The sequence below is a fragment of the Dermochelys coriacea genome, chromosome 8 (genome assembly GCF_009764565.3).
Source record: "Dermochelys coriacea isolate rDerCor1 chromosome 8, rDerCor1.pri.v4, whole genome shotgun sequence".
In the NCBI taxonomy this organism is placed as follows: Eukaryota; Metazoa; Chordata; order Testudines; family Dermochelyidae; genus Dermochelys; species Dermochelys coriacea.
The window spans coordinates 35,462,540-35,605,590 of NC_050075.1; the positions used below are offsets into that span (position 1 = coordinate 35,462,540).

Consider the following 143,051-nt stretch of genomic DNA (forward strand, 5'->3'; position numbering starts at 1 on the left):
GCACCTTAGGCTGAGACAGGGGTGCATTAGTCATCTGGGTAGTCGCAGGTTCTGTGGTGCTCACCCATGAACCTTTTTGATGTCATGGCTGCAGGAACCTTATCTGGCCTAGGCTGGTGTGCTATCCAGGGACCCAGTCACAGAAGTCTGGGCTATCCTCGAGGATTATCATGTGTTACCTGGCCCTCAGGTGGATGGTTAATCAAAACATGTAACAACTGTGAACCAATTAGGTCAAAACAGTCTGAACAAAATTTAACTGCAGTCCAATTGGCAGGGATGTAGCAGCACGCCCCAGGAATTGGAACACTGAGTTCAGGAACCAGGGAACAAACAGGAATGGGACCAGGGAGGGAGCAGGAAGGCTACACACATGCCAGGACAAAACATACTTTTGTTATTGTCTCTCTTCTATATCCCTCAGATCACATTGGAGACTGCAAGGGCACTGGATGTACAGCTCAGCCTTAGCTAACACAAGCAACAAAGGGTGTGATCCTCTTGTAAATAATAGTAATTCCTGTTATTAAAGGTGAACTAGCAGAATTTTTGAAATTAACCCTATCCAACTCTCCATATACATCACACAGGAGCCAAAAAAAAAGGAGCAAAAGTCTGACTTACAAAGTTCTTTGCATATCACCTTTAACAGTTCACAGTGGATTAGGTTGTAGAACATCCCCAGATCCCTTTGAAAGTGAGGAAAATGTAGGAGGTAGGCATAATGTAATTCTACCATACCAGGAGGCTGGGAAGTTGAACAGATCACCTGTGCTATTACCAAAAGGAATGTTAATGAAACAGTGTCCTAGGATCTCTGTTCTATGTCTTGCCCAAAGGACACCACCTCCAGCATGCTACCTCAGTGTTCAGTACTGACTGCAGGTGGAAGAAGCAGCCATCAATATAATTTCCAGCAGCACTTTTCATCTTCCTTGGAGACCTCCAATCTACATACTACCCTGGCTCAGCATCACTTTGCTTTTGAAAGTTCAGAACTCTGGAGGTGGTCTAGTCACGGACATGTTAGCAAAGAAATGTCTGCATTAAACCTGAGGTACCAGTGCTCAAACATCACAGTGATGAGCACGATATAAATGCCTAGGCAGAGAATGTCATTGATGTTTCCTGTTAAGTGTTGTATAGAGAGTGTAACAAGGGTATGGTGTGTTGCTTTTTGGGCCAGGGAACACCAGGCCCTGTTCTGGAGGGAAGCCCAGCAGGCAGGTGCTGCAGATCAGCTGACCCAGCTGGACAGCAGCTAATGATTGGGTCTAATTCCCAGCTGAGGGATGTCAATGAGGGCCCAGGAGAGAGTTCAGTGTATCCTCTCTGGTGGCTACAGCAGAAGGCTCTGAGGAGCAAGCAGACCCCCAGGTTGGAGGAGATTAGACCTGTTTGCTACTGGAGGCCAGTCTCAGTCAGAAACAGGACTTGGTTGTGTCATTATTCCACATTTCTTTTTGTGTGCTGAAGAATAAATAGAGCCCTGAAGAAAGGGCTAAAATGTAACTACATGTGGCTAATTGTTTGTCCCAGGCTGGTGTTCAGGTCAACCAGTGTATAGTGATTATGTGCCAAGGTCTCTCTGTCTGAGGGCTGGGTCTACCCTGAAGTTAGGTTGACCCAGCTGTGTTGCTCAGGGGTGTGGAAAAACCCACACCCCTGAGCAAACTAGTTGAGCTGTAGCCAGTGCTAGGTTGACAGGATTCTTCCCTTGACCTTACTACCACCTCTCAGGGAGGTGGATTAACTACAGCGACAGGGGAATCCCTTCCATTGTTGTAGATATTGTCTACACTGAAGTGTTACAGTGGAGCAGTTGCAGCTGCACCACTGTAGCATTTTAAATGCAGATATAAACTTAAGCATGGTGGCTTGTTGGAACTGTTAGGAACCAAAGACTAGCAGAAAAGAGAGGGCTGCATTCTCTTAAAGTAACTTTACTTCCGTTATTCCAAGTTATTGAATCCTTTTATCTGAGAGATGTTGCTCTCCCCATTCAAAAGGGATCAGAGCACAGACCTGTTGGAAGCATCATATACTCAAAGACAACATTTGCCATCAAGGAAGGGTTATGGCTATTCCCTGCAGGGAGCATACTGTAGACATAGGAACATCCTGATCTGACTGGTTGAAGTTTAATTCATAGTAATTATAATAAAAGTACTTTGCACATTGACAGCAGCTTTCATTCATGGATCTCCAACTGCTTTCCAGGCATTAATTGATGTAGCCTCACAACACCCTTGGGAGGTAGGTAAATATCATTCCTGCTTTAGATAGAAAAACTGAGGCATGGAGACGGACTTTTAGCAATTATGCCTCAATTTAGCAAAGCACTTAAGCATTTGCTGAAGTCCCATTGACTTCAGGCCTGATCTACGCCTGCTGAAGTTAATGGGAGTCTTTCTGTTTGTTTCAGTGGGCTTTGGATCATGCCTTTCAGTGCAAAGCTGAACTGGGACATTTGTGATCAGCTGTGGGGCAAGCCAATGATTGTCTGGCATGGATGCCAAAGGATCATTAAGGGAGCGGTCTGTGTCATTGGTGAAGTTGTAGGTTGTTTGGCTCTCCTCCCCCAAAGAACTGCTAGAACACACTGCAAGTTTGTGTGCCTATCAGAAATATAGTTAGAACATGAAACATTGAGAGAGGCTGGCTCTGGCTGGAGAAAACTCTTATAACCCACATGGGGTTACTGTGCTTGATTTTAGAGTACATATATTGATTGGAAAGGATGTAATAACTTGTAAAGGAAATGCCGCCCCCTGCCAAAATAGAAAGTCAGTGCTGATTGGCTAGTAGTGTTTCCTCATGGCTCCCGTCATGTCACTGTCTTCATAACACCTACAAAAGAACCAAAACATGATGCATCAGCAGGCTTTCTTGGCAGGCAAAAGAAAACAAGCAAAGTATCCCCAGGGACTAACCCTTGGAGAGCCACTTGGGAACTCTGTCCATCCCTCCAACAATCCCAAATGCTAGACTAGGTGTCAAATAGTAAGCCCTAGGGAAGTGATGGTCAGGCTGTTGCGGGGGGGCATATATAATGTTAATGAAACAGTGTACTGCAAACACCAATCACAACACATCATACCCACAGTGGGAGCTGGGAGAACAGTGGTTCTTGTCTCTCAAACACAAATCTCTACTCCAGCTGAAGAAGAGCTTTTTTAGCCAAAACTGGTAGTCCCTTCCCAGTGTGTTATCAGCTGGCCACTAGATGGCAAAGTAATCCTCACTTATACCCACAAAGACAGACAGTACATTCCAATGGGGCTTCATAGGACTCAGGTAGTTCAGGTAAGCTTTAGATAAGCACCCAAATTCGTCCACATTCATCTGAACCAACTCAGACCTCTGGAAGTTTGCATGAACCTGTCTATTACCACCTTTCCGGTGGATTAAGAAAGCAAAGGGATCTTCTCCCTAAGGAGAGAAACAAAATCCTAAGCTTTCAGAGTAGCAGCCGTGTTAGTCTGTATTCTCAAAAAGAAAAGGAGTACTTGTGGCACCTTAGAGACTAACAAATTTATTAGAGCATAAGCTTTCGTGAGCTACAGCTCACTTGACTAACAAATTTATTAGAGCATAAGCTTTCGTGAGCTACAGCTCACTTCATCCGATGAAGTGAGCTGTAGCTCACGAAAGCTTATGCTCTAATAAATTTGTTAGTCTCTAAGGTGCCACAAGTACTCCTTTTCTTTTTGAAAATCCTAAGCAATTCTCTAAAATGCAAGGCTAGAAAGAGAAACCTTTTCCGAAGAGGGGTAACTCGTACTGTTGTTCATGCTTAAGTTCTTCATGGAGATCAGAGTGATGCTGTCCTTGACTGTAGCAGCAGAACAACTGCCAAACAAGAGAAGGTGCAGGCCAATTACTGTCTTTGGAAAATTAAAGCAACTGTCATAAGAGGAGAGGTTTCTCATCACAATCAGAAAAGGCTGGGAAAAGGATGGCTCAGTGGACCAGGACTAGCTTCTAGAGCTTTCCCCCCTTGGTTGCTGGTTCATTTCCAATCCACAAAGAAAGGTGCCCAAGCTATAGAATTCAAATCTGGATCTGGCACTCCCCATAGTTATGGGTAGGAGGCAGAGGTGAAAGTAAGCCGGTATGCCCCCGTATGGCATACTGGCAAGAGCCGGTGCACTGTACTGGGGTGGATTAGCTTCCCCAGGTGCAATTTAAAGGGCCTGTGGCTCCTAGCAGCGGCTGGAGCCCCTGGCCCTTTAAATTGCTGCCAGAGCCCTGCTTCCGGAGCCCTGGGATAGCGGCAGCGGGGCTGGGGTGGCAATTTAAAGGGCTGTTGCGGTAGCGGCGGCTGAGCCCCGGGCCCTTTAAATCATCCCTGGAGCCCCGCCGCCGCTTCCCCAGGGCTGCGGCAGGCTCCAGGGACTGATTTAAAGGGCTCGGCATGGTAGTGGTGGCCGGAGCCCCATCCCCGGAGCCCTGCTGCTGGAGCCCTGGGGAAGCGGTGGCAGGGCTCCGGGGACGATTTAAAGGGCCCAGGGCTCGGCCGCCGCTACCGCCCAGGGCCCTTTAAACCACTGCCAGAGTCTCTGGCTGCCGCTGTTATCCCAGGAAGGGGGAAGGAGACACTTGCTGGTACAGGGTGGGCCGGGGCTGGCTCTGACCTCCCTAGCCCCGCCCCTTCCACCCGAGGCCCCGCCCCTTCCAGGGGCCAGAGCCGGCTCCAGCCCAGCCCTGTACTGGTAAGTCCCTAGACTTACTTTCACCCCTGGTAGGAGGCGTCTGGATTAATGGATCCAAACTGGATCAGAGACAGAGAGCACAGTCCTGTGAAATTTCTATCTGAACTTGGAATCACTGTTTTGGTTTTGACTCATCTCTAGTGGTATAAATGAAAGTTCTTCTCATCCGATGTCTCCTCAGTGGTCTCGGGAAAACAAGTTGAGGTTTCAGACCAATTCCTAAGTTGATAAATGTTCGTGTAACAAATCTATCAGCACAATTAGCACCATCGTTGGCAGACTCCATGAAGAGGCCAAGGATACAATGGATAGAGTGCCTGAATTACCCTTTCACTACATGGTCCTTCAACATCATGGTTGAACACATTGCTAGGCATGGGGAGTCTTGCCCTGACTGTTGTTCATGCTGTGTCTGTTCTGGGGCTACACAGCGGTGTTCAGCCTCCAGGGCTTTGGCAATCACTAGGTCGGGGTAGGCAACTATGGCATGTGTGCCAAAGGCGGCACATGAGTTGATTTTCAATGGCACTCACACTGCCCGGGTCCTGGCCACTGGTCTGGGGGGGCTCTGCATTTTAATTTAATTTTAAATGAACTTTCTTAAACATTTTAAAAACCTTATTTCCTTTACATACAACAATAGTTTAGTTATATATTATGGACTTATAGAAAGAGATCTTCTAAAAACGTTAAAATGTATTACTGGCACGCGAAACCTTAAATTAGAGTGAATAAATGAAGATTTAGCACACCACTTCTGAAAGGTTGCCGACTCCTGCATTAGGTACTGATTGTGTTGTACAAAGAAGCTCCAGGAACATATTGTTTTAAAGTAGCAGCAGCCTTCAGGGGTATTACTATAGTTCGTGTTGTGGAGGAGCGTGAAAAAAGTGAGTCAGGCAGAGGCATCCTTTACCTTTACTCTGTCGATTCATATTGGATTGTCAGACAGTTTAGAGAAGGGTGGTCCAGTGGCTCGGGCACTAGCCCTATGACTGGGGAGACCTGAGTTAATTCTCTGCCACAGACTTTCTGAGTGACCTTGGGCAAGACTCTTAGCCTCTCAGTCCCTCATTTGTAATTTGGGAGTAAATACCTTAAAAAGAGTGTGAGATGCTCAGATGCTGTGGTAATGGGGCGTGTCATATAAACTTAATCTTTAGGACCATTCCTGTCTCAGTGAAGGTACTTTCAAATCTGGGGGCCTAAAACTTAGGCATCTAAGTACAGAGTTAGGTACCTAAATATAAGTAGGCTGATTTCCTGAAGGTGCAGTGTCCCCCACTGGCCTCAATGCATCTCAGAAATTCAGTACCCATATACGTGGCTCGAGATCCAGTTTTTCCACTAACTCCATTGGGGGCAGGATCAGGCTCAGTGTCACTTTTCACCTGTCCCAAAGAAATATCATAATATCCCCCTGCACCCCAAATGCATTAAACATTTCCCCTCCCTTGCTAGAGTGAGTTTTGAAAAAAAAGAGATCGGTCCTAGTCCATGCTTAGAGCTTGCAGGTGCTATGGCAATACGAATAAATGATAATAATCCCTGATCCTTCATAGTGGGCCGTGAAGAAAGCCGTGATCGCCGAGCAGCCTTACCTTTCCGATACCACGGAGCTCCCCGGTTTCTGTTTATCTGTTGTGGGGGAAAAAAAAAAAGTTGGTGCTGGGTGAAAAAAAAATAAAATCTATCAATGAGCAAAGTGAGAGTTATTCAGAATGACCCTGTTAGTGTCGTAAATGGCCATCAGTGGAATGCAAAGCCTCGGCCAGGCATTTCAGCCCTGGTTAGAGAAAACTGTATAAAGCTGAGTGAGCTGAATAGAGTGCTGATGTTTGCCTTGCTTGTTTCTTTTCAGCCTTTTGGCTAAGATAGAGTGTCCTGTTGGTTGAGCTGCTTTGCCCCCTAGTGGACAGTGCTTGAGCTGGAATATAGGTTTCACCAGGAAATCTTATTAAGACGATGTTGAAGTAAAAAGAAAATGGTACAGAGTTTAAGCATAGAAGTTTCTGGTTATCAGGGAATAAAGTACAGATTACCAAGGGGTGTGAAATTCGGTTTAGGAACGGGTGGCGTAAGGAATACATAATCTGCAATCTCCCCGATTGGGGGTAAAAGTTTAACGGATCAAAGTACAGACATTGAGATATGGGGGTATGTTGTACATATAATGGTTATGTTCAGGTGTGGAGTATAATGAGTGGATACGATGATGAGGATGGATTTACCCTCATTTGGTGGGATTTAATGTTCAGTGAGTTTATGGTTCCAGTTCATATGGTCCAATGGAAAAAGTCTCTCAGTCCCTTTCCCATAGTTGATGCATGAAGTCGTACTGGCTCACACCTCCTGGTACTGTCGGTGGCCGGTGATGTGTTCGATGTAGATGTCCCTGGACCATCGGATGATGTCCGAGACCATGAGGCGCCGCATGAGCCGTGTGTAGAGTAGACCGATCCCACAGGTCCGCAGCGCATGCTTGTTGCAGGGGTCCCAAGTGCCCAGGGCTCCAACGATCAGGGCATCCATCTGCACCTCGTAGCCCTTCGCTCTCAGGGTGTCAGCCAGGAGGGCATATTTTTCCAGCTTACGAGCTCGGGTTTCGCGGAAGGCCGGGGTCCTGTTCTCAAAGGAGACCATGATGTTGACGAGGATGATCTTCTTCTGGGCCTCATCGGTGACTACCACATCAGGTCGCAACTGGCTGTCAGTACCGGGGATGGCGCAGTTCACGGCAACCTCCCCCAGGCGCGGTGCGATGGCTTTCACCAGGCGGTTCTGGATGGTGTTGTGGCGCAGCTGCCAGGCTCTGGAGTGGGGCTTGCAGCTGCATAGGACATGGGGCAGGGTCTCGTTGGAGTAGCTGCACTTCCTGCAACGCTTGTCTCGGTTCCAGTGGTGGATGGCACTCCTCGCACCACTCCCAGCGGCAGCCGATGCACTTCCCCAGGCGACGCGTGGCATTGCGAGCCACGGGACCACAGTGAAGCGGTGTCGCGCCCGTCCCGTCCGCATTCGCCATCCAGGGAATTGCTCAGGAAGATGGTGGTGTCTTGGTTGGAGGGGGCTCTGCCGATCTGCTTCTTTGTTGCGTCATGGAGGGCGTTTGCTGCGATGTTCCTTACCATGGCGTCGGGACACATCGGAAGGCGTGGGTGATCACTGCGATGTCACACAGGTCGCCCATGCGAGGGACATTAGCACCACCATGCCTGTGGGTAATGTAGACCGGCTCGTTGCTGGCTCTCTGGGGAAGGAATAGCCACTTCTTCACCAGCTGCTGGACGATCTTGTCTGCCTTGTTGACGGGTACCTTCGCCACGGTGGATCCCCTTAGGACAAATGAGATGCAAGGGATCAGGAAAGTGTTCAGGGCGTTTATCTTCTGCTACGGTGCTAGCAGGGAGGCGTTGATCTTGGCAGCATCCTGCAAGATCTCCTGGATGGTGTCCTTGGGTGTCTGCTGGACACGGAAACCCATTGGCATGCTGAGGTGCTGGTATGCCTGCCCCTCTGCCAGGGGAATGATGAGCTCGCCCTGGATCTGGAACCCTGTTGTCTACACCTAGTCCCTTTTGCTGCCATCGATGTGGAGAGTTGCGCACTTCTTTGCATTGAAGCAGAGCCCCATCCAATTGGCAGCTCGACTAGTGGCATCTAGCATATGTTGGAGGTTCTCTGGGTTGTCCGTGGTCAGGACCAGGTCATCCGTGTAAGCCAGGATGCTCACCCTCTCACTGTGGATGTTGAAGCCATCTGTGCCATTAGAGATCGCTCACAGCAACGGCTCCATGGCGAGGTGAAAGATGATGGGGCTGAGGGGACAACCCTGCTTAACTCCACTCCAGAATGGGATCTCGGCAGTCTCCCCTTTGACCGAGTGAATGGTGGTGCTGCATCCCTCGTACAGTTACACCTCTCAGATCACACGAAGGAAGTTCTCTGGCATCCCAAACTCCTGGAGCGTGGCAAAGATGTGGTGGTGGGGCATGGACCCAAAGTCGTTAGCCAGGTCGAGCCATGCTACCGTGCACTGCCTCCGCACCCTTCTGGCCATTTCGATGGTGGTTTGGAGGACAAAGTTGTGTTCATATGGACATGAAGCCTTTCTGGATGGAGCTGATGGCTCCCCCACTCACCGACCACTCCGTGGTCCTGGCGGCCAGGCAGCTGGCATAGAACTTGTACATTGTGGAGCAGAAGGAGATAGGCCTCCAGTTGCTGGGGTCATCCCTCTCACCCTTCTTGTACACCAGTACCATCATGGCCTTCACCCAGGAGCTGGGAGTCAGGCAGAATCACTTGCACTGGTTGAAGAGCGTGGCAAGGACCAGGCAGCCGGGATCTGGCTTTTTCAGGAGGCTGTAGGGGATGCCATCTTTCCCAGGAGTGGTGTTTTTTGTTTTTGAGAGTCTGGCCATCACTTCCTTGGGCGTATAGTCAGTTTCCAGGACACCTGCTTCGTCGACATGGGACAGAGGGCGGAGGCACTCTGGGTGCTGCGTGTCATTCTGGGCTATGCGGTCAAATACATCCTTGAAGTAGCTGTAGAGACGCTCAGATGGGATCGTGCAATAGGGCAAGGGCCTGTCTAGGATCTCCCTCATGGAGAGGGTTTGCCCGGTACAGCTTTTGGATCCTTGAAGCCGCTAATGGATCGTAGTGGCGACTGGCGTCTCTACTTCTGGCTCCCCGGTTGGTGGTGGTGTGGTTTGGAGCAGGCATTCTGTGGGCAGGCGGGGCGTTCTCCTAGTTTGAACTTCTCCCGGGAGCGATTTCCGCAGACAGTTCTCAGGTGAGCCTATCTACAAGGAGGTCGAAGTTGTCAAAGGAAGCTGCCACTTCTAGCTCCTCGGTCCAGGCAGTCTGCCACGGAGTGACAGCCCTCATCATTGGCTGCTGGCCCTCATGGTCCTCGACCTCGTCTGGTGCAGGCTCAAAGCCTGTGTGGTCAGCCTGCTGTCTATCTCGTGGCTCAGGATTCCCATTGGTTGGGTACTGGGGCGGGATCTCTGGCAGGATGCTGACGGTTGAAGAGACGCGGTCTGGCTCAGGGGTTGCTGGGACACCGTTGGTCCTTCTAGGGGTGGCTGCTGTCTGGGCAGTTGCTGCTGGAGCGTGAGATCTCCCATAGGCCGTGTCCCGCAGAATGGACTTGGGGGGCCACGTCTGGCGATGAAGGCCCGGTGCTTTGCTGTGGCTGCGGGGCTGGTTCCTCCAGTAATGACTGGAGTTTGTAGGGCGATCTAGGGCATGGTGCTGGCTCCTCCAGTGGCTGGAGCTTGCAGGGTGGTCTGAAGCTTGGCACTGGCTCCTCTGGCTGCTGGAGCTCATAGGGCGGTCTGAGGTGTGGCTCTGGCTCCTCCAGCGGTTGGAGTTTGCAGGGCAGTCTGAGGGGTGGTGCTGGCTCTTCTGGCTACAGGATCCCGAGCAGCTATGCGCAGTGGGGCGCTGATCCTTCTGCGAACTGGGACGTGCTGGACAGGTGGCAAGGTATCACTGAGTCGTCTCAGTATGGAGATTTGCTTGGCGACATGAGAGGGTGAAACAGGCCTCCTGCTGGCGAGGACCTGGGTGATGTTCCCCAAGGCAGCAGGTACCTTCTCGATCACAGCATCCTGTTCCACTGGCCTGGCGATGGGGGCAGGCTTCTTGATGGCAGCTTGCAAGATCGCTTTTCTTTGTTGAGGCTCTACAAATTCAGTGCAAAAATCTGTGCTAATGCAACATGGAGCAAGAGGTTTAAACCCAGCAAAATCTTCAAATTGCATTGAGGCAACTCCAGACTTACCTCTGTCCCTTGTATATGTAGGGTAGGACTTGGTTTTTCAATATACGTTCACACTGGGTTGTTTTATTTACATAGGCAAAAATGACTCCTCTCCACTGCACTACGTTTGATTTTAAAAAACAAAGCCATTTTTAATAAAAGCATCTTAAGCTCATTCCCCTCCCCCTCTACTCAAAGTGACCAGATCAATTTTTTTTTGCTAATTAGTGGGGAAGAACTAAAGCGGAAGAGGGAAAGGAATAATTCCAGGATGAGACCAAACACGGACAGTTTTGGCCTACAAAGACTTTTTATACCAAAATTACATCGGCCCAGTTCTGAAGCCCATCTGTGACTGAAAACAGGGATCTGGACCAGAAATGCTATTTTGCTCTGGATACAACCACCCTATAGAACTGCTGGAATGACTGTAACCACACAAGCATATGCAAATACCTTCTGCATCTTTGGAACGGTTACACTTGAATCTCAGACTGACCACGCTGGCCAGGACGATAACAACAACTACCAGAATGACTATGAAGCTGATGACACCTGAGCAGTGGAGAAAAGAATAATTAGTCAATGATAATGCAACGGGTCTGTTTGGGGCCCAGTCTAACTCCTACTGAAGTCAATGAGTTAGCCCTGTTGACTTCTATGGGATTTGAATTGCATCCTTAAGGAAAAACATTAAGCAGATTTTTATTTCTGTTGTAATGAAAATGTCAAAAGTCAAAATGTACTGACCAGAGAAGTGATATTCCCTAGAATGAGAAACCTCTTGCTCTTTTGTCTTAGCTGGTATTTTCCTCAAATGACAATACATCTTGACTTCCAATGAATCTTTAACCCAAAAGGCTGAGTTTATTCCTGGTATAATCCTACCAGGGTTGAAACCAACTGCATCACCAAGCTTTGCCTTCACGTCACCAAAAGACAGGCCCTTACCAAATGCTGCCATCGTCAGGGCTGATTTCTCCTCCGTTGGAGCAGGGTCTGGGAGGGAAGGTCCTGTGCTCCAGTCAGAGGCGATGGTTGTAAAGGTCACTTGTTTCGAAGTGCCTGTGGAAAAGGTAGTTTTACTTAAAGACTTTCTACTCAGAATCCAGGGAGAATGCAATTCCAAGGCCACATTGGCAAGGTGCCTCCATTCTCCCAAAGAGCATTTAGGCTTACTGCAAAGAGAGACTGAGCTGCTCCGAGTGAAGTCAATGCAAAATTCCCATTAGCCTCAATGAGAGCAGGACTGTATTTTGCAATTCTGTGCCCCTTTTCATCAAAAGATCTGCATGAATGAGTGAATGCTCACAACCTACCATTTACAGCCGGCACAGAGAGGCTGAGGGATTTGCGGCATGACACGTCTGGAGCAAGAGCCAAGTATAAAGCCCACACTTCCCGATTTCCATTGGTGTGCTTTAGCCACAAGACCAGCATTCCTCTCAGAGAACCAGCTTTTCTGCCTAGCTCAACCAACTGCCCTTCATGCCTGAACAGTTCATCCCAAGGAAGGGAAACTTCTATGGTGTTTTCAGGTTTTCCAGAGAGCATATAGGAACTACCAGACACACTGGTTAGCTCTCAAAGCCATTGCCATAAGCAGAGGCAGAGACACAGTGATGTAATAGCACCAATCCAGGATATGCGGTGCAAAGGGTTGTAACTCTGTCTTTGGGCTTCTACACTGGAGCACAAACAGATTTAACAAGTGGAAACCAAAGGAGCTAGTCAGAAAATGGAATTTTTGTCCAGTGGAACATTCCAATATTTAAACATTTGTTTTTGTCCAAATCAAGACAAAAAAAGTGAAGTATCAAAAATGTTCACGGAATGAAAAGTTCTGAAAAACTTCCATTTGGAAGTGTTGAAATAAAAAATGTTGAATTTTTAGTTGAAATAAAATGTCAATTTGAATGGAAATGTTTTGGTTCAAAATGTCACTTTGAAAAGGGAAATTTTTAACACTGACTGACATTTACCCATGGAAAATTTCAATGTAGACAAAACATATTTCCCAACAACGTGTTCCCCCGCACCCCCAAAAAAACCCCAAACCCAAAAACACGCCTTCTTTTTGACTGAAATTTTCAAGCAGCCTTCAACAGCTGCCTCCCAGAGTAGAATTGTGCTGGAGAAACATAACTGGTAGTGGGATTATCCAGACTGCAGATGTTGCTGTACAATGGTTCTATTAGTCATCAAGTTGTTTGCCTTGTGCTGAAATGCTGCATCTTCTAATTTATCCATGGTCACTAGACAACTGTCTTATAGGACTTTCTTTGCTACTCTGCTTGCTGAGCCTGGCTTGGGTACTTAGTATTTGGGAAATGTTAGATCCCACACCAAAAGCCTGGAATGATGGAAATATCAGTAGCAACTCCATAGTTCAAGTTGCACTGAGCTTTTACATAAAGCAGGATTCAAATTAAATACCAGGCTCTGTGATACCCTAAAGAACTATTAGCTTTAGTGAGCACAAACATCTACATAGATAGAACTAATTTACACATGCACTGGGTCTTGTGTAAAATCTGGAATGGAGCCTTGAGAGGGCAGGGGTGGACTTTGGTTGTTCCACAGTCTTGGGTTCAAAGCCCGAACTCAGGATTTAGAGCTCAATCCAACTCCCACTGAACTTAATTGGAGTCTTTCCACTGACCTCAGGGTTGGATCGAGCCTTTACTCCGGGAGAACTCTCCCTGAAGTCTACAGGAATCTTGCTCAGAAGGGACTGCAGGATTAGGGCCTATGTCAGAAGCATGGCAAGGGTCTTTCCAAGACATTACAGGGGGCATTTTACTCTCAAAGTGAGGTCATTCTTTTCACATTCAGACACAGTCCAGTCAGGGTGCATTGGTTGGATTTTGTCATCTGGTCTATACTGACTGGTGGGATAATACCCCTGTTTATTCCAGATGTTATGGACAGCAGAACTCCAAGGTTGGACTACATTTAGAGCACTTGACCCCGTAAACCAACTAGTTCAATCGCAATGAATTCTTGTTTAAATTAAAAGTTGTTAAATAAAGGGACACAGCCTGTGCTCCCAATTCCCCTGGACTCTGGATCTGGATGAGGAAAACACAAGACACAAGACTTGTCAATGGACAGTTTGTAGCGATTAAAAGAATTGTAGATCAAGATGGAAGTAAACGCTGGTTTTCCCTAACCAAGGTGGCATCCAGTGAAAAAGGGCTTTGTTTTTAGGCTTAACACCTTCCCCACCAAACAAAACGAAACCACTACTGTGGTTGTACTCCATCTCCACCCCCTATTCCATGCTTTGAAGTTAGATAGAAACCATGGGGAAACAGGGAATTCAAAATTCCCCTGTGACTAATCAAAAACTTACTTAAGCCGTTTGCCAAGGATATTTGTGCTACTGACTGATCAGAAGGCTCAATTTTAATGCTGGCTGTGTGCCAGCTCACCAACAAAAGGCCGGGGGGAGGGGGCGGCGCATATTTTCATAAGTGTTTGTGACTAAGAGCACAAGTTCCACTGATCTTTCAGGAGTCCGGGGATCATAAGTCAATTGAGGCGCTTTTGAAAATTCCACCCCTCGGCTGGCCAGCAGCCATCACCCTCCACCCCAAAGAGCTTCCTGAGCCTTTGCAGTGCCACGGTCCCCACCCTGCCATGCTGAATGCCAAGGTTGTGAACAAATTAGTGCAGATCTTGAACGCAGCAGTGTGGGAGAATGTGGTCTGAAGATGCACCAGACAATGCATGTCAGCACAGGGGAGTCAACTATAGGGCTGCCCTTTGTTTTTTAAAGTTCCTTGGGGAAACTGTCGCTTTCACTGAAACCTCCCACAAAAGTCCGCTCACAAGATAACACTGCAAGCTGGAAAAAACTCTGCAGTTGTTACTGCATTCTTTCAGATGATTTTTTTTCAAACTGAATTTAACCACAAACTTTCTTCCCAGTGCATAATTTGTGCCAGGGCTTGCTTGGGCTGAGCCTTGGCACCTCTAGGCTTGGCAGTTCATAGTCCCGGCACCTCTAGCTTGGCAGTTCATAGCCCCGGCACTCCAGGGTTTCCTGCTTTTTTTATGAAAGTAAAAAAATTGCTTCAGCCTCCGTAACTCTTTTGTTGCAAACTAAGCACTGTCTCTTCCTCATCCCTTCCCCCCAAAAATCAGATAGCTTGCCAATAAACCATCTATGGCACTCATTAGCTTACCTGTGCAATCATCAGCGATACTGGCCGAGATGTTAAACTAAAGACTCAGTGCTATACTCGGTGCTGGTTAGGCCCTGGCTGGAATACTGTGTCCAATTTTGGTCACTAGTGTATAGAAAGGATATAGCCAAACTGGAAAGGATCCAGAGGCAAGGGAGATGATCAGAGGGATGGAATACAAACCATATGAGCAAAGGCTGAAGGAACAGGGTATGTTTCATTTGGAAAAGAGGAAAATAAGGGGGAACATTATAGTGGTCTTCAAATATTTGAAAGGCTGCCATAAAAAAGATGGAGAAAAGTCGTAGCTCTCTTACCACAGAGGGCAGGACAAGAGGCAAGGGGTTCAAACTACAGCACAGCAGATTTAGATTAAATCTCAGGAAAAACTTCCTAACAGTAAGAACAGTAGGACAATGGAACAGACTGCCTAGGGAGGTCATGGAAGCTCTTTCACTGGAGGTTTTCAAAAGGAGGCTGGATAGCCATCTTTCTTGGATGGTTTAGACATAACAAATCCTGCATCTTGGCAGGGGGTTAGTCTAGATGACGCTTGCAGTCCCTTCTAATCCTATGGCTCTTTGATTCTATAACTCTTCTGCCTAACCGAACAGCCACACAGGGAAAAGTTGTGTGAAACTTCATGAAGAGTTTGAGAAGTTCCTACACAATATATGAGCCTACTGCATGGCTCATACTCCTGTTGGTGAGCACTTAGAGCCTGCTATTCCAAAGGGCTCAACACACTGGGTGCTAGGTATGCAACAATCTGGCCTTTACTTACACCGTCTTCCTGGCATCACTTGTATAAGGAAGCACTCACTGACAGGAGCATGGGTTGTAAATCTAACTCTCTTTGTATGTCTACACTGCAAGTGATGGTGAGATTGTAGCACACTTGGCATGTAGTGCAGTGTAGATATGTCAGTGTAGCAATTAGCGTGCATCTTTCTGGTGTTATCCTGCTAGCTAGATTAAAGCTAGCACCGATATGCCAACCTGTGCTACAATCACCCTTCACCTGCAGTGTAGACATAGCCGGTGTGTGCAAAGTCTCAGTGTCATTACAATTAAGTGTACCGTAGCGTGCTAGGAACACAGCAGGCACTTACCAACTGCAGCTGATGTTGATGCCGATTTTGATTTTCCCTCAGCTGGGCCAGACAGATGGCCTTTTGTTGTCTGCTTTGAGGGCCTGGAAGTTGGTGTAATTAAAGTCAACACATTTGAAGCTGTGGAATAAATGTAGGGTTATTTTTAATTAGCTCTCATCACCCATGTTCATTTAGAAACAGCTCAGCTAAAGGCAGTGCCCTTCACAGGAAGTCCTCAGGCCTCCTGGGAGTTATGGGTAATCTGTTAAAAAGAGCATAGAGTTGAACAGCCAAGGCAACTGCTTCTAGTTCTGCTTGAGGGAACAGAATGCCTGCAGTACCGTGACTTTACCAGTAGCCAGAAATCTTATTGCTCACGTGTGCTGAGGCAAACACAACTCTTCGGGCTAGATGGAAGGAGTTCCATCTCGTATTGCACCCTTTCCTTTTTCTGAATTTTTAAAATAAAGACGTTTGTCCTGGCTTAGAAATACCCATCACCCCCCCACACACAATTGTTTGCTTTCCGACACATGCTTGCATATGTGTTTCACTTCCTTATGCTTGGATGGCTCAAGAGCAGCTACAGAAATTTACCTTTGCAGTTTGCTTTGAGTTTTGGAGGTTCCACTTGAACAAGACACTCTAAGCGAAACTTTGGGGCATGAACCCTGTGCAGAATGAGGCAGAAAAATAAAGCTGTGCACAAATCCCTGCAAGGAAAGTTGAAGCAGCATCACATGGCTTCACAGGGTTTTGTTGCTGAGAATCCGCATAGCTTTCAGGTGGGAAAGAAATGCAGGGAAAACAGCTTTAAGGTATTTCTTCTTTAGGCTCCAATTCAGCAAAGCATTTAAGCACATACTTAACTTTAAGCACATGTGCAAGTATTTTGCTGAATAGGCATGAATTGATAAATAGGAGCCATTCTGAATTCCCCTCTCCCTCCATGCATTAGATGACAAGAAAGCTTGCAGCAGGTTTTTGAAAATTGGAACTCTTCTTTTAGAAGGAGTGGCCCAGAGGATCCTGGGGATCCCCACAATCTAAGTGGCTCGCTGAACTCCTTTCTGGCCTATGCTTCACCGTGCTTGCTGGTGCCACAGGTATGGCTGTGAAGTATATGGTGGCCATGTAAAAGCCAGTGGCCAGCGTTACAAAGGTATCCACTTAAGCGCTTTTGAAAATCCCATTAGACAGCAATCTGCATCTTAAGGTATCAAAACCCCTTTATGAATCTGTCCTCAGGTGAGTTTCTGACCCCTGAGCAGCAGAGTTGAAAATGGTTATCAGCCAGGTCACTACCTAAAGGAGTTGCACAGTATGGAATTGCAATGGGAGGACTTCTTTTATTGACATAGCTATATGTAGCAGTGGATATCCGCACTGCCACTAGCTGTTGATGTAACTCTGCCAATAGAGGGCTTGCGCTGATCCAAAAAGCTAGTTAGTTAGTTGTCATGCTGTCTTGGACAGCACAGCAGCCCCCATACATGTTATGGCATCCATAGTTCTGTCCTTAACCAAATCTGGCACATCATGGAGCAGGATGCCTGTGAGAGACAGGTGGCTGCTGACGACATCCACCAATCGCATTTTAGGTCTTCTAAAGGGTCTGTCAACGTTCCTTCCCCACTCTGAACTCTAGGGTACAGATGTGGGGACCTGCATGAAAACCTCCTAAGCTTACTTTTACCAGTTTAGGTTAAAACTTCCCCAAGGTACAAACTATTTCATCCTTTGCCCTTGGACTTCCACTGCCACCACCAAATGTCCGGGTTTACTGGGAAAACGTTGTTTGGAAACGTCTTTCCCCCCAAAATCCTCACCAAAACCTTGCACCCCCCTGCCTGGGGAAGGCTTGATAAAAATCCTCACCGATTTGCATAGGTGACCACAGACCCAAACCCTTGGATCTTAAGAACAATGAAAAAAGCATTCAATTTCGTACAAGAAGAATTTTAATATAAGAAAAGGTAAAAAGAATCACCTCTGTAAAAACAGGATGATAAATACCTTACAGGGTAATTAGATTAAAAAAATAGAGAATCACTCTAGGCAAAACCTTAAGTTACAAGAAAGACACAAAGACAAGAATATTCATTCTATTCAGCACAGTCTAATTTCTCACCCATTTAAAGAAATCATAATCTAACGCAGATCTAGCTAGATTACTTACTAAGTTCTAAGACTCCATTCCTGTTCTGTCCCCGCATACAGACAGACCCTCTGTTTCTCCCTCCCTCCAGCTTTGAAAGTATCTTGTCTCCTCATTGGTCATTGTGGTCAGGTGCCAGCGAGGTTATCCTAGCTTCTTAACCCTTTACAGGTGAAAGGATTTTTCCTCTGGCCAGGAGGGATTTTAAAGGTGTTTACCCTTCCCTTTATATTTATGACAGGGTCTTTTCCATCCTGCTTTCATTGGGTCAAAGATGATTCTTGCAGGGAGGCATTTGACGCAAATGACCATAGCAGATTCGATTGCGTTGGGAGACCGTTTGAAAGAGTGGGACCTATTTAGTTAGGGGTCAGATCTCTTCATCCAATTTGACTTTGAACCATTTCATGTTTTTGATCATTTGGAGATGCTTCCTCTGAATGGTGATGATGGTGAGGGGCCATGTTTCAGTCCCATAGGTCAGGATACTGACCACGGAAAAGGGGAATGGCTATTTCGCAATAATGGTTATTTTGGTAGGAGACAGACAGGAGAGCAGATGCACAGCTGAGCAGACACTCACCTGCATCCACTGAACAGAATTTTGTTGATGCAGCTTCTGAGCTTAGACCAGTCCTCAGTGACTTAGGGACACGTTGTATTGATCCTCAATGCTCCTAAGTTACGTAGGTGCCTTTGAAAAGCCCACAATGGCTCTAAATCTGAAGTAAAACTTTCTCAGTTTGAGAGTGTTTAGGCAGTGTGCTCTAGTGGATAAGGCACTGAAGTAGGAGTCAGGAGACCTGAGTTCAATTCTCAGCTTGGCCATTGGCCTTCTGTGTGACCTTGGCCAAGTCACTTCCCTTCCTGTTCCTCAGTTTTCCCATCTGTAAAATGGCAATAATACTGACCTTCTCTGCAAAAGTGCTTTAAGAGCTAAAGATGCAAAGTGTTGTAAAAAAGCTATAGTGTTATAATCTGGCCTATTGTAAAAATAGGAGCCAGTTGTGATGTTAAGATCTGATTTCAGATTCAATCTTTCTCATAGATCAGGGATGTTCAGACGTAGGGGGTTGATTTAGGATCATGTTGTGTTCGCTTGTTTGGGGAAAAATTATGTTTTTAAAGGAATTTTTCAGACAAAAGGTGCAGTATATTTCCATAAGAATCTACCCAGATAGCAAACATGTGGACCCGAAATAGGAAGAATTCAGACTGGCTTACCATATGGGTTTATATTTGCAGACTGAAGCTTGTAGCTTTCTGTTGACAGCCTTTGTCTCCCATCTCCTGGGGAGGAGTCCTTGCTTCTAGCCACCTGTAGCAGCCTCCCTGAGCCAGTTTCAGTGGAACCAGAAGGCAGAGAAGCAAAAATAAGGTAAGGGAGCACTTTTTGTTTGAAAATCCATTGATTCAATCCTTTGCATCATTCTAAGTGATTTGACAGCTGCTTCCATGGAACTAGACACAGGAACCCTCTATTAGCCACAGGGTTCCTCTACCAATTTTGCTGCCCCACGCAGTCGCTGCCGAATTGCCGCTGCCACAACAGCGGTGGAGCTGTCGCCAAATTGCCACTGCGCCCGGAAGAGTGGCAGAGCTGACGCCTAAAAGCCACCGCGGTGGGAAGAGCAGCAGAGCTGCAACCGAATTGCCACCGCGGGACACGGACTGCCGCCCCATTCTGAATGCTGTCCCAGGCACCTGCTTGGACTGGGTGGGGGCCCATTGCCAGAGAGCACAGAGGTCTGCCCCAGGGAGAGAGGGGATTGGTGAGCATAGGCAAGGCAGGGAGCCAGGAGGGCCACCACACAGCCAGGATGCTTGCTCCACCACTGCTCTGTGGGTTCTGCTGACATCCAGTGCCACATGGGCTATACGTCCGTAGTATCCCTCAGGCTCTTCCCCTTTGCCCGACTTTACCTGAGCTGTGGTTCTGGCCTGTAGGGACTGGCGATGGTGAGGAAACAATAGCTGAAACAGGAGCAAAGTGATGGAGTTAGATCCTTCACACCCCAGCAGCAGGTGTCATCCTGCTGGGCTCAAGGCAGGCTACGATGGGTGGATGAGAAGGGGCCTTCCATGCAGCATAGGGTTCAGAGATTGATGTGGTGAGGAGGAAGCAGCAGTAAAGAGGACTTCATCCATCACCAGGCCTGAGACAGGCTGATGTAGCTAGGGGCAGGTCCATCCCCTAGACTGGGTGGGGGCCCATTGCCAGAGAGCACAGAGGTCTGCCCCAGGGAGAGAGGGGATTGGTGAGCATTGGCAAGGCAGGGAGCCAGGAGGGCCACCACACAGCCACTTGTAGGCCCCGTCCCTGCCTCACAGCTTCTTCTCCTGGCTCACTCTGCTCCCAGCTAGCAGTCTTCCCCTCCACAGGCAGCCAAGCTAAGCCTCCCACTCACTGCTTCTGGGCAGACAGACCAGGAGAGGAGGAGCCAGACCTGGCCATACTTCATGTCCCCATTAGGGGTCTGCTCTTTCCTCTGACCCCAGAGACCTGAGGGAGGAGGGGTTGCATTGCACGGCAGTCAGCATCTGAGAGGAAATGTAGTCCCATAGGAAAGACAGAGACCCTTCAGCAGGCAGGGGGCCCCATTTATTCTCAAACCACCACTGGATAGTGCTGGATGTTGTAACTGGATCAAGGTGCTGACTGTACCTGCTGTGACGCTGGCTGTGATTCGTGGCGTGGCCGTAGTATCTGAAATGACATGACCGAGGTAGTTTGTGCAGAGTCGTGACTGGAGAGTCAAGCTACCCCACTTGCCATGTTTTTCTCTGCTAATCATTTGGATTGCGTCCTCTGTCCCATCTTCTGTCTGGTCAGGCTTCAGAAGACACTTAATCCCACTTCCCAAAAGCAGCAGATAGTGAGAGGTAGTGAACTGTTTAGAATGTGACACCTGTTGACCATATTGTTTAAGGAGCTATATGTATATGTAGTAAGGTGTAAATTTGTAACAGGGAGAATAATTAACCGTTGGAACAATTTATTCTGAGTCGAGGTGGATTCTCCATCACGGACAATTTTTAAATCAAGATTAGAAGTTATTCTAAAAGATCTGCTCTGGGAATTATTTGGGGGCAGGTCTCTGGCCTGTGTGCTACAGGAAGTCAGATTAGATGGTCACAATGTTTCACCTTTGGAATCTATATTATTTTTATTCTCTATTTAATCTAAAAGTGTAGATATGATTTCACTCATGCTGAAATTCATTTAAGTGGTGCCTAGGTCTTGTGCCACCCCTCTGCCCTGGGGTGAATTCATCCCCCAAGAACAAGGCCCACAGATGCGTATAACTCAGCAATATAATCAGTCAGGTTCCTAATGGTCAGGGCTACAAGAGGAGGGTATAACAGTGCTTCATTTTAGGGTAACTTTGTTTTCTGTGGGTCTCTTATTGTTCTTGTGCTGCTCCTTCGGGTGTTTCCAATGCTTGGCATGTGCAATAATAAACTAGTGCCCAATGCTCTATCTTGGCAGAGAAAGGCCATTTGAGATGTTTTCTAGTTGCAACTTCTCAGATCCTTTCTTTCCAATAATTCATTAAAATATAAACCTCAGGGGACATGAATAAGCATATGAAAACCAGCAATATTTCATAGTAAAGGCCCTTGGAGGGTGGGGGAAGGAAAGTATTTCCAGTATTTGGGGAAGGGCTTGCGTGCCCTTGACCAGTTCTAGCAAGGACAGGTGCCATTAACACTACTGAAATCTAATTCCCAAGCCTCTCTTTTGTGCTGTCACAATCACCTTGCCCACCTCTATGATGTGGAGTAACCATTAGAAAGAAAACACAGGGACAGTCAAGTAATAGCTTGTCCTCCAGGAAGGATGTCCTTCAGTGGAAATCAACTGTAGTTAACACAAGCAAAAAAGTAACATCAAAATTCCCGCTGTCTATGATGCAACCCAGCCCTCTGCCTTTAGGGGAGGAACCCACCTTCCCATTAGCATTCCCTCCTTTCCCCAGCAGCCAAGTTATGGGTCAGTATTGCAAAGGGAGGGGGAAGCTGAGCTGAGGTTAACCCCTTGTTCTCGAGGGGCCAGGGAGTGTCCCCGTACTCGGATTAGACTGGCTGGAACAAAGTAAGGCCAACATTTGGCTGTCAGATCCACCCTCCCAAAGTTCCATGTAAGCAGGGACAGAGGAGTTGAGATCTGCCATGAGGGGTGGAGAATGGGATCCTACCCTGTGTGCGCAGAAACCTTTCAGGCAAATCTGTTCTCTGGGGGGCGATGGAAAAGTGGAGCCAGGCCTGACTGGGAATCCCAAGAACAATGCCCACCCCAGAGCCTGGGAGAGCACAGATCCAGGTCAGGCCCATCTCTGCTGGAGAACAAGCATCCATCTTCTCTTCTTTCACATTCTCTCCAGGAATGAAATCCCCCCCTTACACAGCACACAGAAGCTGTTCCCTGGGAGCCAAACATCCATCTCAGTGCCTGTGGATGTGGCAGTGGGAGAAGGGGGCATTCAATGTAGCTGCATCTTTCACGCTGCTGCTTGTGCCAACAGCAGTAAAGTGCTGTGACCTTGGTCCCAACTGGCATGCAAAGGGTTTATGGGGGAGCTCTGAGGGCTGCATTAGCACCTTGCTGCCAAAGAGCTCCCCACTCCCTGAGCAGCTCTTTGTGATTTCTGGCCCCTTTGTCTCAGCTTTGGGAAGCCTACTGCAGCCTTGGGGCTGGGTTAGCTCCCACAGCGTAAGCTGTAGGGGAAGACTAAGGGTATGTCTCCACTGCAATTACAAACCCGTGGCTGGCCTGTGCCAGCTGACTGGGGCTCAGGCTGCGGGGCTGTTGAATTGGGGTGTAGACTTCTGGACTCAGGCTGCAACCCAAACTCTGGGACCCTCCCCCTCATGAGGTCCTAGCTTAGACATCCACACCACAATTAAATAGCCCCTTAGCCCAAGTCAGCTAGCACAGGCCAGTCATATGTGTCTAATTGCAGTGTAGACATACCCAAAGAGGCCAGGGTCTTAGGGAACTGAGTCAGAGCCACCCTCTCAAAAACTTGATGGAGTGTGGGGGCAAGGGGCCCAGCCCCCAAGATTGTCTGGGGTAGGGGTGTCTTTGCCCCAGTGGGCCCCTCACCCACCGGAACTGGTTCTGCCTGGCTCAGCTTTAACTCTCACACTATGCTTTAGGGCAGGGGTGGCCAACCTGAGCCTGAGAAGGAGCCAGGATTTACCAATGTACATTGCCAAGAGCCACAGTAATACGTCAGCAGCCCTCCACATCAGCTCCCCACCTCCTGCTCCCAACACCTCCCAACCACCAGCAGCCCCACCGATCAGCACCTTCCCCTCCCCGAACATCCCGATCAGCTGTTTTGTGGTGTGCAGGAGGCTCTGGGGAGAGGAGCAAGGGCATAGCAGTCTCAGGGGAGGGCACAGGAAGGGGTGGAGTGACGGCAGGGCCTGTGGCAGAGCCAAGGGTAGAGCAGTGAGCACCCCCAGGCACATGGAAAGTTGGCATCTGTAGATCCAGCCCCGGAATCGGTGCCTATACCGGGAGATGCATATTAACTTCTGAAGAGCCACATGTGGCTCCAGAGCCACAGGTTGGCCACCCCTACTCTAGGGCCTGGGTGGGACAGGGAGCTAGAGACACAGTGGGTTCTGGTAACCCCAGTTCCTTTTCCTTTCTTCTCTTGACCATGTTGTCCTTCCCACCTGATAGCTCCGTTCTGGATGTGTGAGAAGCACCATTTCCCACATCTAGCCAGTCCTGCCAACTCTCACGATTTTACCATGAATTTTGTGCTATTTGATGTTTGCCTTCAACCCCCAGCTCTTGGAATCCTGTGATTAGGGCAGGGTCTGAGCTTCCATTTTTTAAAAAAAGTAAGTTTAGTCCTCATGGTTACAGAGAAAAGCTGAGTGCCCCCTAAAAGCTCAGAAATCAAAGGCCAGATAAATAAATCCAGAAGTTTATTATTAATTATTATTTTTATAATTTTTGTTTCAAATCTCATATTTTGGGAGCCTAACCCATGATTTTTGAATGCATGAGTTGGCAATACTGAGTCCAAGTTTGCAGCCACTGCTCCTAACTCAATGGTGCCTAGATAAGTGACAGCAGCTTTCAAATAAAGAAAAGGAGTACTTGTGGCACCTTAGAGACTAACAAATTTCAGCTTTCAAATGTGCAGCAGAAGCTCAAAACAAGGGACACAACAGGAATTAGTCCCCAGCCAGGGAGCTTGGGGGCACCATTCTTTTTTTACAGATAACGTTCCCCAGAGTACCAGTTTCCAGATACATCATTTCTGATGGTAAACAGGGAGATAACATCTGGGGAGGGGAATTTGGAGTGAGGTAATGGGAAAATTGATTGCACCGCTGTTGAGAGAGAGCCCATGGCCTTGCAAACATCCTTATGCACAGCACAGCCAACACCCACCAGCGCTGAGTCCCCAATTTCTCCTGCATTGCACACAGCTCATTTTAGTTTGTCCCACTTCTGGACCTGCCTTGGTCTCCTTAGAGTTCCAGTTTCCCTCGCCCTTGCAGATTAATTGGCTGAAAGGTCGGGTTTTCACGTGTGGAGTTTTTAAAGGTCCACAGTTTCAAAAGTGTCCGCATTAATGGGGGAAAACAACCCGCTTTGTTTTACTGGGTGCCTGTCTGCATCTCTCAGTGTCTAAATACTTATACAAACCTGGCTCTTAGGCCTAGACACTTAGAAGTATTTAGGTGCCTAACTGCCATTGATTTCCATGAAAGTTAGGCACCTAAATCCCTCTGAGGATCTGGGTCTTAATGCCGGATTTTCAGGTGAGTCCATCACCTACAGCCAGGGCCAGGGTTTCTGACACGCTCCACATGCTGACTGTCGCAATGGGAGCTGCTGGGCACTGTACTCCCTTGAAAGCCAGGCCCTCAGTCTGCAAACTGAGGGCCATATTTCAGAGTAGCAGCCGTGTTAGTCTGCATTCACAAAAAAAAAAAAAAAAGGAGTACTTGTGGCACCGTAGAGACTAACAAATTTATTTGAGCATAAGGATTGTTCACTGTGATGCCTTCCATGCCCCAGCACAAAGGCAGTGTAAATAGGTGGTATCTAGGAACCTACGTGGGGACTGGGTGTGGGGGCAGTTCAAGTAATATAGCTCTTTGACAGACTCTCCACCCCTCCAGTTGGGCTCCCAATGGCTATGCCCCCATCCCTCCCCACATTCTACATGGTGGGCTTTGGAGTTGGTGCAGAGCTCAGCTCCACCACAGGCGGAGTGGGGTGGGGTGGGTGGGTGGGGAGCCAGTCCACCTCCATGTGCTGCCCTTGGATAGCAGAAGCACCCCACTATGCTGGGGACCTTATATTGCCCCTGCAGCCAGGGGTGGATTTCATCCTAAAGCATAATTCCAGCTGTTTTCTAGACAGTGACTGTTCTAAGAGACACATATGAAGAGGGAGGGGCTGAGATCCTAGGATGATTTGTTTTTTACCTTCTTTAGTGAGAGATGCATTTATGTTGTTCTCAGCATCTGAAAAAGAAAAAAAGGCAGCTTGTCAATGAAACAATGGGCTGGTATTTTCCTTGAGGCTGGCAGGGAGGGGATTTCTTTTGGCAGAGCCCCTCAGACCATTCTGGCTCCATTTGTAACAGGTCTCTATAAATCCACCCCTAGGCACCTGGCTCTGTGTAGGTGGGAAAGCCCCCAGCTGCCTAGGCAAAGAGCAGCCTCATAGCCTGCGGGGCATTCTGTGGATCAGGTCTGGCGAAGCGGGTGCAGCCAGGAATACCTCGCCCCTCCCTATTCCCAAAAGAGGGCTTCATCCCTTGTTCTCATCCCCATTCCCCACCCTCTGAGTTTCTGCTAGGGGAGTGAGTCTAGTTCCCAATGAGGCTCTGTGGATGGGAGGCAGTGGAGCAGCACATCGCCTATTCACCCTAGCCAATGCCCCTTTCCTCACACAAGCTCTGTCTCCTTGGGTGTAACTGAGGTTACAGCTGCTTTGCACCGCCATAGCCAGGGAACTGTCTACAGCTGGAATGTCTTGCTCATGATCAAAACCCCCACCAGCTCAGTGGCAGAGGCAGGACTGCAATCTCCCCTTCCCTGTTCTCTAGGCACAACCTGGCCTCCCACCAGACCAGAGAAGTAGAAGAAGTTGGAGGGAGTAGTCACATATAGCTCTAAAAGCAGGGGAAGTGATCCTTAGGATCCTACAGCTCCAATCAGTCCCGTGCATGGCAGTATCATTGCACGTAATATAACCTGAAAGAGGCCCAGGCCACAGAGACTTTGCACCCATTGTTCCAGGTCAGTTCTTCGAAACTCAGTGAAAACTGTTTTGCAGGTGCCGAGAGACAGCGCCCCGAGGTTGAATCAGCCCCATCACGACACAGGCTCTGCCCTCACAGTCCAAGCCCAGGATGTACCTTAGTGTTGCTGTTCTCAGGCACATACGCATGTGCGCGCTCACACAGAGCGTATCCCACTGTGGTTGCTATTTCACACAGACGGAGAATATCCCAGGATCATTAAGCACTTTGTGCACGCACACACACACACACCCAGGGAAAAATACAGAAGGAATGATAATGATCCCTTACGTAATTCCTCTGCCAAAGCATGGTTATAGAATGAAAACGTTGGGCCTCTCCTCCCATGCAGTTGCAACTGCTTTGGCCGCCCCAACCCACTAGATCCTAGTTAGGGTTGTGTTGTGTTGCTGCTCGGTACAGCTAGAGGGAGCTAGTTCTACAGTACAGTGCACCATCAACGTGCTAGCTCCAGTTAAAGGAAGGTCAGTGAAGGGCTTGAGAGTTCCCGGAGACCTTTGTAAGATTGACGACTGCAGAACACCAGTGAGACTGAGCTAGCCAGGCTCCTTGTCTCACTTAGGAGCTGGACCTTTAAAGCAGGAAAGACAAAATGGGATTTTTCATTCAGTCAGCTGACCTGTTGAGCAGTGGGCTGATAAGCCCTATACCTGATGGAAGTACCATACGCTCAGACAGGGAGTCATGACGAGTGGTCTGCCAGGGGGGAGGGCAGAGATCCATAGAAGGATCTAGTCAGACCTCCTGTGTAACACAGACCAGAGACTTCCATCCAGCTACTCCTGCACTGAGCCCAATAACTTGTGTTTGAGTAAAGCATCTACTCCAGTAAGGCAGCCTGTCTTGTTGAGAAGTCTTCGAGATGGAGAATCTGCCCCTTTCCTTGGTAGTTTGTTCCAATGGTTAAATCAACCTCACATTAAAAATGTGCAGGGTCTGATTAATCTTTTGTGGGCTCTGGTGCCTGGACCATGGCCTGGCCCCCAAAGGCCCCACCTTTGTTCAGCTTCTTCCCCCAGAAGCCCCACCCATGCTCTGCCCCAAGGCCCTACCACTGCCTGGTGTCTTCCCCAAGGCTCCGCCCATGCTCAACCTCTTCCCCTTGAGGCCCTGCCTGCCGCTCGCACAGGTGAGAGGGGGAGGAGAGGAGCAAGCGGTGGGTGGGGCCTCAGGGCAGAGTGCAGGAATAGCGGGGATCAGGGACACGATCCAGGGGCCAGGGCCCCTTCTAAGTGTAGGCCCACTGCCACAGTGCCATTGGCACCATAGTAAACCTGCCACTGAAAATGTGTGCTTTATTTCTAATTTGAATTTGCCTTTAATGTCCTGACTTCATTTGTTCTGCCTTTCTCCTCTAGATTAAAGAGCCCTTTAGTACCCAGTATTCTCTCCTGGGGAAGGTATTTATATGCTAATCAAGTCACACCTACAGCTATGTCTACACTGGAGCTAAAGTTTAATTTTTGAGTGGACGTACCCCAAGACAGACAACTAAACCTCGAGCCGGGGAAGCAATGAAAGCCGGCCCAAATGATAGCATGGGAGTGAGACAAAGGGTGTGTTTAAAGGAAATGCCAAGCATCCAGGCTCACTACTGCCAGGCTTGCCAAGTGGTGAATCCTTGTGCGCGGGGAGGGGAATAATGCTGACAAAAACTGTGCATGTTGTACGCTGCAGGGGGTGGGGCGGAGTGACTCTGGTCATAGAAGAATGTGTTGTATGTGTTTGAAGAGTGCCTGTCAATCACACCAAAGTCCCAACCCCCCAAAAACAGCCCTTAGGCACTACTGAAATAGAAGTAAGTAACAATAATAGGCAGGTCGCCTCCAGCAGGGCTGCAATTACAATAAACCTTATAGCAATTCAAATGACTTGCCACTGAATTTAAGTGCGGCCCAATTACCCTTTTTTTTGAGGCTGGAGTGATTTATGGTTAAATGGTGCAGTTTTAGGTGGTGGATGGGAGGCTGCTGAGTGAGTCATGATGGGAAATATTGCAATTTCTGGCCCTGCTGTAACAGGAAAGTCCTGATAACAGTGATACAGGCTTCCCAGAGGGCTACAGAGACATGTCACCTCCCTCACTCATGGAGCACTTTTTTTAGCACAGAGGCAGGAGAATTTTGGATTCTATTTGGCATTTCTTCTTTAGCCCTATTTATATATAGAGAGACACACACACACATTAAAACAATGATGTGGTGGGTTTTAGATATTCCCGGTCAGTTTTTATTTTTGGAACTTCAGATGTTTCAAGAGTTTTTGCTCTCAGGCATATTTCCCAGCTGCTCTGCTGCAGCATAAAGAGAGGCACTTGATCTCTTTAAGAAGATTACAGTCAGTGGCAGGAACTTAATAAACAGCTGTGGTTCATTTTCTTCTTCAGGACCAGGGGCCTGATCCTTCCCTTGACTTCTCTGGGCTTTGAATCAGGCCCCAGAAGGACTCTGCTTAGTGACACATGCTAGCAGATTGCTGGATTCCTCATGGGGGGGGGGGGGAAATTCATGTCACCCATAAAAAAAAAAACCCACAGATCTGGGCTTTATGAGGGCAAAGTGTATGGGGTTGGAGGGACAGAACTCCATACTCATTGCCACAGGAGGGCTGTGTAACACCTTGTGCCTTGGCATCACACATATAGGGTGTTATGCCACTGGAGTCACATAAGCAGCCCCTCTCCTGGCCTGATTCTTGCCTGTTTGGGTAGGGTGAAATCCTTCCTTTCTCAATGTGCAGAAAGCTCTCCCATTCCCCCCTACTCTGCTCTGTAAATGGTAAGTACAGGGCCTATGTTACCTTCTAGGGGCCCTCTTCCCCGAGATCCACACCTCCCTTTGTTTTTTATGAGGTACAGAGTACACGCTTCCAGAGAAGAGAGTGGAATCATCAAATAATACTTTGACCTTTCATCTCAGTCTTTCAAAGCACTTGAACCAAGATTTTCCTAATTATGAGCCTAAATTTAGGCTTCTGTGGTGTTTAGATGCTGCTTGTAATTATTAGAACTGGGAGCACTGGCTGTTGGGAGTCTGAAAGGACAGGAAACAGGAAGGGGGGGGAGAAGTTGAGGAGGCGGAGTGAGAGCTACCGAGGGTGCAGCAGCAGCTTGGTAAAGAGGTTTCCACTTTAAAAATAAAGTCCCATTGAAATTTGTTAGTACCTTGCCTGGCTACTACAACATTTTGGCGACGAGGATGGATCTTCTGCCTCTGAACCCACCTGCAACCTTTCTGCAAAGCCCAGGTGAGCCTCCAGTTGCTTTTACTGCCTGGATCCATATGTTTGAGACTTATCTGCTTGCAATCAGTGCTACAGAGATTTCTGAAGTAAGAAAGCGCGCTCTGCTAATCCACTGCCTTGGAGCAGAAGGGCAGCATATATTTTACACTTTCCCCCTTGCAGATGATAAATATGAGACTGCACTCACTGCATTAAAGAATTTTGTGCCAAAAGTGAATGTAGTAGCTAATCGCTACAGATTTCGCCAGCATCAGCAGAAAACAGGGGAGACTATAATGCAGTATATTGCTTCCCTGAGGAGTCTGATTGTAACTTGTGACTTTGGGAATATGGCAGATGAGATGATTAGAGACCGGCTCATTGAGAAAACAACCATGCTTCATGTAAGAGAACGCTTACTTCTAGAACCACAATTTACACTAGAAAAAGCAATAACCATTGCTACTCATATTGAGTCAGCTACAGATGAAGCCAAAATAATGAGCATGTATACAGGAGGCACAGTCCGGGCTGTGACTTCTTTGCAGAAAAATTCACTATCGCTGCAGACAAACAATTACAAGAGGAAAACTAATGGAAAACCACTGAATCAGCAAATTCAAAATACAGTAAAAGCATGCTTTCGCTGTGGATCCTCACAACACCTTGCAAGCTACACAGGATGTCCGGCAAAAGTAGTTCAGTGCAATCATTGCAAAAAGATTGGGCATTTTACTAAAGTATGTTGCAGCAGCCAGTTCAATCAACAGGTGCATGCAGTTACAATATCAGATGTTACTGTGCTGAGCATGAACAAAATCACTACTGCACATATTCCAGAACAAATAAAGTGCACTGTAAACGTTTCTGCCATACCCTCAGGCAAATCACACTCTATTCAGCTAATATTGGACACTGGCTCAGCAGTATCTATACTACCTGATTCCATCTATTTGCATTACTTTAAAGATGTGCCTCTTACTGAACCCAAACTTCACTTGGTGTGCTATTTGAAAAAACAAAACAAAAAAAAAACAAAACCATATTCTAGTACATGGCTGCCTGCCAGCAATAGTTACTTTTGGTGATTGCTGTGTAACTGCAGAGTTCTACATTGTCCACAAAGGCACTCCTATCCTTGGCAGAGATTTTTTGGCTGCTTTAAATCTCAAGGTAGTTAATGGATGAATTGATCTTCCTCAGCAAAGCACTCTTGCGGGACACACACCAGTTTCAACTGGGACCCAACACCTGGTTGAGGAGAACTTGGCTGTGCTTATGGGTTTCTGCATAAAGTTAAAATACGGAATAATGTGATGCCTGTATGACAGAAGTTATGGCGCTTACCATTTTCAGTCAGGGAAGCTGTTTCAGAGGAACTTAGAAAACTTGTTCAAAAAGACATTATTGAAGAGATTGACTCCTCGGAATGGTTTCACCTATAGTAGTGACGCAGAAGAAGGGTGGAGGCATTCGCCTTTGTGTGGACTTAAGGGAGCCAAATAAAGCTATTGTGATTGAGCTATTGTGCCCACAACTGTATCTACAGATGCTTCTGATTATGGACTTGGGGCTGTCCTCACACAACTTCATAAGGACTGTGGCATTTGCTTCAAGGACACTAAGCAATGCTGAGAAAAAATTTTCTACAGTTGAAAAAGAAGCACTTGCTTGTGTCTGGGCTACTGAAAAATGGAGAACTTACCTGTGGGGCTGCACGTTCAAGTTGCGCACAGACCACAGCCCTTTGATGACGTTGCTCACCATGAAAGGACTGGGAAGAGCAGGATGTTGTTTTGCTAGATGGTCTGCAAGACTACTCTCTTTCAATTATGAACTGGAGTATAAGCCTGGAAACCAAAATGTGGTAGCTGATTGCCTTTTTCGCCTGCCTTTGCCTTCACCAGATGGTCCACTGGAGGATGAGGATGTAGTAGTTGCGCTTATTACAAGCGCTCTTACTGCAGTTACAAAAGAACAATTTCAGGCTGCTTGTTCAGCATGTCCAATTCTACAAAAATGACAGGAATTTCTGACAGAGATGGCCCAGTAACCCTAAAAACCTTGACCCAGTTTTGCTGCCTTATTTTAGGGTTTGGGATGAACTTTCTTTCCTTGATGGCTGTGTGCTATGAGGTACACACCAGTGACTTGTACCAGAAGAATTACAGTTAAAACTCATACACCTGGCACATGATACTCATCAAGGAATTGTCAGAACCAAACAATGACTACGGGATCTGTACTGGTGGCCAGGGATGGACTCTCAAACTGAAGCACTCATAAAATCCTGTGTCACTTGTCAAATGCATGATAAGACAGCAGTGACATGTACCCTTCCATTACAGCATGTTCCACTTCCTGAATCTGCATGGGAAAAAGTGGCGACTGACATTGTAGGACCCTTTGATGATGCTCCAAGTGACTGCTGTTATGCCATCACTTTAATAGACTATTTCAGTAAATGGCCTGAGGTAGTGTTTACATTGCAAATCTCTTCTGCTACAGTAATTAAGTTTCTCTCTCTCCAGTTTTTAGCAGGGAAGATAACCCCAAAGAACTGATTTCAGATAATGGTAGTCAATTTACTTCCCTGGAGTTTGAAACTTTTCTAGCAGAGAGGAACATTTTACACAGAAGATCATCCCTATATTACCCTCAAGCCAATGGGGAAATCAAACGGTTTAACAGAAGTTTAAAAGAGAGATTGCAAATGGCTAAACTGGAAGGGCGATTGTGTATAACCTTCACTACTGATTTCTTGCAGGCATACCGGGCTACACAACATACCACAACGCAAAAATCACCCGCAGTTACTGCATGGGAAACAGATGAATACTAAACTGAACATTGCTGGATTGTTAAAGGCACGACCTGATGCCCAAACCAAGGATGATGTGAGAAAGACAGTTGAACAGAACCAAGCAAAGTATAAGGCTTTCACAGACAAGCGGCGGGGTGCGAAGGAACCAAAGTTTGAGTGTGGTTCCTTCGTTAGAATACAAAAACCTGGAATTTTACCTAAAGGGGACCATAAATTCACATCTCCTCTTAAAATCATAGAGAAGAAGGGACTTTACATGTATCGACTTTCTGATGGGCGGGTATGGAATGCTTCTTATCTTGCACCTGCCTATGCACCAAGAGGAGATTATGCGAACACCCAGTCTGCATTGGATGACTTCACCGTTGCGTTGATACTACAAGACATTGCACTGGAACCAAGGCTTGAGAAACTGCCTGTCAGACCCGGATGACCACCTGTCTGGACTAGAGACTATGTTATGTAATATCTACAGTGTTTTCAGTGTAATATTTCTGCCAACAGTATAGTGTCGTTTCATATTTGTTCCTGTGGTTAGAACAGCAATGTTTATTTTATTGGGAGAGAGTTTCTTAAGAGAGAGGAGGGAATGTGGTGTTTAGATGCTGCTTGTAATTATTAGAACTGGGAGCATGGGCTGTTGGGAGTCTGAAAGGACAGGAAATAGGAAGCGGGGAGGGGGAAAGTTGAGGAGGAGTGAGAGCTACCTAGCGTGCAGCAGCAGCTTGGTAAAGAGGTTTCCACTTTAAAAATAAAGTCCTGTTGAAGTTTGTTTGTATCTTGCCTGGTTGCTACAACACTTTCTACATTAATTATTTAGCCACTTAAGTGACCCAATTTTCAAAAATGCTGGTATGCACTCCTTGGGTGAAACATAGCAGCTGCTAAACAGCAACAGTAAAGAACAGTTTGTGATGCAAATGAAGGAAAATCCTATCTCTCATTGAAGCTGCAGGTGGACATTCTGCTAGGTAGAATTTAATCTGATGGGTGGAATCCTGTATATAATTTTTGTAGTTACTAGCTGTGACAGATATTGAAACCACATGCAGGATCTTAGACTTTGGGAACCATATTGTTTTAAGTTTATATATCACTGAGGGCCATGGATTGTAGGCAACTCCAGGGTGGTTAAGCACTGGAATAAATTGCCCAGGGAGGTTGTGGAATCTCCATCATTGAAGATTTTTTTAAGAGCAGGTTAGACAAACACCTGTCAGGGATGGTCTAGATCAGTGGTTGTCACTTTTTTCCTGTGGACCATTTAATGATCTTTCCAAATATTGTTTGTACCATTAGCTAACTATTGTAATGCACTTTGGACAAAAGCGCTATATAAAAAAAATGTTTTTTGTTCTACAAATAAAAGCACACAACTCATATTTTAATATCAGTAGTCTTACCTTTCTAATGCGATGGATGTGCCCTCTCTCCCCCACCACAGCAATCACAGAGCTGGGGCTGGGAAGGAGGGCCATCTCTCCCTGGCAGCCACAGCCTTGGAGCTGGGGAAAGTCGCCTCTTTCTCTGGCTGCCACAGCCTGGCATGTCCCAAATTCCCCCCACTCCCTCTTCTCACCCACTGCCCCCTCCCACCTACCCCTTATTCCCCCAAGGCCACCATCTCACTGTGCATGTGCATCTTCTCCATGCGTGGCTCCATTAATTAGGTGGGTGGCCCTTTATTCTCTTGTGTACAGCTGCCCAGGAGCGCACCACAGAGAGAACCATCTGCAGATCACCTGAATGGAGCTCACGGACCACTGGTGGTCCACGGACCACAGTTTGAGAACCTCTGGTCTAGATAATACTTAGTCCAGTCCCCTGCACTCGTGGCAGGACTAGCTAACCTCTCAAGGTCCCTCCTAGTCCTATGATTCTATGGGAAGGAGGGCTACCACAGCTCCTCCAGGCATTAAACAGAATGGGAGCTGATTGTGGGAATCATTCAGGCTGTAAACAATTCCAAAGAAGTACAGTCAGCTGGGGGAGCTTGCAGAGACTAGTTCATACTGGGGTTTCAGAGACCAGCGGACAAAGAATTTTTTCTATACACAGCCTGAGTTTAAACTGATCCAGCTCCAGGGCAGCCTGAACCCCAAACCCCTCATCCCTAGCCTGCACCCCCAGCTGGAGCCCTCACCCCAACCCTCTGCCCCATCCCTGAGACCCCTCCCACACACCAAACCCCTCAGCCCCATCCCTGCCACACATCACCTCCATAGTGGTGCACATAACAAAATTCATTCCGCACATGGATAGGAAAAATTAGAGGCAATGACTGCATAGGAAGTAGTACTGCAGAAAGGATCTGGGGGTTTGTGATCCACTAGAACTAAATACGAGACAACAACGGAATAGTGTTGCGCAAAAGAAAAAAAAAGTGAGCATCATTCTGGGTTGTATTCGCAGGAATGTTGTAAGTAAGACACGAGAAGTAATTCTTCCGCTCTACACCGCACTGATAAGGCCTCAGCTGGAGTACTGTGTCCTGTTCTGGGCACCATACTGTGGAAAAATGTGGACAAATTGGGGAAAGTCCACAGGACAGCAACAAAAAAATGATTAAAGTTCTAAAAAACCTGACCTACAAGAAAAGATTGGGAAAAAATGGGTTGTTCAGTCTGGAGAGGAGAAGACGGGGGGGGGGGGGGGGGGGGGGGGGGTCATGATTACAGTCTTCAAGTACATAAAAGTTGTTATAAAGAGAAGGGTGCTAAGTTATTCTTCTTATCCACTGAGGACAGGACATGAAGCAATGGGCTTAAATTGCAGCAAGGGAGATTCAGGTTAGACATTAGGAAAATCTTCCTGTCAGGGTAGTTAAGCTCTGGAACAAATTGCCCAGGGAGGTTGTAGAATCTCCATCACTGGAGGTTTTTAAGAATAGGGTAGACAAACATCTGTCATGAATGTTCTACTTAGTCCTGCCTCAGTGCAGGGGACTGGACTAGTGACCTGTCGAGGTCCCTTCCAGTCCTACCTTTCTACGGTTCTACACACATAGTAGGAGAAAGTGCTAGCCCCAAGGAGTCTGCCATCTAACACAGAACATGTGGAGGAGAAAGGAAGAAGTATGGTCCCCCATTCCCAGACAGGAGGCTGAGACCTAGAGAGATCAAATGACTCGCCCAAGGTTGGCAGCAGAGGCAAGAATTGAGCCCTGATCTCCCAAGTCCCAATCAAGAGCTTTAACCACAACTCCATGCTCCTAGAAGGGGGCTGGTTGGTTCTCATTTGTTCACTACTGACTGGGTTTGCTTTCTAGCTGCTCGTGCTGGAGACAGATCAGTGTTCTATGTGAAGTCAATTAAAAACCCATTTGACTCTTAAAAAAAAAAATATAGCAGCAAGCTGAAAGCCAAACAATGCGGGGAAGCGGCATGTGTGGGACAGGACAGTCACATTACGGTATTTGTTTAATCCTGTTTTGCCAATTCCATTGAGTCAAGCAGCTAGCAGTGAATCATGGGCGTGTGCTTCCCTCCAGCGCCAGCCTCAAGCCTAGGAGAGCTGCCTCCTGCATTTGTCCACCCCCATGCCAACATTCCTTAACATCGTCAGCGGTCCAAGCAAAACAGATCTGTTCTGTGAAGCAGTGTCCTCAGACTAGGTCACTGGCTGCTGCCAGGAGATCCCCTGCCCTGCTAGCACTTCCAGTTTCCTAAGGACACCGCTGTTTGGAAAGTGGTGTATTTGCTCTGGGTTTCCATGGCAGTGGTGCTCTCGGCCTCTTGGGTCTGTCTGGGGAAGGATCTGCTGCTTGCCATGCTTGAGTGAAATAGGCTGAGAAAAACCTTCTGTTCAGGCTGGGACCAGAAACCCACTGCAGGCTCCCAGCCTAGTTAGCTGATGGATATTGTCTAACCCAAGCGTTATCCACGAACAGAGCTGTCATGCAGGGTTCTGATGCTGTTCACTCCGAAAAGGGTGCATTTCTAGCTAATAAGATTCCAGGATTGTCACCTGTCTGTGTGTCATTCTGAAGTCTGGACTGTCTGTTGACTCAGGGTGAAGTGATAGAACAGGTACAAGCATGTCTGAGGGCACTCTTTGTTCAGATTATCCCCAGGGTCAATCACTGGGATTTCACAGTCTGGTACGGTCCAGTTTTTAAGTTCTCAGCCATTTTGACTTTATGAATTACACCTTTGCGGTGTACAGTTGCAGCCAGGCATGTATCTAGGCTGTGCCAAGAGTCCTAGACCTTTGTCAAGTATCAGGGGGTAGCTGTGTTAGTCTGGGTTCACAAAAACAACAAAGAGTCCAGTGGCACCTTAAAGACTAACGGTTTTTTTGGGCATAAGCTTTCATGGGTAAAAAAACATGCATCTGAAGAAGTGGGTTTTTTACCCACAAAAGCTTATGCGCAAATAAATCTGTTAGTCTTTAAGGTGCCACCGGACTCCTTGTTGTTTTTCTAGACCCTTGTGATATTAGAGGTACTCAACCAATCACCCTCCTTGCTCCACAGCTAATTTTCATGCAACAGTTTCATTAGTTGTATGAGGGAGACTGCACACATGGTGGATTACTTGGCCCAGTTGCTACACCAGTGCAACAATATAGGCTTTCAGCTACTAGTTATTTTGTACAAAACTCTCTCTTTGTACTGCACTTTTAAATCTCAAGGGAGTCAGCTGGCATCAGGGCTGGCTGCCATTTTGTTCTCAGAGCTGCTGCAGCATGTTACGGGGAAACATACACTGTGCTCTCTCATGGAGACTTGCGTTTGTTTTTTTTCCTCATTTTATTCTGCCTGGCTCAGCATTAACTCCCACCCTTAGGGTTAGGGTTTGGGCAGGGAGATGGTGGGGGGTGGATTTTTGTAATTCCAATTCCTTTCCCTTTCGTTTCTTGAGCACCCTGTTCTTCCTGGCCAAAGCTGAGGGAGGAAGGGAAAGTATCTGATGAAGCAGGCCTGTCTGAACTCATCCATTTCATTCCCTGGGAAGTTGTGTTAACACTTTCACCAGCTTCCATCTGAGAGCAGCCATCAGTCTGTCTGCACTGAGGAATGTGCTGGGACATAGCTGTGCTGTGGTCCCTTACATAGGGATTAGGCAAAGGCAGGAGGAAGGGGGAGAAGGCAGGGGGCAAGTCCAGTCATCCAGGTTATTAGCTTCCTGTTCCACATCATGGATACAAAGGATTCACGGTCACCTTCCCCAGGCTCACCTTACAGCTGCTGCTGGGGTGGGGGCACACACTGCTCCTACTGTTCAGGCTGGCTGGTCTGCAAGGCTGCTGGGCCTCTTTGCTTCCTGCTGCTTGGCCTGCCTGGGGAGCACTATGAATGGGCTGCCCATGAGAAGCCAAGTGTCAGCACACAGGTGGCTCATGCAAAGTTCTACCCAGCTGTAAGGGATTGCGGAAGACTTTGTTACAGCCTAGCTAGGGACTTTTGCTTTCTCAAGCTGAGAGGCTGCTGTGGGACATAGATAGCTGCTTTGTTATTGTGGGAGATAGTTCTTGAAGGACACAGCTGCTGTGTTATTGCAGGATATAGATAGTTCTTGAAGGACATAGCTGCTTTGCATAGCCCTTTGCCAGGTAGTAGAAAGCCCCCTTTAAGGAGCACCTAATTTTATATTCATGAGCTGTTTTTGTGTAATGCTTATTAACGCTGACCGTCTGCCCCTCCGTCCCAGGCAAAGCTCCGGTGTGCTGGGTTCCCTGCCTTCGTGACTGCAACGCTTGGAGTCCCCATTGCAGGTGGGTCACTAACCTTCAGTAAAGCCAATAACTCACAGCTGTGTGTAAGCCTCATTTTTCTCAGAGTACTCCTGCCGGACCTGTGGTGCTTCGAGCACCGTGGCCCAGAACACCAGCTCTCTAACCCCAAAGTTCAATCCAGGCCTTTCAGGTACTGTCCAGAGGTGCCTTTGCCAGCCAGCACCCTCTCACCATAGTGCACACACATTATCACAGTGACCCTACCTCAGTTTCCCCCACCCCACAATCATTTGTCTCCATGCCAGAGGAGATTCCTCTTATGACTGCAGCCAGGCTATTTATAGTCTCTCCCCTTCTGGGGCAATAAGAAGTCTGATACACTGGAGCCCAGTAGTCTCAGGGCCCTGCAGTGTCCTCTGGATTTTACTAGCCCCTTTGCTGGGGGTGCCCTGGCAAGGGAATCCCCCCCCTGAATTCCAGTCCCAGGACCCTGCATTAAGAAGCTGGGACCAGCTCCCCACAATTCCTTGCTGCCTCCTGCCTCCCACCTCCCCTCTCACATAGGCCCTTTGCAGACTCACATTCTCTGATTCTCCCTTGATGAGGGTCTGACTTCCTGCCAGGTTGTTGCTCAGGGTGGCTCCTCTCTGCACCTTGGGTCTCTGGTAGCTTGCCCACTCCTCTGAGCTGCAGCCTCTTATCCCCCAAATGTTGCTGGCCAAGGAATTAGCTGCAGCTGAGGAGTTGTCTAACCTGTCCGTTAACCCCTTAGTTCCTGTGGTAGGATGGGTCTGTACACCCCTGAGAGATGCTTGGGCTAAACATTCCAGTTACTGGGTCTGTAATTCACAACCATTAGCTTTAGGGCCACACAACCCCTAGAAAGTGATTTACGATTTCTCCTGTTGCTTGAGGACCTTTGCTCCTGTGGATGTCACTCCGGTAGCAGCCAGTTCTGTGCCCCAGTCTGCACCTCTAGCACATGTGCAATGGTAGAGTCCCAGGGCTCTGCAGGCCATGCTTGTTTCTTGTCAAGATGGGCCTGGACCAGTCCCCCAGCCTGCAAACTCCTAGACTCTGGGGAATCTTGGATAGGAATTCTTGCTGTGACATTCCATGCCTCTTCCTTCTACTTCTACTACTGGATCAGGGTGCCCCAGTCACTTGACTGCCCCACACAGCTGCTGGGTCTAATCCAAAAATAAAACTGTTCACCAGATCATCAGTGTAAAGACGGAAGCACCCCCTAAACGCAGGAGCTGAGCAGTGCATCAAACCCTACAACTAGCCACATGGCTGCCCGGCGAAGTATAGGGCTGGAGGCCAGGTGGCCAAGTGCTTGAAAAGTGTGGTCATCTCACAACTACTGCAAGATGCAGTCTGGTGTACCAAGCACCCGCAGCCTTTCAAGGCTAGAGATGCTAGACAGAGATGCAGATGGACCTGGAAAGGCCATGTGCTCTCCCTTGGTCAAAGCACTGCCTAGCTAGAGAGAACAATCCTGCACTGGAGATGAGATCTAAGAGATCTCTGCCACTCTTGTGTTGGCTCTGATCCCTGAACGTCACCATGTTGTCCTTAATCTTGAAGATTACCACAGGCATGTGGTGCTCAGACACTAGGCTGGATTTAACCCCTCTGCCAAGCCATCTGAGCTGTGCCCTTAGTGCATACCCTGCAGGTTATTGCCAGCAAGGGTCCAGCCAGGACCCTCCTAGTTCATAAGCAGCAGCTCTACCACGTGAGCCAAAGAGGGGGAGTCCATCTCACCAAGACAGCAGCAGCCAAGTTAAGCTTGTCCCAGCCAGTCTCTTGCATGGTTTATAGCAGAGGTGGGCAAACTATGGCCTGCGGGCCATATCCGGCCCACGGAACCGTCCTGCCCGGCCCCTGAACTCTCAGATGGGGAAGCTAGCCCCAGCCCCTCCCCTGCTGTCCCTCCCCTGCAGCCTCAGCTTGCCATGCCGCCAGTGCTCTGGGCAGCGTGGTGGTGTGGCTGGCTGTGGCCGGGCAGCACGGCTGCCAGTCCTGCCGCTCTGAGTGGCATGGTAAAGGTGTGGGGAGCTGTGGGGTTGGATAAGGTGCAAGGACGCCCGGGCGGCAGTCAGGGGACAGGGAGCAGGGGGAGTTGAATAGGGGCTGGGGTCCCGGGGGGGGCGGTTAGGGGCAGGGGTTCCCAGGATGGGGAGGTCAGGGGATAAACAACAAGGGCCATTGGATGGGTCAGGGGTTGGGGGGGGACAGTCGGGGATGGGGAACAGGGTGGGTTGGATATGCGTGGGAGTCCAGGGGAGCCTGTCAGGGGCAGGGGTGTGGATAGGGATCGGGACAGTCAGTGGACAGGGAGCAGGGGGGGTCGGAAAGGGGGTGGGGTCCCGGGGGAGCGGTTAGGGGTGGGCAGTCATGGGACAAGGAGCAGAGGGGATTGGATGGGTTGGGGATCCTGAGGGGGGCAGTAAGTGGGAGGGGCAGGGACCAGGCTATTTGGGGAGGCACAGCCTTCCCTACCCGGCCCTCCATACAGTTTTGCAGCCCTGATGTGGCCCTCAGGCCACAAAGTTTGCCCACCCCTGGTTTACAGCCAGCAAATCTTAGAGGTTGGACCACCTGGCCCTGAGGCTAAGCCTCAGCAGCGATGCCTCTTGCATATGGTGTGTACAGGCCATAGTCCTTCTGCCAGCTCCGGGCTTGGAGTTACAGCAAAGATCCACTTTCAAAGCAGAGATGTGCTGGTGTTCAGTTACTGGAACTATTTCCCGTAAGGACACCTGCTGCTGACTCAGCTACCGTGACACTACAGGATTCCTGGATGCACAGCCTGCAGGTCATTGCTAACAGTTTTCAGAAACTCCCTGAAGAGTCCTCTGGGGAACTTGAAGCATGTACTGTAATGATGCGTGGGTGGGAGCTAGACTAGTTAAGGAAGATCTGCTTAGTGAGCAAACTTTTTGAAAGGTGATTCTCCTGGGATCCTCCTGTTTTTCACCCTCCCCCTTCCTTCTACACGTCAGACTGGCCAGGCTTTTTTGGTCAAGGAGTGGAGGAGGATCTTGCTGGGTTGGTCTAAAGGTGTGGCTGTCAGGGCTGGGTTGTGGACAGCCAGATATAGTGGTTGGAGCTGGAGTCCACAGTTGGGAGTCAGCTGGGTCAGGATACTGGGAGGTCAGAAGCCGAAGAGAGACTGGAGATCAGAACTACAAGTCGGTAACCAGAGTCAAACCGAGTTGGGATACCAGGGGGTCAGAGGCAAGAAACAAACCAGAGAACAGACCCATAAGTCAGAGGTTCAGAGCCAAGTCAGGTCAGGATGCCAGGAAATCAAGCTGGGGAAGCAGGAGCAGGAGGCACAAGGTACACAGTCCAGAGTAGGGTGGATCCCAGTTGTTCTGACAGTTTTCCATTCCTGTTGCTGGCTTAAGTAGGGCCAGTGGTCCAATGGTTGCTCTGGGACTCTGCCAAGGGGGCAGCAGGGGCGGAGCCTCAAACTGGGGCTGGGCTTCATGGGTTCTGGGTCAGCAGGCTGCCAAGTGGAGGGTTGCAGCGTGGCTGCTCCTGTGGACTCGCGTTCGAGGCCTGTGGGTCATGATGATGGCCAGGGAATAACCCTGGGGGCTCCCACCCAGGGAGGCAGAGAAGGCCTCCGCAGCAGCTTTGGAGAGCAAGAGCTGGGATCTGAATGTGGTTCCCCCTTGGCAGTGCAGTGAGCTAAGGCACCTGCCAGTGGGACTCTATCCTATGAGCCGGGCTGTGATTCCCCTGGCGCATATACAGACATACTCGCACGAGCTCTCAGTGCACCTATCAGTGTAGCTGCTAGAGTTACCACCTTTGAAATGCACCCACCTGCAAGTCAGGCCCGCCACAACCCCAGCCACAAGGCAACTCTGTGACCCCTGCCCTTTCAACAGCCACTTATAGTTTCGAGAGAGAAACTATATATAGATAGATAGATAGATATAGATGAGACTGGTAACATTGCATGTCTCCTCACTCTCGTGTGACTCAAACCCTCTCTCACACACCCGCACTGTGCGCTTGTGTGTTGGTGGGCAGCCAGCTGCTGTATTTTCAACTGTTTTGATCTGTTATTGCTTAAACTGCAGAAGTGGGAACACTGCAGCACCTTTAGCTGGACATAGACACTTTGAACATTCAGTACCCCAGTGCATTGTGATAATAAATGTAAATCTCTAGACCCATGGAAAAGAAAACCTGGCAGATTAAATTATTTTTCTGGTAACTGGCAAATCCATAAAAAAAATGGCCAGGCTGGTCAAATACCAGCCACGTGGTAACCATACTAGCTGCAGGAGGAAGGGTGGCAGGAGCAGAGGCATGGCTGAGCCATGCTAAGTACAAACGTGGTAAAACCAGTGGGTACCTACTTGGCATGGTAACAAACTATTTTACCTTTTGGTCCCTGGACCTTATTGCTGCCACCACCAAGTGTCTAACAAATATAACAGGGAAAGAGCCCACTTGGAAATGTCTTTCCCCCCCAAAATCCCCCCCAAGCCCTACGCCCCCTTTCCTGGGGAAGGCTTGATAAAAATCCTCACCGATTTGCATAGGTGAACACAGACCCAAACCCTTGGATCTTAAGAACAATGAAAAAGCAATCAGGTTCTTAAAAGAAGAATTTTAGTTAAAGAAAAAGTAAAAGAATCACCTCTGTAAAATCAGGATGATAAATACCTTACAGGATAATCAGATTCAAAACACAGAGAATCCCTCTAGGCAAAACCTTAAGTTACAAAAAGACACAAAAACAGGAATATACATTCCATTCAGTACAACTTATTTTATCAGCCATTTAAACAAAACAGAATCTAACGCATACTAACTAGATTGCTTACTAACTCTTTACAGGAGTTCTGACCTGCATTCCTGCTCTGGTCCCGGCAAAAGCAACACAGACAGCGAACCTTTGTTTCCCCCCCCCAGCTTTGAAAGTATCTTGTCTCCTTATTGGTCATTTTGGTCAGGTGCCAGCGAGGTTGTCTTAGCTTCTTAATCCTTTACAGGTGAAAGGGTTTTTCCTCTGACCAGGAGGGATTTAAAGGTGTTTACCCTTCCCTTTATATTTATGACAACTGCTATTTACACCCATGCTAGCTCGATGAGAACTAGCACAAATATGTATGTACAGAGAAGGGGAACCACACCTCTAGCTTGTAGTGTAGACATAGCCTAATATTACCTTTAACTCCTCCTGTCCTCCACACTGCTCCCTTGGCCAGCAACATATTGTTCCCCAGACTGTCCAGCCCAGTTTGCAATGGCCCATGCAATGGGGCTGCCACCATTTCTCCTCGGGAGCATAGGCCACCATTTAATACATTTCACTGCTAGGAATTTTTTCCTGATCTTCTTTCACGTCCTCCCAGGACTTTTTAGTTATATACTCTTGTGACATGCTAAGCGCAGTCTCTCTCCCCATGGTATTCCCTTCCTATACTGGTACATACAGCTCTTTTGTGGTATCTTTGTTTCAAAAGCAGACCTGAGCTGCCCCCTGCAAGCTCATGAGTATCTGATGACAAACAGCACTACTCTCAGTCCTCTGCCATTTGTGCTAAGCCTCATACAGCCATCACACAGAGACCCTATCACCAGCTGCGAGGGAACTGAAATAAAGTGCAGCATACACAGCCATATGAATTTGCTTTGAAATTAAAACAGACAAGCCGGAAGAGTTACGTTCTGAACTGTCATATCAATGGAAGAATAACACAGTGAGACAAAATATGCCAACATATTTAAATGGCTGGCTGCTGACCAGAGGCCGTAACTGAATCCTACAGTAAACCCTACAAACTTAAAATGAGCGTACTCGTTAAACAGACAAACCAGCACAGAGATTTACCTAAGGTCACAGGAGTAGAACCCAGGTGTCCTGACTTAATTGAGGGCCCTACCTACTAAACCAGACTGCGTCCCAACAGCAACTGTTGAAACGGTGGATAAGTCTGGGGAGACAGTCCAAGTATACAGGCCTTCTGGAGAGAAGTAAACAGGCAGGTGGATTTGAGTTTAAATATCAGCCAAGCGATCCAAAATGTAGCTGGAAAGCTGGGTGACACAGCAGGTCTGTCAAGCCACAGGAGAGGTTTCTGTGGAATAACCAGCGTTGTTGCTGAGAGGCCAACTGTCCAGAACTGCTAGAAAGCTTAATAGTATACTAAGGAACCCCTCTAATTCTGTTAAAAGCATTTACCTAATTACTGAGCAAAAATCCCTTCTTCCCCTGAAGCTAGGGGTGTTACATCTGGGATGAATTTGGTCCAGTCATCATCTGGATATAATTTCAAAGATATATGCTCTTGCTCCTGAGAATTACATGATAAATGAACAGCTAGCAACTGAAGAGTCAATAGCATTATTCTGTGTGACATGCATAGGCTTATTCTCTGCTTTCTGATCTGCACACTGTAAATCCTATTCTTATCACATCACAATGCTTCTACCTCATGGACAACGTTTCATATGATTTAGTTATAAAATAAAACCTCTCATCCAAAAAATGCAGGAAGAGGTTTTTATTTTTATTTTTTAACAACTATCTATTATAGAAACGGCAGTAAGTAACTTTGCAGTCCCTTCCACTGCCTCCAATTAAATAGAGAAACACACACAGCTACTCCGCATTCTGTCAATGCAATGCACGCCCCGCTTGCCTACAACAAAGGGAAAAGCAGGAGGCCATACTTCAAAACATTAATCGTTGGCTCTGGATTAACACTTGCTCTGACCCTGCAGCCAAACATCATATGTTAACGAACAGTTAAAATCTGGAATATTAAATCTCTGTCCGCTGCCAGAACTTCAGTTGGATAAGGATGGTGATTCATGTTCTTATTTCAGTGTTTTGTCCACAGCCCTACATTATTTGTATCTACAGCTACAAGAAATGAACAATCAATCAAGAGGAAGGAGCAAAATACTTTACAGGACAATAATATCTTGCACATTTCAAAATGCAGTAGTTCTAGCAACTCTATCTCTATACCAAAGTGGTGTATTAAATACTATAAACCACCTCAATGTCCCTATGTTATCACAAGATAGGCGTTCTTTTATCCCAGTGTGATCTCTCTGAAATAAACTTTAGAAGTGCTAACATGGCCAGATTTTCTAAAGAGCTGATCTCCCAATATAAGCACTTAAATAGATTCTGAGATTTTCAATTGGACCTGCTGGGGGTTGCGAACATTTGAAAAGACGGACACTTCTTGTAGGTGCCTAAATGGGAGCCAAGCTCTTTCTAAAATCTGCCCCCCCCAGTGTGATTTAATTGCCTTACCTATAAAATGAACGCAGCCAAATACCCACAAAAGCAGATGGATATTCAGGGCCAGCATCTTCTCGGTAACTTGTGCCTGCACAGCCTGCTCTATCCATACTGTGAGTGAAAGAGGTGCGAGGAGAAATTTGCTGGCCTGGATTGATTCTTTCGGAACTTCCTGTTAAATAATAGAAGGAAACAGACTGAATCCACAGGAGAGCTCATGCCATGGAACTCTGTTTTCGCCCATTATGGTTTAAAAGGATATGAGACATAGTTTACTGAATGCAAAGGAAACCTTGGCAGCATTTTTGTCAGGAACTCTCTTCTCAGACTGGAGGTGAACAGCAATAAATGTACACAGCGGGCCCAGTTTGCTGTGTGCTTACATAGCTTCTTTATGGTATTTATTTGTGTAGCAACAACACCAGTGCTTTGGTGGTGTGACCTAGTGGGCTAAACACAAGGCTAGCAGCCTATAGGTCCTGTGTTCTAATCCTGCCTCTGACGTTAGCCTGGAGTAATTTACTTCCGCTGCCTATCTCAGAGGGTGACTGTGTATAGGAAAAGTGCCCATCATGGGTGTGAGCACCCACTGCTGGGGTAAAGGCTATTGTAGGAGAAAGTCTCCACAACAATCCCCCACCTGAGGGTTATAAACTGTAATCAAGTCACCTCTTTGTCAAGCTAAATAGATTGAGTTTCTTGAGTCTGTCACTATAAAGCATGTTGTCTATAATCATTCTCATGGCTCTTCTCTGAATCCTCTACAATTTATCAGCATCCTACTTGAACTGTGGGCACCAGAACTGGACACAGGATTCCAGCAGTGCCAAATACCAAGGTAAAATAACCTCTCTGCTCCAACTCGAGATTCCAGGATCACATTAACCCTTTTGGCCATAGCGTAGCACTGGGAGCTCATGTTCAGCTGATTATCTGCCAGGACGCCCAAATGCTTTTCAGAGTCCCTGCTTCCCAGGATAGAGTCCCCTGGCCTGTAAACGTGGCCTGCATTCTTTGGTCCTAGATGTATACATTGACATTTAGCCATATTAAAACACACACTGTTTGCTTATGCCCAGTTTACCAAGCTCTATATCCCTCTCTACGGCGCCCTGGCAGCTGTTCTCCTCTCTCATCCCTTGTCAGGGTGGGCCCAGTGGAGTGTGCTAACTGGGATGGAATCCCTCTGAATGGAGCAGAGCCAGGGGGAGGGAAAAGAGTTACACAATGAACATCCTGAGGTTGGATAAGATTGGGGGGATGGTTTGCATTCTCCTTACCCCAGTCTAGCCACCCCTGTCCCCATGCTGCATGGAGCAGGCACCTTGGGAGGGTGGGGCTGAGCACCCCTTCTGCGTGGAAGGGACCATTCCAGCATGCCCAGATCTAGGTCCCTGTTTGGCAAAGCTCTTATGCATGGGCTTAAGCCTCTTTAACTTCAGTGGCACTTGAGCACCCGCTTTTCAAGGAAAGTCCTTTGCTGACTCAGGGCCTTGGCAGAGGCCGATCTGGCTCAGTACTGCACTAGCTCATGGGTGCTATGGGGATCCAGCTGGTTCATATCTGGGAAGCATCTGGAAGCTACAGCATAGGCACTAAATTTCTAATCTACTGGAGGGTGCTCCACCCTGGCTCCGCCCAGGCCCTGCCCCCACTCCACCTCTTCCCCTCAAGGTCCCACCCCCCCGCTTATTCCCACCCCCACTGCACCCCACCTCTTCCTGCTCTGCCCCGAGCACACTGCACCCTCGCTCCTCCCCCCCACCCTACAGTGTCTCCTGTCGCTACAAAACAGCTGATCCGCAGCAGGCGGTAGGCGCTGGGAAGGAGGGGGAGGTGCTGATCTGCGGGGCCTGCCAGTGAGCAAGTGGTGCTGGGGGTGAAGGGGAGCTTTCGGGTGGGGGTTGCCAGTGGGTGCTCTGCACCCACCATTTTTTCTCCCATGGGTGATACAGCCCTGGAGCACCCACGGAGTCAGCGCCTATGAGCTACAGCATGAATATTAGCAGCGATTTAGTGCTCAACAAGGCCAGCTTGAGCCCTGCAGTTTGCTGAGCCTAAACTCTGCAGCAAGGTCACCAGCTGGGCACAGGTAGGGCAGCTTCAGGCAAGCACCAAACTAGAGGGTTGGTGCAGAGTTGAATGTGAATGGAGCACTGCACTCAGTGCAGACACTGGTGTCATTTGGGTATTACATTCAATCTCTAGCCCCTAGGGATTAGGCTGAGGCCTTCCTGGAGGGCAGATTTTCCTGTCTGCTGTTTGGGGGGGGGGTTTATATCTTCCTCTGAAACAGTTGGTTCTAGCCATTGTCAGAGACAGGACTCTGGGCTAGATGGACCAGGACTCAGATCCAGTCCGGTGTTGCTGTGTTTATTTCACTGTGCCCCAACATTTTCAATGTGCCATAGATTTTTGTATTGATAACAGCCAACCACATGCTAGAAGTTGTCAATGGGGAAAGCAGAAGGTTTTAGCAGCTGGGTAAGAAGCAGCTGGAGATTTTGGAGACTGTTTCCTGACTAAGAACATCAGCTGGAAGTTCCTACTGTCATAATGAACAGTGAAATCTTTAACAATATTGACATTGTAGTATCATCATTATGTTCCAGAGTTAACAACCTGAGACAAATGGGAGGAGTTTGTGCCTCTCAGAGCTATTGTTGCAGGTTGTCTGCATGCTCAAGCAGCTAATGCTGAAGTGCTTGATGCACAGGTCACATTTGGAAGGGTTACTCCATAACCGGAAGAGCTAGAAACACTATTATTTCATTTTTAAAAAATTAATTCTGGAGCCGAGTTCTGTGACAAGGAGTGTCCTGTCCAGCTGCAGAACTGGGGAGCACTGGACCCTGTCCAGGGGGTACAAAGAGAGCTCTGACTGCTCTGAATTCTACCCAGACCATCAGGAAGCCCCCATGGAACTTACAGGTGGCTGAACAGGTTTGGATTCAGGAAGAACCAGCTCAGACTGGACAGTTCTCAGGAGTGGGGGAAAAGGGGTCAGTTTGGTTGGTTGATTCCTTGGCCCAATCAGGTGATGGCAGGCCTGGAGCTTTTGTCTGTAATGGTCCCATATCCTTGCGCTTCCCACCGAAACACCTTGGGAAATGCAGCTCTCACTCACCATATTTCCCAGCACGGCTGTGGCCTGAGACATCTCATTTGAGAGCCTAGGCTGAGGATCTCTGCAGAACTGAGGCATGCACATATGCGAACCTTGGGAGTTCAGGGTCTGGGCAGGAGCTTGCCCCAGAGATCACACAGACTCCAGGACTGCAGCATGCAGGGGAGCTATTCCCTGCAGCTCTCACTGCTTTGCAGGTCATGCGGCCCAGCTCCCCTCCGGCTGACAGCCGAGCTCCGCTCCTGCACCCCTCCATAGCTCTGCTGCAAGGGAAGGCGTCACCTAAGCTGACTCCCTGTGCTCTGCCAGACCAGAAGCTTGCCCCAGCATGGCTTAGGGCTCATCTAAGCAGGTGCCTTCTCCCGCAGAGCTCTGCTCCCTGGTGTCCCTTTGGCACTGTCTGCCCCCTACCACCAGCATCCCAGTCTCCGAGACATCCCCGGCTCTCCTCCCTGACCGGAGGTACCATCTGTGTTTTGACAGAGCTCAGGAGCAGCGCAGAGGGGTGTTTTCCCCAGCCATGGGGTGAAGAACACTCCTGTGCCCCTTGGGGTCTCTGCCACAGTTATAGATTCATAGATCCATAGATACTAAGGTCAGAAGGGACCATTCTGATCATCTAGTCCAACCTCCTGCACAGCGCAGGCCACAGAATCTCACCTACCCACTCCTGTGAAAAACCTCACCTATGTCTGAGCTATTAAAGTCCTCAAATCATGGTTTAAAGACTTCAAGGAGCAGAGAATCCTCCCTCAAGTGACCCATGCCCCATGCTACAGAGTAAGGCGAAAAACCTCCAGGGCCTCTTCCAATCTACCCTGGAGGAAAATTCCTTCCTGACCCCAAATATGGCAATCAGCTAAACCCTGAGCATATGGGCAAGATTCACCAGCCACATACTACAGAAAATTCTTTCCTGGGTAACTCAGATCCCACACATCTAATATCCCATCTCAAGGGATTAGGCATATTTACCATGAATATTTAAAGATCAATTAATTACCAAAATCACATTATCCCATCATACCATCTCCTCCATAAGCTTATCGAGTTTAATCTTAAAGCCAGATAGATCTTTTGCCCCCACTGCTTCCCTTGGAAGGCTATTCCAAAACTTCACTCCTCTGATGGTTAGAAACCTTCGTCTAATTTTAAGTCTAAACTTCCTGGTGGCCAGTTTATACCCATTTGTTCTTGTGTCCACATTGGTACTGAGCTTAAATAATTCCTCTCCCTCTCCTGTATTTATCCCTCTGATATATTTATAGAGAGTAATCATATTTCCCCTTAGCCTTCTTTTAGTTAGGCTAATTAAGCCAAGCTCATTGACTCTCCTTTCATAAGACAAGTTTTCCATTCCTCGGATCATCCTAGTAGCCCTTCTCTGTACCTGTTCCAGTTTGAATTCATCCTTTTTAAACATTGGAGACCAGAACTGCACACAGTATTCCAGGTGAGGTCTCACCAGTGCCTTCTATAATGGTACTAAAACCTCCTTATCCCTACTGGAAATACCTCTTCTGATGCATCCCAAAACCACATTAGCTTTTTTCACAGCCATATCACATTGGCAGCTCATAGTCATCCTATGAGCAACCAATACTCCAAGGTCCTTCTCCTCCTCCGTTACTTCTAATTGATATGTCCCCAGCTTACAACTAAAATTCTTGTTATTAATCCCTAAATGCATAACCTTACACTTCTCACTATTAAATTTCATCCTATTACTATTACTCCAGTTTACAAGATCATCCAGATCCTCCTGTATGATATCCCGATCCTTCTCTGAATTGGCAATACCTCCCAGCTTTGTATCATCTGCAAACTTCATTAGCACATTCCCACTTTTTGTGCTAAGGTCAGTAATAAAAAGATTAAATAAGACTGGTCCCAAAACTGATCCCTGAGGAACTCCACTAGTAACCTCCCTCCAGCCTGACAGTTCACCTTTCAATAGGACCCGTTGTAGTCTCCCCTTTAACCAATTCCTTATCCACCTTTCGATGTTCATATTGATCCACATCTTTTCCAATTTAACTAATAATTCCCCATGTGGCATGGTATAAAATGCCTTACTGAAATCTAGGTAAATTAGATCCACTGTGTTTCCTTTGTCTAAAAAATCTGTTACTTTCTCAAAAAAGGAGATCAGGTTGGTTTGGCACGATCTACCTTTTGTAAAACCATGTTGTATTTTGTCCCATTTACCATTGACTTCAATGTCCTTAACTATTTTCTCCTTCAAAATTTTTTCCAGGACCTTGCGTACTACAGATGTCAAACTAACAGGCCTGTAGTTACCCGGATCGCTTCTTTTTCCTTTCTTAAAAATAGGAACTATATTAGCAATTCTCCAATCATACGGTACAACTCCTGAGTTTACTGATTCATTAAAAATTCTTGCTAATGGGCTTGCAATTTCAGGTGCCAATTCCTTTAATATTCTTGGATGAAGATTATCTTGGCTCACTGATTTAGTCCCATTAAGCTGTTTGAGTTTCACTTCTACCTCAGATATGGTAATATCTACTTCCATATCCTCATTCCCATTTGTCATGCTACCATTATCCCTAAGATCCTCTTTAGCCTTATTAAAGACTGAGGCAAAGTATTTGTTTAGCTATTGGGCCATGCCTAGATTATCTTTAACCTCCACTCCATCCTCAGTGTTTAGCAGTCCCACTTCTTCTTTCTTAGTTATCTTCTTATTTATATGGCTATAGAACCTTTTACTATTGGTTTTAATTCCTTTGCAAGGTCCAACTCTACTCGACTTTTAGTCTGTCTCACTTTATCCCTACATGTTCTGACCTCAATAAGGTAGCTTTCCTTGCTGATCCCTCCCATCTTCCACTCCCTGTATGCTTTCTGCTTTTTCTTAATCACGTCTCTGAGATGCTTGCTCATCCAACTTGGTCTACAACTCCTTCCTATGAATTTTTTCCCCTTTCTTGGGATACAGGCTTCCGATAGCTTCTGCAGCTTTGATTTAAAGTAATCCCAGGCCTCCTCTACCTTTAGATCCATAAGTTCTTCAGTCCAATCCACTTCCCTAACTAATTTCCTTAATTTTTGAAAGTCAGCCCTTTTGAAATCAAAAACCCTAGTTGCAGATTTATTTTTGTTAATCCTTCCATTTAGTTTGAACTGAATTAGCTCATGATCACTTGAGCCAAGATTGTCCCCTACAACCATTTCTTCTATGAGGTCCTCGCTACTCAACAAAATTAAATCTAAAATGGCATCCCCTCTAGTCGGTTCAGCAACTACTTGATGAAGGAATCCCTCAGATATCACATCTAGGAAAATCTGAGCCCTATTATTATTACTAGCACTGGTCCTCCAGTCTATATCTGGGAAGTTAAAGTCTCCCATGATCACGCAGTTTTCATTAGTATTTATTTTATTTAAGACATGAAAAAGGGCTCTATCCATATCCAAATTAGATCCCATAGGTCTATAGCCCCAAGCACTATCGTAGGAGAGGCTTTACTAGTTTTCTTCCCCAATGTAATTTTTGCCCAGACGGACTCTGTCTTATCCATTGCATTGCTTCTTATTTCTTTACATTCTACCTCATCATTGATATACAATGCTACTCCACCACCTCTACCTTTATTTCCGTCTTTCCTAAACAGCACATACCCTTCAATACCTGTAGTCCAGTCATGACTACTATTCCACCATGTTTCTGTTATCGCTATAATATCAGGTTTCACTTCCTGCACCAGTAGCTCTAGTTCCTCCATTTTGTTACCTAGGCTCCTTGCATTGGTGTACAAACATCTTAATTTTTGCTGTTTGGCCTCGCTCACATTTTGTACCCTATTAGGCACAGTCATTCTACAGCCAGTATAACCTATTAGACTGGTATCCACACCGCCCTCGCTCCTTATATACATTCTCCTACCCACAGCTGTATCCTTTCTTACTTCGTCTTCTTCCCTCTCAATGCTAAAATCCGGCATGGAGATTACCTGGACATCTCCCAACCATCTCCCCCAAATTCCTAGTTTAAAGCTCTCTTAAACCATTGTGCCTGCCTCGATCCTAGAAGTCTATTTCCTTCCCTCCTCAGATGTAGTCCATCTTGAGAGAACTGTTCTCTGTCCATGAATGCCTCCCAGTGACTATACGTCCCAAAGCCCTCCTTATAGCACCACTGCCTGAGCCATCTGTTGATAGTCATAATCTTGTCAGACCTTTGTTGCCCTTCTCTAGGAACAGGCAGAATCCCACTAAAGATCACCTGAGCCTCGATTTCCTTAAGCGTCTTCCCCAGCCTAGTATAGACTCCCTTAATACTTTCCAGTGAGAATCTAGCCGTATCATTTGTTCCCACGTGCTGGCTGGTGGCAAGGCCCCTGCATTACAGAGCCCAAGGCTGTTTGTGGCAGCAGCTGGGGAGTAGGGATGGAGCTGAAGCCAGAAGCTTCCATCGAGGTTGGCAGTTTTCCAGCAACAGCTAGCCAGGCAGCTCTGCTGTCCTCTGCCCTGTCACAGTGAGTGAAATGGGCATGGCTGGCTGGCTGCAGTAGTGGATTAGCCAATGGGCCCATGGAGCCCATGCCCAGGGGCCCCGGCCAATTTTGGGGACCCCGGAAAAATGGGCGCCCCACCCTCTGCAGACAAGTGCGAGGCAGGGGAAATCTTTGTGCCCCAACCCCACTCACTGGCAGCAGTGCCAGGTGGGCAGGCGGGGGAAGCCGCAGCTGGGGAGCTCTCACACCCCTCTGCGGCCCCAGGACCTTGGCTGGGGGACAGAGCTTCTCTGATCTTGGGGCCGCAATGTGGGAGGGGCAGAAAGCAGCAAAGATGGGGTGTAGTGTCAGGGGTGGCAGAATGGGGCGGGACTGTGGGTGGAACAGGGGCGGGCCAGGGAATTGGCAGAATGGTGTGGGGCTTTGGGCAGGTCCACAGGTGGAAGGGGTGGAATGGGGGCGGAACCACAGGCGGAAGGGCTGGGAAGGAGACCCCCCACTTGCTCTGGCCGAGGGCCCTACAAAACCTTAATCCACCTCTGGGCCTGGCTTCCCAAAATTATATATAGAAGATGGGAGTCAGGGTCTTCCCCACACGCAACATGGTATCTTTCAGGGCAAGGCTGAAGGTTAGTTGTTTTCTTAGGAGATGGCTTGTTTTGGGGAGGTGGGTTTCGTTCACTCCACCAGCTCGTGGGCTTCATATTAGGAAGGGGCTAGAACCAACCCACGAGTTACAAACTCTCTCTAAGGCTTGCAGTGGAATTGGGACAGAGGTTGGAATCCGAATCCAGATTTGCTGTGCACACCTGGACCACAGCTGTGCCAAACCCCTGCATCTCACCACCCCAGACTTTGAGGGTTCTGCTCTCTGGCTCGGGATCCAAATGGTCCTTCTTGAAGTTTATAGGTGTGATGGGACAACTTGAACCCTGGTGAAAACAGGTGAAGCTCTGAGTGAAGTCAATGGCGTTGCCCCTACTGACTCCACGGTCCAGTTTGGCCCATTGCCTGGCTTCCAGCTGAATTCGCTAAAGTGCCTGCGAGTCTCCGTGCCTGGGGCACCCCCAAGTCCCAGTGTGTTGTTCTCCACCATCACTTTAAGAACTGCCCCATCTGATGGAACGTGCAAGGTGCTTGGTCTGTGTGCCATTGGCAAGGCTGCAGCAAGAGCACGCCACACAGGGGGCTGCATGGTATTTTTGGTGTTGCTGGCATTTGCTTTCCAGTTCATTACATTTCAATGGCCCACTTTAAAGCTATCCAAACAAACAAGTGCACACACACACACACACACACACTAGCAGGGACGCAGAGAGAGGAGCTAGCTAGTTTCCCAGGACTGCCTTTGCAAATGATTAAGGCTGCAAATCATTCACAGAGGTCATGGAAGTCATGCTTTCCATGTATAGCAGGATTGGCCACAGAAACACCCTCTAGACTGTCACTAGATGTGCTGGGATACCACTGAGAACAAACCCCCCCTGCCAGAGGAGGCTTCCCTCCACTCCAGTCTTGCTGAGCTAGACACACCAGTCAGCTACAGCACAGACCAAGAGATTGGGCCACACCCCCCTGCAGTTCATGGAAACTAAGATTCACTTAGCCACGGGCTTCTCAGTTAACGGGGACTTTCCCAGCACTCAGGATTCAGTCCTTCTGGGAGCCTAAACCCGAAATGAATCTGTTTTACTCTGTATAAAGTTTAAACAGGTTAAACTCATAAATTGTCCACTCTCTATAACACTGATAGAGAGATATGCCCAGCTGTTTGCTCCTCCAGGTATTACTTACTTAGGGTTAATTAATAAGCAAAAGTGATTTTATTAAGTATAAAAAGTAGGATTTAAGTGGTTCCAAGTAAGAACAGACAGAAGAAAGTAAGTTACCAAACAAAATAAAACAAACAAGGCAAGTCTAAGCATAATACAGTAGGAAATTGAATACAGGCAAATCTCACAAGTGAGCTGTAGCTCACGAAAGCTTATGCTCAAATACACTTGTTAGTCTCTAAGGTGCCACAAGTACTCCTTTTCTTTTTGCGAATACATACTAACACGGCTGCTACTCTGAAACCTCACCTTCAGAGATGTCCCAATAAGCTTCTTTTACAGACTAGACTCTTTCCTGGTCTGGGCCCAATCCTTTTTAGACTAATGTTGTGGTTTATAGCCTGGGTCCAGCAAATACTCACACCCCCGTAGACAGAGTCCTTTGTTCCAGTTTCTTTCAGGCATCTCTTTATGGTGGAGAGGCCATCTCTTGAGCCAGCTGAAGACAAAATGGAGAGGCTTCCAGGGCCTTTTATATTCTCTCTCTCATGTGGGCGGAAACCCCTTTGTTCTTCTGTGCAAAATCACAGCAACAAGATGGAGTTTGTAGCCTGGGCAAGTCACATGTCCATGAATGATTCAGCTTTTTGCAGACCGACGCCATTGTTTACATGTTTGTTCGAATGTTCCCAGGAAAGCTAAGATATGGATTGGCATCTCCCAAAGTCCATTGTCAGTTAAGTGTTTCTTGATTGGGCACTTACTCAGAATAGTCCTTTCTCAAGAAGCTGACCAAATGCTTCATTGAGGCTACTTAGAATCAAACACATTGAGATACATGTACATAGCCAATATTCATAACTTCAAATACAAAAATGATACACACATACAGACAGCATAATTATAACTAGCAAATTACAACCTTTCCATAGACAACTTACTTGACCTCCTTTGTACAAGATTTGGTGAAACTATAGGACCTTGGTTGCAGCAATGATCTATGCGGTCACAGTTCACGTCAATAACATCACACCATGACTTCTGTGAATTTTGCAGTGCTGATGCGGCTGACCTCAAGACCACCCCAGCAGCTGGGGAAGCTTTGGGGCCAGCTGCACAGGCTGGTGCTCTGGCAGCCCCAGGCAGCTGGTTCCCGGTGCTGCCCCGGATCAGTGGTCTGGGACCAGTGGCGGTGGCGGCGGGGCCTCGGGCCGCCCCTCTCCCCCAGAAGCAGCGAGGACCCGGGCCATCCCCCCCAGCAGTGGCAGGGGGCCCTGGGCTGCTCTCCACCCAGCAGCGGGGGGCCCTGGGCCACCCCAAGCAGCAGAGGGGTCCCGTGCTGCCCCCCTGAGCAACAGTCTTCAGGAGTGCCCCCATCCCAGCAGGTAAGATTTAGTCACAGGTATTTTTAGTAAAAGTCATGAACAGGTCACGGGGCCATGACTTTTTGTTTATTGCCCGTCCTCTGTCCATGACTTTCACTAAAAATATCCGTGACTAAAACATAGCCTTACAAATTATTCATTACAGCCCTTTCTGCACAGATGTGGCACTCAGAGATTAATCTATAGATTAAGGTTTTACTTCATTCTGAAATGAGTACAAATTCCAGGTCACAGCAGCCTGCAACCCAGCTAAATCTCTGCATTAAGCCTCTTGGGCTGGGAAGGGACAGAGACATATCCAGCCCCTTCCTCTCCAGACATATGAAGTCCCTAGGCGATGTTTGCCTGAGCTCACTCCTTTGAAAGCCACCCTCAAGGTAAGAGCAGTTGAACTCTGATCATTTCTATAAGAGGCGGGAGTGGACAATTCGTGGACTAGTTAGTAGATTGCTTTCCAGTGAAGGGGAAACCCCAGTTTTCCCATTACTCTGTGATGGGATGTCAGGGTGTGGAAGGTGTATCTGGATCAGTGGAACTGGAGTCAGAGGGCCTGTGTTCCTGGAGTGGCTGTTATTGACTGGTTGTTAAGTACCAGTTGTATGTCGTGTGGCCTTATGACTCCCTCTGGAAAAGGTAGGTGTCATTGGAACCAGAGTTGCTGGTCAGTATGAAAAGAGAAGACGGGGCCAGTGGTTGGGGTACTAATATGGGACTTGGAAGATCTAGGTTCAAGTCCTTGCTCTGCCAGATTTCCTATATGAACTTGGGCCAGTTGCATAGCTGCTCTGTGCCTCAGTTTCCCACCTGTGATGGCTATAACAGCCCTATCCTGCCCCACAGAGGAGTTGAGACACTCAGATAAGTACCTGAGAGAGGGGCAGCCATCATACTGTGTGGAATAACACAGGTGAGATATTAGTACAAACAGTTCAGGACAGGGCTGTGTTATAGAGCCAGTTAGAGGCCTGCAGTGTGCTAATAAATTGTTCAGTCTGCATTGCACGATGCCTTCCATAGTTACTTCTGCCATCATACTGGCTGTGTCCTGCCATCCTTTCCTCAGTTTCAATGGGAGTGAAACTGGGTCCAGTCACCATTCAGAGAGTGGGGATTAGATCCATGAGCACATTCAGAAGCATGTGAAGAGAAAGGGGCAGGTGGATTGTGCAGTGCAGATCATGTGCATTCTCAGTGGGTTTCACCTGGCAAGACTAATTTCCTCTAGCATAGAACTATTCTGAGCTCTTGTACGAGAGGGTGGCATTTCACACAGAGGTATATCAGAAGTTCCCACAGCACTGAGTCTTTCTCCCCTATAGAAATCACATGTGAGTTCAAAATAAGCCCTGAATGGACTAAATCCACTTCCCCATTGTGTTATAACAGGACCTAGTCTGCTAGAATATCAAGGCTACTGTTGATCTCTTTACATACAGACAGGTGTTTTTCATTGAAAAAACTGCTAGGGAATAGCCTGCATCTGGAGCGTAAATGCTGCATGGCAGGGGTTGAGCCTCCTTTTGTGTTTGTCCAGAGCCAGGCGCCTTGTGGCCACTGTTGGAAACAGGCAGTGACACTTCGCTCTCTCCTAAATGGCTTCCCACAGCAAGGTACTGAGAAATTGACCAGAGGGAACACACAAGGAAACTGACTAGAGGGAACACCCACCCAAGAAAACTGACCCACTCAGGGCATGAGATCAGCAATGCACCTCTTGTGCTCACCAAAAGCTCACCTGGTGGGGCACTTTTTGCAATGTCTCAGCTGATTCTGATGAGTTTTCTTGGACAAACTGGCCAGGATCATGGTGCACAGAGAGAGAGAGAGACTGGGTTAGTTTTGTACTTTGTTTATTTAAAAACCCAATAATGTTTAAGGAAAAGTATAAAAATGGGGAGGGGGGAAGGATTTTTTCCTCATGGAATGAAGGGAGATTGGGTGCAGGAGACAAACTTTTGGATCTGTGTATGTGCTGTGAATGCACACATGTAGCTGCGGTGAGGGGGTATTTTCCTGAGTAAAGGGATATAACTCTGGCACCTGAATGAAGAGGAATGCTTTGTGTGGGAGTGGGGGTGTCTGTACGCATATGTGACAGTAATAATGTGGCATTTCTCTGTGTGATGCAGTGCCTCTCTCTACCTCATGTGTGTACATAAGTGTGATGTGGCATGGCACAAGTCCAGCATAAGCACATGTGAAGAGACATTTCCTCTTTCCTGAATGAGTAGGTGTGTGTGTGTGTAATGATGTGGCAGTTTCTTGAGTGAGTCCAGTTCCAGTAAAGCACTTCCAGTCTCCATCTGACCTGCTGGGAGCCATTTCTATCGAGTTCTACCCTGAGGCTCAGAGCTTCTCCCCAGAGATTAATTGGACTCCCACCGGGACTGGGAAGCTAAGGTATTACCTGAGCTGCAGGGTACTTTTTCACTTTGTTTCAGAGTAGCAGCCGTGTTAGTCTGTATTCGCAAAAAGAAAAGGAGTACCGGTGGCACCTTAGAGACTAACAAATTTATTAGAGCATAAGCTTAAGTGAGCTGTAGCTCACGAAAGCTTATTATCTAATAAATTTGTTAGTCTCTAAGGTGCCACCGGTACTCCTTTTCTTTTTTCACTTTGCTTCCTTTTCTCTTCAAACCCCCTCCCCTTCTCTGTCACTGAGTCACTTCCTCCCCCCTCAGCTCACAACCTCCCTTCTCACATTCATTTATGACACATTTTCTCAGTGATACTCTGTGTCCTGGTCACAAACTGCACACAAATCCTGGTGCATTGTGAAGAGACTGGACTGCCCTGATTGGGGAATTTGACAGAGCAGGGACAGGGTATAGAGCAGTGGTTTTCAACCACGGGTACGTGCAGCACTGGGGGTATGTAGAGGTCTTCCAGGGGTACATCAACTCATCTAGATATTTGCCTAGTTTTACAACAGGCTACATAAAAAGTATGGGTGTAGTTAGTACAAACTAAAATTTCATACAATGATTTGTTTATACTGCTATATATACTGTACATTGAAATGTGAGCACAATATCTAGATTCTAATTGGTTTATTTTACAATGATATGGAACAGTAACATTTCAGTAATAGCGTGCTGTGACACTTTTGTATTTTTATGTCTGATTTTGTAAGCAAGTAGTTTTTCAGTGTGGTGAACTTGGGGTACTCAAAACAAATCAGACTCCTGACAGGGGTACAATAGTCTAGAAATGTTGAGAGCCTCTGCTGGAAAGGTTTAGAGGAAGGGAGCTGAGAATTTTGCAGTTTCTACTTTGGTTGCAGAATAAGTTCTTTGCTCAAATGTAATTTACATCACCTGAAATTAACGCAGCGTGCCCTGGCAGGAGATGGGATATGGTAGCATTGGGAGACAGACCCAGGCAGCTCAGAAGAGCTACAGTCCTCATTCCCTGCTTGATAAAGACAGGCAGGCCTCCCAGTTCAGGCTGACTTTGCTGTGGAGCAGTTGATTCCCTGACAGTGCTTCAGCGATTTGCACTTTGAGTGAGATACCCAAGCGGCAGGAGGACCGTGGGGGGAGGGACCTTCCAGTGGATTCTTTAGAGCAACTCACACAAGCTCTGCATGGTCTGGGTTCAGTAACACATGTAAGCACATGCGTAACGTTAAGCACATGAGCAGCCCCACACACTTCACGCTAACTTCAGCTGGACTACACATGCTTGACATTAAACGTGTGCATTGCTGAGTCAGAGCCCATTCTTCTGTTTCCCTTTCCCGCTCCTGACTCCTTCCCCAAACTCCCTCTAGGGGTGGCTGCTGGGTGTTGTGTTTACTCGATTTACTTGGAGAGTTGAAGCTAGACACATTCAGACTGGAAAGAAGGAAAACATTGTTAACAGGGAGGTAATTAGCCATTGGAAAAACTTATCAAATGTCGTGGTAAATTCTAAAGCTGACAGTGTTTTAAATCAAGATGGTTTTCTAACAGATCTGCTTTAGGAAATATTTTGGACAAGTTCTCTGGCCTGTGTTACACAAGAGGTCAGATCAGATGACCCCCAGGGTTCCTTCTTCTCTTGGAATCTATGAAATTAGTGACACAATACTGGGCTAGCTTCTGGTTTCCCCTGAGTAGGATGACCATATTTTCCCAAAGGGAGAACAGGATACCCCACAGGCCAGCCCGAGACCTCCCTCTCCCTCCCCCATGCGGGGGCAGCCTAAGGTCTCCCTCCCCCGCAGGGCCAGCCCAAACCCTCCCTGCCTCCTGCCAGCACAGGGCTGGCCTGAGGTCTTCCTTCCCCCTCAGTGCCCTGGGCCTGCCTGAGCCCCCCGCCGCCCTTGCACAGGGGCTACCTGAGGCCCCACTCTTCCCCTGGCCTGAGCCCAACCTGAAGCCCCCTGCACATGGAGCCAGCCCCCTGCCACCTTCCCGAGCCACTCTCCCTAGCCCTCCCGCTGGCACGGGGCTGGCATTGCTGCTCCCCTGCCACATTCCTCTGCGCCTCGCTAGGGGTTCCACCCCACTTTTTTGGCAAAATTGTGCCTTTGTCCAGTTTGCTCTTGCCCTGATCATTTGGTAAGAGCAAATGGGACAAATGCCCAGTTTCGCCAGAAAAATCGGGACTGCCAGGAAAGGGCCAAAAAAGGGACTGTCCCAGCCAAAATAGCATGTATGGTCACCCTACCCCTGATGAGCCGCTAATCACTCGCCCCTGGGCTCTAGACCCAGCACTGCCTGCTATGCTAGACTTTGGGCTGGCCAGCACACTGGATGGGCTGGGACCTGGCCATGGCTACAGTCCTAGTTGTGCAACAGGCCCTGAGGGCAGTACTTGCTGCCAGTGGCGGATTAGCCACTGGGCCAATGGGGTAAACGGGTTGCAGGGGTGTGGGGGAGCAGAATGGGATGGGACCCTGGGGGGAAGGGGCAAAATGGGGTGTGGCTGTGGTCTGGGCTGCAGGCGGAAGGGGCGGAACAGGGGCGGGACCACAGACAGAAGGGGTGGAGTGGCCCCTCCCACTTGCTCTGGCCCAGAGCCCCACAAAACCTTAATCTGCCTCTGCAGATCCTTGATAAAGAAGTGATAGGGAAAGGTGTGGCTATACGGCCTTTGTAGACCCGGAGGGAAGCTACCTGCCTCTGCCCTGTGCAGACAGAACGCTGCAGGGTACAAGTGACCCGGCACAACCCCATGAACAGAATTTGGGCAAATGGAATGAAAAAATGATCTGCTAGCTTGAGCATCCTTGTGTGTTTAAACACCTCACTCAACAAACAGCCGCCTCCACCCGCCAACCCACAGAATGGCGAGCTGGCAGCCATTGTGCCAGGCATTTAAATAATCCCTTTCTTCAGATAATCTGCTAGCAATTGGAGTCAAGTTGCCTGTGGATAATAATGGCACATCTGCTGTGCTGCTCTAGTTTTACTGTCAATGTGGTTTATCCAAGATAGCTTCTGCAAGGTCGGAGAGAGCAAACTGCGCAGGTCTTAGCCCTTCCCCCACAGTGAAGGCTACAGGGTTCTTCCTTCTTGATAATCTGGGATGAATCCCACCCCTATCACAGAGAATCCAGAATGCAGCATATTTCAGAGCAGCATTTCAGTGTTGCCTAGGTACTTCACAGTGCAGATAGCTGCAGGTAATTTGGGATTATCGGCTCAGTCAAAACACGCGTATCCTAAACTCTTTACACTAGGCCCAATCATCCCCCTTAGATCCATATATATAGGAGACCCTCCATGACTGGATCTCCCTCATCCTGAGCCCTCCGGCACGATCTCCCTGCTCTGGAGGATACCATGGAAGGGTCACTATGGGGCCGGGATCCAAAAGTGCCAGGGGAACAGGAGGGCAAGGGCTGGATGCCACACCACAATTCAGGATGGGAGCAGAGGACCCATCACACTGAAATTGTATTGAATGACACAGTCAAGTGAAGTGAACTCTAACCCTGACCCTCCCTGCCTCTCCCCTGTATCCAGAATGATCAAATGGTGATTTTAGTGGAATTCAGACTTTTCCAATGTTCACCCAAACCAATAGGGTTCTGCTTGCTGATGCCTAGAACATCCCCGGGAATTTTGCAGTTGATCAGTTGCAGCATTCAAAAGTTCCCAGGTTACCTCCAAACAGAGAAATGCCATTGAGTTGCAGGTGGGTTCTCACTTCACTTAGCCAAGTGACATCTGGGCAGTAACAGACTAGAATGGTTCAAATTACATACTACATATGTCAAATCTGCTTTACTTCTCCACAGGTGAGGGTCCATCCTTCAGCTATGAATATCTCCAGCCTGAGCAGCCAGCCAAGGCAACACGAGCCTCCGGTCTTGGCTGGATTCACTGCGGGCTCTGTTGTCCTGGGTGAGACCAAGAAGGCTGACGCCCTTCCCATGATCATGGTCATTGTGATCATGTTCGTCCTCTTGGCTGTTGTCATCATTGTGCTGGTGCGCTATGGCCCGCAGCTGTGCACGTTACAGGTCACCCTGTACCATGAGCCCATGCCGCAGGATCTGGAGAATGGGGTGCACCTAACAGATTGGAAGAAACTGGGCTCCAAAAGGAAAAGCAGCATGATGCAGCCTGCTCAGAACTACCAGGGAGAATCGGGCAGCAATGACACTGCTACGCTGAGCACCCAGTGCTCCTGTAAGCACCAACTGCCCTGTGGAAACGCGGAGCCTAACGTCATAGAGATCACCTACCTGTGAAATGGCTTGTGGTGGGGCCAGAGGCCAGCCCTGGTCAGACAGTCGCCAGGGGGACAATGGCTCTGTTGGAGAATAACAATGTTGGGAGTTGACGATTTCCAAAGACTCATCAGTATTCCAATACTGTGGTTTTATTGCCTCATGATCTGCAGTGGCTCAGACACACCCAATACTCAGTTGTGTGTCCCAGGCGAAAAGCAGCTTCAAATAAATAGATTTGGGTGGCTGTCACAATGTGCGTTTGAAACACACTTTGGTTCTTTCAGATGTGCACCCCGGAGGGACCAGACAATGCTTGTTTCCAAGAGCTGATGGGGACCTAAGAAGGGCAGAGACAAGAAGGTAGCTGATCCCTGCTTCTGCTTGCATGATACACCTTAACGATGCTCAGCACTCATTAAGCACTTTACAGCAGTCCTGTCGGGTAGGTAACTGCTGTCCCTTTCCTAGGCAATCAGCCGCAGTGGCAGGACTAGGACAACTCAGGAATTAATGACCCAGAGCGCCCTTTGGTGCTGCAGGCAGAGAAAGCCCTGCTCCAACTCTAACCCCTCACTGGGAGCTCACTGCATCACCCCTCTATCCAGAGTGAGCAAACAGGGATTTTTGTGGAAATCAGGCTTTTCTGGTTTTCCAGTTGTCACCCAAATCCATAGAGTTCTGCCCACTAATGCCTAGAATAGCCTCTGAAAGTCTGCAACAGATCGACTGTGGTTTTCAGAAGCTGCCACGTGACAGACGGGCAAACAGAGAAATGTCGGCGAGTAGAGCGTAAGGCCTTGTTTCGCCTGGCCAGCTCTCATGTGGGCAGCAACAAACTAGAACTGATCAGCACAATGGCACTAAGCCCAGCCAAGCATGAAGCCAGCTGGGACCAAAGCTGGGCCCAGTGGAAGGGTCTGAGCGGAAAACCTGGGAACTGCTTTGGAACTGCCACCACAGGGACAAAACCCGGGTGGATCTGCTACATAGTCAGGGCAAAACACAACAGAAACACCAAGAGAGCTCCAAGAAAACATGTGCAAGACCCTCTGCTCCTCCTAGCCCAGCTCCAGGGCCGTCCTTAGGATTTATGGGGCCCTACGCAGGATTGTTAAACTAGTGCCCCTTTGCTTCACTGAAGGCGGTCCCCAGCCGGCGCTGCTGACCCCAGTGTGTCGAGAGGGCACAGCCACCACCCCCGCCCACAGACCCCCAGAGGCTGGCTGGAGAGGGTGGTGGGGAAACGGTCCTGATCCCTCCTGCCCCCCTCCCCTGCCACCTGTCATTACCCACACACTTGAAGTCGGAGCCCACCCAAGTGTCCCATTGCTGACACACACCGAGCTTCGTACGCTGCAGATGCCGCGGCAGTGGTTCAAGGCAGGCTTCCTGCTGCCACATGTGGGCTGCATCTTGCCAGAGCCCACGGACCTCCTGCAGCCCCTAGCCACTCCTGGCTGATCATGAGCATTTTGACAGGAAGTACCAAGCAGTAATAACAACAATAATACAAATGTGTGTGTGTGTTTGTGTGAGTGTGAGAGAGTGAGAGCCAGTGCGTGTGAGAGAGCCAGAGAGAGAGCCAGTGTGTGTGTGACTGTGTGTGGGGGGACTGTGTGATAGTGTGTGTTGGGAAGTGTGAGACTCTGTGTGTGTGTGTGTGTGTGTGTGTCAATCTGTATTGAGGGACTGTGACTCGTGAGAGGCAGAGAGTATGGGGTGTGAGAGCCAGTCCGGGTGTGAGAGAGACAGTGTGTGTGTGTGTTAGGGAAGTGTGAGAGACAGTGAGCACACTGTCACCCACTTAGCATCCAGGTCCACCCGCCTCCCCGCCCCCAGCCCCGGCTCTGCTTCGGCCCCAGGACTTGCCCCACTACGCCGGCCCGCTCAGAACTCCTGCTGGGGAGTGGGGTCAAGGTGCGGGGGCTTACCCCACTCCGCCCGGCACTCCAGCTGGGGAGTGGGGGCTTACCCCACTCTGCCCGGAAGACCCCGCACCCTGACCCCGCTACCTGGTTGGAGCACCAGGTGGGCAGAGCGGGACAAGCCCCCACACCCCAACCCCATTCAGCAGGTACATGCCTGGGCCCTGGGGGGCCCCTGGCCAGCATGTCCATCGACCCCTGCAAGGCCGGCTAGAGAGGGTGGTGGAGAAGCGGCCCTGATCCCTCCTGCCCCCCTCCCCTGCCACCTGTCATTACCCATCCACCTGAAGTCAGGGCCCACCCAAGTGTCCCGTCCTGGCTACACCACTGCTCAGTGGTGGAAATGGGAACACGGGCTCCGAGATGGAAGAGCTAAACATTTCAAGGGTGGTAAAGAAGTACAAAAGAAGGGATTTGTGCAGGCATGAGATGGATGAGAACCCGCTTACCAGATTCAGCCACCCTGCGCGTTAGGAGTCTTTCAGTCCAGAGACCGAGGCCCATCTCTAAAGCAGAAGCGCAGAGTGAGAAAGAAATGAGGGAGAAGGCCCTAGTCTTAGCTCTTCACTGGGATTAATTCTTACTGAAATCAGTGGGGTCTGTTGACCCCCCTGCCCCTTTGCACAAGAGGGAAAGTGCGGGACAGTGGTGCACAAAAGTGTGCTCTTAGGGCAGATCCTGCTCTGTTATCTCGCCTCCTACTGCCCCCTTGTAGCTGGGCACAATAACGTTGGGGTTATTGCTTTGGTTTCACCTCTCAGGCTTCTTAAAGGCTCCATCCCAAGTTCCCTTGGGTCTGATTTTACCCGCTCCTGAAGGTCACGCACCTAGTGCAAGGAGTCCTGGAAAGTCCATTTATCCCCAATGCAGTGCCCTTGGACCATTCCCCAGACACAGCCCAGCAATTTACCTCAGAGCTCACCTCTGGCATCTTCTGCTCACCTGGTCTGTCATCGAACAGCCAGCCCAGCCCTTCCAGCTGGAGGCCTTCCAGGCATCTCAACCTTTGGCTAGGGAAGACCAGCAGGCTAGCCCCTCCGCCAGTCTCTGAGTCTGCATCATCCTCCCAGCCGACCCCTCCAATCACTGCCAGGTGCATCTCATGCCACCCTGCCCTCTCAATCAGATCAACTTGGGACACACCTGGGCTGGACCCACTTCACTTACAGGGGCCAGTTGCCCTGTGACATGCCCTACTGCGCAAGGGCAAACAACTCTGCAGGGGAGGCAGAGCATGGGGGGCTGGGAAGTCCGCTACTGCACCCCCTCGTACTGCACAGGGCTAGTCACCTCCAAAGGGCTGCTCTGGGCCCTTAGGAGTGTGTGAATTCATAGCCCTTCATTCCCCTGTGTGCGCCCATCCTGGCTACTCGAGATGGGCACTGGACAGAGGATTGGAAGTAGCTCAACAAGATCTCCCTTGGCTCAAGTGGTAGAGGCCTGTGCTTCTGGAGCCGTAGGTCCAGGGCTCTAGGCCCAGTGATGGAGGGAGGTTATGAGGGAGAAGTGGGTAGAAGGATGTGTATAGCAGGAAACCATTGACTGGGAATGGTTTGAGGCAGAAGCTCAGTGGTGAAGCAGGCACAGAGGGTAGCTCTATGGATAACACTAGCTTTTTCCCAATAAAGCTCCTTGGTCAGTATTAGAAGGTGATTCTCTGTATTCCTTTGCCACTGTTGCACAACATGGTGACCTCTGTGGGAGCCTTCTGAAGGCAAAGTTGGGGGTGGGGGTTGACAATGCAATGACCAAACTTCTCCATCTCTGCCTGGGACACAGATGCTGAGGCTGGATTTCTGTAGCGGGTTGGTTCCTCACAGGGGAGACAGCAGGGAAAGCTGCTCCAGGAGATACAATCCTCATCTATTTCATACATGGGGGGATTGGATGGCCCCAGCCCAGCCATGGTTACACTTACCAGGTGCAGGACTCCTGCTGGAACTCACCCACCACCAGGTCAAAGGCCCCAGATCACAAACTGTGTCCTCCTCTGCACCCATGACCCTGCCACCGTCCCCTCAGCACTCTGGCTCTGTGCTCCTAACCCAGCAAACACAAAAGTGCCTTTGCTGTCAGTCTCTCACGCTGAGGTGTGCACCACGGCCAGAGCATCTGAAAGGGGCTGGATTGACATCCCGGAGAGTCCAATCCACCTACATAACATGGCCAGCAGCAATGGAGGGCAGGCTCCGGGGCCTGTTTAGGCCTTGGCTGATCTCCAGGGCTGGTGATGTTACTCTGTTGAGATGTGGCCATTAGAAACCAAATTGAACCACCAAGTCAGTTCACAACAGGCACTGAACAAGCATGAGGGGGGCAATTGAGTCACTGGCTGCACAACCACCTCACAGGGTTGTCGGGGAAGCCCTGCATCCTCAGTAGCTTGCCTGGACGGTTGTAGAGGAGCCAGGACACACTGGCTCCCAAGCTCTGTGGGTCCTGGCTCAGCCATGGTTCTGAGACCAAGAATTCCAGCCTCCTGCCTCCTCTTCAGCCCAGCTGAGGGGCTGCTGAGGCACCGGGACTCCTGTGGCTCCCAGGCCAGCTGAGTCCCAGTCAGCAGCCCAGGGAACTAGCTGGCCCAGGAGTCTGGAAGCCATGGGGCACCCAACTCAGAAAGAATCTGCACAGCACCACAGACGTGGTGAGCCCGGGGCTCTGCAACAGCACACCAAGTGAATGCCGAAGAGTCAGGCAGTTGGCAGGAAAGCTGCCTGCGTTCCGTCCTAAATCCAACCATTGCCACAAACATTTTCCATTTTCACCAATCAACAACTTCCAAAGCAAAACTGCTTTTCGGGAACTTTTCTGCCCAGCTCTGCTATCAACACTTCCCTGAGCTGTCCCATTCCCTATGGAAACTTGTCATTACCTCAGTTTTCTTATTATTATAAATAAATACAGCAAAAGAGGTGATACTGGCCAATGTACAATCTGCCAAGTCCTGCGGATCTTACTCAGGTTTTACTCTTTCCTTATTCAGATAGAATCCCCTGATGCTGAAGTGACTGGGCGAAGCCAAGAAGTGCTCATCACCTGCCCTTCTCATTGATTTCGAGGGGCTCTTTGCCTGGGTGTGGAATGAGTAAAACCTGAGTAAGGACGTCCGGAACCAACACCAGGGGAATAGCATAGGAAGCATTGCAGACAGCTCTCTGACAATCATCAGCTCTGCTCAACCCAAGTGATGGGTCTTCATTGTACATTATTCCTAAGTGCAAGTCTCCCTGGAAAGCTCATAACGAGACACAGGGAGAAGAAATGGGGGTGAAAGGCAGAGGAGAAATAGACAAAGTCTGATTAACTCTGTTTGTAAAATGAGACATTGTGATGTTCACAGTCCTGGGAAGTGCAGATACCAGCCAGTCACACTTCTCATCCGGCAGGGAATGGGTGAGCCGGCAGGGAAGGGGTGAGCCGGCAGGTAATGCAGCAAACACAATAAACAAGCAGGAGAATGAGCTCAGGAAGTAACCAGAAGCAATCCCTTTTCCTTCTGAAAGATAATGCCTTAGAGCAGCTAGGGCTGGACATTGGTTGTAGTCTGACATGCCTGAGTTCAGTGCTGCGGGATCCAATCAGCCAGCGTTTCTCAAATCTTTTACCATCAGACCCCGCTTCCATCAAAGCAGATGAACGCAGCCCTCCACTTCCCTGCACTGGAGAAGATATTCACAGAGATGCACTGCTAACCAAATGCCAGGATACTGATGCACATGCACATGTTACCAGCTTTGCCCGTTATTTTGGGGTATACTCATTTATTAGGGTTACTCTTTGGGGGGTGGAGGGGTTCTGTTCTTCTATCAATATACTGCTTGTGTCACTTGTGTTCTCATACGGAGCTCTACTTGTTCCTGCTGCAAGTTCCCTCCCAATGGAGCTATCCTGCAGGACCTAGGTTCCCCAGGGCTAGGTTCTTCCAGCCCCAGAATCAGATGCACACACACACACACACACACACACACACACACACACATATTAACAGAGCGCTTCTGAGAGGACCAGGTTAATCAGCACTCTCAAGCTGATCCTTCATATGTCCCTGGACTCAGTAGGCTGGGTTGAGCAGCATTTCCAAGCTGTCACCCTCATATGCCCTGGGCATCGCACCAGAATAGAGCACGTCTGAGCAAGCTGGGTCGAGCAGCACTTTCAATCTGCCACCCTCATATGTCCCAGGTTCAGCATGTCCCTATCCTCACTTTCATGTTACAATTGTTCTGGTAGTAACCCAATTGATGAGCAAATCCCACAGGATTTTTGGGCGCTGCAGGGATCTTTTAGTGTAGGTACGAGAAGCATTGCTGCAGAGTGAAAGAGGAAACCAAAAAAAAAAAACCAAAACAAAACATGAGGGGAAGAAAAAGAGAGAGAGAAACAACCACCTTAATCATGAAAGTTATTAATTGCCAGGTAATAACCATAGGGGAGCCAAACAAACAAAACAGTTATAATATTAAATCTAACTTAAATTTGATTATAAAAGTCAGGTTTAGAAAACTATAACTGATCACACAAGTCAGGGCCAGAAAGCTATACCTAGGGAGAGAAAGAGCTGGATTCTCACCACTCCGTGAAGCATGAATCGATCGGGGGTCCCAGGTGGTGGTGGTGGTGGTAGCTAAGGGTCCGGAGTGCTGGAGACAGGCAGAGCCCCCAGCACGATCAGTCAGGAGAAGATGAAGTCCCAATGAAACTGATGCCAATTTTGGATCCAGGCATCAGAGCACTTACTCGAGCATGGTTAGGGGTTTTTGTAGAGAAACAACAATGGTTCAAGAGAGAACACTAGATTTGTTTATGTGTAAACTGATGGCTCAAGGGAGTATTCCAAAGTTGTTTTGTTCAGGATAGACAATGGGAACTGATCATTCCTGGCTATGGGCAGTGTTCCTTCCAGGGAGTTCACAATGCAATTAGTGAGCTTCACTATTTTGGATACCAATAAAGGATTTATTACTAGAATTGGTCTGATAACTACTGAGCTGGGTGTGTGCAGGCGTGGGTTCATTAACATTTGAGCAGAGATCCCCCGTCATGCAGTGCTTCCCAGCTTTTCTGATCCCATAATTCCGTGTGGTTCTTGCCTTGGAATCTTTGTTCTCCATTCTGTATGCTAATGGAGATGTCTCCTTGTCCCATCTTCGATGCAAATGAGGCTAGAGGAGTTTCCTTAATTCTGTCACCCTTATCCCAGTGGTTTAGGTGTGTCTCCCACTGCCTTTTCATTGCTTTCCTCTGATCGGTTTTGGTTCAAGCAGAGGCTGGGGGTTAGGGGAAGGTCTTTTGTGAGTCAGACAGGCTGGGTACTACACCCTGGTTCCCCAAGAACACAGAGCTGACAGGTAATATAGTGGAAGCTGTGGTCAGGGCTGGCCCTAGACCAAATGGTGCCCCAGGCAAGGAGCGTCTCCATATTTGTTAAACTTTTGAATACCTTCTTTTTTATTCCATTTCACGACTTTGATGCACAATTTGCATGCATGATTTATCCCTGTCATACAAGACGATACATTTGCACACTAGGATCTGTAAATCTGTATTTATTCATGCCATATATAAGCAAATAAAATACAATTTGTTTCCTCTATGCTTAAGGAAACTTTTTAATTTTAAGAATAACTGAAATGTACTAACATCAAGAAATTGAACTGTGCACCGCCATTGGGTGGACCAATATTAAAGTGTTACAGTAGGTGATAGCCTTAGAATGTTAACCCTAGTCCTTTAGTTCATAAGGTCGCTTTTCTTGCCTTTGTCCTTGCGAATTGAAACACAGCATCAGAGAGCTCCAGAGACTGGCCATTGGCATTTTCAAGGATAAAATAGCAAGCGATGTCAGTCTCTCATCGGCCATCGCCAATCCAAGGTATGTTTTAACGAGCCTGAGCTTTGAAAAGCTGCGCTCACGAGTCACGACTGTGACGAGCAGTCTGAGCAGAACCCTCAAAGCTATCCACACATGAGGAAAAGTGTCCTTTAGCTCTGCATCATGAATGAATTGGAGAACTTGGAGTGGAGAGTGCTTCTCGTATGGCAAAATGTGATGGATGTTGTCCAATTCGACATAGAGGTCTGTGTCACTGAGGTATGAACATTCCCCATGTGTCCGCATCCGGTGAAGGTCCGTACAATTGTTCAAGAGTGTTTTCCTGTCTGCTGGCAGCTTACTAAGGTCATAAAAACACCCCTCCTCTCCCCCCACCCCGGTCTTTTTGTGGTGCTTCGTTTATCTAAATCTTTCTTCGAACAGTATCAATGAGTGAGCAAAAAAACTCCCTCTTGAATTTTTCTTCCCAACTTTCCATCACCTCATCTCTGCCCTCGTAACCAAACTGTCTCTTCTTCTGATGAATATCAGTTTCCTTGAAGACAGGCTCAACTCCTATGGAATACCTGAAACATTTTACTTCAAATGTTCTATTTTCCCTTTTGGTCACTAACAACAAAAACAGCACCCCAAGTCCGGAACCCCCCAAGCCTGGCACCCCAGGGTCACCTGCCCCTAAATCTGGCCCTCACTGTGGCAGATTCTGACCACCACCTCATCTGTCTGCAAGAAAGAGCCAGGGAAGTAAATATTAAATTCAATAAAAACAAGAGGAGACTACAGGTGACTGCAGTACCATGCACGGGATACTTGCTGATCTTGCCAGGGCTACAACCTGATCCTGAAAAGGTAAAAGCAGTTCAGCAGATGCCCTCACCTAAAGATATTAAATCGGTCCAGAGACTATTAGGATTTCTCACCTGGCTAACAATTTTTTTCCCAAGCCTCTCAGATGTGTGCAACCCTCTGAGGCAACTACTAGACAAAGTTGCAGTGTGAAGATGGTTATGCATGATCCAGCGGCTGGTGTCCACCTATCATAACCTGATATTCTATAATGTGAACAAAGAGGCACCCTTACAATGTGATGCCAGTGAGATGGGCTTGGGGTATCACTCCTGCGCCAGGAATAGCCAGTAGTATTTGCATCAAAGTCACTATCGCCAATGGAACAAAGATACACCCAAACAGAAAAGGAATGCCTTACACTAGAGTTTGTGTGTGAAGAGTTCAACCACTATGGTCGAGGATGGGAAACCATCTGCGTAGAAAGTGACTATAAACCACTAGAGAGCATTTTTAAAAAGCCACTGCTAGTGGTCTCAAACATCTCCAGCGCATGCTTTCAAATGGCAAGGCAATAACTTAGATGTATAATTCAAGACAGGGACTGGGATGAACACAGCTAACTTCTTACCCACAGCAGCCTTGCCGCAGGAAAATATTGCAACTGAACAAGAATGTGAGACTCTCACCATGATAGAAAAGATCAACCAAGCGACTTAAGTGCCAGTTTCAAGGCAGACTCTAAAACATTGGTCCCCAAACTTTTTACCTGGTGCTGGGAGGAGGGCCACGGCTCCTGGAGGGGAGGCCACGGATAGAGGAAAGGGGGCCAAGGCTGGGGCCACAGCTGAAGGTGGGCGCAGAGACCCAGGCTCGGGGCCAGCAGCCAGGACCCTGGACATGGGGCCGGGAGCCAGGGCCGGGAGCGGAGCCCTGGGTGTGGGACTGGCAGCTGAGACCCTAAGCACGGGACTGGGAGAAGAGCCGCAGGCACGGGGCTGGGAGTGGAGCTCCGGGTGCGGGGCCAGGAGCCAGGACCCCACATGGGGGGCCAGGAGTGGAGCCCTGGGCATGGGGCTGGCAGACAGGGCCAGGAGCAGAGCTGAGTGGCACTCCCTCCCTCCTGTCGGGGCTGGGCCTGGCCCCAGCTGCAGCCCCCGAACATTCCTTGGTGCCCCGCTAGGGGGAGTGCCCGACAGATTGGGGACCTCTGGTCTAGAAAGAATCTGAGAATGAAATGACAAAAATTTTCAAGTGCTCATATCCATCATTCTGTCAGGATGGCCTGACAGCAGGGGGAGAGGTCCCATGTGCCTCTCAAGAATAGTGGAACTATCGAGATGAGCTGAACATACAAGCTAGCATCATATGTACAGACAGCCGAATCAGAATAGCCTGATCACTGAGGATTGAAACTCTTTCAGGAACACATCAGAGCTATTCTGGAAGAGAAGCCTGTCTCTGGTAGCCAGAAAAGCTGTATACTGGGCAGATGTACCAAGGATCTCTGAGACCTGGTGATCGGCTGTGATACACCTGGGGAAGACCATGCAGCAGAGAAGGAGTGAAAATCCACAGCCTCCCCAACATATCTTGGAACAATGTAGGAACGGATCTTTTTACCACAAATGACTTCATTGCTGTAGACCACTATTCAGACTCCTGGGAAGTAGAAAAACTGTCAGACACTCCTGCAGCGACCATGACAGCCAGAGCAGGGTGTGGTATCCCAAATGATGTTGTTTCAGACAACAGGACTCCAGTTCACTTGCACTGAGCAGTTTACCTGGGACTGGGAATTCAGTCAAATCGCATCACCACCACAACCAGTCAAAGACAATGTGGAATTTGGCAGTTAAAATTGTTTAGATTCCATTAAAGAAAACTGAAAAAAGCAAAGAAAATATATGGCAAGCCATTTCTCCATGGAGAAACATGCCCACAGAAGGCCTTACTAGCTGCCTGGTGCAAAACTTGATGTCAAGATGAACATGTACCTTGATGCCTATAATGCCACTATTATTGCAGCCAGCAGAGATAAAAGGAGTGACAGACAAAAAGGAAGAGAGATGTGAAAAAGCCAAAGCCTGCTGTGACTGACAAGCTAAAGACCTCCCATAACTACCACCAGGAGACCCTGTTGATATCAAACTACTTCCTCAGGACAAATCCTGCACTTGGAAGCAAGCTACATGTGTCAAATAGCTAAATAACAAAGCAGCAGATGAGCAGCTATTTCACCGAAACGTTAAATGGTTTCGCACTAGGTACCCAAGACAAGAATGTGGACGTGAATGATGGTGAAATACGCACTATGCTGAGACTCGATCAGCAGGACAGGGAAAGAACACAGATTGATGTATGACTGATTGATAGCAGAACAGACTCTCAAAACACAACTGAACCAGCACGTGTGCCAACATCAAACTGCACGCAAGGTGTACACCCTACAATACTAAGGCGTGAAAGAACAACCTTCCCAAACCCAGGGATAAATACCTTAGTTGCCAAACAAATTAAGAGTTAGTTCATGTAAAAACAAACAAGCTGACATTAGATCTCTGATAATACATACATTATGGGCATATGATAGAATGTTAAGCATGTAGCAGCTTATGGAAATCATGGTTAATTTTGCTATCTCAAATAAATGTGACCAATGGGATGTTATAGATTCCCAATAGGGGGTGCTATAGCATGATTATACCTAGGAATGGAGAGAACTCGACTTTCAGGACGTGTTTGACAAGACAGAACAGTACCAGGGGAGGAAGGAAGGAAGCCTGAATGTTGCACTCTCTGCAGGGCCGTCCTTAGGATTTATACCCTATGCAGTATTATTAAACTGGTGCCTCTAAGCCCGATGGCAGCCAGGGCTCGCAGCCCAGGGTGGGGAGGGACGAGGCAGCAAAGACTACCGAGCTGCCCAGCCCACCTCACGGGGGCGGAGAGTCACAGTTCCCCATAGAGACCCCCGTACCCTCTCCCTCATGCAGAATGTGTGGTGCTGGCGCATTTGGCTCTGTGAATACAGCCACTGCCTAAGGACACTGTAGCACACACTGGGTGTGCGGAAGCTGACTCGCTCTTACCTGCTATCATGGGCGGTCGGTGAAGCTGCCGTTTGGGGAGGCTAGCTCCCCAGCCCACCCTGTCTGCCTGTGGTCCCGCCCACACTCCACCCCTGCTCTGCCCCAGGCTCCACCCACACTCTGCCCATTCCCCACTGTCTCCCTCCTCTCTTCCCTCCCCCTCCCTGCTAACCCCCTTCCAGCCAAATCCCTGAACCCAAATGAAGCAAATGACAGTTGAAAAAACCACTCTTCTGCAATTTTTTCTAAAGAAAATGGAGCATGTTTTCCACTGCATGCCAGAAGATGAAGACTGGACATGCAGAAGGTACCTAATTAAAAGCACTAAACTTGGGAATAAAAAAAGTCAGTCACGGGTTTTTTGATATACCCTGCAGTTTGTCAGAGATTTATTTGCAAAACCTTTGTAGTAAGGACAAGTCAGCTATCTTGGTGAATACAACATTAAATATTATGGAAAACATGATGCATTCTGTTTTACATTTTCTTAATCGGTATTTCTAAGATGAGTTTATATTTTAAATGTACTCTTAAGCCCTTATAAAGTGTAGAATGACTGTGCCTAATAGGGTACAAAAGGTGAGCGAGGCCAAACAGCAAAAATTAAGATGTTTATACACCAATGCAAGGAGCCTAGGTAACAAAATGGAGGAACTAGAGCTACTGGTTCAGGAAGTGAAACCAGATATTATAGGGATAACAGAAACATGGTGGAATAGTAGTCATGACTGGACTACAGGTATTGAAGGGTATGTGCTGTTTAGGAAAGACAGAAACAAAGGTAAAGGTGGTGGAGTAGCATTGTATATCAATGATGAGGTAGAATGTAAAGAAATAAGAAGCAATGCAATGGATAAGACAGAGTCCATCTGGGCAAAAATTACATTGGGGAAGAAAACTAGTAAAGCCTCTCCTACGATAGTGCTTGGGGCTATAGACCTATGGGATCTAATTTGGATATGGATAGAGCCCTTTTTAATGTCTTTAATAAAGTAAATACTAATGAAAACTGCGTGATCATGGGAGACTTTAACTTCCCAGATATAGACTGGAGGACCAGTGCTAGTAATAATAATAGGGCTCAGATTTTCCTAGATGTGATATCTGAGGGATTCCTTCATCAAGTAGTTGCTGAACCGACTAGAGGGGATGCCATTTTAGATTTAATTTTGTTGAGTAGCGAGGACCTCATAGAAGAAATGGTTGTAGGGGACAATCTTGGCTCAAGTGATCATGAGCTAATTCAGTTCAAACTAAATGGAAGGATTAACAAAAATAAATCTGCAACTAGGGTTTTTGATTTCAAAAGGGCTGACTTTCAAAAATTAAGGAAATTAGTTAGGGAAGTGGATTGGACTGAAGAACTTATGGATCTAAAGGTAGAGGAGGCCTGGGATTACTTTAAATCAAAGCTGCAGAAGCTATCGGAAGCCTGTATCCCAAGAAAGGGGAAAAAATTCATAGGAAGGAGTTGTAGACCAAGTTGGATGAGCAAGCATCTTAGAGAGGTGATTAAGAAGAAGCAGAAAGCATACAGAGAGTGGAAGATGGGAGGGATCAGCAAGGAAAGCTACCTAATTGAGGTCAGAACATGTAGGGATAAAGTGAGACAGGCTAAAAGTCGAGTAGAGTTGGACCTTGCAAAGGGAATTAAAACCAATAGTAAAAGGTTCTATAGCCATATAAATAAGAAGAAAACTAAGAAAGAAGAAGTGGGACTGCTAAACACTGAGGATGGAGTGGAGGTTAAAGATAATCTAGGCATGGCCCAGTATCTAAACAAATACTTTGCCTCAGTCTTTAATAAGGCTAAAGAGGATCTTAGGGATAATGGTAGCATGACAAAAGGGAATGAGGATATGGAGGTAGATATTACCATATCTGAGGTAGAAGCGAAACTGAAACAGCTTAATGGGACTAAATCGGGGGGCCCAGATAATCTTCATCCAAGAATATTAAAGGAATTGGCACCTGAAATTGCAAGCCCATTAGCAAGAATTTTTAATGAATCTGTAAACTCAGGAGTAGTACCGAATGATTGGAGAATTGCTAATATAGTTCCTATTTTTAAGAAAGGAAAAAGAAGTGATCTGGGTAACTACAGGCCAGTTAGTTTTACATCTGTAGTATGCAAGGTCCTGGAAAAAATTTTGAAGGAGAAATTAGTTAAGGACATTGAAGTCAATGGTAAATGGGACAAAATACAACATGGTTTTACAAGAGGTAGATCGTGCCAAACCAACCTAATCTTTTTTGAAAAAGTAACAGATTTTTTAGATAAAGGAAATGCAGTGGATCTAATTTACCTAGATTTCAGTAAGGCATTTGATACCGTGCCACATGGGGAATTATTAGTTAAATTGGAGAAGATGGGGATCAATATGATCATCAAAAGGTAGATAAAGAATTGGTTAAAGGGGAGACTACAACGGCTCCTATTGAAAGGTGAACTGTCAGGCTGGAGGGAGGTTACCAGTAGAGTTCCTTAGGGATCGGTTTTGGGACCAATCTTATTTAATCTTTTTATTACTGACCTTGGCACAAAAAGTGGGAGTGTGCTAATAAAGTCTGCAGATGATACAAAGCTGGGAGGTATTGCCAATTCGGAGAAGGATTGGGATATTATACAGGAGGATCTGGATGACCTTGTAAACTGGAGTAATAGTAATAGGATGAAATTTAATAGTGAGAAGTGTAAGGTTATGCATTTAGGGATTAATAACAAGAATTTTAGTTATAAGTTGGGGACGCATCAATTAGAAGTAATGGAAGAGGAGAAGGACCTTGGAGTATTGGTTGATCATAGGATGACTATGAGCCGCCAATGTGATATGGCTGTGAAAAAAGCTAATGCGGTTTTGGGATGCATCAGGAGAGGCATTTCCAGTAGGGATAAGGAGGTTTTAGTACCATTATACAAGGCACTGGTGAGACCTCACCTAGAATACTGTGTGCAGTTCTGGTCTCCCATGTTTAAAAAGGATGAATTCAAACTGGAGCAGGTACAGAGAAGGGCTACTAGGATGATCCGAGGAATGGAAAACTTGTCTTATGAAAGGAGACTTAAGGAGTTTGGCTTGTTTAGCCTAACTAAAAGAAGGTTGAGGGGAGATATGATTGCTCTCTATAAATATATCAGAGGGATAAATACAGGAGAGGGAGAGGAATTATTTCAGCTCAGCACCAATGTGGACACAAGAACAAATGGGTATAAACTGGCCACCAGGAAGTTTAGACTTGAAATCAGACGATGGTTTTTAACCATCAGAGGAGTGAAGTTTTGGAATAGCCTTCCAAGGGAAGCAGTGGGGGCAAAAGATCTATCTGGTTTTAAGATTCTACTTGATAAGTTTATGGAGGAGATGGTATGATGGGATAATGGGATTTTGGTAAGTAATTGATCTTTAAATATTGAGGGTAAATAGGACTAATCCCCTCAGATGGGATATTAGATGGATGGGATCTGAGTTACCCAGGAAAGAATTTTCTGTAGTATGTGGCTGGTGAATCTTGCCCATATGCTCAGGGTTTAGCTGATTGCCATATTTGGGGTCGGGAAGGAATTTTTCTCCAGGGCAGATTGGAGAGGCCCTGGAGGTTTTTCGCCTTCCTCTGTAGCATGGGGCATGGTTGACTTGAGGGAGGCGTCTCTGCTCCTTGAAGTCTTTAAACCATGATTTAAGGACTTCAATAGCTCAGACATAGGTGAGGTTTTTCATAGGAGCGGGTGGGTGAGATTCTGTGGCCTGCGCTGTGCAGGAGGTTGGACTAGATGATCAGAATGGTCCCTTCTGACCTTAGTATCTATGAATTATGGAAAACATGATGCATTCTGTTTTACATTTTCTTAATCGGTATTTCTAAGATGAGTTTATATTTTAAATGTACTCTTAAGCCCTTATAAAGTAATCATTCCAGATTACTACATATTTAACTCACAAAGACATTAATTTAAATTAATCAGTGACAGAGGTTTAGTGTGTTCATAACAATGTTCATTGCTTTCAGAAAAAGGGAACACTAATTTACTTTGTGTGATCTCCATAACAATAGACATTTTTATGAAATTTCACCAACTTTAAAAAATATGTTTCCAAAGATTTTAGGCACAACAAAGGATTTTATATCTTACTAAGGTACTGATTTTGCTGGAGGGTTCTCTTAAAACTAATTAATCAAATAGTCAAAAGTAAAAAAAGGGAAACTCGTTTGTCCAGCAATCTGGAAGGAAAGGGGTATTGTCCCTTTAAAGGCTCTCTTCAACAGTGGGGTGAAGGGAGAAAGGGATGGACAGAAAGGACAGGAAGACTTTGGAAGTTTTTTGTACTATAGCAATTAAAATTAAAACGTGTATTTTAGATAAGGGTGGTCTTTTGAAGGATTTATTTAAAAAAACTCTATGTCTGAAGATCCAAGCATTTAAGGCTAAATATGAATACTCAGATTGTGCATCTAAAAATCTATGCAAGGATTTTTTAGAGATGTGATTTTATAATCTTCACCAACACACTAATGCAATATTTTTAAAGCAAATTTTAAACTAAGGTCCTGTAGACTAACATGTTCTGAGTAAATATTATAGTACTGCACAACTGTTTTTGTCAGTAAATTCAGAAACTGACAGTATATACCTGGGGGTTGGCAAATGCCTGTTAAATGGCTTCATTACCACTTGAATGGTCCTTTAACAGTTTCAGTGTTGTGCTAATAGGTCTGGCAGGCTGGAAGGCTTTTTCACTTTTAAGTACTAGATCCGCTCAGAAGGAAGACTCACCAGGCTGCAGCAGCCAGCTGTGGTGGGAGCCTGCAGGAAGGGTCAGAACAGGGATAGGAAGTGGTGGAAGGGTGGACATTAAGACCCAGGGGTGTACCAAATTTTTGGGTGCCCTACACAGCTGCTGCATATGCCTAAGGACCGCCCTGACTGTCTTGGTCCTCTCTTTTTGTATGCTTGAAGAGGGAGTAACCTGACAGTCCCAGCCACACGTTTCAGAAGCCATCGCTCCGCAGAGGCCCAGGTAGGTCCGAATCACTGATCAGGATGTTGGGCTCTGTTGAGAGGAAGGTGGTGGGCTTGTGATTCCCCTCGCACATGGTGTATTCCTCCAGGTGCTGCTGTCTGATGTGCCTTAGGATCTCCTTTGACAGGAAATGGCTGTCACTGTCTCCTGACTCTGGAAAATAAAACAGAAAACAAACCCCGCCGGCTCCAATGGGCTGGAATACAAGGCAAGCTGAGTCTCCAGCAAGCAGAGTCTCCAAATCCTTCAGCAAGAAAAGGTGCCATTGCTGCCTATGCATCTCACACCTACACGGTGGGGCACTCTGGTGCCTCTAGTGGTGGCAAGGCCACAGCTAGAGATTGGGGAGACTGTTACACTATGGGCTAACAGAGGTGGGTTTGTACAGACCTAAAGGTCAGAGGTTCAGGCCTTGCAGCTGCTAACACAGCCAGGTGTCTGGCATTGGACTTTCTGAGTGTTGGAAGAAGGGGTGAAATGTAAAGCTGCTGGCTGCTCTTCTATCCAAACATTTTTGGGGGAGGGGAAAGAAAATGCCTTTTGACCAAAATGAAAATTTTCTCTTCCCCCCACCCCCACAAAAGTTTGAAACATTTCATTTATCAGTGACCCTGAGCCCCCCGCCCCGTTTAACATTGTTCCCCCAATGGAAAACAGGGGAATACACGCAAAAAAGAAAGAGAATATAGGGGAAAAACCCACTCTTACACTTCTTAAACTTTTCGCGCCCTTTCTCCGGTGGAGAAAAGTGAAAGAGTGAGAGTGAGTGCGTGTGTTTTTTCCCCACCAAATGAAAACTAAAACAACGGAAAAATTTCACTCAAAATTTGAGCAAAATGAGAAATGTTCCTCTCCCAATGTTTTTTTAGGAAGTCCTGCTGGGGTTTTGTCATCCAACTCCAGCAAACTCAGGAGAAACAGGCAGATGGTAAGGGCTTTCCTACCCACAGCATCAGAGTCATCTCTGAGGGATAGTGGCTGTGTTCTGGGATCCCCTCTGTCTTAGAGCCTGGGGAGAGGCATCGGGGACCCCATTAATCAGGAGGCCTTGCACATGAAAGGTCCCCAGCGCACTGCAGAAACCTCCCTGTGGCCCAAGGAGCTGTGGTGCCATGCCACAGGAGCCCATGTGCATTAAATGGCCCATGTGCCATACGATGGGGACCCTGACAGTGAATACCAGAGAGCACCCGTGAGACGATGGTATAATCCTGATACTAACTGCAGTGCTGAGTGTGCGCCAGAGACCACAGTGAGCTCCTGTGCCTGAGGATCAGGGCCTGGAGAGGAACCCAGCACTTCTCCTCTCCTTGTGCAATCCCCTCACTCCTCACCCTCATACACAATGAGCCGGTAGCAGCCTGCGCACTCCTTGGAGTGCTGTAAGATCTCCCCCAAAGTCCTGCAGAAGAGTTGGGCTTGCTCCAGGCGATCCTCCCGGCTGAAGGTGGCACTTTCATCCTGGGACATAGCGTAGAGGGACTGCAGCGGGGGGGCGTACTCCACAATGCAGTAATTCAGCTAGAGGGATGGGAGAGGGAGAAATGTGGGCATTACCCCAGCAGTCCTGAGACCACGGCTAAAGCATCCCTCCCCAGGCAGCTGGCCCCTGGGAATCCCAGCACTGCTGGTAGAACCCTTTGGGGTCCCCTCTTATGCACAACGCAGCAGCTGCCAGAGCTCTGCCAAGCATGGTCAGACCTAGGCTTTTGGGGGTTTTGTGCAAATTTGCCCATGCAAGGACCATCACAGATCTCTCCCTACTGTACCCTGGCCCTGCTGCCTCTGGGCAGCCAAGAGACTCCCCACAGCTGCTTTCTCTGCCTGCTCATGAGCATGGGGGTGAGTCTGCCTCTACGCTGGGTAGCCGGACTGGTGCAGTCAGCACTCTGCTGTCCAAGCGGGCAGGGGGACAAGGCCCTTTAGTGTCTGCCACGGCCTGATAGTGCCAGAGACAGATGGGAACAGGGAGAAGGAATCAGGGATGGTGATCAAGCTGGAAGTGTGTGTATGGGGGGATGGAGGGAGGCTGGAATAGGGAGGCCTTATCTTGCTGGATGGGGTTATATGCCAAAGGCTGTTGTTGCTCCCAATACAACGGGTCAGTGCTGCTCCTGGGTGTAGCTCCATTTAGTGCAGACAGGAGCTCTGCTGAGTAGAGGTAAGTAAACTGGGATTTTCCTGCAAAGGTTTATGTCTGCAAGGAGAGGCCTTGTGTGAATCCCAGGGCTGTGCAAAGGCATGTGCTTCTCTTCATCCCAGCTGCTAGATGCTGTTCTGAACTGGCCCTTTGGAGGCTCTACAGCCCTGTCTTGGAACGAGGCCACCTTTACACTATTCATGTCTCCTGGCTAGAGATGGGCTCAAGCCAAAATCCTGCACCTGAATTTTTCAACCCTTGGGGGAATTTGGATCCACAGCTAAACTTTGTGTTCCAGGCCTGTCTCTGCTCACATCCGCCTTTCCTGTGGCCCTTCAGCTAGAGAAGCGTGATGTTAAATTTACCTTTTTGTCTTCACCCAAAATTTTATAGATGCTTTGTTTGTAGCTTCTCCATTTAGTGCCAGCCCGGTCGAGCTGCAGCGCTGGGAGATCCTTCCAGTACTGGATGTGGCTGTCAGCCTTTTGCAGATCATCGTATACCTCACAGCTCACTGGAAGAAGGATGTGCAATTTCCAGGTCTCCTTGCACTTCAGCAAATTGTTATTGGCTCTGTTAAACTCACTGATCAAGTCTTTAAGGCCTTAGAGGAAGAGAACATGGAGCAGAGACAAATGAATTCAGGACAGCAGCTTTCTGCCTGGCTATTTGGCTCCCCTTAACGTGTGCAAAGGAGGAGTTTTATTACAAAGGATTTTGTATTCCTATACAAACTGGGAAACAACTACTTACATGGCAGAACTAATTTTAAATACCCGACATAGTAAGACCAGGCTAGTCCATGTGCTACGTTGCGGTTGTTCTTTTCACAGATTTCAGACATTTCCACTGCGGAGGGACTCTACGGATTGAAGAAAGAAATGCCATAAATAAACCATCCCATAAGCTAAGCGGGATTTCCTCCCATGCACACTGGTGACTGTGTTTCCCGCTGTCTCTCTGAATACACCTGAAAGCCAAGCAGCCATGCTTTCCCCTGCATGAGCTGTACGCTGCAGGTCTAGAGCTCCTCAAAGAGCTTTACAAACTCAACCCTAGTCAACTCCCGCAGCAGCCCTACAAGGCTGGTCAATCATCATCTTCCCTTAATAGATGAGGAAAAGGCGGCCCACCAGGGTTAAGTGTCTTACCCCAAATCAAAGAACAGGCTCGATTCTGATCACACACACATGTATAACTTCCAGGTCTGCTATACACCACTATGAGGCCTAAGGTTTCAGTGGCACAGTTGGGAATATAGCCCAGAAATCCAGCCTGCAAGTGCCCTGCTTGAGATGCTCAAAGGCACCTAAGGGTCCAATAATTTTAGTGTGGACCAGTGGCTGGAAGCTCATGCTGTCACACAGGTGTGGCAGCTGAGACACATGATCTATCATCTGCATAGCTTGCCTCTACAATCCATGAAACTACTGCATGCAAATTAGCTGTAGAATAAGGGTGCTGATTGGCTGAGTTACTTCTGATATCATCATGGCCTAGGACTCTTAGTCATGACTCTTGGCATGACTCTTGCTATTGCAGGGGTGAAATCTGAGAAGTCAAAATGGCCTAGAATTTAAAACTTGGATGGTAACAGATGGTGAATCCTAGTGGCGATTGAACATGGTGACATTCCAAACAAAAGAGCTCTCAACCATGTTTGTAGCTGTGTCCATCACTTCACCCTGACTCAACAGAGAGTCTAAACTTCAGCGTAACACACAGACTGGTGATAATCCCAGGATCGTATTATATAGAGTAGGTGTTCAAACCCCTTGAGCATCCTAGATCCTCCTTTTACACCAAAATCCTCTCAGTTCAAAATTTCTTAAGGGTATCTATTTCTCACCATGGGCCAAACTTTGCTCTCAGTTTTAGTGGTGTCGTAAATTCCAAGGCCAGAAGGGACCATTGTGATCACTAATCTGACCTCCTGTATCGCACAGGCCAGAGAACTTCCCCAAAATAATTCCTAGATCAGATCTTTTAGAAAGACACCCAATCTTGGTTTACAAATTGCCAGTGATGGAGAATCCACCATGACCTTTGGTAAATTGTTCCAGTGGTTAATTACTCTCACCATTATAAATGTACGCCTTATTTCCAGTCTGAATTTGTCTAGCTTCAATCTCCAGCTATTTAATCTTCAATCTAGGAGAGAAAGCTATAAGAAGAACCCATTATTAAATATTTGTTCCCCATGTAGATACTTATAGAGTGTAAACAACTCACCACTTAATCCTCTCTTTGCTAAAATAACTAGATTGAGCTTTCTGAAGTCTGTCGCTGTAAGGCATGTTTTCTAATCCTTGAATCTGGAGTGTTAATTCAGAGTAACCCTAATGAAGTCATTAGAAATACCCTGGATTTACACTGGCATTATCGAGAGCAGAGGGTAGCTTTGTAAGCCTGCAGCACTCCCATTAATTTACCTTTGGAGACAGCAGCTAAATATACCCCTCCTCCCAAGCATTTGCTTGAGTGCCAGGTTTAAAAATGCCAATGTTCTAATGCCAGTGGGAGTTCTGTGGGTGCTGGGGATGGTACTGGAACCCTGAGGTGGTAGTGCTCATTAAAAGCTAGTTGGATTGAGTAGTTCGCTAGTTTCCCTGCTGACACGGATGGCGGCATCAGGACGATGATATCAAATATTAAGGGGTTGCACTAATGAAAGGAAGTTTACTGCATTGTGGCTTCTAAAACAGTTCAGTTGGAGGAAGAGCAGAATGTGCAGACAAGGCAGGGTGCATCAGCCGCAGCAAACATGGTGAGGTTCCATCTTAGAATCATGGAAATGTAGGGCTGGAAGGGACCTTGAGAGGGCATCAAGTCCATCCCCCTGCGCTGAGGCAGTACCAAATAAACCTAGACCATTCCTGACAGGTGTTTGTCCAACTTGTTCTCAACAACCTCCAGTGATGGGAATTCCACAACCTCACTTGGAAGCCTGTTCTAGGATTTAACTACACTTAGAGTCAGAAAGCTTTTCCTAATATCTAACCTGAATCTCCCTTGCTACAGATTAAACCTCCCTAGGGATCAGAGATGGGCCTGACCTAGCAGCTCAGCTCTCCACCCTCTTTGTGATGCAGGATCGTTCCCTACAGCGTAATCCTCAGTGGTTGCCCTAGTCCAGATGTAAAGGACCAAGGAATGTCTTCCACAGATATCTCATCCTGAAGAAGCATCTCCTGTTATTAACTATTACTAGTGGGAATGATTACTAGCGCTGGTGATTTTTATAGCCTGGACAGGATACATAGCACCAGAGCAGAGCCCCCTGCCACGTGAGTTATCTTTATTCTCAGTTTTCCTTTGCTCAATTTCAGCCCACGGCTCCTAGTTCTACCCTGTAAGACGACAAATGAAGCTAGACTGAGATGAACGGTACTCCAACCCACTTCAGAGCAGCCACCACAGGGGGTCCCAATGAGTTCACAAAATTGATTGAGAAACTGATTGGGTTCAGTTGGTACAATTCCCATGTACAGCGGCAACGAGACATCTCGGGATGGGTCACCACTTGTGGGGAATTTGCGACCTTAAAGCATGAGTCCATGATGTGAACTAGAGAACCCAAAGGGTGTAGCTAGAAGACTCAAAGTGTTATTCGTGGCCTGTCCATTAGTGGAGGGCAGAGCGCCACACAGCCTGGGTTACACAGGCCTGCCTACGCCTGCCAGGATTTCTTGGGATTCTCTAGGGAGCAGAGGGGCGCACTGCCAGGCTGCAGGGGATTGGGGTGTCCTGCCCTTACCTGAAGCCCAAAGGCGAAGCTGAGGAGCTGGCAGAGACAGACGAGGATGAGGTTAAGGAAGAGCTGCATCCAGGTGTCGCTGAGCAGGGCCATGTAGGCGCAGAAACTGACCAGCAGCAGGAGCATATGGCAGCGCAGACTTGGGCTCAGACAGGCATTCACCACCCTCCACCAGCTGCTGTGGTGTCTGAGGGACAAGGAGACAGGGCTATCAGTCTGCACCCTGCAGATCGGCATGCTGAGGGGTCTCCAGGCCCCGCACACCCCTGGCCCTGAGAAGGAGAGACCCCCACTGTATTGATAAGAACATAAGAATGGCCATACTGGGTCAGACCAAAGGTCCATCTAGCCCAGTATCCTGTCTTCTGACAACGGCCAATGCCAGGTGCCCCAGAGGGAATGAACAGAACAGGTAACCATCAAGTGATCCATCCCCTGTTGCCTATTCCCAGCTTCTGGTAAACAGAGGCGAGGGACACCATCCCTGGCAATCCTGACTAATAGCCATTGATGGACCTATCCTCCATGAACTTATCTCATTCTTTTTTGAACCCTGTTATAGTCCTAGCCTTCACAACATCCTCCGGCAAGGAGTTCCACAAGTTGACTGTGCATTGTATGAAGAAATATTTCCTTTTGTTTGTTTTAAATCTGCTGCCTATTAATTTCATTTGGTGACCCCTAGTTCTTGTGTTCTGTGAAGGAGTAAATAACACTTCCTTATTTACTTTCTCCACACCAGTCATGATTTTATAGACCTCTATCATATCCCCCTTAGTTGTCTCTTTTCCAAGCTGAAAAGTCCCAATCTTATGAATCACTCCTCATACGGAAGCCGTTCCATAGCCCTAATCATTTTTGTTGCCCTTTCTGATCCTATTCCAATTCCAATATATCTTTTTTGAGAGAGGATGACCACATCTGCACGCAGTATACAAGATGTGGGCATATCATGGATTTATATAGAGGCAATATGATATTTTCTGTCATATTATCTATCTTTCTTAATGATTCCTATCATTCTGTTCGCTTTTTTGAGTGCCACTGCATATTGAGTGGATGTTTGCAGAGAACTATCCACAGTGACTCCAAGATCTCTTTCTTGAGTGGTAACAGCTAATTTAGATTCCATCATATTGTATTTATAGTTGGGAATATGTTTTCCAACGTGCATGATTCTGCATTTATCAACATTGAATTTCATCTGCCATTTTGTTGCCCAGTCACCCAGTTTTGTGAGATCCTTTTGTAGCTCTTCACAGTCTGCCTGGGCTTAACTATCTTGAGTAGTTTTGTATCATCTGCAAATTTTGCCAACTCACAGTTTACCCCTTGTTCCAGATCATTTATGAATATGTTGAATAGGACTGGGCCCAGTACAGATCCCTGGGGGACACCACTATTTAGCTCTCTCCATTCTCTCCCTCCCCAGCCCAGGGGTCCCTATAAAAGATGGGTGGGGACTCAGCCAGCCGGGAGCAGGTAGGCCCATGCTGGGGAAGTAACAGCTACAGCAGTGCCTGCCACCTCCCCAACCAGCACTGTAGAGTTTACTGGGGAAGGCAATCAAGCCCCAGTGTGGAGTGCCGTTGTTGGGGAGCCTTCTGCATTGGAGGCCCTGGGGTTTACCTCAGCCCAGGCAGGCCCAGGCAGTTTGGCTCCACTGGGGCAACAAGGCACCCAGAGAGATCTGGTGGGTTTGGATGTGAACCTGCGCCAGAGATGAAGCAAACCCTGACCCCACACAGGACAACGTGAGAGAACTCCCTCAGAAAACATCCTCCCACATAGATCCCATGGGCTTTAATAGGTGTGTGGGACATGGGCATGAGACAGCCCTAAGTTGTGACTTAATAGTCATGCATCTTCCTGCCTGGGCATTATGGGTAATGGGCAATCTGCAGAGTTGTTCCCAATAGTAAAGGCACAAAAGACTAGAGAGAGAGAGAAGAGGGAGGGATTGAGTAGAGAAATCCGAGGGACATCAACAGACAGGAGAGGGGGCAGATGGGAAACCACCACAGAGACCAGATTGCAAAGCCTATGCCTCTTTGGATTCCTTTACAGCTCCTGTATAGCGAGTAGGAACCATGCACCTGCGTTCGCCCACCTCCCTCACAGGGATTAGTTCTCTTACTTTCTTTTCTGGACCATTTACAAGTGCCACCCTGAGCGTGCCTCTCAAGAGCAGAGGGCTGTAAACTCAGTCACCTGGATTGCACGTGCCAAATCTCTTCCATGAAGTTGCAAACCCCTCTGAGCAGCGCTCCGATCTGCAGGGCCATGAAGTAGAAGGTGAGGTTCTCTGCGACATGGTGCCAGGATTCCTCTATGTGATACAGGGCAAAGACGCAAAGAGCAATGAAGCCCCAGGTTGCATAGTGAGCCCGTTCCTCCCGAGGTTTGGGGATGATCAGGGGAGTTTGGATGCTGGGTCTTTCCATTTCATGAGACATCTGCAGCAAACAGACACACCCAGACATCTTAAACACTGATAAAAACAATAGCTCAGAGGACAGTCCCAGACATTGTTAAAAAGCAGCTAGGAATAAGGCAAATAAGACAATAAGATCTTGGATTTCTAGAGCATCGTGCAGAATCCCAAAGCACTTCATAAACCTACACAATTTATTCATTGACCACTGACATGCAGCCACCTCTGGGGTGGTTTAGCTCTGGATGTTGCAGGGCACTGCTCTGAAATGGCTCTTTCCAAGGGACTGTGGCGCGGGGGCATGTAAGCAGGCTGGTGAAGCAACAGGGGCATGGGCAATCAGACTGAACACAGAGCAGATCCAATGGCCCCAAATCCTGGTGGTGAGGAAGGTGGGGAGAAAGTGCAGCAAGAGGTGACTGCTAACCAGCCTAGCCTGGATGAGCAGGTGCCCTTCATCCCAGCTGTGTCCTACCCAGACTACTTGTCGATCCTCTGTGCAAATCTATCTCATGCAGACTTCCCACAAAGGGCTGGAATTTGACCTATATGCACTGATTTGGTGGGGTGGTTTGTCAGTCATCTTCCCACAAGAGCTCAAAATTGGCCCTTAAAATGCAAGCAGCAACCTTTGAAACTCTAACCTTGAAGCTTTCTTAGGGTCATCTCTTTCCTGCTTCAGGAGCTCTTTAAGGCCAAGTGACCCTCTGTTACCATGGTGAGAGAGGATCAGACTGTAGGGAGCTTGTTATGGCTTTAGAGAATTCGTGACCAGCTGGCCATTTCATGAGACTCTGGGACAAATCCTCAGGACTAGCCTTTGGATGCTTGAGGTCATTTGTGGGGAGGTGGCACAAAGATGCCTCTAAGCCACCTTTGCAGGTCCTTGAGCCTTCGGCTGCCGAGACTGGTCTAGTCCCAAGGCACAACTTAGAGCAGCCTCAGGGCTTCTCTAAGTTGTACTGGCTGCCAATGGCCCCAAGGGACCATTCTTGCAGCTGGGGAGTCCCAGGACAGAGGGACACCCATTGCCCCAGATGTGCACCCAAGGCTGGGAGGAAAGGTGGACTGAAGATGCTAAGTTGGCTCTGTGCCAGCCCAAGGAGAGATTTACAGAGGAACAAATTAATGAGAACTTCCATCATCAGCCTCAAAAATCAGCAGGCAGCAAGCAGTTGCCACAGAATTTTGCAGCGTTCGACTCAATACTGTTCCCAGGCAAGCAGCACTGAGGGGGCCAGACCAGCATCTTGAACCTTGGGTTCCTTTCCGATCTGCATGCACTCAGGATCCCATGGGGGAAGTAGCAGCCTCGTTTGATCCCCTCTGAGCTAGAGGCATCTGAAAAGACCAAATGCCAAAGGACTTGGTGAGGTCTGTTGTATTCATTTAGATGGACTATATGGGCCAAAAATGTTAATATCACCCTGTCACTGTTTAACCCTAAATAGTGTTAAGCAAGGTTTGGTATACAGAAACATTACTTTGCTTAGTATCATGGCAAACACCATTCAAGGTTTTGTTAACCTTTTATTAAAAATATAGAGAAGAAGGAAAAACAGTTAAAGCATTTTAAATATAGAGTAGTAAGTAAAACTTATTTCAGCAACTGTTTCTTTTTTTCTTATCTGGAGAGAGATTTTAGAAGGAAGAGAAAAAGTTATTTGAGATTGGTTGGAGCCGTCGTTGTTGCTTTTCCTGTTAAAGTTGAGTCCTGTTTCCTAGAAGACAAAACATGACAAAGACACACGAAGGGAACAAAAAAGAACAGCAAAGCTCAAAAATGCAGCTTCTGGCTCTTTGGGGTTGATATTTTTTTTATAAAAATTACCAAAAAAAAGTTTGCTGTTGCAATAGCTTTTGGTGGTTTGAGATTTAATGTGTAGTTAATGGGGTAGCAGCTTTTTATTAAGCTGGCATTTTGTTAACAAGAGAGCGGTTGTTTAAGTTGTCATTTTAGTAAAAGATTGCTTTAGCAATCTAACAATTTAAAACATTATTTCCCTACTTTTCCTTTTAAAAATACTTTTATATTAAACCTTTAAAGTTTTTACTGTTTATAAAAGCCTTTGTTAAAAATTTTTAAAAGAACGTATACCTTTAAAACAATCCCCTTTTTAAAAACAAAAGCATTAATGGTTTGCTTTGCAAACTAGAATAACACATGTAAAATTTTAAACAAATTTTTGTTTTAAATCAGCTTTAAAAACCAATTGCTTATTTGCGAAGATATTAGCTAGTCACTAGTGGGTATGTATTAACCCGTTAGGCCCCATCTTGGGTGCCAAAATTGTTGCATTAATTTAGATGGACTGTATGGGCCAAAGGAATGTAACACTCTCACTGTTTAACATTAAACAAGGTTTTGGGTTGGGTATACAGAGACTTTAGCTTGTTTAGTACCATGGCAAACAGACCATTAAAAATCATTTTAAGCTTCTATTAAAAGTATAGAAAAGAAGGAAAAACAGTTAATACTTTACATTGCAAATGCTTTAAGACAGCCTTATTTTAACTACTATTTTTTTTTTTTTGTGCATTTTAGCTGGAGACAGGTTTTTAGATGGAAAAAACCCTTGTTTGACAGTCTTTTAGGTGGTGTTAAATATGATAACTGGGTTTTTGGGGGTGGGGCGGTGAGAAAAGAAGTTAGTTGAAATGGGCTTGAGCTGTCATTGCAATAGCTGTTAAAGTCCAATCCCATTTCCTAGAAGACAAGACAAAGATACATGAAGGGGACAGAACAGGGCAGCAAAAATCAAAAATGCTGCTTTTATCTCTGGGGTTGATTTTTACCTGTAACTTTACTGCTGGAGAAACACAGGCAGTTTTATTAGCTACTTTGGGACTCAGCAAACTTGTACCAGAGTTGGGCTGTTTAGGGCATTGCATTTAGCTGCCTTGGTTTGATCACAGGGTACAGCCATGTTGCAAAATGTACACTTTTGGCTGTCTAAGCCAAACTCAGACTAGACAGGAGGAAAGGTGGGGAAGGAAAAGGACACACTGGAGGGGAGGGGCAGGGGAAAAGCCTCACAATGTCATTTGGCTTGGTTTCTTTGGCCTGGTCAGGACATTTTTTAAACTTAAGATGACAAAGACCCGGGGTCCCAGGACATGGCAGGGGTGACCGCCATGGAGATGAAGCTCATGTAACACTGACAGACTGCGGTCTTCAGCAGTTCCAAGAATTTCCCTACACCCCCCTTGCGAGGGGCGGCGGGGGAGGAGGATGTATACCCCCCTGAATTTACCCCATCCTCCCCAGTTTTGTGAACTAGTTACATTCAGTGTTGCCAATTTAGTGATTCTTAGGAAAACTGAATTGAAATTGAAACATTAATACACTTTACATGTTTTTAAAGTGTGTATGATAAAATACGTGTATCTGAAAAAGTATAATAGATTTGAAAACTATGAACATAGACTAGCTTCCTTATACAGCTGTTGTTTTTTTATGACGTCAATGCATTCATTTTGGTGATATTGGCCAACCTAATAATTTCAAATTATGATTTGTAAGCAAAGTCTAAATGAGCTCTCCCTGACAGCTAATAATGAGCTGGGGGCTGGGGAGAAAGGCTTCAGGACCAGATTGTATTTACATTCACACCTAATCTACCTAGGTATCCAGCAAACAGAGCTGCGTTGCCCAATTGATAGATTTTGGCTGGGGTTGGGTTGCAAATCACTTGAATGTGGTGGTGGTGGTGGTGGTGGGGAAATGAAATGTTGTTATTCTTACTGTATGAGTAAAGGGCAGTAGAACTGTACTTAGCCTGTGCTGATTGAGGTTATCAAGAGAGAGGGTGGGGACAGGTGTTTTGCTTGATGCTCTGCTTGAGTCACGAGTACTATTTGAAAACAGAGCAGATTAGGCTCCATAGATAGTCTTGTTTTGTTAAGTGACCACTACAGCTGAAATCACTGATAATCAGGTCTAAGTGCTTAGACCTGCTGTGGGACAGTGTTTCTGTGGAAGAGATGGCCCAGTCTGCACTAGCAGCGAGGTTCCCCCACTGAGCGCTCAGCTGAAATCACTGAGAGCTGGGTGGAATCTCAAGAGACCAACTCGCAGAAGTCACAGTGGCAGGTGGCAGCAGAAGGTGATGGCGCAGGGCCGTTGGCAACAGATGGATGGAGTGAACGGTGGCACAATGAACAACAGTGGCCAGAGTGAACAGTGAGCAGTTGGAGGAACAAACAAGGTACCTTCTTGCCCCCAACCTGGGAGGTGAACTCATGTGAAAGCACTCTGAACTCTGAGTCTCCACTGACCAAGGATAACACCGGTGTGTGCTAATGAGGCTGTTAAGAATGCTGGAAACACAACACAGTTCATGCGAACACACATGGTTGTGGCATCGTACTTTCTATTTAAGCAAGAGATACCACACACTACAAACTGGAGGCCAATGTTAAATGCATTGTCACTTGTTCATCCTGAAGTTGAACACTGGTTTCGAACAAGACCAGCAAATGCTCATTATTTTTCTGCAAGAAACTCAACTGATTGGCTAGAAGCATGTGGTGCAACAGTGAAAGACTCAACAGTTGAAAATGTGAAGGACTCTCTCACCGTGTTCAAAAAATTTGCATACATGGCTGAAGAACGCACCAATGCAAATGGGCATCAAGTATTAAGTCATTGTGTAGTTATCTCGATGTCAATGGTAGGCCAGTAGATGCATTTCCAGATGTTCAAATTATAGAAGACACATCGGCTGCATCTGTGACAACCCTCATCTTAGAAGAGTTAAATGCTCGTCAATTGGACCACAAACAGATGGCTGCTTGTGCATTTGATGGAGTTGCAAACTTCTCTGGAAGACGTGGTGGAGTACAAGCTTTGCTAAGAGAAAAGTGTAACCCTAATCTCTCCTATACACACTGCAAAGGCCATCTACTCCAACTAGCGCTAGTATGAGCTGCAGACTCTTCAAAAGACATTTAAAACGCTATAAATTTAATGTCTTCATTATATTCTTTTTTCAGCAAGAGTCCAAAAAGACTGAAGATCTTGGAAAATATAGAAGATAGACTGGGACTGAAGTTCAAATTAGTCCAACCTGGGAAAACCCTCTGGCTTTCTCATGAGCGATCCTTGGCTGCTGTCTTAAAATTACTCCAGCCGTTATTACTGGCTTTGGAAAGTATCTACCAAGATGGGATGGATCTAAGTAGTGAAGCTGGTGGATTACTTTTGATATTACGTTCAGAGAAGACTATTGCCATTCCCTCTCTTGTAAGTCTACTGTTGAAACCACTTGGGTCATTAAACAATGCCATCCAGGCATCTGCTACAACAGTAGTAGACCTTTGTCCAGCAATAGACGCTACATTTGGATCAATCAAAGATCTATCCATTGAAAAAGTACTGGAAGAAGCAAAGACTTCAGTCCAGAAGTTGACTAATGAAGGCATTTATATTGAATCCTTAAGTGAAGAGGACAAGAAGTGTTTGTTAAGACAACTGAAAAAGTACATAGACTTGATTCTAAAAAATCTACAACAGCGACTTCCAGATTCTACTCAACCTCTATGTAGCTTTTACGGATCCCTGTCCTATAAAACACCGAAAGTTGAGTGGAGTGAGGCACTACCAGCAATGGGGCTGCCATGTGCTCAGGACAGAATAGAGAATTTGAACACAGAGTAGAATATCATACAACGAATGAATGAAGATTTGACTTCAACTTCTTTTCTTTCCATCACTAGTGGCTCAACCCGATCTTTATGCTCTGTTTCCTGGGATGAAAGAAGTAGGAATTCATCTCTTGCTACTCCCAGTCACAACAGCTACAGTTGAGTGTTCTTTTTCATCACTGAATAGAATTTTGTGTTCTGAAAGAAGTTGCCTTCTGCCTCAGCATGTGAATGAACTAATGAGCATATCAACTGAAGGAATGGAAGTACCGGACACATGAGAAGCCACCAAAGACGAATGCATTGCATTCAAGAAGTTCATTAACAAAGTTGTGCAAAATTATAACAAGAAACCAGGAAGGATGTAGATGTAGTGCTTCACAGAAGGCTTGAGTACCCAACTCTAATTTGTGTGATGATTTTAAAAAATGAGTTAAATCTAATAAAATGGTCATGAAACATTTTTCAGTTTTTACTATGGTGCTGTACAGCCCACCTTCACGCTCATGGTCTCACCACTCATCGGACCTGACCCCCTCCCCCCCATAAATTTGAACACCCCCGCCCCCTTTCAATTCCTGGGGAAAACTCTCTCTCTCTCTCTCTCTCTCTGCCACTAGATGGGACAGACCACCACATGCCGGAGGTGTGTGGGTTACACTCACTCCAGCAGTCAGTTTTTCTTTTTCTTTAAGTCTTTTTCTTTAAGAACCCAAAATGTGAGTGATGGATGGAATAGCCTCTCCCGCAGGAGCGGCAGAAGGTCCCTAACAGTGTGTGGGGGGGCCACCTCCACCCTATCCCTTCCACCCAAGCCCCTGCCCCCATGCTGCCCATTCCCCCAAGATCCTGCCCCTGCTTGCTCTTCTCCATTCCCTTCCCGCCATCGCTTGCCCTTATGGCCGGTAAAACATGGGAAGGCCATGGCCTCCTGGCTCCCCCATTCTGGCACCCTTGCCCTCCCCTCATTATTTTGTCCACCAATTAAAGTAGCCCCAATTTCTGATTTTGGTTCTCTGCTTGCTGGTTTTACATTTTTCTTTTTTACCAAACACAATTTTAAATTATATTAGTGCTTGAGTTATATTAGTAGCCTTTTCGTTTGGACTGATTTAGTTTTTGTGTGTTTCTTGTGCAACTTCTCACATTTACACTTATCATTACAGGGTATTGTGACATTTTATGAATTTACATATAGTTTTTACAGTTGAGTTCACAATTAAGTTAAATTTCTAGGCCCAATTATTACAACATAATCTCCTTTTTTAATTAATCAGTTCCCCATAGGATTGGACCTTTGTTTTGGTTCATAAAACCACAATTATAAACAAAAACCTTATTTTAGTTTAAGCCCATAGAAAAATTATTTGGTTGTATTTTAAGGTTTGCAAATTTTTTATTTTAAAATTGGGATTTACAAATTGTATTTGATGAGATGTTATAAAAATATAGTTAAACTTTTTAGCTGTTAATAAAACTAAAATCTTATTTTACCCTTCTGCTGGGTGGAGTCGGCACTAAGAAGGGCGGGGTTCAATATCTAGGGGTTCCTCTTAACACAACACAGAACTGGCTCAAGCCCCCACCTAGTAATCTGGGGAAATTTACCACCACCCTGGAGTGCCTCTAAGAGCCAATTCTTCCCCTTTCACAAGCACTGAGTGTGTAAAGAGAACTTTCATTAAAAGGAAAAGGGAACCAAGCATTAGTCTGGGAAAACACAACCACCACATTCACCAGCACACAACCCTAAGCGAACCCAACCTCACAAAGAAATGTTCCTTTAACACATCACCCCCCATCTCCCTCCGCTGCACCCTACTAACAGTTGGCTGTCCTTGGTTAGCAAAGACCCAGAGTTCAGAGGTGGGTTCACAAGGGTTCACCTCTCACCCCAGCAATGGGGGAGGGGCACCAAGCAATGTGTGCAGGCACTGTGTGCCTCTGTAACTGGCTGTTTGCTGTTTCCTCTGCTGCCCACTGCTTTACTCATACAATGAGTAAAACATTTCATTCCCCGGCTCTCAATACTGAAGTGATCTGTAATCCAGCACCAGCCAAAAGGGATCATTCTGGCAAAGCAGCTCCATCATCATGCCACATGCCTAGGTAGATTAGGCATGAATATGCAAACTAGGTCTGTTCCTGAGGTGTCTTCCCCCAGCTCATCACTAGATGTCAGGGAGAGCTCATTCACACCCTGCTTACACTTACAACTTATTTTATTTGTTGCTAAAACAAAGCGCTAGCTGCTGTTATATTTGTAAGATGTTTAATAACAAACCAGTTTTTGTTATTTTTTTTGTCTGTGCACTTAGAATGCATAAAGATGGAAAAAACATTTTTCTTTTTTTGCTGCTGATACATTTAAAGCTACACATTTATACAAATTGTGAAAACCTCATGCACTAGTGGTTAGATTTGCTTATCTGGAGAAAAACCTTTAGTGCTGATGGTATTTTTACCCAAGTGTGCTGCTTTTAAAAAGGCAGCAGCAAAATGATGATTTTGGGAATTATTTTTGTATTTGTGAGCTATTTGCAACACCTAAAGGCAGTCAAAATTTGAAGCAGGGCTGTCAATTAATCATGGTTAACTCAACCGATTAACTCAAAACAAATTAACTCGATTAAAAAATTAATCACAATTAATCACAGGTTTAATCGCACTGTTGAACAATAATAGAATACTAATTTAAATTTATTATAAATATTTTGGATTTTTTCTACGTTTTCAAATATATTGATTTCTGTTACAATACAGAATACAGTGCATAGTGCTCCCTTTATATTATTTTTATTACAAATATTTGCACTGTAAAAAAAAAGAAATAGTATTTTTCAGTTCACCTCATTCAGGTACTGTAGTGCAATCTCTTTATCATGAAAGTGCAACTTACAAATGTAGAATTATTATTTTTTTTTATAAAACTGCACTCAAAAACAAAACAATATAAAACTTTAGAGCCTACATGTCCACTCAGTCCTACTTCTTGTTCCGAGAATTGCTCAGACAAACAAGTTTGTTTACATTTATGTGAGATAATGCTGCCCACTACTTATTTACAATGTCACCTGAAAGTGAGAACAGGTGTTTGCATGGCACTGTTGTAGCTGGTGTTGCAAGGTATTTACATGCCAGATGTGTTAAACATTCATATGCCCCTTAGTGCAATCTGCAAGTTGAAACATGATCTCTTTCTGACAATCACCTGGGACCATTTGCTCGAGTCTCAGAGAAGTGGCCTTCTTGGTTTTGCTCCCATCTATCAGAATTTTCTTTTTTGCAGCATGCAGCAAAGAGAGAGGCTGGTCCAGTTGATAGAGACCTAGTCCTGAGAGACCTGGGTTCTACTTCCCCCATGGACTTCCTCTATGGCCTCAAGCCAGTGCCTTAGGATCAGAGTTTCAAAGGTTTTTAGGCACCCAAAGATGAAGCTAGCCATCTAGTGGGGTTTACAAAGCACCTAAGCTTCCAGGTGCCTTTGAAAATCCCACTAGGTTCCGAAATACCTTTGAAAATCTGGCCCTTAGTCTCTCCGTGCCTCAGTGCTCCATCTGTACAATGGGGATAACAGCACTATTCTACCTCACTGTGGGACTGTGAGGAGAAATAGGTTAGGGCTTGTCTACACTTGCAGCTGTAGAGCGCTTTGGGTTAAACCAGCCTTCGGAGAGTGCACTAGGGAAAGTGCTCCAGTCGTTCCACACTGATAGCTGAAAGCGCACTTGGCATGGCCACATTAGCAGCACTTGCAGCGGCATTGGGAGCGGTGCATTATGGGCAGCTATCCCAGCGTTCAAGTGGCTGCAAGGTGCTTTTCAAATGGGGAGGGGCTAGGGTGGAGTGTGTATGTGGGGGAGAGAGAGTGGGTTTTTGGGGTGCTGAGAGTGTGTCAGCACTGTCTTGTAAGTTCAGACCCCCCTCCTTCCCCGCCTCTCTCTCACTCACAGCTATTTGTTTTTTCCCTCGGACCAGAAAAGCAGTTTGAAAGGGCCACTTCCGCATTCCTCCTGAGTTCACAACAAAGACAAGAGAGGCCACTTCAGTTAATGGGATTATAGGACATTTCGGGAGGGCAATCAGAGCGCTGTAATGTAACTCCTCGTTTACACTGGAGCTGCAGCGTCTCACCCAATACGCAATAGCCGTTAATCTTCTCAGGGTGGTGGAGTACCAGGAGCGCTCCAGCCAGGGAGTTAGAGTGCTCTACGTGCCTTGCCAGTGTGGACGGGGAGTAAAGTAGAGCGCTCTAGGAGGCTTTATTGCGGTATAACGTGCAAGTGTAGCCAAGTCCTTAGACATTGTGAGGCGCTCAGATACTATGGTGATGGTGTCACATGCTATCCCTTCCCTTGGCAGGGCTGTCCCTAGCTATTCTGGGGTCCTACGCAGCCCCCCTGCAGGGTGTGTGTGTGGGGCCCCAGGCCTCCGTGGGAGTGGTGGGGGCTGGCCCCAGGTCTCCATGGGGGGGCAGGGCTGGCTTGGGCTGCAGGGGGGAACCACCTCCCAGCACTCAGCGGTGGCGCGGCTGGGGCCAGGTTCCTGCACTTCCCACCACAGGTGAGTACAGGCCTGACCCTGCTACAGTCCTCAGGGGTGGGAAGAGGTGGGGCTGGGGTGGGAAGAGGCTGGGCAGGGGCGGAGCAGGCCAGGGGCTTTGGAGAAGGGGTAGAATGGGGGTGGGGCGGGGCAGGGGTGGGAAGAGGCAGGGGAGGGGTGGGGGGCCTGGGGAAGAGGTGGGGCAGGGGCAGGAGCTGGAGCAGCTGCCCAGGGCACCAGAAAATTTGCATACTTTGTGTATGGGTAAGGACGGCCCTGTCCCTTGGTTTTGGCCCCTTCTTTTCACCTATCCCCCTCACATTTCCCTCTTTTCTTAATGTAATCTTGGCTGTACGTCTTCCGAATCCCCTGTGTTCTGTCTTAAACCTCACCCCCGGCAGAGGCATTTCTGTTTTACAGGATCAGCTGAGGACTTCCAGATCCTTAATTTAATTACCAGCCCTTTCTTATCTGAATCACTCTGCCTGTTTGTAAACGAAATACTGACTCCCTGCCCTGGGGCACAACCTGGGAGCCGGACCTCCCTGCAGAACTCAGGTTGCACAAGTCTTAGCGCCAAAAGAGAAAGAGGGCTTGGCTACACTTGCACGCTGGCTTGGCTACACTTGCACGCTCCCTCCCCCGCCTCTCTCTCATTCATGCAAAGCAAACATTAGCTGTCTGGGTTTTTTCTCGGAGCTTATAAGGGAGCTTTGAAAGGGCCAATTCCGCATTCCTGCCTGAGTTCACAACAAAGACAAGAGAGGCCACTTCAGTTAATGGGACGTTTCTGGAGGGCAATCAGAGCACTGTAAAACCTCGTTCACACTGACCTTGTAGCATCTCACCCAATACGCAGCAAACCTTATCCCTCTCGGGGAAGTGGAGTACCAGCAGCGCTCTAGCCAGGGAGTAAGAGCGCTCTACGAGCCTTGCCAGTGTGCACAGGGAGTGAGTTAGAGCACTCTGGGAGGCTTTATTGAGGTATAACATGCAAGTGTAGCCAAGGCCAGAGATGCTCTGTGGGATAGCTGACCAGAGTGCACCACTCCGAATAGCACCGCAAATACTGCAAGTGTGAACATGTTATTGTGCGGGCGGCTGTCAGTGTGAACACACAACAGCGGTTTTCCTTCGGCGCTCTCTGAGCAGCACTGTAACTGCCAGTGCTGAGACTTTGCCAGTGTAGACATGCCCTCAGTTAAGAGCTCTGCGTGGGGCTAGGAGATATGCCTAAACTGAGGGGAGGGGGCAGAAGCCCTGCCCCCTTTAAATGGCACCCCTGACACTGGTGCCCGAACTATGGCCCTGCCCTCATGCCGCCCCTTCCACCCAGAATCCCCCATTTTGGCATCCCTGGCCCAGGATCATAGAGGAAATTGGGAAGCAAGGACATCAACCCAAGTCTTCCAAGCACTAGGCTAGTGCAGGCCTCAATTCCTAGCTATCTACTGAGCCTTCCCCTCCTACAGAGAGTGGCAACTGTACTTGCAGCACTGGCCATGACCTGATGTCCCAAACTGGGTCCTGTCTGACTGGGTTTGGTACTAGTGCCTGTCACTGTAGCATCAGAAAGAAAAGGAGTACTTGTGGCACCTTAGAGACTAACAAATTTATTAGAGCATAAGCTTTCGTGAGCTACAGCTCACTTCATCGGATGCTGTAGCTCACGAAAGCTTATGCTCTAATAAATTTGTTAGTCTCTAAGGTGCCACAAGTACTCCTTTTCTTTTTGCGAATACGGACTAACACGGCTGCTACTCTGAAACCTGTCATGTAGCATCAGAGTGTCCCTCATGTTAGACTGACAATAGCCAGGGCCCTACTGGCCACATAGAGAGCTGTGCTTGGGGGGAATAGAGGGGGAGTACGAGCCAACAGGCTGTGGGAGGAAAGCTGTGTCACCTAGAAGGTCCTGCAGGGCTAGTGGGAGATGATCAGATTCCGGTGAGTCTAAACTCCTCAGGTATCAGGGGGTAGCTGTGTTAGTCTGTATCCTGTTTTTGTAAACTCCTCAGGTCTCCCAGTGCCAAGTGGGCCATGTGGGATGCAGTTTTGTCAGGAGGGCAACTGCCGCTCTGGTGGGCTCACAGGCCAACATTCTGGGGAGCAGTTTAAGAGAGAGACCCTCCCTCCACCAGACACCTCCCAACCCTATTCCCTGCCTCCTCCTCCCAGGTCAGCATGGATGACCATAGGCTGAGAACCACTGCCAGTGGGATCACAGAGCCATGGGCCTCCAAAGGCCCGGCTGCCTCCAGCCTCCAAAGCACCAGTGAATAAGAACAAGACAGAGGCAGGGTTCAAGCTCAAGCTGTCGGCGTTAGGTCTGGACCAGCTACCCAGGCACTGGAGGGCGGGAGCTGCTCTGCACCTTCTGGGGAATGCTGTGCTTACCTGTGGAATTAACAGCCCGTGATTCTTGAACCTGCTCTGATGTCTCCTGCTCTGGCAGTTGGCTTCACGCCCAGCCCGATACACTTTGCTTTCTGAGGCAGATCAAGAACAGAAATTGGAACCCATCGCTCTGCCACATGACAACTGAAATCTCTGCATGAAAATACCCAGAGTGGGGGTTTGTGGAAACTGATTCAGAGTCTGAAGATTCATTGAGAAGAACATCCCAGAGAATGAAAATGAAACCAGCAGCCTGCGTGCAATTAATCCCTTACAATCCTCCCACCCAGGCTGAGAGCTCGCCTGTTCTGTGGTCACACAGGCAATCTGCAACACAGGGACTGGATTCTTTGCAAAGCTGAGTGGGAAGCTGCAGGTGTCTCTGATATAAACTGATACTGGCCATTCCTAGAAGAGCCTGCATCTCAGCCATTTTATCAGCCATGGGGCTGTACCCTGATTTTTTTTTAAAAAAAGCAAGTCAAACAGGACTGGAACTTGTGGAGGTCAGCAGTTTGCTTGGGAGGAGTTTAACATCTGGCAGATAATGCACTGACAATGAGGAAAATGGTGTCACATGTATAGGTGCCCAGCTACCTCCCCCCCACCACACAGCCACATGTTGCTGTGGCTACAGCTCAGCAAATTAGAAGCAGTAAAGGTTGGGGAATTCCAATGCACACAAAATAGCCTCCCCAAACATACTGGAATGAATAGTACTTGAATATTTCAGTAGGGCTTAATTACCTTACACAGCTTTGAAAGTCCCAACCTTAATCATTAAAATCACTAATGAATCATATACGAGGGAAATAATCAAAAGTCAAAGTCCAATGAAGTCCCTGGGTGTCTTCACTGGGCTTGGGTCAGGCTCGCAGGCAGCAAATAGAATTCATAATTCAAAAATAAAAGATAGGTAGTGGTTCTCAATCAAGAGTACACATACCCCTGGGGACATGCCGAGGTCTTCCAAGGGTACATCAACTCATCTAGATATTTGCCTAGTTTTACAGCTTGCTACATAAAAAGCACTAGGGAAGTTAGTACAAACTAAAATTTCATACAGACAATGACTTGTTTATACTGCTTTATATACTATACACCAGAGGAGGGCAAACTACAGCCTGTGGGCCACATCCGGCCCGCGGGACCCTCCTGCCTGGCCCCTGAGCTCCTGGCCCGGATGGCTCACCCCTGGCCCCTCCCCCGCTATTCCCCTTCCCCCGCAGCCTCAGCATGCTGCCCCACTGGCGCAATGCTCTGGGCAGCCGGGCAGCGCAGTTGCAAAGCCGCAGCCTGACCCAGGGCTCTGGGGGTTGGATGGGGCACGGGTTCCGGGGGGCAAGTCAAGAATGAGAGGGGGGGTTGGATGGAGTGGCGGGGGAAGTCAGGGGTGGGAGGTCCGGGGGTGGTCAGGAGACAGGGAGCAGGAGGTGGTGGATGGGGTAGGAGTCCCAGGAGAGCCATCAGGAGGCGAGAAGCGTGTATGTGTGTGGGAGGGTCGGATAGGAGGCGGGGGCCGGGCCACGCCTGGCTGTATGGGGAGACACAGCCTCCCCTAACCGGCCCTCCATACAATTTTGGAAACCCGATGTGGCCGTCAGGCCAAAAAGTTTGCCCGCCCCGCTATACACGGACATGTAAGCACAATATTTATATTTCAATTAATTTGTTTTATAATTATATGGTAAAAATGAGAAAGCCAGCAATTTTTCAGTAATAGTGTACTGTGACACTTTTGTATTTTTATGTAAGTAGTTTTTAAGTGAGGTGAAACTCTGGGTATGCAAGACATTAAATCAGACTCCTGAAAGGGGTACAGTCATCTGGAAAGGTTGAGAACCACTGAGATAGAGGCCAAGATTTTCAATAATTGGTGGTAAATGTGAGGCTCCTGAATCTGCAGCCCCGATCCTGCAGACTCATTCATGCTTAGCTTGACTGTGGGAGTGGTCACTCAGGTTAAACTAAGCCTGTGAGTAAGTGTTTGTGGGATCAAGGCTAAAATATGGACCTGTATGCCTAAAATTAGCAGTATTACCAACCCCAGGCACTCAAAAACCATGAGTCAGGACCCCTATGATCAGGAGATTGGCTTAAACATCAGGAGGATTTTAAAAACAATACATCTTGGGTTCTTTTTATTTGTAGTTTTGAGCCTTTGCACTACATACAGGTCATGTTTTGAAGGTTTTCTTCACACCGGAAGGACTAGAAATGTCCTGTTTTTAACGAAAGCGAGATTCTCACATATTCACATGACTCCAGGAGGTAGGGCTTTGAAAGCCAACTATCAAGTAAGTATCCTGAGACTTGTGATAATATCACAAGAGATGGTAACACTGAGTTAGGCTCCTATTTTAGAAAACCTTGGCTCTGACTAATATTTCAATAGAGAAGTGCCTTCCTATTACCTTGAGGAGCAAAAACCTGCTTTATACAAAAGCCCCAGGTCGTGAACAGGAAATAAAGCACTGTATGCCCGTGAGTATCGACTGACGTCAATCACATATAACAGACAAACAATCGCTAGAACTAAAGCAAGTCCCAGAGAAGAAGTCAACAGAGGCCATGGGGTTTTAAAAGTTCAAATAGCGCCACAATCTTTGAATAGAATAAATCAGCATATTCCAAAGTGTGTGGTGTCCCCACATCCCAGGAGGAGAGGGAGAGGACAACTGCCTGGCTGATGCAGCCTGTGCAGACCTCTGAATAGTTCTAAATCTAAACTTTCACTTAAAGAAAGTAAGGCCCAGGTCCTCAAAGCTGCCTAACTCCTATTGAAATCAATGGCAGTTGGGGTCTTGATAGCTTTGAAGATGTGGGCTTGAAGTTGCTAATGGTTAATGAGCTGAGTGTAATGAATGCAGTACCAGCTGCCTGAGTTTTCAGATTTCAGAGTAGCAGCCGTGTTAGTCTGTATTCGCAAAAAGAAAAAGGCACCTGAGAGACTAACAAATTTATTTGAGCATAAGCTTTCGTGAGCTACAGCTCACTTCATCGGATGCATTTGGTGGAAAATACAGAGGGGAGATTTATATACACACACAGAGAACATGAAACAATGGGTTTTATAAACACACTGTAAGGAGAAAGAAAAGGAGTACCGGTGGCACCTTAGAGACTAACAAATTTATTAGAGCATAAGCTTTCGTGAGCTACAGCTCACTTCATCGGATGCATTTAGTGATCACTTAAGATGAGCCATCACCAGCAGCGGGGTGGGGGGAGGGAGGAAAACCTTTCATGGTGACAAGCAAGGTAGGCTATTTCTAGCAGTTAACAAGAACATCTGAGGAACAGTGGGGGGTGGGATGGGGGGGAGAAATAACATGGGGAAATAGTTTTACTTTGTGTAATGACTCATCCATTCCCAGTCTCTATTCAAGCCTAAGTTAATTGTATCCTGTGTATGATAAAACCCATTGTTTCATGTTCTCTGTGTGTGTATATAAATGTTCCCTCTGTATTTGCCACCAAATGCATCCGATGAAGTGAGCTGTAGCTCACGAAAGCTTATGCTCAAATAAATTTGTTAGTCTCTAAGGTGCCACAAGTACTCCTTTTCTTTTTGAGTTTTCAGAGAATCTGAAACAATAGCTTCATGGTGTGAACTGCTCCATTCATTTCAATAGGTGCTACCTCAGATGCCAGCGATGGTATTTTAAGTGCCAACATTAACTATTTCACTGCCAATCGAAGCAGAAGGGAAAAGAGAAGTAGTATATTATGAAGATCTACACTATCTACTCTGATTGACAGCTCATTTCAGGTAGGCCTTAGCAACCCATGATGGGGCTGCAGGGGAGGGGAGGTCATAATTGGTTTCATTTTGTTGAGCGGAGGGGTTTCAATTTGCTAAAGTCTAGGAAATGCTGGATTACATGAAAACACCAGTTAACCAAGGGGAGCATTAACTGACCAACACCAGGAGTAAGGGCAGAAAGAACGCGGGAAGGGATGTTTTACATCTGTGGAGTGGTTCTCATACAATAGCAATGCTGGGGCAGCTAAGGCTAGCAAATAACAAACGTTCCCAAATGACAAACAATAGTCAACAGCAGCAGCAACTGGGGCAAATGAACTGATCACTTAGAAGAAAAAGGCCAAGGGCCAGGTTTTCAAAAGAGCTCAGCACCCAGCATATCCCATTGTGACCACGAGGGCTAGGTCATCAAAAGAAGTTCCAGGAAGACTGGGCCATCAAATGGAAAACCAGGACTGTCTTGGGAAACTGGGGACATAGGGTCACTTTACCAGTGCCCAAAAGAATAAGCCTCCCTGGTTGAGAAGTTAAGGACTTGTATATTTCAGGTACTGTGCACAAAACAGAATTCTTTAGAACAGAACAAAACTGCTCTCCTGGGAAGCTGCTGAATCAAGTTTTCAGGTGCCCTTGATCATTTGCAAAATCCCATGTTCAACAGAGGCTCAATGTCCGTCTACTAATTAAAAGTGAGATACATAGCTGATTTCCACTAATAAGCTTGGTCATTTATTTGTTGAGAAATCTCACTCCTTCATTTTTCACAATGCATTCTGATGCTGCAGCGTCCTTCATATCCATCTTTTCCAGGGGTGAGTGTCCACAGAAGGATCTCCTTTCTTTCACTGAGAGTATCACTTATACTATGATACAATCTCATTTTAAATATATCCCGCTGAACTAATTTACCTCTGGCTACAAAATGATTGGATGGAGCAGAAATAAGCCTACTCAGAAACTGGGATTTTGTGCCTTCTATTGCTTGCAATAGTCTCCAGCTCAGAAGAATCCCATGGATCCATTTGTAACACCTATCCAGCTTTTCACATGGTTTGTGAGTTGCTACACTAACATCAGACCTCTTGGGGTTGGATTCCTTGCAATAATTTGGTTCAGTTCTATCGTCAGAACACAGCATAATATATGAGCTATTTACATCTACTTCAATTCTGTTTTTGGACGGTCTGGCTCCCAAAAGCCTCAGACAACACTAGTCAAACATCAGCTCAGTGTTCAATAATTATTACTAATGATCTGCATGAAAGAAACATTTTAACACTGCTAACTGCAGAAGAAAAGTGCAATCAGCAGAGACATGGAGATGGAATACAGGATCCAGAGCAGCTGTCATTGTAATGCAGAAAGAAATTCCATTTGTTGATTACAATCCAACTAACAAACGCTAGGAAAAACAACTTTAGGCTCCCGTTCTGCAAACTATTCTGTGCAGGCAAATCTCTGTAGGAGTCAGCGGAGTAGTTTGCAGAAGTGGAGTAGTTGCAAGCCTTAGCTTGCATAGTGTCTCTCCTGGAAAAGGCAGTGCCTGAAAGATGGCTTGTCTGCATTCCATAATCTTCCCTACACCCATGGCTCCTTGGCGCCTAAACATTTCTCATCACCTGTTGTCACGTTCTGGGGTGCAATCCAGACAATTGAGAGGTTGTGTCACCGCCTGTCCTGTAACCCTGGGTTCCTCAAAATGTTCTGCTGCTGTTGTGGTTCTCTTGTCTGGACACTCCTGAGTCACTGTGTATTGTGCAGCCCCAGTTCAGCACGCTAACCCCACCAGCCTGCGCACAACACAGCAGCCCCGCTCTAAGTCTCTCTCATCCAGTTACCTTGTGCAGGGGTGACCCCCCCCCCCCACTCCCAGCCCTGAATTTTCTCAAAGGTGTGTGCTTTGCAATATCCATCCCTCTCCTGGACCACTCAGAGAGATATTAAGGTTCATTTGTGCCTTTAAAGACACAGTACTCAGCAGCTTGCCACATTAAGTGGAGTTAACATTCACTTTACCTCCAACGAGCACTGGGCTGGTTTAGATTACAAAGTAAAACAAGTTTATTAACAAAGGGAGGTAGGATTCTAAGTGAGTTCAGGTACAAAAGATAGAGTTAGGAATGGTTTCAAGCAAATAAAAGTGGAAAGCATATTCTAGAGGCTAAGACTTAACAAAACAAGCTACAGCTTGTGTTCAAGGTAGTTTCCTTACCACTCTACCTCCCAGCCAGGTGACTGGTCTCCTCTCTGTCAGGATCACCCACAAAGTCCAACAAGATCAGTTTCTTTGTCTTCTTTGGTGAGAGATGTCTTGGGGTTCTTTGCCCCTCTCTTTATAGTGCAACGAACCTCTGAAATGGATTCTTCAGAAGGTTTCCCCCCCCAATATAAAGTCCATTTAATCTCCTCCCCCTACTGTCTTGATGGCCTTGTTTAATTTGCATTCCTATTGTCTCTCAATGGACTGTGGAGATGTCTTCCAGGTGGCTGAACCACTGTCCTTTGTCTAGGATGGGGTAACTTTAGTCCAGCCTGGCAGACCCACTTGTCATTTTGAATATGTCCTCTGTACGTTCACCACACAATAAGACTAAGGATCAGTATGTTATTAGCTGCCTATTGATATCTTAGAGGGAACCTTTTAGATACAGGTCTGACAGTTATTTGGGGTATGCTCAACTGGTCAGGCCATCTGAAACTCACTTCCACGTACTAATGAGCCCCTTGCCCTCTAGCAGTGGGATGTAGTTATGGTCACAGCTGTGTAGCCTATTTCACTCCTGCACACAGTTTATTCTCATAGAGCTGCGGTAGGTTTTCATATGAGGCCGTGTCTATATTGCTGCAGGGTACCATAGGTTTCCAGTCAAATGTATGTACCGTTTGTTTCCATCATGGTATGTGTCACTTTCAGTCTCTGCCTTGATATTTTATTTGTCATTAGAATTTCTGACTTAAAAGTGAGGCAATAGGTCAGTAGGAGGAATTGGAATTTCTCTTTAAGGTGAGTGTCATGCTGGCAAAAGGCAATTGCCTGAGAACCCTGGAAAGTGGAGTCTTAAGTGTAAATAAGGAGGGACTCCAGTGAGCTCCCTGGGCCAGCTCATGGCTCCCACTACAGCACCAGAAATGTTTGTGATTTCCCCAGGGAGCCTACACCTATTCGCAGATAGGGAAACTGAGGCACAGAGCTGCGACGTGACTTTCCCCACAATGAACGAGGGGTACAGCTGGAAAAAGGACTCAAGTCTCATGATTCCTTGTGCCCACTAGACAATGCTACCTTTTTCCTTTTGTCTCACTGACTCATATCAGTGATACCAGTATCACAGCAACAGCACTGCCAACTCATGATAAGTGTTTTTCTTAAAGTCCCAGGCTCCTGGAATCATGTGATGACATGAGAATCTCAGCATTCATTTTTTTTAACAAGTAAGTTTCTAGTCTTCATTGTTGTGGAGAGATGGTTGAAAACATGACCCCAGTGCATCTTAAAGGCTTAAAAGCCAGAAGGCAAATAAAGAGAACCCAAAATGTTTTATTTTTTTAAAAAACTCATGATCTTTAAGCCAATCTTGTGATTTTTTTTGGAGTGTGACTCATGATTTTTGAATATTTGGGGTCAGCAATGCAGCAGCAGCTATCTAGAAATATACCATAAAATCAGCAAAAGGAAACACACCAGGTTTTAGCATCACCATGACCACGGCAATGAGCTTTAGAACAATGACGTGACCAACAGTTCCAGGGAATAAATACCAGCAACTGCATCATAAATTAGCAACTGCACCGGCCACAAATAAAGAGCTACAGAATCAGGGCTGGGTGTGGTCCCAAAGCTCCTGGTGGAGAAATGGTTCCAGCTTTGAACTATCCCTACAAACCATCTGGGAGCAAAACCAGACAGCTGAGAGCTAGACATCATCCAGAAGTAAAAGCCTGGATCCAGACACCCAGGACTTGGGGACAAAATGGATAGGGATCTGAACTTTGCAGTTGGCTCCAATCTCTATAATGGGCCAGCCCAAATCCCTGGATCTCAATACCAACAAAATTGGGGAAACTTTGGATCTGGATCTAGATCTGAGTTTTCTAGTTTAGGCCCATCTCTAGTGAGAAGAGGTGAGGAAAAGAAATTAGCAGGCTAGGATGGGAACGCTCAGTGTCTCTTTACTTGTCAATTACCCAAGCTGGTAGAGAGAGCGAGAAGACACACTAACCTCTGCCAGTCACTGACTATAGAGAACAATCCGGTGCTGCCTTGCGACTTACAGCTGCTCTGGGGCTAGCTAGCTGCGGTGTCTGCTACACATTGCAAAGGGAATGAACTACAACTAAATGGACTTTGTGAAGTGACGCTGGCTTCCACTAGTGGGAGTCTGATCCACAGGTGTGAAAAACTCACGAGAGAAAAGATCAGTGTAAGCCTCTCTGAGCCTCCAACAAAGCTTAAGATGAGGAGATCCTGCTGCCAGGGAGGTCTTCATTTTAAATGACTAAGATAATATCTCCCTAAAACACACAGGCCAAGAAAGAGATGCTTAAAAATCTGCCTTACAATGAGTCCCAAAGGAGATGATCTCTCCAAATGAGTGGGTCTTGGCAGGTTTGCATTCCAGCAGAGATCAGATGCCCAGGCATGCAATGACCTGATTCAGTTTTCAGGGTAGTCCTTGATATAATTTGTGTTCATGACACATGGAAAGAGGAAAGGAAAATATATCACAAGCCATCACAAGAATGGGGACAGGATCCCAGCCTCTAAGTGAATCATAGAATCATAGAATCATAGAATATCAGGGTTGGAAGGGACCCCAGAAGGTCATCTAGTCCAACCCCCTGCTCAAAGCAGGACCAAGTCCCAGTTAAATCATCCTAGCCAGGGCTTTGTCAAGCCTGACCTTAAAAACCTCTAAGGAAGGAGATTCTACCACCTCCCTAGGTAACGCATTCCAGTGTTTCACCACCCTCTTAGTGAAAAAGTTTTTCCTAATATCCAATCTAAACCTCCCCCATTGCAACTTGAGACCATTACTCCTCGTTCTGTCATCTGCTACCATTGAGAACAGTCTAGAGCCATCCTCTTTGAAACCCCCTTTCAGGTAGTTGAAAGCAGCTATCAAATCCCCCCTCATTCTTCTCTTCTGCAGACTAAACAATCCCAGCTCCCTCAGCCTCTCCTCATAAGTCATGTGCTCTAGACCCCTAATCATTTTTGTTGCCCTTCGCTGTACTCTTTCCAATTTATCCACATCCTTCTTGTAGTGTGGGGCCCAAAACTGGACACAGTACTCCAGATGAGGCCTCACCAGTGTCGAATAGAGGGGAACGATCACGTCCCTCGATCTGCTCGCTATGCCCCTACTTATACATCCCAAAATGCCATTGGCCTTCTTGGCAACAAGGGCACACTGCTGACTCATATCCAGCTTCTCGTCCACTGTCACCCCTAGGTCCTTTTCCGCAGAACTGCTGCCGAGCCATTTGGTCCCTAGTCTGTAGCGGTGCATTGGATTCTTCCATCCTAAGTGCAGGACCCTGCACTTATCCTTATTGAACCTCATTAGATTTCTTTTGGCCCAATCCTCCAATTTGTCTAGGTCCTTCTGTATCCTATCCCTCCCCTCCAGCGTATCTACCACTCCTCCCAGTTTAGTATCATCCGCAAATTTGCTGAGAGTGCAATCCACACCATCCTCCAGATCATTTATGAAGATATTGAACAAAACGGGCCCCAGGACCGACCCCTGGGGCACTCCACTTGACACCGGCTGCCAACTAGACATGGAGCCATTGATCACTACCCGTTGAGCCCGACAATCTAGCCAGCTTTCTACCCACCTTATAGTGCATTTATCCGGCCCATACTTCCTTAACTTGCTGACAAGAATGCTGTGGGAGACCGTGTCAAAAGCTTTGCTAAAGTCAAGAAACAATACATCCACTGCTTTCCCTTCATCCACAGAACCAGTAATCTCATCATAAAAGGCGATTAGATTAGTCAGGCATGACCTTCCCTTGGTGAATCCATGCTGACTGTTCCTGATCACTTTCCTCTCCTCTAAGTGCTTCAGGATTGATTCTTTGAGGACCTGCTCCATGATTTTTCCAGGGACTGAGGTGAGGCTGACTGGCCTGTAGTTCCCAGGATCCTCCTTCTTCCCTTTTTTAAAGATGGGCACTACATTAGCCTTTTTCCAGTCATCCGGGACTTCCCCCGTTCGCCACGAGTTTTCAAAGATAATGGCCAAGGGCTCTGCAATCACAGCCGCCAATTCCTTCAGCACTCTCGGATGCAAATCGTCCGGCCCCATGGACTTGTGCACGTCCAGCTTTTCTAAATAGTCCCTAACCACCTCTATCTCTACAGAGGGCTGGCCATCTCTTCCCCATTTTGTGATGCCCAGCACAGCAGTCTGGGAGCTGACCTTGTTAGTGAAAACAGAGGTGACAGGCAAACACCTTTAATCAACAGGATCTGGGTGTCATGGTGACTTGTCCCAGTGGCACTGATCTCTCTCCTGTGGACATGCACAGAAGCACATGTCCCCAGTTCTCTGCAAGTTCTAGCTATCCCCTGACTTCCCGTTTCAGCAAGTATGTTACTGACAACAAAGATGTGTCTCTGAAGATGACTCTCTGGCTCCCTCTGCTGGTGAACACATCTCACAAACCCATGCCACTGTTTGAGATTAAAGATAATCGAGCATAGCTCAACACCTCAACAAATGTTTTGCCTCCGTTTTTAATAAAAGTAATGAGGAGCTATGAGGTAGTGGCAGAGTGGCTAATGGAAATGAGGATATGGAAGCAGAAATTACCACATCTGAGGTTTTAGAGTAGCGGCTGTGTTAGTCTGTATTTATTTGAGCATAAATTTTTGTGAGCTACAGCTCACTTCATCAGATGCATTCAGTGGAAAATACAGTGGGGAGATTTATATTCATAGAGAACATGAAACAATGGGTGTTACCATACATACTGTGACTTTGTTCTCACCCATAACTATTTCACATTTGGGGACAATGTATACCTTCAAATCAGCAGCACTGCGATGGGTACCTGCATGGCCCCTCAGTATGCCAACATTTTTATGGTTGACTTAGAACAACGCTTCCTCAGCTCTCGTCCCCTAATGCTCCTACTCTACTTGCGCTACACTGATGACATCTTCATCATCTGGACCCATGGAAAAGAAGCCCTTGAGGAATTCCACCATGATTTCAACAATTTCCATCTCACCATCAACCTCAGCCTGGACCAGTCCATACAAGAGATCCACTTCCTGGACACTATGGTGCTAATAAGCGATGGTCACATAAACACCACTCTATACCGGAAACCTACTGACCGCTATTCCTACCTACATGACTCCAGCTTTCATCCAGACCACACCACACGATCCATTGTCTACAGCCAAGCTCTACGATACAACCGCATTTGCTCCAACCCCTCAGACAGAGGCAAACACCTACAAGATCTCTATCAAGCATTCTTACAGCTACAATACCCACCTGCTGAAGTGAAGAAACAGATTGACAGAGCCAGAAGAATACCCAGAAGTCACCTACTACAGGACAGGCCCAACAAAGAAAATAACACAACGCCACTAGCCATCACCTTCAGCCCCCAACTAGAACCTCTCCAACGCATCATCAGGGATCTACAACCTATCCTGAAGGACGACCCATCACTCTCACAGATCTTGGGAGACAGGCCAGTCCTTGCTTACAGACAGCCCCTCCCAACCTGAAGCAAATACTCACCAGCAACCACACACCACACAACAGAACCACTAACCCAGGAACCTATCCTTGCAACAAAGCCCGTTGCCAACTGTGTCCACATATCTATTCAGGGAACACCATCATAGGGCCTAATCACATCAGCCACACTATCAGAGGCTCGTTCACCTGCACATCTACCAATGTGATATACGCCATCATGTGCCAGCAATGCCCCTCTGCCATGTACATTGGTCAAGCTGGACAGTCTCTACGTAAAAGAATAAATGGACACAAATCAGACGTCAAGAATTATAACATTCAAAAACAAGTTGGAGAACACTTCAATCTCTCTGGTCACTCGATTACAGACCTAAAAGTGGCAATTCTTCAACAAAAAAACTTCAAAAACAGATTCCAACGAGAGACTGCTGAATTGGAATTAATTTGCAAACTGGATACAATTAATTTAGGCTTGAATAGAGACTGGGAGTGGATGGGTCATTACACAAAGTAAAACTATTTCCCCATGTTTATTCCCCCCACCCCACCCCCCACTGTTCCTCAGATGTTCTTGTCAACTGCTGGAAATGGCCCACCTTGATTATCACTACAAAAGGTTTCTTCCCCCTCTCCCCCGCTCTCCTGATGGTAATAGCTCACCTTAAGTGATCACTCTGGTTACAGTGTGTATGGTAACACCCATTGTTTCATGTTCTCTATGTATATAAATCTCCCCACTGTATTTTCCACTGTATGCATCCGATGAAGTGAGCTGTAGCTCACGAAAGCTTATGCTCAAATAAATTTGTTAGTCTCTAAGGTGCCACAAGTACTCCTTTTCTTTTTGCACATCTGAGGTGTAAATCAAACTCAAACAGCTTAATGGGGCCAAATTGAGGGGGATGGATAATCTCCATCCAAGAATATTAAAAGAACTGGCATACGGAATCACAAGCCCAATAGCAAGGATTTTTAATGAATCTATAAACTGGGGAGTCGTACCTTATGACTGAAGAATTGCTACTATAGTATATGTTTTTAAGAAGTGGGTGGGTGGGTGGGGGGGAAAGATCTGGGAAATTACCAATTAGCTTGACCTCAATTGTATGCAAGGTCTTGGGACAAATTTTGAAAGAGAAAGTAGTTAAGGACATAGAGGTAAATGGTAATTGGAATAAAATATAACAGGGTTTTACAAAAGGTAGATCGTGCCAGATCAACCTGATCTCTTTCTTTGAGAAGATTACTGCATTTCCTTTGTCTAAAAAAATCAATTGATCTACTCTACCTGGATTTCATTAAAGCATTTAATATAGTTTCACATGGGAAATTATTAGTTAAATTGGAGAAGATGGGGATTAATATGAGAATTGAAATGTGGATAAGAAATTGGTTAAAGGGGAGGCTACAAAGGGTCATATTAAAAGGTGAACTGTCAGGCTGGAGGAAGGTTACTAGTGGAGTTCCTCAGGGCTTGGTCTTAGGACCAATCTTATTTAACATTTTTATTAATGACCTTTATTAATGGCACAAAAAGTGGGAGTGCGCTAATAAAACTTGTGGATGACACAAGTTAGGAGATATTGTCAGTATGGAGGAGGACCGGAATATTATACAAGAAGATCTGGATGACTGAAAACTGGAGTAATAGAAATGGGATTAAATTAACAGTACACTTAGGCACTAACAAAAAGAATTTTTTGCTATAAATTGGGGGCATATCATTTGGAAGTGACAAAGGAGGAGAAATCCCTGGTTTATTGGTTGATCAGAGGGGGACTATATGGTGCAAATGTGATATAGCCATGAAAAAGGCGAATGCAATCCTAGGATGCATCAGGTGAGGTATTTCCAATAGAGACAGGGAAGTGTTAGTACCATTATACCAGGCACTGGTGAGACCTCACCTGGAATACTGTGTGAAATTCTGGTCTCCCATGTTTAAGAAAGATGAATTCAAACTGGAGCAGGTGCAGAGAAGGGCTACTGGGAAGATGAGAGGATTGGAAAACCTACCTTCCAAGAGGAGACTCAAAGAGCTTGGCTTGTTTATTCTAACCAAATGAAAGGTGAGAGGAAATACGATTGCTCTCTATAAATACATCAGATGGATAAACAACAGGGAGAGAGAGGAATTATTTAAGTTAAGTTCTAGTGCTGACACAAGAACAAATGGATATAAACTGGCCATCAACAAGTTTAGGCTTGAAATTAGATGAAGTTTTCTAGCCATCAGAGGAGTGAAGTTCTGGAACAGCCTTCCAAGGGGAGAAGTGTGGGGGGGAAAACCTAACTGGCTTCAAGACAGACCCTGCTAAGTTTATGGAGGGGATGATATGCTGAGACTGCCTACAATGGCATGTAGCCAATCTGCGACTGCTAGCAGCAAACATCTCTAACAGCCAAGGATAGGACAATAGACCAGGAGGGCTCTGAGTTATTACAGATAATTCTTTCCCAGGTGTTCAACTGGTGGGTCTTTCCCATATGCTCAGGGTCTAACTGATCACCATGTGTAGGTTCAGGAAGGAATTTTCCCTTGTGAGATTGGCAGAGACCCTGCGTTGTTGTTTTTTTTTTTTTTTTTTGCCTTCCTCTGCAGCCTGGGGCCTACATCACTTGCAGGTTTAAACTAGTATAAATGGTGGATTCTCTGTAACGTGAAGTCTTTAAATCATGATTTGAGAACGTCAGTAACAAGGCAGAGGTTATAAGTCTATTACAGAAGTGGGTGGGTGAGGTTCTGTGGCCTGTAATGTGCAGGAGGTCAGACTAGATGATCATGATAGTCCCTTCTGGCCTTAAAGTCTATGAGTCTAACACAAAACTGGATCCTGTTCACAAACTGCATGATAGGCCATCTGAAGGCATTGTGCACGTGTGGGTGTGTGTTTACTTGTGGAGGTGTCATCTGCCAGCCTGTGTACATGTGCATAATGCTCGCGTGTGCCTGGCTGTGATTGGTTGAGGTTGGTACCTGCCCATCATTATTAATCATGTTTATTACTGTACCATGAGTGACTGGTGCACTTTGTGCACAAGTATATTTGTGTGAGTGTGTGTGGCATTGACATGTGGCACTGACATGTGACATGTGCACCTCTCTGCACACATGTGCCCAAATATATGGGTAAATCCACATGTGTACATTTGCCAGCACATACATGAGCGTGTATGGATGGCAGCCTGCATACATCACCTGTGTATGTGGGACTCCCTGTGTGTTTGCCTGCACATATTTGTATTCCTGTCTGCTAGGGTGTCTCTATGCTTAATTAGGCAGCCCTCCCCCTGCACACTCTCAGCCTGTTTCTTTGTGCTAAACATACAGCACACATTACAGATCCCATCCACAGGTGAAATGTATGAATTGATTTCTGTTCATTGTGTAAGTAGCTGCTGCATCCTTCCATCGCTATGCCCTGTAAATACAGAGCTCTGCATCTTATAGCCTGGTCCACAGATGAACTTCTGTACCCCTCGAATTTCAGGAGATGAGTTAGAAGTGCACCCCAGCTCCAACCATCCCCTACAGTTTTGCCCAAAGGGGCACAACTTCCCCTACCTCCCTTGCTGGGAACTGAATTATGATTGCTTCTTGCATGAGTGTGCTTGTGTGGGCTGGGGAGAAAGGGCCCATGCACCCATCTCTACTGCACCTGAGCAGGAGCTTATATAATCTGCTGATTTTTCTTAGCACCATAACTGTGTTTGGTGCTTTGCAGGTGAGAAGGACAACATGGTCCCAGCCCCAGGAGCCTACACTCTATGGTAAGTCAGAATTCAGGCATGACCACAGAGCAGACTGGGACAGGGGATGAAGCTGCAGGTATTGTTCAAGGTAGTTACTTTAAAGATTAGGGGCTTGATCCACTGCCCATGGATATGAATGGGAAGAGTCCCACTGAGATCAATGGACTTTGGGTCAGACCCTGTGTTACTAAATCTATAGGCTTTGTGTAAAGAGCAGGGGGTACATAGGGAGAAGCATTAGGCTGTTGGATGTGAAGGGGGAGATGGGCCCCAGTGACAGTGCAGCATCCATCAGTGCAGAGGGCAACTCGAGGCTACTCAGCACCACTCAGCCCAATGGAAGCGTCGCTGCAGAAAGTGACAGCCCCTGTGTGTCCTGGGTAGCCATTTGCTGGCACCAGTGACATCCAGTGGGCAGATGGGGTTAGAGGGAAACTACAACGCAAATTGATGCCTGTCCACAAAGATGGCTGGAGGAATGGCCCAGAGCCAGAGACAAAGCAAACCCAGTCTCAGCAAGGGAGGTCTCTGCCCCGCTGTCCAGCCTCAGCGTTTGGGAGCCAGATGTAGAACAAGAACATAACAGAGCTTAGCAGAGACACAAATAAACAGAATTCCCCTGCCCTCAGACCCAGGACCCCTGGCTGTAGAACCTGCCCTTCCCAAGGGTTTGGGGGCCAGATTCTGGGGCCCCTTAACACTCCAGATGAAGTGAAGGAGGCAGAAAGCTCCCCTGTGGAATTTGGCCTGCACAGGAGCAGTGTAGGGATGGCATACTTAGCCCTACATCACCCCCTTCCTTGCAGCCTCCAGTGTGGGGGCATGCCAGGGCCAGGAGGGTGTGGCCAGAGCTTTAGCTATTCTGGTCTGCAGAACCGCCCATACACAGCTGCTGTAAGCTAGAACAGATGCTGGGGCCACGCAAACTTGCCACAGGGGTCACATGTAAATCTGTGAGGCACGAAGGTGGCTGAAAGGGCCTGAGGGGTGCAGCACAGCACCAGGCCCATTCTCTTCCCCTCTCTCTGGTTGCCCTAATCACCCACGCAAGGAGATGGAGGAGATGAAGTTACCCCCTTGTTGACTAGGCACTAGGCAGTGCCTCAGCCTGCTGACCCACCGGTCCCAGTGTATAATACCAAATGTCTTTCCCCTCCTGAGTATTCACATTAGATATATCAAGTCCTGGCTTCCCTCTTGTTCCTGGAGCATTGTGGTAAGACCATGTCGTGATGCCACGTCAGCCAGAAGTGTGAGTGATGCTCTTGCTACCCGCCCCTGGGGTGCGGTGAGGGATGCTACGAAGGAAAGGTCTCCTTTATCGCTGATGAGTAATTCAAAAATTTAGTTAAGTATCTGTGGCAACAAATCAGTAGCCAAGCTTGCACAGAGTTGAACAATCAGCTGCACTTACTTGCTAGGTCCTGTCAAATTAAATCACAGAGTCATAGACACTAGAGCTGAGAAGCCCTGTAGGTCACTTCTGGTCTCACTGTGGAGGGCAGGGTGGCCTCAGCATAGTGACCAATGCCTTGGCCAGTCTAGTTCGAAATGCCTCGGCCGGTCCTTTGGGAGACTCCTTTGCAATCTAATAAAGCTCCCTATTAGAAACTTCCTTTGGATTTTCATCCACAACTTCCCTTTGCTCAGATCACCCTATTACTTCATCAGACCACCTTGAACCTCTGATTGAAAGGCAGGTTCCAGGTAGGGTTGTCAGACCTTCAGGATTGTCCTGGAGTCTCCAGGAATTAGAGATTAACCTTTAATTAAAAAGTATGTCATGTGATGAAACCTCTAGGAATACATCCAACCCAACAATCCATCCAACTGACAACCCTAGCTCCAGGCACTGGTTGCAGATTGAAATGGGATTGCCACAGACTTGATGCCATTGGCTTCCTAGCCTGGAAGCACTGCACCCATCACTCCACCTTGCCAGGCCCTCATGGAACTTGTCAGCTGGAGAAACCTTGTGATCAAGGCTGCTTCCTTACTATCCAAGAAAATCAAGGGAAGGGGGGAGAACTCAACAAATGGGATTTTATGTTTTTTTCCTGTGGGACTGTGAAGGGTTGGACTAGGTCTGGAGGCTGCCTGCTGGAGGCCTCATGGCCCTGCCTCACCCTGCCCCAGAAAATAGCAATAGAGAGGTCCTCCAAGTTGCATAGAGCGGCTGTGTGGGACATAGCCAATGAGAGGGGCTGCAGGGAGCAGCCAATAAGGGCCCAGCAGGCTAATATAAAAGGAGCTGCAGGGCCAGCGTGAGTTCAGTTGGCTTGCTGGGACTAGGGGAGTAAGAGGGGCTCCTGGCTGGCTGCAGGAGCTGCAAGGGACTAAGCAGGTAGTTACTGGGAGTGACTCAGCAGGGAGCTGTGGACCGCGAACAGAGCTCAAGAGGGGTGGCTCTGCAGAAAGGCTGGGGTCAAGTAGAGGCAAGTAGTCCCCAGGGAAAAAGCCCTTGGGGTGCTACTCAGTTCCAGAATAGGAGCCTTTCAACCTAACTGAACCAAGCGAGGGTATCCTGTTGGACTGGATAAAGACTGAGCTGGGGGGGGGGGGACTACAGAGAAGGACATGCCCAACTGTGGGTACCACGATTGGCCCTGTTGGACTGGTTGTTTTAGAAGACAGAGCCCAGGAAGGGCTGTAGGATATTCTGGATTGTGTACCCTGGAAGGGGTTGTGTGTGTTTTGCACATGGACAGAGTGTGACTTGGCTGGAGGGCTGAGTCACCGAAGACCTACCGGACAAGCACAGGGGCACCGTGAGCGAAGGAAAATGAGGAAAAACCGCAGGTATGCACGCACTCCATGAAGAGGTGCTCTTGAGAGGTGAGTGCACCCCATTACAGGGGCAAATGCTGCATCCTTACTCAGGCACCTCAGGACTCGTAACATAAAAGGCACAAAGCACCACTAGAAGAAATACTCAAAGGTCTAGTACTCTCATAGACTTTAAGGCCAGACGGGATCATCATAATTTAGTCTGACCTCCTGCACATTGCAGGCTACAAAACCTCACCCACCCACTCCTGTGATAGACCCCCTAACCTCTGGCTGAGTTACTGCTATCCTCAAATAGTTATTCCAATTCCTAGGCACTACAACAGCCATTCCTCCTCAACTGGAGGTACAGTTTGGTGCATGAGGCATTGCTCAGTAATGAGGGCTGTGAACTACACAGAAATACAGAGGGATGATTGGAACTGAGTCCTGGTTGCCACGTTAGTGCATGATTTCCTAAGCTAGTGTCTCAACTGAAAGCTGCTCTCTTTCACGTCTGTGGCATATCACCTGCCTTTGCAGTGCAGTAGAATAGGCAGCTTGATTCAGCCAAAATGCAGAAGGTCCTTCAAAATCAGTACACTAGAGAGGTCTGCAAGGAGGTGTTATGAGGCTGCATTCCTGAATATTTGTGTAGTCTCTTGGCTGGAAGATGCTGTAGATATGCAAACAATTACTCTGCTAGTAGTTTCTGGTTCCTGAAGGTGTACTCTTAGGGTTCACCTAATCTGCACACAACAAAAATGAGGTGTTGCAATGTAATTATGTGGCATTGACAACAAATTGGCCAAATCATCAATCTAAGTCACAGATGCGTCACTGGGCCAGACAGAATCTTACAGAAGACACAAGAAGGCCAAAAGAAATGTAGCTTGTGCAGTAAATACATTTCTGGGCTCAGCAAACAATGCACGTCAACCAAATTTGCTGGGCATCCTGGTAGATGGATGTAGTAACCCCCACTGTGGTCATGGTGGGAATAAAAGTATTTGCCTTTCCTTAAGGCTGCTTTGTGCAGAAATTCCTGCTGCTGCATGCTTTTTATTCACAGGAGCTCTTCAGCAACAGGGAGAAGAGACAAAAGTGAAAATAAAGCAAACCCTGAAGGTTTTTGGATCCACCTCATCCCAAAATAGGCAGCACTTCAGGTTTTCATTCCCTGCTAGGGAAACACACTTTGGAAAGTGACACTTCCCCCGGGGCTGCTGTTGGCCAAGCAGATCCTTTGTCACACTGTACATAGCTCTTGGCCCACTCAGCAACAGCAAGTTAAAATGCTGACTTTCAGCTATTCTCTGTGTTTCTGGATCATTGAGCCTTGATGGACAGATGTGCAGTTGTACATTAAGGTCTGCAAGATGCTGAGTACTCTGGACCCAGTCCTGTTTAATTTAAAGCATCTGTGTAAGCCCATTGGCTGCAGAGCACTTAAGCACATACTTAATGGTCAGCACCTTGGCAAGATGGGCCAGAATACTCAGTACCTTGCAGGACTGAGTCTATGGTAACAGTGTCCCAACACACTTCAGCTCTAACCAAAGCAAACATTTCTACAGCCCTGTTCTTATTCAAATTAAGGAGAATGCTTCTTATTGTAAAAATTGCAACATCCAAGTTTGGTTACATTCATGTGAAGAAACAGAGCTGATGCTAGCTATCCCAGTTCTGCACTACTGTGTGTATCAAATGCAACCTATTCTGAATACACCCCAAACATTCCTCTGTTTCAAATTCAGAGTTTGTACGCATGGAGCTGGAGTGCTGGGACTGGAAAATGAAGGTTGCTGCTTTTCCATTTCTCAGATGTACTGTGATTGTATGTTCAAACTTTAGCTTTCAAAATGTCCCCACATTCATCCTATTTACTTCAGACCATTTCTCCAGATCATTTTGAAATTCAATAAAGACATATGCAAAGTACTCCATTTAGGAAGGAACAATCAGTTGCACACATACAAAACAGGAAATGACTGCCTAGAAAGGAGTACTGTGGAAAGGGATCTGGGATCATAGTGGATCACAAGCTAAATGCGTCAACAGCGTAACACTGCTACAAAACAAGCAAAAAAAAAAAAAAATATCCCAGAATGATGTTTGCATTAGTAGGAGTGTTATAAGCAAGACAGGAGACTAAATTCTTCTGAGTTGATTAGCCTACAACTGGAGTATTGTGTCTAGTTCTTGATGCCACATTTCAGGAAAGATGTGGACAAATTGGAGACAGTCTAGAGAAGAGCAACAAAGATTAAAGGTCTACAAAAATGACCTGTGATTCAAAGGAGATTGGGGAGGGGAAAAAAAAAGGGGGTTGTTTCTTCTGGAGACGAAGATTGACAGGGGACATGAAAACAGATTTCAAGTAATTAAAAGGTTGTTATAAAGAGGAGGCTGATAGATTGTTCTCCTTAACCTCTGAGGCTAGGATAAGAAGCAATGGGCTTAAACTGCATGTTAAGAGTAACAAGAAGGGTTTCTTCAGGTATGTTAGCAACAAGAAGAAAGTCAAAGTGTGGGCCCCTTACTGAATGAGGGAGGCAACCTAGTGACAGAGGATGTGGAAAAAGCTAATGTACTCAATGCTTTTTTTTTGCCTCTGTCTTTACGAACAAGGTCAGCTCCCAGACTACTGCACTGGACAGCACAGCATGGGGAGGAGGTGACCAGGCCTCTGTGGAGAAAGAAGTGGTTCGGGACTATTTAGAAAAGCTGGACGAGTTCAAGTCCATGGGGCCGGATGTACTGCATCCGAGAGTGCTAAAGGAATTGGCGGATGTGATTGCAGAGCCATTGGCCATTATCTTTGAAAACTCATGGCAATCAAGGGAGGTCCCGACAACTGGAAAAAGGCTAATGTAGTGCCCATCTTTAAAAAGGAAGAAAGAGAATCTGGGGAACTACTGGCCAATCAGTCTCATCTCAGTCCCTGGAAAAATCATGGAGCAGGTCCTCAAGGAATCAATTCTGAAGCACTTAGAGGAAAGTGATCGGAACAGTCAGCATGAATTCACCAAGGGCAAGTCATGCCTGACTGATCTAATTGCCTTCTATGATGAGAACTGGATCTGTAGATGAGGGGAAAGCAGTGGATGTGTTGTTCCTTGACTTTAGCAAAGCTTTTGACACGGTCTCCCACAGTATTCTTGCCAGCAAGTTAAGAGGTATGGGCTGGATGAATGGATTATAAGGTGGATAGAAAACGGGCTAGATCGTTGGGCTCAACAGGTAGTGATCAATGGTTCCATGTCTAGTTGGCAGCTGGTATCAAGCAGAGTGCCCCAAGGGTTGGTTCTGGGGCTGTTTTTTGTTCAATATCTTCATTGATGATCTGGACGATGGCCTGGATTGCACCCTCAGCAAGTTTGCAGATGACACTAAACTGGGAGGAGAGGTAAATAGGATACAGAGGGACCTAGACAAATTAGAGGACTGGGCCAAAAGAAATCTGAGGTTCAACATAGACAAGTGCAGAGTCCTGCACTTAGGACAGAAGAATCCCATGCACTGCTACAGACTAGGGACTGAATAGCTAGGTAACAGTTCTGCAGAAAAGGACCTAGGGGTTACAGTGGACAAGAAGCTGGATATGAGTCAACAGTGTGCCCTTGTTGCCAAGAAAGCAATGGCATTTTGGGATGTATAAGTAGGGACATTGCCAGCAGATCGAGGGACATGATCATTCCCCTCTATTCGACATTAGTGAGGTCTCATCTGGAGTATTGTCCAGTTTTGGGCCCCACACTTCCAATTTTTCCACATCCTTCTTGTAAACATCCAGCGGAGGGCAACAAAAATGATTAGGGGACTGGAACACATGACTTATGAGGAGAGGCTGAGGGAACTGGGATTGTTTAGTCTGAGGAAGAGAAGAATGAGGGGGGATTTGATAGCTGCTTTCAACTACCTGAAAGGGGGTTCCAAAGAGGATGGATCTAGACTGTCATCTGCTACCACTGAGAACAGAACAAGGAGTAGTGGTCTCAAGTTGCAGTGGGGGAGGTTTGGGTTGGATATTAGTAAAACTTTTTCACTAGGAGAGTGGTGAAGCACAGGAATGCGTTACCTAGAGAGGCGGTAGAATCTCCTTCCTTTTGAGGTTTTTAAAGTCGGGCTTGACAAAGCCCTGGCTGGGATGATTTAGTTGGTATTGGCCCTGCTTTGAGCAGGGGGTTGGACTAGATGACCTCCTGAGGTCCCTTCCAACCCTGATATTCTTTGTAGCAAGGGCAGTTTAGGTTGGACATTAAGAAAAAATTCCTAACTGTCAGGGTGGCTAAACACTGGAATAAATTGCCTAGGGTCTAGGGAGGTTGTAGAATCTCCATCAATGGAGATTTTTAAGAGCAGGTTCAACAAACACCTGTCAGGGATGGTCTAGAAATACTTAGTCCTGCCCTGAGTGCAGGGGACTGGACTAGATGACCCCTCAAGGTCCTTTCCAGTCCTATAATTCTATTGCCCATTCAGTCCTGGGCCTGTTTACTAAGGCTACTACTGGCTTCCCTGGAATGCTAGCATTCCTGGGGTGGGCATATCTCCGGAGGGAATGGGAAGGAGATCAATGTTTAGTTTTGGGGGTTTGTACATATTGAAGTTGGGGCACCATCAACTTAGAAATCACACTTTTTCCTGGAAATGCTTTATCTCCACTGTTACAAGTCACACTTATGGTAATTATCATTAAAGAAAAATAGTTCTATTGTCCCCTATGCATTTGACAACTCTACAGCTGGAAGTTTCAAAGGAGCCCAAGGGAGTTAGGCCCAGATCCTCAAAGCTGTTTAGGTGCCTTATGCCCATTGAAATCCAGGCATAGCACTTCCAGGCTCATCAACTGCCCTGGCTGTGATCTCAGCCTGCAGAAAAGCCTCATGATAGGATAACCTGCTCCTCCTGCCACTGCCTGCAGCCTGCTGGCCCTGCAGCCAGCCCACACCAGATCTGGGATTTTGGATCCAGAGAACCAACCTGCTTACAACTGAACCTGTGGTTTCCAAGCTTTAAAGACTGTCATCACCATTCCAGGGAGGACCTGCTGGCCAGCACTAATCTTCTGACTGCTCTTCAGGAAAAGGAACCGGAGTGAGTACCCTGTATTATAGTTAGGGTTTAATCTTGAACGATTAAAGCGCATTGGATCTGCAAAAGGACTTTCATCTGCCTGGATCATCACAACCTGCACTGCCAATTCCCAGCATAACACAGCGCTTCTCACAGCATCTCCTTACAGGCCTGCAGTGGGTCTCCATGTGCACCACCTTAGATATGGGGACAGATAAAATTGGGTGGGGGGGAAAGGAATATTTTTGGATAGGAACATTAGGCATGTGTGGTCATGTGACCTAGCATACTTGCTGGCATAGCCTTTAAGTAAAATGCATTATTATCTCAGATCACTTTACTATTTTTACTGATATTTATCTTATGTGTGTGTGTATGTATTTATCTTTCATCAAATCCTGACCTAAAATGTATAGTTACTGTTTGTTTGCTTGTGTGACTTGGAATTGCAAGTGTGGTAGCCACAGGCTTAGTGTGGTTAGCCCCTTGTCTCCCTGGAGGCACTGCCAAGTAGCCTTATTCGTTAGCACACTAGGAGGAGGAGCTGGGCTGGTACCTATGAGCAACACCATGAAACATACCCCAATGATGGAAACTTTGGAACAGTCCGAAGACTAGGAGGAACCCCTCTCCTGCTCACACATCACACAGGTACTAAGCCAATGCCAAAAGGGGGATTACATATGTATAAATATCCTCTCCATCATTGTGTCTCAACCAGGGGTCCTGGGCCCTATGGGGAGCTGCAAGCAGGTTTTAGGGTATCCACCAAGTAGAGCCAGTGTTAGACTTGCTGGGGTCCAGGGCAGAAAGCCAAAGCTCCACTGCATGAGACTGAAGCCCAACGCCTGAAGTCCTGCCACCCAGGGCTGAAGCTGAAGCCTGAGCAATGTAGCTTTGTGGGAGGCCCTGTGTCATGGGGCCCCAGGCAGTTGCCCTGCTTGCTACCCCCTAATGGCAGCCCTGGCTTTTATATGCAGAAAATGAGTTATTGTGGCACAGGTAGGCCGTGGAGTTTTTATAGCATATTGAGCGGGCCTCAGAAAGAAAAAGGTTGAGACCCCTGCTCTGTCTCAGTCCTCTCCCAGACAGTTATAAGGAATTTGAAGGCACACTTTTGGGATATGCAGCCAGGAGAGATTCCTTGGAGCTTTCACAGCCAAGATTTATAGGACCCCATCTCGGCAGTAAAGACAGAGGCCTGGAGGGTGAAGTGATGCCCTTTGATTTACTGGGAGACATTGGAGGGATGTGCATATTGGCCAGCACATGGTGGGACATTCAAGCAAATACCCTCATCAGTCTTAATTTCTAAGGAGGCTCGTGGCTTGGGGTAGAAGAAGGTACAAGATCCTGCAGATTTAGGGCCTGTCCTGGACTCTTGCTGTTCTCAGCCCAAACTGGGCTTTTATTTAAAAGCCTGATGCCTTACGAAGAGCCTTCCTAGTTTAACCATAGCCTGGCTACCTTATTGCCATCACAGCCTAGCTGGGATCCTTTAAATAAGGACCATACTGAGCACAGCAATCTCTAGCACTCCATTGGGAGTCAGCCATAGGTTTATGCTCACATTCCCCTCTCTTTCCAGCATGACACTCTCCTATCACACACTGCACAGGTGAGGCAGGGGGTTGTCTATCCATTCTGAGATGTATTAACAGAAGTGTTCCCTGTAAGACATGAGAGGCAATTGTTCTGCTCTGTTTGGTACTGCTGAGATCTCAGCTAGAGTATGGTGTCCAGTTCTGGGCCTGACACTTTAGGAAAGATTTGGACAGATTAGAGAGTCCAGAGGAGAGCAACAAAAGTGATGATAAGTTTTAGAAAACCTGACTTGTGAGGAAAGGTTAAAAAAACTCAGCATGTTTAGTCTTGAGAAAAGAAGACTGGGGGGACCTGATAAGTCTTCAAATATGCTAAGAGCTGTTCTAAAGAGGACAGTGATCTATTGTTGTCAATGTCTATTGAAGGTAGGACAAGAAGAAATGGGCTTAATGTGCAGCAAAGGAGATTTAGGTTAGCTATTAGGAAAAACTTTATAAGGTAGTTAAGCTCTGGAATAGGATTCCAAGGGATGTTGTTGAATCCCCATCATTGGAGGTTTTTAAAAGCAAGTTGGATAAACACTTGTCATGGATGGTCTAGTTTACATGGTCCTACCTCAAGGCAAGACTAGATGACCTCTTGAGGTCCTTTCCAGTCCTACATTTCTATGATTCTCTTCCCTTTTTCTCTACATTCTGCCACCACATGATGTCAAGACCTGAGATGACTGCTACCAGAAGCAGTGAGTTCCCCCTCATATTATCAGCTTTAACAGAAGACATTAAGTGTAGCAGAGAAGAAGGGCTCAGTCCTGATGGGAACTGGTTGGGTGCATAGACCTACGTAGTGTCTTTGGGAGTGATGAGTCAAAATTCAGCAACTTCATTGGCCAGCAGCACTTCAAAGGCAGTCTGGAGATGACAACACGGGGCTATCACAGTGGAGAGATCATTGCTTTTGCTCCTGCCCATTCACCAGGACTCAGGCTGGGAGAAGTTAAAGGCTCAGCTGACACATAGATCAATTCAAGTTTACTGCAACAGAGAAGCTTGTTTCCATGGGATCAGAAGGATCTTCACATGCAGCATTTATCCAGAGAGAGAGAACTACAGCAAGAGCATACGATCTCTACGTTCATTGCGCCTGACTCGTTTCTGCGTCCTGAATAGAAATTAAACTCTTCCCCAATGTGTTGCTTCCATGCCATGGTGAAAAAACAAACCCTTCCTTTTGTCAACCTTCTCTTGGACACCATGGACAGAAAGTGAACCTCAGGTCCATCACACTTCCATGACGACATCTGTAGCTTGTGGGGTGAGATTCGTAACAAGGGATAATCTCTCCTCATACCTCAGGATGCCAGCTGCCACTTGTGAGGCATTTCCCCCCCCCCCCTGCACTCAGGGCACTATGTTAAGGTTTTTTACCTTTGTCTAAAGCTTCGGATATTGGTCAGCTTCAGGTGTTGGGATAGGATGCCAAGGTGGATGGACAATTGGTCTAGGGGGATATAGGGAAACCAATGTTCTACAATGCTTTGCTAACATTCAGGGGGTTAAACTGATCTGTCTGAAGGCTGGAAGGAATTATCCACCAAGGCACATTGTCAGGGACCCTGATGTTTTGTTACCTTTCTGGAGCTCTTTGGAAGGAACATCTGTTAGGCTCATGTGGCCGATTCCTAGACAATCAATTTCCTGTCATAGCATGGCAGCCTCAGGCAGTGATGGCTCGTTGGCCCTGCCTGGTTTCTATCTCCTTTTTTGACCAGGTTATTTGGCTGTGCAGGGTTCATTATTTCTATTCATAAATGTTTTGAAATTTCACATACTTTATAAAAATCAAATGAGTCTAATGCTACTAAAGCAAGTTGTGTTTTCTCTGTAGTCCTCATCCCTGCACACCGCTAGCATGTTCTTACAGAGCTGCAAACATCTCTTCCAATGATATGGGCAGAGATTAAAAGTGTTGCTATCTCCACATCACTTCACCTAACAGGGGATTTAAAAAAAAAAAAAAAGAGCCTCCCCATAGCCCTACTGTCTCAGTCCAAGTGCTCAGAGTGCATAACAAAACATACATACAATCGAATGAGAACAAAAGTGGACCCATGATGTAGAAATCATCCATACATCCTTCTTGCTTTTGCCTGTTGGATAATGCCCTTGTTTACTATTGCCCTGGGCTTTGGCTTATCTGGTCCATCAATAAATATAGTACTGTTTGTAAGTATCTATATATTTCTATCATCAATCTGTGCTAGGCTTTTCTAGGTACCTATCATCGCGATCACTAAGCACAGGTAAGTATTGTGCTTTCTGGGTGTGTTGGGGAGCAAAGAAATAGTATGCCTTGGCTGTGCATGTTACACAGTAGAAGTCTCAGAGGACTCTTCTGTGTAAGATAATAATCTGTTGGTCCAGGATAGTTTTGAAAGACTTTGCTAGTGTGACTTAAGTCTATCCTGACAAGTGATTGTAACAATGGCATCATGGAGTTCCATGCTCACCAAGTCTGTGTCTCAATCGAATTTGTTCAGTAAACAAAATGGCATTTCTAGTTGCTGACCCTGCAAACTCACCTCAGGAGCTGAGTCAAACCAGGTTCTTTTCTGGCTCTGAAATCCAAATAATGAGGATTCTACAATGGAATTTTCTGTAGTTAACAATTCTGTTGATCTATGAACCAGAATAGACTCCAGCTCACTATTACATTCTGGAGTGCCAACACAGCCATGCAACAGGATTAAAAAGTAGTCAGATCTTCCTATTATTCTACATTTATATTGGGGTAGTATCTAGAGGGGAACCTGACTAGGGCCCTATCATTCTAGGAACTGTACAAGTAAATAGTGAAGGATTGTCCCTGCTCCACAGAGCTAATCTGGTCAGCAAATATGACTTGGAATATACAAAGATGACACCCAGATGAGGATAGAGAAAATAAGAGTGGATGATTTGTCTCATACCCCTAAAGACATAAAACTTGAAGTTACAGAAACAAGTTAAATCCTATCAATTCCTGGCTTCTGAAGGAAATGCAAACTGCTTTGCTGTCTGTCTGAGCCTCAGAGAGAGAGCTCTCTTCTTGCTAACCCATAGCTCCACTTTCACCACCATTTCATACCTAGTGTTCTGCGAGTGTCTTTGAAGCTGATCACCTCATGTGTGCACAGAAAAGAGTTAACTTTTTCCAATTGTCTTACTACTGCATCTCTTTTCTTAGCATTCTAACAATAGCCCTGCAGGTTGCATGGGCCCATAAAGATTGGCTTTTGCCCACTAGGTTGAGAAGTTCATCCTTTTTATATCTATTCATATAAAGCATGTTACCATTTTCCCCAAATATAGCACAAAATCCTGATCTGTTGTGCAGAGGTGAGCCGAAGGAGAAGAGTGTACAGGAGTAGGTCAGGATATGGATTCTGGGCTCTCCAAGTACCAGGTAGGGCCCAGCTAACACACATTCTGGGTTTGGCTGAGTCCTCGTAATCCCAGCAAGGTTGGGTCCAGGATTCCTGGGGGGCTTGACCTCCAACCTTGTTGGGGTCACTTAGGACAGGGGCTAGGGTGTCCCCACTCCGGAGTGCTCTCTCCACACTGGACACTTCCCTGACCCCCTGATCACTTCATACAGTTCAAAGCAAATACAATTTATTAAACAGCAACCAATTTTTAAAAATAAGGAAAAAATGGGAAAGGTTAAAGGAAAACACATCACCCTGCTCTGTGGCACAGGGACATCACAACCAGCGTCTCTGGAATGTAAAGGAAGTTCACAGTCTGTTCCTCACATGGCCAAGGCCTCCTGCTCAGACCCTGGCTGTGCTGCAGGGATGCTGTCGGTCAGACATTTGCTCCAGTGGTGGCCACACTCCTTCAGGCTCCAGGTGGCAGGACCCTTCTTCCCAGCATCATCCCCCGTGTTGGGGTTATGATCCCCCTCAAGCCTGCCCTGCAAGTTGTCTTGGCTGGTGAGGTCTCCCTGTGCTGGGCCTTCTGCCCAGGGTCCCCCCTCACTCTCACCAGCTGCTCACCACATCCAGAACCAGACTGCTCCAGACCCAGTGTTGTTGCTGCTCTGCCTCCAGCTCCCTGGGCTACTTCTCTGGCCCTGGTTGTTGCAGCTTCTCTCCCAGCACAGATCTGCTCCCTGGGCTGCTTCTCTGGCCAGGATGGCTCTGCTCCCAGCTCAGCATGGGCCCCGCTCTCTCCTTAGCTCAGCCCCAGTCATTCCATGAAATTCCAGCTCACGCGGAGGATGGGAACTTCCCCTGGCCTACTGCCCCTTTTTTCTTTTGGTACTGGGAGCTAACCAACCAAAAAGCCCCACTAAGTTTTGGTAAGGGTGCAACAGTCTCCATGCTGTCAATGGCTATCCCACACTGCTTTGCGGTTGACCATTACCGATGTCTATCTGTATACCCTCCCCTGCTCTGGTGTCAAGTTCCCAGGTTGTCCCCTCCCCTGTCTAAAAGCTGGCCTGGGGCCATATTTTTGCCCATTTGCTCCTGCATTCAAGTGTATCAGTATTCTTGTGATACTACAGCAATTCTACCCCACAATATGCTTCGTGCTGCTGCCTGGAACCATGCTGACACCCTGGATCTCATGTCCATCTCGGGACAAGTGCTGGTGCAGGAAGCTCTTGCTGCCTGCCACAGTAATAAAGACCTGTTTGGAAATTGTAAAGCAGACGTGGGGGGTGTGATTGGGATGCCCACCAGTGCCAGACAAAGACCAAGCAGCTCAGGTGGGATTCATTAAAATGAGGGATGCAAGGAAAACATTAGGCAGGGGACATGGGACTAGTCTGTTTTATGAAAAATGGGACAAGATTTTAGTTATACAATCACCCATCCCAGTTTTTAGATCCTGCTACCAGTTCTCCCTGCCAGCCCCCAGAACAGCCAGCAACACTCACTGGCATATGAGTGGGACGAGGCCAGAGAACTGTCCCCAGAGAGCAGATCTGCTTTTGACTCAGGCCAGCTTGAAAGCCAACCAGATTCCTGTCCTCGCCCAACACAGCCTGATTCCTGCTCTGCATTGGCTGAGCCCAAGTCCCAGCCAGCAAGCCAGGCCAGGACCAAAGAGGAAGATCTTCTGGAGGGAATCTTTGGCAGGCAAGTACCTATCTTTTTACAATGTATTAGGATTAACTGTGCCAGCTTCTGCTGCAGGTGCCCCATGCCTGCAGTCATTTTATGTAGATGTGAGCTAGCAGCCTCCCTCCCCCAAGATGGCGGCTGCTCCATCCAGGCTTCCGGCCTCTGTTATATGCTAAAGTCCCGCCCACCAGCCATTGTTAGGCCCACAGCATTGAGGGCATATACCCATCGACCCCTTTTCCTGTTCCCTTCCCTCAGCTGCCCTGCCCAGCAAACCCCTCCCCTGGCGTATAATGGGTGCCAGCAGCATGGCGCAGCCACCATCCCTTCCCCTAGCAGATCCAAATAATGAAAACATATATTTGCTCAGAAATCAACCCTTCATGGAGACAGCAGTGTAACTGTGCCTTAGTTGGTCACAACTGAGGATGCCAAATTCAGGACGAACTGCTGAGAAATAGGGCAAACACAACTCAAATCTGGTGGTTTTATTCTTTTCTAAGATATACCAAACCAGCCACAAAAGTAAACTCCTGTTTCACCACAGTGGCTAACAAGAAAACAAAAGCAGTTTCCTCAGGCATTCCAGTTCTTATATCACCCCCAAAAACACTGGATTCAGAGATTGGTTGTAAAGAACCACTCATCTCATCAAATAATAGGTTCTTCTGATCCCAAAGGACCAGCCACACATCCAGGTCAATATATAAGTTGGATCTTACCCAAAAATCATGCTAATGCCAATCCTTCAGTATCTAAAATCTAAAGGTTTATTTATAAAAAGAAAGAAAGGTGAGTTAAAATTGATTAAAGGAATCAATTACATATAATAATGGCAAAGTTCTTGGTTCAGGCTTGTAGCAGTGATGGAATAAACTACTGTTTTAAATAAAATCTCTGGAGTACATCCACAGCTTGGATGGATCATTCAATCCATTGTTCAGAGCTTCAGTTTGTAGCAAAGTTCCTCCAGAGATAAGAAGCAGGACTGAAGACGAAGTGGAGGTGTCTCCAGGGCCTTTTATAGCTTTTTGTCATGTGGAGGACATCCCATTGTTCTTCCTGTGGAAAATTACAGCAACAAGATGGAGTTTGGAGTCACATGGGCAAGTCGCATGCTCATGCTCAATTTCCCTCAGTCATTGCAGGAAGCCATTACCTACATTCCAGACAGCACGTTTACAAGACAGTCCACTCAGTCTAGATGGGCATCTCCCATGGTCCATTGTCAACCAAGAGTTTCTTGATGAGCCACTTAATAGGAACAGTCTCTCCAAGGGGTGCTGGCTAGCTAACTTGTGGGCATTACCCCAGGAGCAAACATTTGAAATCCAAGTATAGAGCCAATACTTTACATACAAAAATGACACATGCATAGAGATAATCAAAACCAGCAAATCATAACCTTTTCATAGACACCTCACTCAACAACCTTTGTACATATAACAATGGTTGCAACAATGATCTATATGGTTATATTTTAATTGGATAATGTTAAAAGCAGTATGGAAAAAAAATTTGGTCAGTAGTCATAGTTTACATGAGGCATACATGCATATTGTGTGCCCAGTGCAGGTACACAAAGATCTGCTCCCCATGGCAGTATAAATGTCCTGTAACACGCACTCTACCATTCAATTACTGCAGGACCCTATTGATTTTTTTTCCCTGCACTCGCTCACCCTCTTTCTGCAGGGGACACTGAGAATTTCTCTATCTGAAATTCTGCTTTATCTCTGTTCTCATTATAGGCAATAGCTGGCTGGCCTCTTCCCTCACTATAGCATGAAAGTACCCTCCGCTTCTCCAGGAGGGACGGGGTAGAGACCATGTTGGTGAATAACCTACTGTGCTTGTCTACTCTCTGCCTTTTTGAATAAGGCCTTTCTCTCGCTGAGCCAGGTCCACAGATCCTCAGTGTGGGGTAGTTGCCTGGCTGTAGAGGTAGGGGCAGAATCAGAGTTGATAGGACTGCTGATGAGAGAATAGCTCCCATCTTTTGGAGCTCCTCCCTGTTTTCTGCCTCCTGTAGCTATTGGCAGGGCAATGGAATCCAGCAACTATCATGTGTGAGAGAATTCATAACAAACAACAAACCTTGAAGGGGTTGTTTGTCTCCTACATGAAATTACCTCAGCACCTTTGTGTCATCCCTCCTCTGCTCTCCCCTCACTCACTGCTCAGATAACAAGTGAGGAAGATGGTGGAGAAGGGTCCAAACAGGAGACCTAGGCTGTGTCCCTCCAAAGTAGGGGTGGGGAAACTATGACCCGCAAGCCAGGTCTGGCCCGCCAGCCATCTTAATCCGGCCCTCAAGCTCCCACTGGTGAGCAGGGTCTGGAGCTTGCCCCGCTCCGACGCTCCAGCCTGGAAGTAGGGTCGGGGGCCACTCCACACAGTTCCCAGAAGCAGCGACATGGCCCTCCTTCAGCTCCTAGGCATAGGGGCAGCCAGGGGACTCCTCTCTGCACGCTTCCCCCATCTCAAGCACTGCCCCCAAAGCTCCCAGTGGCCAGGAACCACGGCCAATGGGAGCTGCAGGGATGGCATCTGCGGAAGGGGCAGCATGCAGAGCCACCTGGGTGCCCCTCTGCATAGGAGCTGGAGAAGGGGCATGCCACTGCTTCCAGGAGCCACTTGAGGTAAGTGCTGTCTGGAGCCTGAACCCCAAGCCTCCCCCCATGCCCCAACCCCCTGCCCCATCCCTGATCTCCCTCCTGCCCTACAAAGCCCTCGGTCCCAGCCTCTTGCAACCTCCTGCACCCCAAAATCCTCATCCCCAGCCAGAACCCTCCCTTGCCCTGCACCACACCCCCCCAGCCCAGAGCCCCCTCCCGCATACTGAACTCCTCATTTCTGGCCCTAACCCCCTCCCACACCCCAACACCAATTTTGGGAGCATTCATGGCTCGCCATACAATTTCTATTCCCAGATGTGGCTCTCAGACCAAAAAGTTTGCCCACCCCTGCTCCATAGGGTGCAGGAGTGGTTTGTGCCTTGTGCACTCCAACTGCCACATCCACTGGGCAAGAAAGGTTTTGCTTTGGCTACCAAATCCTGACCCAGGAACCAGTTCCCCAGGAGTTCCCCACCAGCGGGGATCTCACAGCTGGGCCACAAATATCATGAAGGATGGTGGAAAGATGGAGAGCCCATTGGGCACCGGAGGTAATTACATCAAAGACCAGTGGCCCAACGTGGAGAAACCATTAGTGGGATGGCTGAATCCTCCAGAGACAGAGCATAGAGCAGCCCCTAACACCATTTTGCAGCACAGGTCTGATCGTTTGCCTCTCCTATCCCTCACTGGGCAATTTGGTTGGTCTCCTGTCCTTTGCCCCAAGGGAAGTTAGGAATTCTGAATGGGGGGGAGAAGAAGGGACTCTTCCCCTGAGGAAGAAATTCTCTCTTGGCTAGGAAGCTCTCGGATTTAGTGTGAAAAGTGCCTTTATGTCAGAGGTCACCATCTTGTGAGCCCCGGGCAGCAGCTGTAATGTCCCCTTATGGGCCTTCTACCAACTCTCAAAGGAGCAAAGATAAAAAGAGATGTCTGTTCGCAGAAGAGGTTCTCAGGACTCAGGTTCCCAATCCCCATGTCCCCTGAGGAGTAAAATTAAAAAAGGATTCAGGAAGTTACCTCAGAAATTTAGGAGAAAACTGGCCTGTTCTTCTGGGAATAGTAGTTCCTCTGTCTTTTTCTCTCCAGCAGGTGCCAAAGCTAAAAGCTCTGCTGACAAGGTTTTTATACTTTGGAAAGAAAAAACATAAAAAAGGATGTTTGTGTCTGGTTGTTCATCATCAAATTTATGTTCATCCTTGTCTTCGTGACATCATCAATGAAAAAGAAGGCTAAGCAGTCTGTTCAGTCCAGTTCCAAGAGTGGAAAAAAGTCAAGAGGAAAGTCAGGATCTTCTTCACAGGAGGAAGGTAAACTCTCAGTCTCAGAGTCAATCACAGGATTGAGCGAAGCAACAGCAAGATTCCAATTGAATCTTTTGAGAAGATGTTCTGAAAGGGGATTAGATACTTGGGTTTTCCATCAGATGAGCCCAGTAGAAGAGATTCTAAGGGAGGAAGAAAGAGGATTGGTTCAGAAATTACAAAAATGTATTTTGTACATTCAAAATCTGAACCATACATTCGCTTTCTTGTCTTTTTGGAAAAAGTAATTAAGGCTGAATGGGAAACATGAGCAAATGTAATTGTCCAAGTGTGCCAAAAAATTCTATAAACATGCACCATAGAAAAGTAGATTCTGTGCCTCTTCCCAAAGTGGACGGGGCAGTTTCACTATTAGTCAAAGACACTGCTATCCAAATGGAAGGGGAATTTTTCCCCCAAAAGAACCCAATGACCGCAGAATGGAAATATCATTGTGCTGTACGTCTGAGGCTTCATCTTCCCTCTGAAGATGCAACACGTTTTGCAAGAGCAGTACTGGCCTGGCCTGACAATTGGGCAGCCTGACTGACAAAGGCTAAGAAATCATTGTGGTTAGATTCAGAGTTAAAGAAAATCTCTATGGTTTCAGCATTCATCATGAATGCAGCCAGGAATGCTTTGATGTTTTCAGCACGTACCATGGGTTCCAGTGAAGAGACCAGATGGCACGTCTGGTTAGGAGCCTGGAGTGGCGATATACAGGCCAAAATCATGTTAGCGGCTTTGAAATATTCAGAACATCAGTTATTTTGGGAGCCATTACATAAACTGGTTATGGAATCCTCACATAAATAAAAAAAGACCATACAGAATATTCTGAACTCTAAATCTGGGAAAAGGGACAGTTGGCCTTATTACAGGAATAGATATCCCTTTTTGTAGTTACTCCTCAAAGTGCAGAAGGCAAGATTACAGTAAAAGCAAATGGAACAACTCCAAGCCCAGAAAGGGGAGAGACCAGTCTTCCTGCAATGCAAATTCCAACACTAGAAACCATGCCTGGCTATGGTCAGGAGAGTTCTGACACAACATCACGGAGGGAGACTATTAAAATTCAAAGATCAATGGCCTTCCTTCACATCTAACAGATGAGTCCTGGATGCAATTCGACAAAAGTACATCATGGGATTTTCAAAGATTCCAAATTGTCACTTTCTCCCTTCTCCAGTATCCTCAAATTAAAATATGTAAAAGAGGTGAAATATGCTAAAGGCCAGAGATCATCTTTTGTGAATCGGTGCAACAGAGAGTTCCCAAGGTGGAGATGTTCTGAAGCCACCACTCAAGTCTTGCTTCTGGTACCCAAGTGATCCAGGGAGGACTTAAAACATCTGAACAAATTCATAGAGAGGACTAGATTCAAGATGAAGAACTTTAAGTCCATAGCCGTGGCAATCTTACGACAATTGATTTGAAGGATGCCTATCTTCAGGTGCCAATTCACCAAAGCACACAGCAAATCACAAATCTACTCATAGGACTGGTCATTTTCAATACAAAGGGCTGCCTTTCAGACTGTCATCCACACCTCGAGTGTTCACAAAAGTCCTTGTGGTGGTGGTGGTGGTGGCTTTTCTCAGGCAAAAAGGGATACAGGTATTCCCTGTCCTGAAATGCATTCTAGTCAGAGGAGGGGTCCAGCTGAATGACCCAGTGAATGATTTGAAATCTTGCAACAGCATGGATTTATAGTAAATTTTGGAAAGAGTCACCTTCAACATCTTGGTGTGTTGACAGATAGAGACCCACAAAATCTGTCATCTGAAGAATGGGACAAGATCAGATCAACAATTACCCTCCTGAGGAGGTGTTGAGGACATTAGATAGGCACCCTCATGAGCATTCTAGGGATGATCATGTCCTGCATAGGGATAGTGCCTTGGACAAGAATGCATTTGGGACTCTCCAGAGTTTCCTGCTGTCCCTTCCCCACCATTTTCTGATTTTTTTTTTTTTCCCATACTGGATAGTGAATGTTCTGTCCACATGTGTTGAGATCTCTGGTTTGGTGGATGGGTCCACAGAAATTCCAGGGAGGGATGGCAATGGTGGAGCCAGAGAGGTCTGTAGGGAAACATGTGGAGCATTCTCTGAGAAGTTGGTAGCTCAAGGGACGTGGTCCTTCTTGGAATTTTTTTTTTTTTTCTAGAGCTGAAGGCAATAAAGTATGTGTAGTGAGGAGTGCCCTCCCACTGACCCAGATGGGGCGGGACCACTAACTGAGCCCTGGTAGGCAGAACCAGGCCATGCTCACTGCTCCCACTGGAAGTCAGTGGGCGGGACAGGAAGTATAAAAGGCGGGTCTGGGAGCTCTGCTGCAACTGCTGAAGGAGCCAGACACCACCTCCCGAGCTGGGAGACTGCTGCAGGCCCCTGCGGAGCTGAGAACTGGCCAAAGCTGCCGGAGCCATCCACTGATCAAGCCACAGAGGAGTTGCCGGGACTACTGTGGGCCTTCTACTCTGACAGCCCTCTATGGATCTAGGTACACCCCAAGGGGGAGGTAGGAAGTAGCTCAGGGAAACTAGACTATGCTAGACACCCCACCTGTGGGGTGGCAGTACTCCCCCTTCTTAGGCCAGGAGGCCTGCATCAGCCTGCAGTCTGCCAAGCTAGGACTCTAGGCTCTGTGAATCCTGCCTGAGCCCCCTTGACTATGTTTGGGTGCTCCACCCCTGCCTGAGGACTTGTTGCTCGCCCTGACAAAGAGCTTTGGCTCCGAACTGTTTGGTGCTTGATCCTAATAACAGGCGTGAGCTAGAGACTCTTGTTACCCTGCCCCGACTAAGGGCTTGGACTCCTAACGGTGTTTGCTACTTTGCCCTGATTGCAGGCCAGAGCCCCAGGCTGTGTGTTGCCATGCTAATTCCCCAACGGTGGGCGACACACAGGGAGGTAGTGAGGCCGAGTGGCCTCCCATGGATCCAGGGCAGTGGGCACCACCACCACCAACCCACTACAGCAGAGGTGGGTGAACTATGGCCCGCAAGCCACATCTGGCCTGTGGAACCATCCTGCCTGGGCCCTGCGCTCCCCGCTGGGGAGGCTAGCCCCCGGCCCCTCCCGTGCAGGCAGCACTCTGGGTGGCGGGGCTGCGCGGTTCTGCAGGGCAGCGCGTCTGGCTCTGGCCAAGCGGCGTGGCTGCCAGACATGCTGCTCTGAGCGGCATGGTAAGGGGGCCAGTCCCGGGGGGAAGTCAGGGGACAGAGAGCAGTTGGATGGGGCGGAGGTTCTGGGAGGGGGAGGAACATGGGTGGTTAGATAGGGGGTGGGGTCCCAGGGGTGCAGCTCCTGGGAGGGGGTTTGGATGGGTTGGGGATTCTGAGGGGGGCAGTCGGGGCAGGAAGTGGGAGGGGTCGGATAGAGGGTGGGGGCCAGGCTGTTTGGGGAGGCACAGCCTTCCCTATCTGGCCCTCCATACAGTTTTGCACCCTGATGTGGCCCTTGGGCCAAAAAGTTTGCCCACCCCGCACTACAGTATGCTAGTCAACAACTGGCCCCAGCATTGCCAAAATGGGTATGTTCTGATAATGACGGACAATACATTGTCAATGATGTATGTAAACCTTTGGGGTGGAAGGTAGGAGGAAGAGGTTAAGGGATCTTAAAAAAAAAAAAAAAAAAAAAAAAAAAGGAAGCAACATAACTGATGTAGTGGGTGGAGGCTCATCTACAATTTAGGGCCTGACATATCAAGGGCACTGGCAATGCGAAGACCAACTGTCTGAGCAAAAAGAAAAAAAAATCAGATGGAATGGACTCTTCAGGATGCATCCCTCCGAATGATCATCAAATGTTTTGGAGCTCCAATTTTGGATCTTTTTGCATTCGAGGCAAACCAGAAGGTTCACCAATACTTTTCAAGAAAAAGGAAGCTGGGAGCCCTGGGCGTAGATACCCTGTTGCTCAAGTGGCCAGAGGGTTTACTTTATGCTTTTCCTCCAGTGCTCATCACCACCAGGATAATACAAAAGATCAGAAAGGAGGTCTGCCAAACGCATCAGCACGTCAGTGGATCCACTATTGTTCCCAAATCAAATTCCAGGGAGGGATGGCGGTGGTGGAGCCAGAGAGGTCTGTGGGAGTCTGTGGGGTCCCAGTGCTAGTTCTTCACAAAGATCCAAGCAAGTTTAAATTTAGCAGCTTGGCATTTGGAAGGCGGTTTCTAGAACTAAAGAGTTACTCTTCTGGTCTCATTGAAACTCTTTTAGCATCTAGGAAAGAACAAACAAAACAGGACTTGCACAAGGATCTGGTTTAAATTCAAAGTCTGGTGTCGAGACAGACATGTTTAGCATCACGTAGCCAAAATAGCTTATGTTCTGGAGTTTACAAGAGTGTTCGATATCAGGTTGCAGGCTAATACCTTCAAAGTTCACGTTTCTGCACTGTGTTCAGTTTTGAGTGTATGCAGAATATCTTCCATTTCCCACCGTAAAGACATAAGTTGCTTCATTAGAGCAGTTCAGCTATTCCACCATCCTAAAGGTACATAGAGCTTGGTTTTGGGATTTGAATGTTGTTCTCAATACCTTCATGCATATGCCCTTTGAACCCATGAAATCAGTTTAATTGTATTACCTGACTATCCAAATGACCTTTTTGAGTGCTATCAGTTTGGCAAGAAGGGTGTCAGAGTTGGAAGCTTTGTCGGTTGATCCATCTTTCAAAAAGAAAAGGTGGTTTTGAGAATGGATCACACCTTTATTCCCAAAAGTAAATTCAGTTTTTCACTGGTCACAAGAGAGCTCATTGGCTTCTTTTTGTCTGCATCCTTCTCACCCAAAGCAGAAACTAGGGCATTTGTGGGATGCAAGGCAAGCCTGAATGCTTTATCTGAAAGGAACAGAGCATGAGCAAAACAGCCTTCCTGATCTTATTTCATGCGAGGAAAAGAGGTGCTAAAGGCATCTAGAGTATCAGTCTCACAGTGGATTCTAGTGCATTGCTGAAGTGTATAGAGCAAAAAGAACTCAATCTTCCAGTGAACACCAGAGCTCACTCAGTACAAGCAGCATCAGCATCCTGGGCTGAGAATGGGCAGGGCCCTTACGATATCTGTAAAGCTGCAACTTGGTCATCCCTACATACATTTATCAAGTTTCACAAGATAGTCTTTGGCTGATGCAAACTTTGGCAGGCAGGTTCTGCATGCTGTGGTAGTGCCTTCAAGTAAGGAAATCCTTTCTCTCTGGGTATGTGTAAAGGTGTGGCACCCACCTCTCGCAAGTGCTCCTTCTAGCCAGGTGTGTCTGCAGTCTTTAAACAGACCCAGTATCGGGCTATATCCCCAGGGCTTTCTCCCTGAAGGCAATGGTTTCACCTTCTCTGTGCCTCGCCTGTCAGGAATGGCACTATGCGGGCCACCCAAGTCGATTCTTCCCATTTTGATGCCTTTGCCACCTGCTCAAAGGTCTGGAGAAAAGCCTTAGGTCATCATCCAGTCTGGCCTTTGCCAGGCCCAGAGCCAACCAAGTACCAGATCCAACACCAACTTAGTTCCCAGGTGTGGCATGAACCAACCGCTTTTGTATAAAACACTGAGGATCTGTGGACCTAGCCCTGAGAGAGGATGGGAGAATTTGTGATTGTTTACCTGACATTTTTTCTTCTTTGAAGGGTTAATTCCATAGATCTGGCCCTACCTGAAAAAGGTAGATCTGCTTAATTTATGGCTAAAGTTCTGAGGTAGTTAAATTTTTTTCTTGTTGTTCAGAATATCTCTTGTTGAGTATTTTTGCAGCATGAGAACAAGAGATTTGGTTTTTGTTTCACAGTCTAGAGGGGCTAGCTTTGGAAGCATCTCAAAACTGAGGGGGTCTCCAGATGGTGGGGGCTAGTCGGTTGTCAGCCATCCAATCAACTTTGATTCTGCCTGTACAGGGGTGGCACTCACCATCTTGGGACCTCTCCTTGGTGGAGTGTGTATGTGGCCTTTCTCTCCCGGTAGCCTCCTTGGGCTCAGGTCCTTAATTAGTCCCTTAGTCTTTATATGGTCTCAGCCCTTGTATCAAGCTATACTCCAGGATGCCCTCCCTGGACACAATATCCTCACCCTCTCTAGGCCTTTCTGGTCCCAGATCTCCTACTGGGCCACTAAAGAGTTCAGTTCCCCTTCTGGGGTGTATCAAAGTCCTGGTCACTTCCTCGCTGGCCAGTGGAGGTACCCGGGCCAACCCACTACTCTGGGTCCCAGCCCAGGGACCCTATAGATAGCAGCTGTCCACCATGTCTCTTTATTTACACTGCATCACTGCTATGAATCTCTAGGCCACTTCCCCAGAACATTCTTCATCCTCATCTCAGAGCCTTGTCCTGATTGAATACCAGCAGCCTGCCCAGAGTCCTTCTTTCTCCCAACGGTCTCTGCCAGCACTGCTCTGTCTGAGGTCCTGTAGCTTCTTCAGCCAGCCAGGCTCCCAATCCATGATCCTCCAACTCCAGCAAGGAACTGAACTTGCTCTGGCCCCACAGCTCTGTTTATACTAGCCTGCTGACCCCTGATCGGCTGCCTCCCCTGCAGCCTCTCTAGGCCGCTTGGAGGACCCCACTCTTTCTCTTTCTGGGATGGGGTGTAGTAAGACTGCAGGACCCTCTGGAGGGCCTCAAAGGGTCTGGCACAGTTCATCAAACTGCTATAGGAAAAACAGCTGAAATTAGACATGCAGGGGTATTTGAAAATCTTACAACTTAGCAACATTTTTTTTACTGAGCATATTTAATGTACGATGAATATTTCAGGAGAGAAATTTCTTACAGAATTTCAGTGCATGTGCATGTAATGACCTCTCCTTCTCCCATGGGTTATCGTCAGTATTTCAGCTCAGAGCATTCAGCACTAAGAACCAGATCTGTACAGGTATTGTCTTTTAATTGACTTTGAATGGGACTTAAGCTCCTATGGGTGGGATTCACAATGGAGACTTAGGCTGAGCATTGCAGCATCTCACTTTTTGCGCCCTGCTGCCCAATGAAATTCACAACTCCACCTTAGGTGACAAGGTTTGGTGTACAATGCATAGAGAGAGTTAGGATCCTAAGAGTGCTTCACAGAAGCCAATATATTAAGTGTGGAAGCTAGCCAATAGGAAATGCCAAAGAGAGGGGTGAGGCCTAAGCCCCACCCCTCAACGGGGGTATTAAATATTTATTGGGCCAGAGAAAGAGACTGACTGACTTTATAGCCCAGAGGTTAGGGCCTGAAGCTGGGATGAGGGAGACCCAAGTTTCTACTTCAGTGACAATTTTAAGTACAGTATACTATACAGAATAGAACAGCTTCAACAGGAGAGAATGAGACCCCCACCCCCACCCTACAGCTGGGAAATGGGAGACCAGAGTTCAAATCCTTTTTTTTTTTTTTTTTTTTTTATTTTATTATATATATATACACACACACACGCAGGGAGGATTTGAACCCAGGTTTTCCAGATCCTTGATGATACCCAATAGGCCAGTGATTAGGGATATCGTCCCTTGGCTGTGTTTTGTGCACGGCCAGATCTGGCAGATATGTCCCCAAGGCAACCTCTGAGCACATCTACTGGATTAGTCCTTGCAGGAGAGAGAGAAAGGGAAACACCTACTTTGTGAATCCCACTGGAGGTAGGTGCCAAGCAGCTGAGTAGTGTCAGGACCAAGGGGATGTGCACGTCCCCACCAGCACAAAGGTAGGCACCAAGGGGACTTTACCAGTGGAAACTTAAACCTTATTGAGTTTAGGTGCCTACGGCATTAGGCAGTAGCTGAGCAGGGGATCTGAGGATCTAAATTTTGAATTTAGACACCATATATGGAAGTTAGGGGCCTGTGTCCCTCTTGTGAATGACACTCCCTAAATGCCTAAGTCAATTCTGAATATGGGACTTAGACCATTAAGTCACTTAGGCATTACATTGCCTAAATACCTTTAAAAATATAGGCCCAGGGCCCCAATTCAACAAGGTACTTAAGCATGGGTCTAACTTGAAGCACATGAATGGTCCCTCCCCGTGAAGTTACCAGGACTTGCTTTAAATTAGACATATGCTTAAGTACCTTGCTGAACTAGGACCTACAAACATGGGTCTTGACCGCTTGAGCTAAAAGAATAACAACTCTAGCAGTTATCTTGCCATCTTATGTGGACCAGCCATTGGCGGGGTGGGGGGGAAGAGTATGAAACACTGTCAGTGTGTTAAATGTGTGTTAAATGTGCGTTACTTGTGAATTATGCAGCTGAAGACACATTTAAGGTGACTTGCAAAAGAAATAGGAAATGAGTTTATGTCCCTTTTCCTTCATTTTGATTTAGAAAGAAGCTCTGAAGGTTTTATTTTTTTTGGCATGTTTTTACATCAGAAATTGAGATCTTCTTAATGTGGGGTTTTTTTGTTTTTGTTTTTGTTTCCTGGAACACTCTAATCAAACTGGGCAACTAGTGGTTTTATGATATAACCGATGCCAAGCAAGTGAAATGTAAAGAAGTGAGAAGTGAAATGGTCAAGTCACTTGCTGAGCACACCTGACCCAGTGAATATTGTGCATGCTCAGGACCTTCAAAAATCAAGCGCTAAACCTCTTGTGCCTCGCTCTCCTACCTGTGAAATGTAGATCAAGCTTCCCACAGGGGTGTTGTGGTGATACTTTTATTAATGTCGGAGAGTCACTACGAAGATGGGGGCCATATGATGACCAAGACGGAGGGTGATCTAGAGACAGGGGAGTTGTGAAAAAGTCCTGCCTCCTGATATTTTGGGGCTGTGATTAGCCTTTGGCTCTGTCTATCAAGGAGATTCTAGGAGACAGTTGGGCACCTCAAAACAATCTTCCCCTGCCTAGATGCTACCCCCAGTCCTTCCCCACAGGGACTTTAATGGTTCCCCATCTGGCTGCTTCCCCCCAGCTTGTGCCTTCCCTTCTCCCTGTTCTTCAGTCCTGGTAAGGAGAAGTTCACACATACTCTTCCACCAGGCAGGATCAGGCTGCTGCCACCACTGTGGGGCTGGCTGGGCAACAAATGAGAATGAGTGCTTGAGACATAGGCTAGGGGAGGCTTAGCCTTCCCTGGTGTAGCCATCACCAGACGCCTGGGCCATGGTGGCCCTGGCTTCACTCTGCATCTTTCCG

The 143,051-nt window shown here is 47.1% G+C and overlaps 3 protein-coding genes and 1 long non-coding RNA gene across 9 annotated transcripts; 1 reads left to right on the forward strand and 3 right to left on the reverse strand.

Annotated features, from left to right (window-relative positions):
* Positions 1–504: 504 nt before the first annotated feature.
* Positions 505–45,386, reverse strand: ECSCR (endothelial cell surface expressed chemotaxis and apoptosis regulator). 2 transcript variants are annotated; one of them, XM_043490872.1, is made up of 11 exons: positions 45,262–45,386; positions 25,395–25,433; positions 20,596–20,637; positions 19,854–19,904; positions 19,155–19,262; positions 15,791–15,910; positions 11,440–11,553; positions 10,945–11,043; positions 6,317–6,353; positions 3,785–3,852; positions 505–2,850 (listed from the first exon to the last, which is right to left on the reverse strand). In XM_043490872.1, the coding sequence occupies exons 1-11, from the start codon at positions 45,317–45,319 to the stop codon at positions 2,828–2,830; spliced, it is 759 nt and encodes a 252-aa protein (XP_043346807.1). In that variant the 5' UTR covers positions 45,320–45,386; the 3' UTR covers positions 505–2,827. The 2 variants fall into 2 exon arrangements, with proteins under 2 accessions (XP_043346807.1, XP_038269496.1); XM_038413568.2 differs by having other exon boundaries at positions 3,759–3,852.
* Positions 45,387–54,657: 9,271 nt separating this feature from the next.
* On the reverse strand, positions 54,658–55,188 carry LOC122455593. The gene is made up of 2 exons (XR_006273908.1): positions 54,934–55,188; positions 54,658–54,812 (listed from the first exon to the last, which is right to left on the reverse strand). It is a non-coding gene; the product is annotated as an uncharacterized LOC122455593 (long non-coding RNA).
* Positions 55,189–56,111: 923 nt separating this feature from the next.
* On the forward strand, positions 56,112–63,892 carry SMIM33 (small integral membrane protein 33). Of its 4 annotated transcripts, XM_043491056.1 has the most exons (3): positions 56,112–56,391; positions 57,621–57,846; positions 62,244–63,892. In XM_043491056.1, exon 3 carries the CDS (start codon positions 62,265–62,267, stop codon positions 62,697–62,699), a length of 435 nt encoding a protein of 144 aa, XP_043346991.1. In that variant the 5' UTR covers positions 56,112–56,391; positions 57,621–57,846; positions 62,244–62,264; the 3' UTR covers positions 62,700–63,892. The 4 variants fall into 4 exon arrangements, with proteins under 4 accessions (XP_043346991.1, XP_043346990.1, XP_038270813.1 ...); XM_043491055.1 differs by lacking the exon at positions 57,621–57,846; XM_038414885.2 differs by lacking the exon at positions 56,112–56,391 and having other exon boundaries at positions 56,418–57,846.
* Positions 63,893–78,946: 15,054 nt separating this feature from the next.
* On the reverse strand, positions 78,947–100,857 carry STING1 (stimulator of interferon response cGAMP interactor 1). Of its 2 annotated transcripts, none has more exons than XM_038414193.2 (7): positions 100,255–100,857; positions 87,447–87,691; positions 85,236–85,422; positions 82,232–82,340; positions 81,844–82,082; positions 80,673–80,859; positions 78,947–79,491 (listed from the first exon to the last, which is right to left on the reverse strand). In XM_038414193.2, exons 2-7 carry the CDS (start codon positions 87,689–87,691, stop codon positions 79,307–79,309), a joined length of 1,152 nt encoding a protein of 383 aa, XP_038270121.1. In that variant the 5' UTR covers positions 100,255–100,857; the 3' UTR covers positions 78,947–79,306. The 2 variants fall into 2 exon arrangements, with proteins under 2 accessions (XP_038270121.1, XP_043346951.1); XM_043491016.1 differs by lacking the exon at positions 100,255–100,857 and adding an exon at positions 95,142–95,397.
* Between the last annotated feature and the right edge of the window lie 42,194 nt (positions 100,858–143,051).

Bases quoted from the DNA above. Each gene is read 5' to 3' on its own strand.
- STING1 (XM_038414193.2), bottom strand. From the start codon at position 87,691: ATGTCTCATGAAATGGAAAGACCCAGCATCCAAACTCCCCTGATCATC. The intron at 82,083-82,231 runs GTAAGTAGTTGT...TCTTCCTCTAAG, and splicing joins TTTAAAATTAGTTCTGCCAT to GCCTTAAAGACTTGATCAGT. The intron at 79,492-80,672 runs GTGAGGAGTGAG...TTTATTTTCCAG, and splicing joins CCGGCTCATTGTGTATGAGG to AGTCAGGAGACAGTGACAGC.
- ECSCR (XM_038413568.2), bottom strand. From the start codon at position 45,319: ATGCTGGCCCTGAATATCCATCTGCTTTTGTGGGTATTTGGCTGCGTT. The intron at 25,434-45,261 runs GTAAGGCAATTA...TTTCTTTTTCAG, and splicing joins TGGCTGCGTTCATTTTATAG to ATGCTGAGAACAACATAAAT. The intron at 19,905-20,595 runs GTACAGTCAGCA...CTCCTGTTTCAG, and splicing joins CACAGCCAGCGTCACAGCAG to CTATTGTTTCCTCACCATCG.
- SMIM33 (XM_043491056.1), top strand. From the start codon at position 62,265: ATGAATATCTCCAGCCTGAGCAGCCAGCCAAGGCAACACGAGCCTCCG.